This window comes from Ranitomeya variabilis, chromosome 4 (assembly GCF_051348905.1).
Source record: "Ranitomeya variabilis isolate aRanVar5 chromosome 4, aRanVar5.hap1, whole genome shotgun sequence".
Lineage (NCBI taxonomy): Eukaryota > Metazoa > Chordata > Amphibia > Anura > Dendrobatidae > Ranitomeya > Ranitomeya variabilis.
In genome coordinates, this window is record NC_135235.1 from 455,435,322 (window position 1) to 455,579,500 (window position 144,179).

At 42.8% G+C, this 144,179-nt stretch overlaps 2 protein-coding genes across 9 annotated transcripts; one reads left to right on the top strand and one right to left on the bottom strand.

Annotated features, from left to right (window-relative positions):
- The first annotated feature begins 4,294 nt into the window (after positions 1–4,294).
- LOC143765179 (uncharacterized) lies at positions 4,295–91,626 on the top strand. Of its 6 annotated transcripts, none has more exons than XR_013213331.1 (6): positions 4,295–4,551; positions 5,468–5,722; positions 6,879–6,958; positions 58,375–58,576; positions 90,919–91,052; positions 91,403–91,626. XR_013213331.1 is itself a non-coding variant. In XM_077251599.1 (4 exons), the coding sequence occupies exons 1-4, from the start codon at positions 4,383–4,385 to the stop codon at positions 91,448–91,450; spliced, it is 552 nt and encodes a 183-aa protein (XP_077107714.1). In that variant the 5' UTR covers positions 4,295–4,382; the 3' UTR covers positions 91,451–91,626. The 6 variants fall into 6 exon arrangements, 2 of the variants coding, with proteins under 2 accessions (XP_077107714.1, XP_077107716.1); XR_013213330.1 differs by having other exon boundaries at positions 91,306–91,443; XR_013213333.1 differs by lacking the exon at positions 58,375–58,576.
- On the bottom strand, positions 91,445–106,725 carry LOC143765180 (sodium-independent sulfate anion transporter-like). Of its 3 annotated transcripts, XR_013213334.1 has the most exons (6): positions 106,300–106,725; positions 106,193–106,220; positions 100,702–100,835; positions 100,539–100,608; positions 98,967–99,160; positions 91,477–91,581 (listed from the first exon to the last, which is right to left on the bottom strand). XR_013213334.1 is itself a non-coding variant. In XM_077251602.1 (5 exons), the coding sequence occupies exons 1-5, from the start codon at positions 106,300–106,302 to the stop codon at positions 91,526–91,528; spliced, it is 291 nt and encodes a 96-aa protein (XP_077107717.1). In that variant the 5' UTR covers positions 106,303–106,725; the 3' UTR covers positions 91,445–91,525. The 3 variants fall into 3 exon arrangements, 1 of the variants encoding a protein (XP_077107717.1); XM_077251602.1 differs by lacking the exon at positions 98,967–99,160 and having other exon boundaries at positions 91,445–91,581; XR_013213335.1 differs by lacking the exons at positions 98,967–99,160; positions 106,193–106,220 and having other exon boundaries at positions 91,445–91,581.
- Between the last annotated feature and the right edge of the window lie 37,454 nt (positions 106,726–144,179).

Here is a 144,179-nt window from a genome sequence, read left to right on the forward strand (position 1 = left end):
GCTCTGTGATGCGCCCAACCAGTGGTTTATCCCCACATATGGGGTATCGGCATATTCAGGAGAAATTGCACAACAAAATGTATGGTTACATTTCTGTTTTTACACTTGTGAAAATAAAAAAATATGGTTCTGAATTAAAATGTTTGCAAAAAAAGTTAAATGTTCATTTTTTCCTTCCACATTGTTTCAGTTCCTGTGAAGCACGTAAAGGGTTAATAAACTTCTTGAATGTGGTTTTGAGCACCTTGAGGGGTGCAGTTTTTAGAATGGTGTCACACTTGGTTATTTTCTATCATATAGACCCCTCAAAATGACTTCAAATGTGATGTGGTCCCTAAAAAAAAATGGTGTTGTAAAAATGAGAAATTGCTGGTCAACTTTTAACCCTTATAACTCCCTAACAAAAAAAAATTTTGTTTCCAAAATTGTGCTGATGTAAAGTAGACATGTGGGAAATGTTATTTATTAACTATTTTTTCTGACATATCTCTCTGATTTAAGGGCATAAAAATACAAAGTTTGAAAATTGCAAAATTTTAAAAATTTTCGCCATATTTCCATTTTTTTCATAAATAATCGCAAGAAATATCGAAGAAATGTTACCACTAATATTAAGTACAATATGTCACGAAAAAACAATCTCAGAATCAGCGGGATCCGTTGAAGCGTTCCAGAGTTATAATCTCATAAAGTGACAGTGGTCAGAATTGTAAAAATTGGCCCGGTCATTAAGTACCAAATTGGCTCTGTCACTAAGGGGTTAAAAGGGTTATTGACCAAATAATTACATTATCTCCAATCCATAGGATCCAACCACTGCCCCTTCCCTCAGAGATTCTGAGAACAGGGGTCTGCAGTCTTGTCCTGGATGGAGCAGAGTTGTGCATGTCCATCCTCTGCTCTTTTCATTAACTATAGAGCTGCAGAGCGCCGTGCTCGCTATTTCCATCAGTTCCATAGACAATGACTAGAGCAGAAGTGAAGCATGTGCCCCTCCAATCTATTCAAACATATACGGTAATTTAATATAATCAGGGCTGGCGTTAGGGGCAGGCAGACCAGGCAGCTGCCTGGGGCCCCCGCTCCTCCAGGGGCCCCCGCTAGCGGCAAATCACGTAGCCGCTATGGGGCCCCTGTGAGGCAGGGGGGCCCGCCTGCCGCCAGCGCCGACTCCCCCACCGCATTGAACTCTACCGGCGTCTGCCGGTACAGTTCAAAGCAATGATGGAGGAGAGAATGTCACCTGATGCTCCCTCTCCCATCATTCCCCGCTCTGCCTCTGACACTGTGGGTGCGCGTCATCGCACACTCATTGTGTGCTAGGCAGTGCGACGGCGGTCGCCGTCACAGGAGCAGGAGGCAGCACGGGCACGAGGAGAGGTGAGGAGCTTGTGTTTTTTTTTTTTTTACTGGACTGTGGGGCCATTCTCGGGAGAGGAGGGGAGGGAAGGGGGATGTGGGCTGTGCTGTATACTACTGTGTGGGCAGTGCTGTATACTACTGTGTGGGCTGTGCTGTATACTACTGTGTGGGCAGTGCTGTATACTACTTTGTGGGCTGTGCTGTATACTACTGTGTGGGCTGTGCTGTATACTACTGTGTGGGCTGTGCTGTATACTACTGTGTGGGCAGTGCTGTATACTACTGTGTGGGCAGTGCTGTATACTACTGTGTGGGCAGTGCTGTATACTACTATGTGGGCAGTGCTGTATACTACTGTGTTGGCAGTGCTGTATACTACTGTGTTGGCAGTGCTGTATACTACGGTGTGGGCAGTGCTTTATACTACTGTGTGGGCTGTTCTGTATACTACAGTGTGGGCAGTGCTGTATACTACTGTGTGGGCTGTGCTGTATACTAATGTGTGGACAGTGCTGTATTCTACTGTGTGGGCAGTGCTGTATACTACTGTGGGGGCAGTGCTGTATACTACAGTGTGGGCAGTGCTGTATACTACTGTGTGGGCTGTGCTGTATACTACTGTGTGGGCTGTGCTGTATACTACTGTGTGGGCAGTGCTGTATACTACTGTGTGGGCAGTGCTGTATACTACTGTGTGGGCAGTGCTGTATACTACTGTGTGGGCAGTGCTGTATTCTACTGTGCGGACAGTGCTGTATTCTACTGTGTGGGCTGTGCTGTATACTACTGTGTGGACAGTGCTGTATTCTACTGTGTGGACAGTGCTGTATTCTACTGTGTGGGCAGTGCTTTATACTACTGTGTGGGCTGTTCTATATACTACTGTGTGGGCTGTGCTATATACTGCATGGCTGTGCTATATATTACTATGTGGGCTGTGCTATATACTATGAGGGTATATTATATTCTACGGGGGAGGCTGTGTTATATACTATGTGGCTGTGTTATATATTTGGGGGGCACATTATACTTTATATTTTATGGAGGAGGCTGTGTCATATACTATGGGGGCTGCATTATATTCTGTGGGGGGCTTAATTAGATTTTATGAGGGATGATTGCATCATACTCTTTGATGGGACTACATTATATTCTATGGGGAGGTGGGCTGTATTATATTTATATTCTATGAGAAGTGATTGCATCATACTCTATGAGGGGGCTACATTATACTATATGGGGGGTCTGCATTATATTCTATGGGGAGGTTACATTATACTCTGTGGGGGGTTATATTATACTTTGTTGGGTGGCTGCATTATACTCTGTGGGGTGGTGGCTGCATTTTACTATATGTGGGCTGAATTATACTGTATCGAGGACTATGGGGAATACCGGAATACATTATACTATATGAAGAACTATGGGGTGCATTATACTATGGGAAGTGAATTGTACTACATGGATGACTATGGCAGTGCATTATACTATATGGAGCACTGTGAGGAGTGTATTATGCTATATGGAGGACTGAGGAGTGTATTATACTATATGGAGCACTATGAAGAGTGTATTATACTATATGGAGGACTATGGGAAGTGTATAATACTATATGGAGGACTATGAGGAGTGTATTATACTATATGGAGGACTATGGGGCACATTATATTATATGGAGGACTATGGGGTGTGCACTTTACAATATGGAGGACTGTGGTGCACGTTATAATATATGGAGGAGTATGGGGTGTATTATACTAAACAAGCAAAATGCTGCATATTCATTGGGTGATTGAATTGTTTATGCCGGAATAAAAATCATTGTTCTCAGCAGCACATCGGCGGTGTAAACTGTAGATGTGCTGCTGATAACATGATACTGTATGGTGATCTGTTAGTGATCTATTAGTGATCGTTCTGTCCCATCATTATTCCTCAGCTGGTGGAAAGAGGCCAGGAAACAAGCGTCCAACGACTTCAGTATTGTCGATCACACTCGTTTAGCGGCCTGAGATCAGCGCATGTAAATACAACTGAAATGCTTCTGTGTGATGTGCAATATGTTAGCATTTGGGACCCCATTTTAAACTTTGCCTAGGGCCCCACTTTGCCTAAAACCGGCCCTGAATATAATATATACATTGGGATTCGGTTGGGCTCAACAGAATTGAATCCTAACAGAGATATTTATCTCCATCTCAGTGAAAAAAAATATTTATATTTTTAGAAGTGTGGGGAGGCCCAAATAGAACTTTTGCTATGGTGCCCTGTGAATTTTATGTACGCCCCTGCTTGCAGGGCAGTGATAGTGAGGGTAATCTGGCCAGATTGTCTTCATCATAATCGGCACGCTGGGCAGGGAGAGGGGCCCAGACATATTTCTTCAATCACTTGTAGGTCCGCCCCCTGGACATATACGAGTCTGCTCAGCTTCTCTATATTATCATTTCCATAGATCACACTGCCCGTACAACGTGACAGGTTCCCTTTAATGTGTAACTGTCATTTGAGGTGAGCAGGCAGCAGGATGTCTGTGCTGCCTCTAGCTCCTCCCTCCTCCCCGCTCCATAGACTCTCATGAGCAGCAACTATTATCTCATTGGTTATTAACATGGAAATCTGTAGTCACTGAATAAAGAGGTTTCCTGTAAATTCAGAGTGAAAGAGCAATCCAGAAGGCGTAAGAAATAGATTTGAATAATTTGATACTGGAAGATCCACAATATTATGTTACACCCCTCATCTGCTGCAGATTATTACTGTATAGATAATAATCACTTTTATTATATAAAATATATATTTTTTCTTCTAGTATATAAGTGTTGCAGATACATATAGAAAACTGAGCCTTGATTGGATGTTGATCAATGACATCACAATGGGATGGAATTCTATGCATGACATCACAATGGGATTCTGTTCTTTAGGAGCCTCAGCGCTGAGGTCAGGCCTCTCATTCCTGCCGCAGCTCTACACAGAGAGGAACACGACTCAGACCAGGAAAAGAAGCCATCATGAGATGTCACAGGCAGTCCCGATCATCACAAGCAGACCACAAGTCATGACCTTATCAGCCTCCATGCTGTTTGGCACATTTCTTCTAGCCGGACTGAGGACATTTGCTGAAAAGTGGAGAACAATGATTAGGAATTGTACCTTCCAGGACAGGACATCAACCACAGTAAAAGGTTAGCGACTCAGAAGAGAAAAACATAGAGGGGGATTTATGAAGACCGACGTGTTATACGCTCGTCTTAAACCAAAACTCTCCTGCGGTGAGGTGGGCAAAATTAATTTGGCCTATCTGTAGGCCATCTATGCCCCAAAATGTACGAATTCCCCCAGTTATGAGCTGGCCTAGATTTCAGCTACAATGGACACCAGTTATGCGGAAAACCTATTTATAAGCAGGTATTGTGGAAAATACTTATAATACTTCCCAGTTCAAAGAACACAGGGGTCCCAAAGGCAAAGACCACATGAATGTGCGCTTTCTTAAAGGGGAACTGTTCTTTTCAGTATCTTGTTAGAATGATCTGCTTTGTGTATGTATGAGATCCAACACTATTTCCGGTGAGTATATAGACTCGCCAATACAATGCCTCCAATGCACTAAACACACAGACGAGAAGATTTCCTTCTCTCTTTCCAGCTTTTGGCAGCACACAGACATGTTAATAGATCTGACCAGCTGGCTGGGAGTTATAGAGCAGGAGGAGCTGATCAGACTTCTATGCATTTTACAGATGCTCTCATGAGCAGCAACTATTATCTCATTGGTTATTAACATGGAAATCTGTAGTCACTGAATAAAGATTTTACCTGTAAATTCAGAGTGAAAGAGCAATCCAGAAGGCGAAATAAATAGATTTTTCTAATTGGATACAGGAAGATCCGCAATATTATATTACACCCCTCCTCTGCTGCAGATTAGTACTGTATAGATAATATTCACTTTTATTATATAAAATATATATTTTTTCTTCTAGTATGTAAGTGTTGCAGCTACATATAGAAAACTGAGCCTTGATTGGATGTTGGTCAATGACATCACAATGGGATGGAATTCTATGCATGACATCACAATGGGATTCTGTTCTTTAGGAGCCTCAGCGCTGAGATCAGGCCTCTCATTCCTGCCGCAGCTCTACACAGAGAGGAACACGACTCAGACCAGGAGGAGAAGCCATCATGAGATGTCACAGGCGATCATCACAAGCAGACCACAAGTCATGACCTTATCAGCCTCCATGTTGTTTGGCACATTTCTTCTAGCCGGACTGAGGACATTTGCTGAAGAGTGGAGAACAATGATCAGGAATTGTACCTTCCAGGACAGGATATCAACCACAGTAAAAGGTTAGTGACTCAGAAGAGAAAAACATAGAGGGGGATTTATGAAGACCGACGTGTTATACGCTCGTCTTAAACCAAAACTCTCCTGCGGTGAGGTGGGCAAAATTAATTTGGCCTATCTGTAGGCCGTCTATGCCCCAAAATGTACGAATTCCCCCAGTTATGATCTGGCCTAGATTTTAGCTACAATGGACACCAGTTATGCAGAAAACCTATTTATAAGCAGCTAGTGTGGAAAATACTTATAATACTTCCCAGTTCAAAGAACACAGGGGTCCCAAAGGCAAAGACCACATGAATGTGCGCTTTCTTAAAGGGGAACTGTTCTTTTCAGTAACTTGTTAGAATGATCTGCTTTGTGTGTATGAGATCCAACACTATTTCCGGTCAGTATATAACTTGTGTCCGCACTGGTTCTCCAGTTTTCCCCTCTGAAAGCTCTTTCTGTAATATGCAATTGACTGTAAGCTTCTAGGAGGAGACTCGCCAATATGTCTCCAATACACTAAACACGCAGACAAGAAGATTTCCTTCTCTCCAGCTTTTGGCAGCACACAGACATGTTAATAGATCTGACCAGCTGGCTGGGAGTTATAGAGCAGGAGGAGCTGATCAGATTTCTATACATTTTTGTGGGAAACGTTTCAGTTAAATTTACATTATATTCATTGAAATCCCTGATGTTTACATAGTAATATCCCAGTGTGTGGTGCTAGTAGTGATTGGCAGTCTTCCCTGTATGCATGCAGAAACAGCTGTCAATCACTTGTAGGTCCGCCCCCAGGACATATATGAGTCTGCTCAGCTTCTCTATATTATCATTTCCATAGATCACACTGCCCGTACAACGTGACAGGTTCCATCTTTGGAGTCAGTCTTCCTCTATATTACAGAATTGCTTATTTTCATGAATACCATTGATTTATTAAATAAAAAATTAAAATAGAGATTACAGTTTAAGGTTCTAAGCACATTATACAGTAGGACTATACAATGTTCTATTCATGAAAATCGAAAGTTGATATGTTACCAAGTTTCTTACTCATTTATTAGTATTGTGTTATTCAATTTTTATATGGTTGTCCAGGATTTGTAAAAAATGTCTTGAAATTGTAAGGGATAACCAAAAATGGTTACTTATCTTGTATATCACCCGCAGAGCACAGCGTGACCCGGACAGTCTGCAGGTCAGTGAGGTCACTGAGAAGCAGAAAACAACGGCACTGGACACCAAAAGCGGTAGGGAGTATATTATATGCTCACACTACATTAAATGAACACACATATTTAACCCGCTCACCGCCAGGCGATCTTCGGGTTTTCGTTTTTACCTCCCTTTCTTCCAAGAGCCATAACTTTGGTGTCTGAGCCCACGTTAAAGACAGGGACACGTACGTCAATGGGCATGAAGGGGTTAAAGAATAAAAAACTAAGTGGATGTGTTTCTTTAATGTGTAGATGTTCTGTGCAGAAGTTATAGGTACATTTAAAACTGCACAATATTTTTAAGAAATGGACACAGAGGAGGGAATACCCAAAGTTACTTACCTTGGAATTCCACCTTAAATTCCATTGCTGCTGGCCCTGTAGTCCTGCCGGTCTCTGTTAAGTACCCAACAGCAATAGGGTCCCAACAATCTGTCTATAGAGATATAGCTAATCAATGACCTCTACATTCATGGGCCGTAGGATCATAACTCATTAAGCCTGTGATTGGCAGTTGCTATCATATGTGTATGGTCAGCTCACTAGTTCCGTTTAAGTTCACAAAGACAGAGAGACCATTATAACAGTAATTGGGTAGAAGTGTTAAGTTTTCAGGAAAATTGTAGATATGTTCTTAGTTTGATGCATTTCCTGCTTTTTGGCCAGTTTTAATATATTTTGCACAAAGTCATCAAAAGCTAGAGGACTGATATGTAACCTTAATAATACTCAGTTCACAGGCTAGCGGAGTCCTGAAGATAAAGATTACATGAATTTTTTTTTATATATATTTTTTACAAGGTGTGTCTGATCTATTCGTTCATAATTCAGGAAAAATAGCTAAGAGTAGAATGTAATTGTAATACATTTCTTGTACTAAACCACAGTAGTGACCAAAATGAAGAGTTATCATTTAATATTATTTAGGCATTTAAACCAAATCATCAGTGATATTGTCATTTTTCGTGAAATGGTAAAATAAGAGGGTTGTAATACACAATCTTCAGCATAGTGTAAGTACCACTTATATAATCTTCTAAGGACATTATAGGTCAAGAGTATTTTCTAATCATATATAGCGAAAACATATTTGTTACCAAGTTTTTTACTCATTCATTAGTATTGTGATATTAAATTTGATATATTTGACCCATTATTCTGCACATAAGTTATAGTTACATTTTTAAGTGGTTTTCCAGGATTTGTGACAAAAAATGTCCAAAGAGTAGCGAAAAGCCAAAAGTCATTACTTATCTTTTGAATCACAGCTCATTCTAATGCCGCAGCTCCATTAATCCCACCAGTCTTTGACAAGTTGCCTGCAGTGTTGATGTTCTCTGCAGAAGTTATAGGTACAATTTAAGTTGTACAGTAATTTTAAGAAATGGACACAAAAGAGGGAATGCAAAAAATTATTACTTACCTTGTAATTCCACCTTAAATTCCATTGCTGCTGGCCCTATAGTCCTGCCGGTCTCTGTTAAGTACCCAACAGCAATGGGGTCCCAACAATGCTGTCTTGGCAGATGCAGCTAGTCAATGACCTCTACATTCATGTGCCGTAGGATAACTGGTGAAGCCTGTGATTGGCAATAGCTGTCACATGTGTATGTTGAGATTACCAGTCCCAAATAAGTTTCCAAAGAGCAGAGAGACCATTGAAATAGCAATTTTTTTTAGCAGTGTGGAGTTTTCAGGTAAATTCTAGATATGTTTTTAGTTTGATACATTTCCTGCTTTATGGCCAGGTTTGATAAATGTTGACAGTCTTTAAAATATAGAAATGTGATATGTAACCTTAATAACACCCAGTTCACAGGCTAGAGGAGTCCTGAAGACAAAGATTACATCAATTCAAGGTTTCTTAAATTATGAGAAAATGGATGAAACTTTTTGGCTAAAATGGCATAAAACACACCTCTCTTGGAGATGGAAAGGACAGCTAGAGGGGTCATGGAGGAGGCTGATTTTTTTAATACATATTTTTTACTAGGTGTGTCTGATCAATTCGCCCATAATTTAGGAAAAGTAGCTAAGAGTATACTGTAATTATAATACATTTCTTGTACTAAACCACAGTAATAACCAAAAATCAAAGATTTATTTAATATTATAGGGGCTTTTAGACCTCAGTGATATTGTCATTTTTGGTGATATCGTAAAGTAATAGGGTTGTAGTAGACAATCTTCAGCGTAGTGTAACACTTCTTTAATCTTCTGAGTACATTATAGGTCAAAAGTATTTTTTAATCATGTATATCTAAAACGTATATGTTGCCAAGTTTTCTTATCCATTAGTATTGTGATATTAAATTTCATATGTTTGACTCATTATTCTGCACATAAGTTATAGTTATATTTTTAAGTGATTTTCCAGGATTTGTGACAAAAAATGTACAAAGAGTAGCGAAAAGCCAAAAGTCATTACTTATCTTTTGAATCACCGCTCATTCTAATGCCGCAGCTCCATGAATCCCACCAGTCTTTGACAAGTTGCCTGCAGTGTTGATGTTCTCTGCAGAAGTTATAGGTACAATTTAAGTTGTACAGTAATTTTAAGAAATGGACACAAAAGTGGGAATGTGAAAAATTACTTACCTTGTAATTCCACCTTAAATTCCATTGCTGCTGGCCCTATAGTCCTGCCGGTCTCTGTTAAGTACCCAACAGCAATGGGGTCCCAACAATGCTGTCTTGGCAGATGTAGCTAGTCAATGACCTCTACATTCATGTGCGTAGGATAACTGGTGAAGCTTATAATTGGCAGTAGCAGTCCTAAATAAGTTTTCAAAGACCTGAGAGCCCATTGTAATAGCAATTTGGTAGCAGTGGTGATGAGTTTTCAGGGAAATTCTAGATATGTTTTTAGTTTGATGCATTTCCTGATTTATGGCCAGATTTGATACTTTTTGGACAAAGTCTTTAAAATATAGAAATATTATGTGTAACCTTAATAACATTCAGTTCACAGGCTAGAGGAGTCCTCTAGACAAAGATTATATGAATTCATGGTTTCTTAAATGATGAGAAAATGGATGAAACTTTTTTTTGGCTAAATTGCCAAAATACACACCTCTTTTGGAGATGGAATGGACAGCTAGAGGGGTCATGGAGGAGGCTGATTATTTTATATATATTTTTTACTAGGTGTGTTTGATCTATTTGCTCATAATTTAGGAAAAATAGCTAAGAGTAGACTGTAATTGTAATACATTTCTTGTACTAAACCACAGTAATGACCAAAAATGAAGAGTTATCATTTAATATTATTTAGGCTTTTAGACCAAATCACCAGTGATATGGTAATTTTTAGTGATATTGTAAAATAATAGGGTTGTAATAGACAATCTTCAGTGTCATGTATTACTTCTTTAATCTTCTAAGTACATTATAGTACAAGCGTATTTTCTAATCGTGTATATCTAAAACGTATATGTTGCCAAGTTTTTTTTACTCATCCATTAGTATTGTGATATTAAATTTGATATGTTTGATCAATTATTCTGCACCTAAGTTACGTTTTTAAGTGTTTTTCCAGGATTTGTGGCAAAAAATGTCCAAAGAGTAGTGAAAAACCAAAAGTCATTACTTATCTTTGGATTCACAACTCATTCTAATGCTGCAGCTCCATTAATCCCACCAGTCTTTGGCAAGTTGCCTGCAGTGATAATGTTCTTTGCATAGGTATATAGGTACAGATTAGGTTGTACAGTGTTTTTAAGAAATGGACACAAAGGAGGGAATACCAAAAATTATTACTTACCTTGTAATTCTACCTTAAATTCCATTGCTGCTAGCCCGGTAGTCCAGCAGGTCTCTGTTAAGTACCCAACAGCAATGGGGTCCCCAAAATGCTCTCTTGACAGATGTAGCTAATCAATGACCTCTACATTCATGGGCCATAGGATAACTGGTGAAGCCTGTGATTGGCAATAGCTGTCACATGTGTATGTTGAGCTTACCAGTCCCAAATAAGTTTCCAAAGAGCAGAGAGACCATTGAAATAGCAATTTTTTTAGCAGTGTGGAGTTTTCAGGTAAATTCTAGATATGTTTTTAGTTTGATGCATTTTCTGCTTTATGGCCAGGTTTGATAAATGTTGACAGTGTTTAAAATATAGAAATGTGATATGTAACCTTAATAGCACCCAGTTCACAGGCTAGAGGAGTCCTGAAGACAAACATTACATCAATTCAAGGTTTCTTAAATTATGAGAAAATGGATGAAACTTTTTTTGGCTAAAATGGCATAAAACACACCTCTCTTGGAGATGGAAAGGACATCTAGAGGGGTCATGGAGGAGGCTGATTTTTTTTTAATACATATTTTTTACTAGGGGTGTCTGATCTATTCGCTCATAATTTAGGAAAAGTAGCTTAGAGTATACTGTAATTGTAATACATTTCTTGTACTAAACCACAGTAATAACCAAAAATCAAAGATTTATCATTTAATATTATATGGGCTTTTAGACCTCAGTGATATTGTCATTTTTGGTGATATCATAAAGTAATAGGGTTGTAGTAGACAATCTTCAGCGTAGTGTAACACTTCTTTAATCTTCTGAGTACATTATAGGTGAAAAGTATTTTTTAATCATGTATATCTAAAATGTATATGTTGCCAAGTTTTTTTACTTATCCATTAGTATTGTGATATTAAATTTCTTAAGTTTAACTCATTATTCTGCACATAAGTTATAGTTATATTTTTAAGTGATTTTCCAGGATTTGTGACAAAAAATGTCCAAAGAGTAGCGAAAAGCCAAAAGTCATTAGTTATCTTTTGAATCACAGCTCATTCTAATGCCGCAGCTCCATTAATCCCACCAGTCTTTGACAAGTTGCCTGCAGTGTTGATGTTCTCTGCAGAAGTTATAGGTACAATTTAGGTTGTACAGTAATTTTAAGAAATGGACACAAAAGAGGGATTGTGAAAAATTATTACTTACCTTGTAATTCCACCTTAAATTCCATTGCTGCTGGCCCTATAGTCCTGCCGGTCTCTGTTAAGTACCCAACAGCAATGGGGTCCCAACAATGCTGTCTTGGCAGATGTAGCTAGTCAATGACCTCTACATTCATGTGCCGTAGGATAACTGGCGAAGCTTATAATTGGCAGTAGCAGTCCTAAATAAGTTTTCAAAGACCTGAGAGCCCATTGTAATAACAGTTTGGTAGCAGTGGTGATGAGTTTTCAGGGAAATTCTAGATATGTTTTTAGTTTGATGCATTTCCTGATTTATGGCCAGATTTGATACTTTTTGGACAAAGTCTTTAAAATATAGAAATATGTGTAACCTTAATAACATTCAGTTCACAGGCTAGAGGAGTCCTCTAGACAAAGATTATATGAATTCATGGTTTCTTAAATGATGAGAAAATGGATGAAACTTTTTTTGGGCTAAATTGGCAAAAAACACACCTCTTTTGGAGATGGAATGGACAGCTAGAGGGGTCATGGAGGAGGCTGATTATTTTATATATATTTTTTACTAGGTGTGTTTGATCTATTTGCTCATAATTTAGGAAAAATAGCTAAGAGTAGACTGTAATTGTAATACATTTCTTGTACTAAACCACAGTAATGACCAAAAATGAAGAGTTATCATTTAATATTATTTAGGCTTTTAGACCAAATCATCAGTGATATGGTAATTTTTAGTGATATTGTAAAATAATAGGGTTGTAATAGACAATCTTCAGTGTCATGTATTACTTCTTTAATCTGCTAAGTACATTATAGTACAAGCTTTTTTTCTAATCATGTATATCTAAAACGTATATGTTGCCAAGTTTTTTTTACTCATCCATTAGTATTGTGATATTAAATTTGATATGTTTGATCCATTATTCTGCACCTAAGTTACGTTTTTAAGTGTTTTTCCAGGATTTGTGGCAAAAAATGTCCAAAGAGTAGTGAAAAACCAAAAGTCATTACTTATCTTTGGATTCACAACTCATTCTAATGCTGCAGCTCCATTAATCCCACCAGTCTTTGGCAAGTTGCCTGCAGTGATAATGTTCTTTGCATAGGTATATAGGTACAAATTAGGTTGTACAGTGTTTTTAAGAAATGGACACAAAGGAGGGAATACCAAAAATTATTACTTACCTTGTAATTCTACCTTAAATTCCATTGCTGCTAGCCCGGTAGTCCGGCAGGTCTCTGTTAAGTACCCAACAGCAATGGGGTCCCCAAAATGCTCTCTTGACAGATGTAGCTAATCAATGACCTCTACATTCATGGGCCATAGGATAACTGGTGAAGCCTGTGATTGGCAATAGCTGTCACATGTGTATGTTGAGCTTACCGGTCCCAAATAAGTTTCCAAAGAGCAGAGAGACCATTGAAATAGCATTTTTTTTAGCAGTGTGGAGTTTTCAGGTAAATTCTAGATATGTTTTTAGTTTGATGCATTTTCTGCTTTATGGCCAGGTTTGATAAATGTTGACAGTCTTTAAAATATATAAATGTGATATGTACCCTTAATAGCACCCAGTTCACAGGCTAGAGGAGTCCTGAAGACAAACATTACATCAATTCAAGGTTTCTTAAATTATGAGAAAATGGATGAAACTTTTTTTGGCTAAAATGGCATAAAACACACCTCTCTTGGAGATGGAAAGGACAGCTAGAGGGGTCATGGAGGAGGCTGATTTTTTTTAATACATATTTTTTACTAGGTGTGTCTGATCTATTCGCTCATAATTTAGGAAAAGTAGCTAAGAGTATACTGTAATTGTAATACATTTCTTGTACTAAACCACAGTAATAACCAAAAATCAAAGATTTATCATTTAATATTATATGGGCTTTTAGACCTCAGTGATACTGTCATTTTTGGTGATATCGTAAAGTAATAGGGTTGTAGTAGACAATCTTCAGCGTAGTGTAACACTTCTTTAATCTTCTGAGTACATTATAGGTCAAAAGTATTTTTTAATCATGTATATCTAAAATGTATATGTTGCCAAGTTTTTTACTTATCCATTAGTATTGTGATATTACATTTCTTATGTTTGACTCATTATTCTGCACATAAGTTATAGTTATATTTTTAAGTGATTTTCCAGGATTTGTGACAAAAAATGTCCAAAGAGTAGCGAAAAGCCAAAAGTCATTAGTTATCTTTTGAAACACAGCTCATTCTAATGCCGCAGCTCCATTAATCCCACCAGTCTTTGACAAGTTGCCTGCAGTGTTGATGTTCTCTGCAGAAGTTATAGGTACAATTTAAGTTGTACAGTAATTTTAAGAAATGGACACAAAAGAGGGAATGTGAAAAATTATTACTTACCTTGTAATTCCACCTTAAATTCCATTGCTGCTGGCCCTATAGTCCTGCCGGTCTCTGTTAAGTACCCAACAGCAATGGGGTCCCAACAATGCTGTCTTGGCAGATGTAGCCAGTCAATGACCTCTACATTCATGTGCCGTAGGATAACTGGTGAAGCTTATAATTGGCAGTAGCAGTCCTTAATAAGTTTTCAAAGACCTGAGAGCCCATTGTAATAACAATTTGGTAGCAGTGGTGATGAGTTTTCAGGGAAATTCTAGATATGTTTTTAGTTTGATGCATTTCCTGATTTATGGCCAGATTTGATACTTTTTGGACAAAGTCTTTAAAATATAGAAATATTATGTGTAACCTTAATAACATTCAGTTCACAGGCTAGAGGAGTCCTCTAGACAAAGATAATATGAATTCATGGTATCTTAAATGATGATAAAATGGATGAAACTTTTTTTGGCTAAATTGGCAAAAAACACACCTCTTTTGGAGATGGAATGGACAGCTAGAGGGGTCATGGAGGAGGCTGATTATTTTATATATATTTTTTACTAGGTGTGTTTGATCTATTTGCTCATAATTTAGGAAAAATAGCTAAGAGTAGACTGTAATTGTAATACATTTCTTGTACTAAACCACAGTAATGACCAAAAATGAAGAGTTATCATTTAATATTATTTAGGCTTTTAGACCAAATCATCAGTGATATGGTAATTTTTAGTGATATTGTAAAATAATAGGGTTGTAATAGACAATCTTCAGTGTCATGTATTACTTCTTTAATCTGCTAAGTACATTATAGTACAAGCTTTTTTTCTAATCATGTATATCTAAAACGTATATGTTGCCAAGTTTTTTTTACTCATCCATTAGTATTGTGATATTAAATTTGATATGTTTGATCCATTATTCTGCACCTAAGTTACGTTTTTAAGTGTTTTTCCAGGATTTGTGGCAAAAAATGTCCACAGAGTAGTGAAAAACCAAAAGTCATTACTTATCTTTGGATTCACAACTCATTCTAATGCTGCAGCTCCATTAATCCCACCAGTCTTTGGCAAGTTGCCTGCAGTGATAATGTTCTTTGCATAGGTATATAGGTACAAATTAGGTTGTACAGTGTTTTTAAGAAATGGACACAAAGGAGGGAATACCAAAAATTATTACTTACCTTGTAATTCTACCTTAAATTCCATTGCTGCTAGCCCGGTAGTCCGGCAGGTCTCTGTTAAGTACCCAACAGCAATGGGGTCCCCAAAATGCTCTCTTGACAGATGTAGCTAATCAATGACCTCTACATTCATGGGCCATAGGATAACTGGTGAAGCCTGTGATTGGCAATAGCTGTCACATGTGTATGTTGAGCTTACCGGTCCCAAATAAGTTTCCAAAGAGCAGAGAGACCATTGAAATAGCATTTTTTTTAGCAGTGTGGAGTTTTCAGGTAAATTCTAGATATGTTTTTAGTTTGATGCATTTTCTGCTTTATGGCCAGGTTTGATAAATGTTGACAGTCTTTAAAATATATAAATGTGATATGTACCCTTAATAGCACCCAGTTCACAGGCTAGAGGAGTCCTGAAGACAAACATTACATCAATTCAAGGTTTCTTAAATTATGAGAAAATGGTTGAAACTTTTTTTGGCTAAAATGGCATAAAACACACCTCTCTTGGAGATGGAAAGGACAGCTAGAGGGGTCATGGAGGAGGCTGATTTTTTTTAATACATATTTTTTACTAGGTGTGTCTGATCTATTCGCTCATAATTTAGGAAAAGTAGCTAAGAGTATACTGTAATTGTAATACATTTCTTGTACTAAACCACAGTAATAACCAAAAATCAAAGATTTATCATTTAATATTATATGGGCTTTTAGACCTCAGTGATACTGTCATTTTTGGTGATATCGTAAAGTAATAGGGTTGTAGTAGACAATCTTCAGCGTAGTGTAACACTTCTTTAATCTTCTGAGTACATTATAGGTCAAAAGTATTTTTTAATCATGTATATCTAAAATGTATATGTTGCCAAGTTTTTTACTTATCCATTAGTATTGTGATATTACATTTCTTATGTTTGACTCATTATTCTGCACATAAGTTATAGTTATATTTTTAAGTGATTTTCCAGGATTTGTGACAAAAAATGTCCAAAGAGTAGCGAAAAGCCAAAAGTCATTAGTTATCTTTTGAAACACAGCTCATTCTAGTGCCGCAGCTCCATTAATCCCACCAGTCTTTGACAAGTTGCCTGCAGTGTTGATGTTCTCTGCAGAAGTTATAGGTACAATTTAAGTTGTACAGTAATTTTAAGAAATGGACACAAAAGAGGGAATGTGAAAAATTATTACTTACCTTGTAATTCCACCTTAAATTCCATTGCTGCTTGCCCTATAGTCCTGCCGGTCTCTGTTAAGTACCCAACAGCAATGGGGTCCCAACAATGCTGTCTTGGCAGATGTAGCCAGTTAATGACCTCTACATTCATGTGCCGTAGGATAACTGGTGAAGCTTATAATTGGCAGTAGCAGTCCTTAATAAGTTTTCAAAGACCTGAGAGCCCATTGTAATAACAATTTGGTAGCAGTGGTGATGAGTTTTCAGGGAAATTCTAGATATGTTTTTAGTTTGATGCATTTCCTGATTTATGGCCAGATTTGATACTTTTTGGACAAAGTCTTTAAAATATAGAAATATTATGTGTAACCTTAATAACATTCAGTTCACAGACTAGAGGAGTCCTCTAGACAAAGATTATATGAATTCATGGTTTCTTAAATGATGAGAAAATGGATTAAACTTTTTTGGCTAAATTGGCAAAAAAACCACCTCTTTTGGAGATGGAATGGACAGCTAGAGGGGTCATGGAGGAGGCTGATTATTTTATATATATTTTTTACTAGGTGTGTTTGATCTATTTGCTCATAATTTAGGAAAAATAGCTAAGAGTAGACTGTAATTGTAATACATTTCTTGTACTAAACCACAGTAATGACCAAAAATGAAGAGTTATCATTTAATATTATTTAGGCTTTTAGACCAAATCATCAGTGATATGGTAATTTTTAGTGATATTGTAAAATAATAGGGTTGTAAGAGACAATCTTCAGTGTCATGTATTACTTCTTTAATCTTCTAAGTACATTATAGTACAAGCTTTTTTTCTAATCATGTATATCTAAAACGTATATGTTGCCAAGTTTTTTTTACTCATCCATTAGTATTGTGATATTAAATTTGATATGTTTGATCCATTATTCTGCACCTAAGTTACGTTTTTAAGTGTTTTTCCAGGATATGTGGCAGAAAATGTCCAAAGAGTAGTGAAAAACCAAAAGTCATTACTTATCTTTGGATTCACAACTCATTCTATGCTGCAGCTCCATTAATCCCACCAGTCTTTGGCAAGTTGCCTGCAGTGATAATGTTCTTTGCATAGGTATATAGGTACAAATTAGGTTGTACAGTGTTTTTAAGAAATGGACACAAAGGAGGGAGTTCCAAAAATTATTACTTACGTTTTAATTCTACCTTAAATTCCACTGCTGCTAGCCCGGTAGTTCGGCAGGTCTCTCTTAAGTATCCAACAGCAATGGGGTCCCCAAAATGCTCTCTTGACAGATGTAGCTAATCAATGACCTCTACATTCATGGGCCATAGGATAACTGGTGAAGCCTGTGATTGGCAATAGCTGTCACATGTGTATGTTGAGCTTACCATTCCCAAATAAGTTTCCAAAGAGCAGAGAGACCATTGAAATAGCAATTTTTTTAGCAGTGTGGAGTTTTCAGGTAAATTCTAGATATGTTTTTAGTTTGATGCATTTCCTGCTTTAAGGCCAGGTTTGATGAATGTTGACAGTCTTTAAAATATAGAAATGTGATATGTAACCTTAATAGCACCCAGTTCACAGGCTAGAGGAGTCCTGAAGACAAATATTACATCAATTCAAGGTTTCTTAAATTATGAGAAAATGGATGAAACTTTTTTTGGCTAAAATGGCATAAAACACACCTCTCTTGGAGATGGAAAGGACAGCTAGAGGGGTCATGGAGGAGGCTGATATTTTTTAATACATATTTTTTACTAGGTGTGTCTGATCTATTCGCTCATAATTTAGGAAAAGTAGCTAAGAGTATACTGTAATTGTAATACATTTCTTGTACTAAACCACAGTAATAACCAAAAATCAAAGATTTATCATTTAATATTATATGTGCTTTGAGACCTCAGTGATATTGTCATTTTTGGTGATATCGTAAAGTAATAGGGTTGTAGTAGACAATCTTCAGCGTAGTGTAACACTTCTTTAATCTTCTGAGTACGTTATAGGTCAAAAGTATTTTTTAATCATGTATATCTAAAATGTATATGTTGCCAAGTTTTTTACTTATCCATTAGTATTGTGATATTAAATTTCTTATGTTTGACTCATTATTCTGCACATCAGTTATAGTTATATTTTTAAGTGATTTTCCAGGATTTGTGACAAAAAATGTCCAAAGAGTAGCGAAAAGCCGAAAGTCATTAGTTATCTTTTGAATCACAGCTCATTCTAATGCCGCAGCTTCATTAATCCCACCAGTCTTTGACAAGTTGCCTGCAGTGTTGATGTTCTCTGCAGAAGTTATAGGTACAATTTAAGTTGTACAGTAATTTTAAGAAATGGACACAAAAGAGGGAATGTGAAAAATTATTACTTACCTTGTAATTCCACCTTAAATTCCATTGCTGCTGGCCCTATAGTCCTGCCGGTCTCTGTTAAGTACCCAACAGCAATGGGGTCCCAACAATGCTGTCTTGGCAGATGTAGCCAGTCAATGACCTCTACATTCATGTGCCGTAGGATAACTGGTGAAGCTTATAATTGGCAGCAGCAGTCCTTAATAAGTTTTCAAAGACCTGAGAGCCCATTGTAATAACAATTTGGTAGCAGTGGTGATGAGTTTTCAGGGAAATTCTAGATATGTTTTTAGTTTGATGCATTTCCTGATTTATGGCCAGATTTGATACTTTTTGGACAAAGTCTTTAAAATATAGAAATATTATGTGTAACCTTAATAACATTCAGTTCACAGGCTAGAGGAGTCCTCTAGACAAAGATAATATGAATTCATGGTATCTTAAATGATGAGACAATGGATGAAACTTTTTTTGGCTAAATTGGCAAAAAACACACCTCTTTTGGAGATGGAATGGACAGCTAGAGGGGTCATGGAGGAGGCTGATTATTTTATATATATTTTTTACTATTTGTGTTTGATCTATTTGCTCATAATTTAGGAAACATAGCTAAGAGTAGACTGTAATTGTAATACATTTCTTGTACTAAACCACAGTAATGACCAAAAATGAAGAGTTATCATTTAATATTATTTAGGCTTTTAGACCAAATCATCAGTGATATGGTAATTTTTAGTGATATTGTAAAATAATAGGGTTGTAATAGACAATCTTCAGTGTCATGTATTACTTCTTTAATCTGCTAAGTACATCATAGTACAAGCTTTTTTTCTAATCATGTATATCTAAAACGTATATGTTGCCAAGTTTTTTTTACTCATCCATTAGTATTGTGATATTAAATTTGATATGTTTGATCCATTATTCTGCACCTAAGTTACGTTTTTAAGTGTTTTTCCAGGATTTGTGGCAAAAAATGTCCACAGAGTAGTGAAAAACCAAAAGTCATTACTTATCTTTGGATTCACAACTCATTCTAATGCTGCAGCTCCATTAATCCCACCAGTCTTTGGCAAGTTGCCTGCAGTGATAATGTTCTTTGCATAGGTATATAGGTACAAATTAGGTTGTACAGTGTTTTTAAGAAATGGACACAAAGGAGGGAATACCAAAAATTATTACTTACCTTGTAATTCTACCTTAAATTCCATTGCTGCTAGCCCGGTAGTCCGGCAGGTCTCTGTTAAGTACCCAACAGCAATGGGGTCCCCAAAATGCTCTCTTGACAGATGTAGCTAATCAATGACCTCTACATTCATGGGCCATAGGATAACTGGTGAAGCCTGTGATTGGCAATAGCTGTCACATGTGTATGTTGAGCTTACCGGTCCCAAATAAGTTTCCAAAGAGCAGAGAGACCATTGAAATAGCATTTTTTTTAGCAGTGTGGAGTTTTCAGGTAAATTCTAGATATGTTTTTAGTTTGATGCATTTTCTGCTTTATGGCCAGGTTTGATAAATGTTGACAGTCTTTAAAATATATAAATGTGATATGTACCCTTAATAGCACCCAGTTCACAGGCTAGAGGAGTCCTGAAGACAAACATTACATCAATTCAAGGTTTCTTAAATTATGAGAAAATGGATGAAACTTTTTTTGGCTAAAATGGCATAAAACACACCTCTCTTGGAGATGGAAAGGACAGCTAGAGGGGTCATGGAGGAGGCTGATTTTTTTTAATACATATTTTTTACTAGGTGTGTCTGATCTATTCGCTCATAATTTAGGAAAAGTAGCTAAGAGTATACTGTAATTGTAATACATTTCTTGTACTAAACCACAGTAATAACCAAAAATCAAAGATTTATCATTTAATATTATATGGGCTTTTAGACCTCAGTGATACTGTCATTTTTGGTGATATCGTAAAGTAATAGGGTTGTAGTAGACAATCTTCAGCGTAGTGTAACACTTCTTTAGTCTTCTGAGTACATTATAGGTCAAAAGTATTTTTTAATCATGTATATCTAAAATGTATATGTTGCCAAGTTTTTTACTTATCCATTAGTATTGTGATATTACATTTCTTATGTTTGACTCATTATTCTGCACATAAGTTATAGTTATATTTTTAAGTGATTTTCCAGGATTTGTGACAAAAAATGTCCAAAGAGTAGCGAAAAGCCAAAAGTCATTAGTTATCTTTTGAATCACAGCTCATTCTAATGCCGCAGCTCCATTAATCCCACCAGTCTTTGACAAGTTGCCTGCAGTGTTGATGTTCTCTGCAGAAGTTATAGGTACAATTTATGTTGTACAGTAATTTTAAGAAATGGACACAAAAGAGGGAATGTGAAAAATTATTACTTACCTTGTAATTCCACCTTAAATTCCATTGCTGCTGGCCCTATAGTCCTGCCGGTCTCTGTTAAGTACCCAACAGCAATGGGGTCCCAACAATGCTGTCTTGGCAGATGTAGCCAGTCAATGACCTCTACATTCATGTGCCGTAGGATAACTGGTGAAGCTTATAATTGGCAGTAGCAGTCCTTAATAAGTTTTCAAAGACCTGAGAGCCCATTGTAATAACAATTTGGTAGCAGTGGTGATGAGTTTTCAGGGAAATTCTAGATATGTTTTTAGTTTGATGCATTTCCTGATTTATGGCCAGATTTGATACTTTTTGGACAAAGTCTTTAAAATATAGAAATATTATGTGTAACCTTAATAACATTCAGTTCACAGACTAGAGGAGTCCTCTAGACAAAGATTATATGAATTCATGGTTTCTTAAATGATGAGAAAATGGATGAAACTTTTTTGGCTAAATTGGCAAAAAACACACCTCTTTTGGAGATGGAATGGACAGCTAAAGGGGTCATGGAGGAGGCTGATTATTTTATATATATATTTTTTACTAGGTGTGTTTGAACTATTTGCTCATAATTTAGGAAAAATAGCTAAGAGTAGACTGTAATTGTAATACATTTCTTGTACTAAACCACAGTAATGACCAAAAATGAAGAGTTATCATTTAATATTATTTAGGCTTTTAGACCAAATCATCAGTGATATGGTAATTTTTAGTGATATTGTAAAATAATAGGGTTGTAATAGACAATCTTCAGTGTCATGTATTACTTCTTTAATCTTCTAAGTACATTATAGTACAAGCTTTTTTTCTAATCATGTATATCTAAAACGTATATGTTGCCAAGTTTTTTTTACTCATCCATTAGTATTGTGATATTAAATTTGATATGTTTGATCCATTATTCTGCACCTAAGTTACGTTTTTAAGTGTTTTTCCAGGATATGTGGCAAAAAATGTCCAAAGAGTAGTGAAAAACCAAAAGTCATTACTTATCTTTGGATTCACAACTCATTCTATGCTGCAGCTCCATTAATCCCACCAGTCTTTGGCAAGTTGCCTGCAGTGATAATGTTCTTTGCATAGGTATATAGGTACAAATTAGGTTGTACAGTGTTTTTAAGAAATGGACACAAAGGAGGGAATACCAAAAATTATTACTTACCTTGTAATTCTACCTTAAATTCCATTGCTGCTAGACCAGTAGTCCGGCAGGTCTCTGTTAAGTACCCAACAGCAATGGGGTCCCCAAAATGCTCTCTTGACAGATGTAGCTAATCAATGACCTCTACATTCATGGGCCATAGGATAACTGGTGAAGCCTGTGATTGGCAATAGCTGTCACATGTGTATGTTGAGCTTACCAGTCCCAAATAAGTTTCCAAAGAGCAGAGAGACCATTGAAATAGCATTTTTTTTAGCAGTGTGGAGTTTTCAGGTAAATTCTAGATATGTTTTTAGTTTGATGCATTTTCTGCTTTATAGCCAGGTTTGATAAATGTTGACAGTCTTTAAAATATATAAATGTGATATGTACCCTTAATAGCACCCAGTTCACAGGCTAGAGGAGTCCTGAAGACAAACATTACATCAATTCAAGGTTTCTTAAATTATGAGAAAATGGATTAAACTTTTTTTGGCTAAAATGGCATAAAACACACCTCTCTTGGAGATGGAAAGGACAGCTAGAGGGGTCATGGAGGAGGCTGATTTTTTTTAATACATATTTTTTACTAGGTGTCTCTGATCTATTCGCTCATAATTTAGGAAAAATAGCTAAGAGTAGACTGTAATTGTAATACATTTCTTGTACTAAACCACAGTAATGACCAAAAATGAAGAGTTATCATTTAATTTTTTTTAGGCTTTTAGACCAAATCATCAGTGATATGGTAATTTTTAGTGATATTGTAAAATAATAGGGTTGTAATAGACAATCTGCAGTGTCATGTATTACTTCTTTAATCTTCTAAGTACATTATAGTACAAGCGTATTTTCTAATTATGTATATCTAAAACGTATATATTGCCAAGTTTTTTTTACTCATCCATTAGTATTGTGATATTAAATTTGATATGTTTGATCCATTATTCTGCACCTAAGTTACGTTTTTAAGTGTTTTTCCAGGATTTGTGGCAAAAAATGTCCAAAGAGTAGTGAAAAACCAAAAGTCATCACTTATCTTTGGATTCACAACTCATTCTAATGCTGCAGCTCCATTAATCCCACCAGTCTTTGGCAAGTTGCCTGCAGTGATAATGTTCTTTGCATAGGTATATAGGTACAAATTAGGTTGTACAGTGTTTTTAAGAAATGGACACAAAGGAGGGAATACCAAAATGTATTACTTATGTTGTAATTCTACCTTAAATTCCATTGCTGCTAGCCCGGTAGTCCGGCAGGTCTCTGTTAAGTACCCAACAGCAATGGGGTCCCCAAAATGCTCTCTTGACAGATGTAGCTAATCAATGACCTCTACATTCATGGGCCATAGGATAACTGGTGAAGCCTGTGATTGGCAATAGCTGTCACATGTGTATGTTGAGCTTACCAGTCCCAAATAAGTTTCCAAAGAGCAGAGAGACCATTGAAATAGCAATTTTTTTTAGCAGTGTGGAGTTTTCAGGTAAATTCTAGATATGTTTTTAGTTTGATGCATTTCCTGCTTTAAGGCCAGGTTTGATAAATGTTGACAGTCTTTAAAATATAGAAATGTGATATGTAACCTTAATAGCACCCAGTTCACAGGCTAGAGGAGTCCTGAAGACAAATATTACATCAATTCAAGGTTTCTTAAATTATGAGAAAATGGATGAAACTTTTTTTGGCTAAAATGGCATAAAACACACCTGTCTTGGAGATGGAAAGGACAGCTAGAGGGGTCATGGAGGAGGCTGATATTTTTTAATACATATTTTTTACTAGGTGTGTCTGATCTATTCGCTCATAATTTAGAAAAGGTAGCTAAGAGTATACTGTAATTGTAATACATTTCTTGTACTAAACAACAATAATAACCAAAAATCAAAGATTTATCATTTAATATTATATGGGCTTTTAGACCTCAGTGATATTGTCATTTTTGGTGATATCGTAAAGTAATAGGGTTGTAGTAGACAATCTTCAGCGTAGTGTAACACTTCTTTAATCTTCTGAGTACATTATAGGTCAAAAGTATTTTTTAATCATGTATATCTAAAATGTATATGTTGCCAAGTTTTTTACTTATCCATTAGTATTGTGTCACTCTCCATAAGGAGAAACGATACCCCTTAGACCCCATGTCCAGAGCCTCTCACCTAGCCAAATCAGTTCTCATGCTTCGCACTGACGAGGGCCAACAGCCCGAAACACCGTGTCTGCGAATTGAGATACTGATTTGGCTTTTATCCTAAGTCATATTGCACGACTCGTTAAAGGGTTGATTGTGACTTGTAGGATCGCTACTTCCAATAGGTGGCGCTGTAGAGTTTAAGTCCTCTTTTTCTCAGAAGAGGCAATTTGCATATTTAAATTCCCAGAGGAGCATTGTACGGCAAATAAGCCTCCTTACCTTGACAAGCCAGAGATGGTATGTCACTCTCCATAAGGAGAAACGATACCCCTTAGACCCCATGTCCAGAGCCTCTCACCTAGCCAAATCAGTTCTCATGCTTCGCACTGACGAGGGCCAACAGCCCGAAACACCGTGTCTGCGAATTGAGATACTGATTTGGCTTTTATCCTAAGTCATATTGCACGACTCGTTAAAGGGTTGATTGTGACTTGTAGGATCGCTACTTCCAATAGGTGGCGCTGTAGAGTTTAAGTCCTCTTTTTCTCAGAAGAGGCAATTTGCATATTTAAATTCCCAGAGGAGCATTGTACGGCAAATAAGCCTCCTTACCTTGACAAGCCAGAGATGGTATGTCACTCTCCATAAGGAGAAACGATACCCCTTAGACCCCATGTCCAGAGCCTCTCACCTAGCCAAATCAGTTCTCATGCTTCGCACTGACGAGGGCCAACAGCCCGAAACACCGTGTCTGCGAATTGAGATACTGATTTGGCTTTTATCCTAAGTCATATTGCACGACTCGTTAAAGGGTTGATTGTGACTTGTAGGATCGCTACTTCCAATAGGTGGCGCTGTAGAGTTTAAGTCCTCTTTTTCTCAGAAGAGGCAATTCGCATATTTAAATTCCCAGAGGAGCATTGTACGGCAAATAAGCCTCCTTACCTTGACAAGCCAGAGATGGTATGTCACTCTCCATAAGGAGAAACGATACCCCTTAGACCCCATGTCCAGAGCCTCTCACCTAGCCAAATCAGTTCTCATGCTTCGCACTGACGAGGGCCAACAGCCCGAAACACCGTGTCTGCGAATTGAGATACTGATTTGGCTTTTATCCTAAGTCATATTGCACGACTCGTTAAAGGGTTGATTGTGACTTGTAGGATCGCTACTTCCAATAGGTGGCGCTGTAGATTTTAAGTCCTCTTTTTCTCAGAAGAGGCAATTTGCATATTTAAATTCCCAGAGGAGCATTGTACGGCAAATAAGCCTCCTTACCTTGACAAGCCAGAGATGGTATGTCACTCTCCATAAGGAGAAACGATACCCCTTAGACCCCATGTCCAGAGCCTCTCACCTAGCCAAATCAGTTCTCATGCTTCGCACTGACGAGGGCCAACAGCCCGAAACACCGTGTCTGCGAATTGAGATACTGATTTGGCTTTTATCCTAAGTCATATTGCACGACTCGTTAAAGGGTTGATTGTGACTTGTAGGATCGCTACTTCCAATAGGTGGCGCTGTAGAGTTTAAGTCCTCTTTTTCTCAGAAGAGGCAATTTGCATATTTAAATTCCCAGAGGAGCATTGTACGGCAAATAAGCCTCCTTACCTTGACAAGCCAGAGATGGTATGTCACTCTCCATAAGGAGAAACGATACCCCTTAGACCCCATGTCCAGAGCCTCTCACCTAGCCAAATCAGTTCTCATGCTTCGCACTGACGAGGGCCAACAGCCCGAAACACCGTGTCTGCGAATTGAGATACTGATTTGGCTTTTATCCTAAGTCATATTGCACGACTCGTTAAAGGGTTGATTGTGACTTGTAGGATCGCTACTTCCAATAGGTGGCGCTGTAGAGTTTAAGTCCTCTTTTTCTCAGAAGAGGCAATTTGCATATTTAAATTCCCAGAGGAGCATTGTACGGCAAATAAGCCTCCTTACCTTGACAAGCCAGAGATGGTATGTCACTCTCCATAAGGAGAAACGATACCCCTTAGACCCCATGTCCAGAGCCTCTCACCTAGCCAAATCAGTTCTCATGCTTCGCACTGACGAGGGCCAACAGCCCGAAACACCGTGTCTGCGAATTGAGATACTGATTTGGCTTTTATCCTAAGTCATATTGCACGACTCGTTAAAGGGTTGATTGTGACTTGTAGGATCGCTACTTCCAATAGGTGGCGCTGTAGAGTTTAAGTCCTCTTTTTCTCAGAAGAGGCAATTTGCATATTTAAATTCCCAGAGGAGCATTGTACGGCAAATAAGCCTCCTTACCTTGACAAGCCAGAGATGGTATGTCACTCTCCATAAGGAGAAACGATACCCCTTAGACCCCATGTCCAGAGCCTCTCACCTAGCCAAATCAGTTCTCATGCTTCGCACTGACGAGGGCCAACAGCCCGAAACACCGTGTCTGCGAATTGAGATACTGATTTGGCTTTTATCCTAAGTCATATTGCACGACTCGTTAAAGGGTTGATTGTGACTTGTAGGATCGCTACTTCCAATAGGTGGCGCTGTAGAGTTTAAGTCCTCTTTTTCTCAGAAGAGGCAATTTGCATATTTAAATTCCCAGAGGAGCATTGTACGGCAAATAAGCCTCCTTACCTTGACAAGCCAGAGATGGTATGTCACTCTCCATAAGGAGAAACGATACCCCTTAGACCCCATGTCCAGAGCCTCTCACCTAGCCAAATCAGTTCTCATGCTTCGCACTGACGAGGGCCAACAGCCCGAAACACCGTGTCTGCGAATTGAGATACTGATTTGGCTTTTATCCTAAGTCATATTGCACGACTCGTTAAAGGGTTGATTGTGACTTGTAGGATCGCTACTTCCAATAGGTGGCGCTGTAGAGTTTAAGTCCTCTTTTTCTCAGAAGAGGCAATTTGCATATTTAAATTCCCAGAGGAGCATTGTACGGCAAATAAGCCTCCTTACCTTGACAAGCCAGAGATGGTATGTCACTCTCCATAAGGAGAAACGATACCCCTTAGACCCCATGTCCAGAGCCTCTCACCTAGCCAAATCAGTTCTCATGCTTCGCACTGACGAGGGCCAACAGCCCGAAACACCGTGTCTGCGAATTGAGATACTGATTTGGCTTTTATCCTAAGTCATATTGCACGACTCGTTAAAGGGTTGATTGTGACTTGTAGGATCGCTACTTCCAATAGGTGGCGCTGTAGAGTTTAAGTCCTCTTTTTCTCAGAAGAGGCAATTTGCATATTTAAATTCCCAGAGGAGCATTGTACGGCAAATAAGCCTCCTTACCTTGACAAGCCAGAGATGGTATGTCACTCTCCATAAGGAGAAACGATACCCCTTAGACCCCATGTCCAGAGCCTCTCACCTAGCCAAATCAGTTCTCATGCTTCGCACTGACGAGGGCCAACAGCCCGAAACACCGTGTCTGCGAATTGAGATACTTATTTGGCTTTTATCCTAAGTCATATTGCACGACTCGTTAAAGGGTTGATTGTGACTTGTAGGATCGCTACTTCCAATAGGTGGAGCTGTAGAGTTTAAGTCCTCTTTTTCTCAGAAGAGGCAATTTGCATATTTAAATTCCCAGAGGAGCATTGTACGGCAAATAAGCCTCCTTACCTTGACAAGCCAGAGATGGTATGTCACTCTCCATAAGGAGAAACGATACCCCTTAGACCCCATTACTTACCTTGTAATTCCACCTTAAATTCCATTGCTGCTGGCCCTATAGTCCTGCCGGTCTCTGTTAAGTACCCAACAGCAATGGGGTCCCAACAATGCTGTCTTGGCAGATGTAGCTAGTCAATGACCTCTACATTCATGTGCCGTAGGATAACTGGTGAAGCTTATAATTGGCAGTAGCAGTCCTAAATAAGTTTTCAAAGACCTGAGAGCCCATTGTAATAACAATTTGGTAGCAGTGGTGATGAGTTTTCAGGGAAATTCTAGATATGTTTTTAGTTTGATGCATTTCCTGATTTATGGCCAGATTTGATACTTTTTGGACAAAGTCTTTAAAATATAGAAATATTATGTGTAACCTTAATAACATTCAGTTCGCAGGCTAGAGGAGTCCTCTAGACAAAGATTATATGAATTAATGGTTTCTTAAATGATGAGAAAATGGATGAAACTTTTTTGGCTAAATTGGCAAAAAACACACCTCTTTTGGAGATGGAATGGACAGCTAGAGGGGTCATGGAGGAGGCTGATTATTTTATATATATTTTTTACTAGGTGTGTTTGAACTATTTGCTCATAATTTAGGAAAAATAGCTAAGAGTAGACTGTAATTGTAATACATTTCTTGTACTAAACCACAGTAATGACCAAAAATGAAGAGTTATCATTTAATATTATTTAGGCTTTTAGACCAAATCATCAGTGATATGGTAATTTTTAGTGATATTGTAAAATAATAGGGTTGTAATAGACAATCTGCAGTGTCATGTATTACTTCTTTAATCTTCTAAGTACATTATAGTACAAGCGTATTTTCTAATTATGTATATCTAAAACGTATATATTGCCAAGTTTTTTTTACTCATCCATTAGTATTGTGATATTAAATTTGATATGTTTGATCCATTATTCTGCACCTAAGTTACGTTTTTAAGTGTTTTTCCAGGATTTGTGGCAAAAAATGTCCAAAGAGTAGTGAAAAACCAAAAGTCATTACTTATCTTTGGATTCACAACTCATTCTAATGCTGCAGCTCCATTAATCCCACCAGTCTTTGGCAAGTTGCCTGCAGTGATAATGTTCTTTGCATAGGTATATAGGTACAAATTAGGTTGTACAGTGTTTTTAAGAAATGGAAACAAAGGAGGGAATACCAAAATGTATTACTTATGTTGTAATTCTACCTTAAATTCCATTGCTGCTAGCCCGGTAGTCCGGCAGGTCTCTGTTAAGTACCCAACAGCAATGGGGTCCCCAAAATGCTCTCTTGACAGATGTAGCTAATCAATGACCTCTACATTCATGGGCCATAGGATAACTGGTGAAGCCTGTGATTGGCAATAGCTGTCACATGTGTATGTTGAGCTTACCAGTCCCAAATAAGTTTCCAAAGAGCAGAGAGACCATTGAAATAGCAATTTTTTTTAGCAGTGTGGAGTTTTCAGGTAAATTCTAGATATGTTTTTAGTTTGATGCATTTCCTGCTTTAAGGCCAGGTTTGATAAATGTTGACAGTCTTTAAAATATAGAAATGTGATATGTAACCTTAATAGCACCCAGTTCACAGGCTAGAGGAGTCCTGAAGACAAATATTACATCAATTCAAGGTTTCTTAAATTATGAGAAAATGGATGAAACTTTTTTTGGCTAAAATGGCATAAAACACACCTGTCTTGGAGATGGAAAGGACAGCTAGAGGGGTCATGGAGGAGGCTGATATTTTTTAATACATATTTTTTACTAGGTGTGTCTGATCTATTCGCTCATAATTTAGAAAAGGTAGCTAAGAGTATACTGTAATTGTAATACATTTCTTATACTAAACAACAATAATAACCAAAAATCAAAGATTTATCATTTAATATTATATGGGCTTTTAGACCTCAGTGATATTGTCATTTTTGGTGAATTCGTAAAGTAATAGGGTTGTAGTAGACAATCTTCAGCGTAGTGTAACACTTCTTTAATCTTCTGAGTACATTATAGGTCAAAAGTATTTTTTAATCATGTATATCTAAAATGTATATGTTGCCAAGTTTTTTACTTATCCATTAGTATTGTGTCACTCTCCATAAGGAGAAACGATACCCCTTAGACCCCATGTCCAGAGCCTCTCACCTAGCCAAATCAGTTCTCATGCTTCGCACTGACGAGGGCCAACAGCCCGAAACACCGTGTCTGCGAATTGAGATACTGATTTGGCTTTTATCCTAAGTCATATTGCACGACTCGTTAAAGGGTTGATTGTGACTTGTAGGATCGCTACTTCCAATAGGTGGCGCTGTAGAGTTTAAGTCCTCTTTTTCTCAGAAGAGGCAATTTGCATATTTAAATTCCCAGAGGAGCATTGTACGGCAAATAAGCCTCCTTACCTTGACAAGCCAGAGATGGTATGTCACTCTCCATAAGGAGAAACGATACCCCTTAGACCCCATGTCCAGAGCCTCTCACCTAGCCAAATCAGTTCTCATGCTTCGCACTGACGAGGGCCAACAGCCCGAAACACCGTGTCTGCGAATTGAGATACTGATTTGGCTTTTATCCTAAGTCATATTGCACGACTCGTTAAAGGGTTGATTGTGACTTGTAGGATCGCTACTTCCAATAGGTGGCGCTGTAGAGTTTAAGTCCTCTTTTTCTCAGAAGAGGCAATTTGCATATTTAAATTCCCAGAGGAGCATTGTACGGCAAATAAGCCTCCTTACCTTGACAAGCCAGAGATGGTATGTCACTCTCCATAAGGAGAAACGATACCCCTTAGACCCCATGTCCAGAGCCTCTCACCTAGCCAAATCAGTTCTCATGCTTCGCACTGACGAGGGCCAACAGCCCGAAACACCGTGTCTGCGAATTGAGATACTGATTTGGCTTTTATCCTAAGTCATATTGCACGACTCGTTAAAGGGTTGATTGTGACTTGTAGGATCGCTACTTCCAATAGGTGGCGCTGTAGAGTTTAAGTCCTCTTTTTCTCAGAAGAGGCAATTTGCATATTTAAATTCCCAGAGGAGCATTGTACGGCAAATAAGCCTCCTTACCTTGACAAGCCAGAGATGGTATGTCACTCTCCATAAGGAGAAACGATACCCCTTAGACCCCATGTCCAGAGCCTCTCACCTAGCCAAATCAGTTCTCATGCTTCGCACTGACGAGGGCCAACAGCCCGAAACACCGTGTCTGCGAATTGAGATACTGATTTGGCTTTTATCCTAAGTCATATTGCACGACTCGTTAAAGGGTTGATTGTGACTTGTAGGATCGCTACTTCCAATAGGTGGCGCTGTAGAGTTTAAGTCCTCTTTTTCTCAGAAGAGGCAATTTGCATATTTAAATTCCCAGAGGAGCATTGTACGGCAAATAAGCCTCCTTACCTTGACAAGCCAGAGATGGTATGTCACTCTCCATAAGGAGAAACGATACCCCTTAGACCCCATGTCCAGAGCCTCTCACCTAGCCAAATCAGTTCTCATGCTTCGCACTGACGAGGGCCAACAGCCCGAAACACCGTGTCTGCGAATTGAGATACTGATTTGGCTTTTATCCTAAGTCATATTGCACGACTCGTTAAAGGGTTGATTGTGACTTGTAGGATCGCTACTTCCAATAGGTGGCGCTGTAGAGTTTAAGTCCTCTTTTTCTCAGAAGAGGCAATTTGCATATTTAAATTCCCAGAGGAGCATTGTACGGCAAATAAGCCTCCTTACCTTGACAAGCCAGAGATGGTATGTCACTCTCCATAAGGAGAAACGATACCCCTTAGACCCCATGTCCAGAGCCTCTCACCTAGCCAAATCAGTTCTCATGCTTCGCACTGACGAGGGCCAACAGCCCGAAACACCGTGTCTGCGAATTGAGATACTGATTTGGCTTTTATCCTAAGTCATATTGCACGACTCGTTAAAGGGTTGATTGTGACTTGTAGGATCGCTACTTCCAATAGGTGGCGCTGTAGAGTTTAAGTCCTCTTTTTCTCAGAAGAGGCAATTTGCATATTTAAATTCCCAGAGGAGCATTGTACGGCAAATAAGCCTCCTTACCTTGACAAGCCAGAGATGGTATGTCACTCTCCATAAGGAGAAACGATACCCCTTAGACCCCATTACTTACCTTGTAATTCCACCTTAAATTCCATTGCTGCTGGCCCTATAGTCCTGCCGGTCTCTGTTAAGTACCCAACAGCAATGGGGTCCCAACAATGCTGTCTTGGCAGATGTAGCTAGTCAATGACCTCTACATTCATGTGCCGTAGGATAACTGGTGAAGCTTATAATTGGCAGTAGCAGTCCTAAATAAGTTTTCAAAGACCTGAGAGCCCATTGTAATAACAATTTGGTAGCAGTGGTGATGAGTTTTCAGGGAAATTCTAGATATGTTTTTAGTTTGATGCATTTCCTGATTTATGGCCAGATTTGATACTTTTTGGACAAAGTCTTTAAAATATAGAAATATTATGTGTAACCTTAATAACATTCAGTTCGCAGGCTAGAGGAGTCCTCTAGACAAAGATTATATGAATTAATGGTTTCTTAAATAATGAGAAAATGGATGAAACTTTTTTGGCTAAATTGGCAAAAAACACACCTCTTTTGGAGATGGAATGGACAGCTAGAGGGGTCATGGAGGAGGCTGATTATTTTATATATATTTTTTACTAGGTGTGTTTGAACTATTTGCTCATAATTTAGGAAAAATAGCTAAGAGTAGACTGTAATTGTAATACATTTCTTGTACTAAACCACAGTAATGACCAAAAATGAAGAGTTATCATTTAATATTATTTAGGCTTTTAGACCAAATCACCAGTGATATGGTAATTTTTAGTGATATTGTAAAATAATAGGATTGTAATAGACAATCTTCAGTGTCATGTATTACTTCTTTAATCTTCTAAGTACATTATAGTACAAGCGTATTTTCTAATCATGTATATCTAAAACGTATATGTTGCCAAGTTTTTTTTACTCATCCATTAGTATTGTGATATTAAATTTGATATGTTTGATCCATTATTCTGCACCTAAGTTACATTTTTAAGTGTTTTTCCAGGATTTGTGGCAAAAAATGTCCAAAGAGTAGTGAAAAACCAAAAGTTATTACTTATCTTTGGATTCACAACTCATTCTAATGCTGCAGCTCCATTAATCCCACCAGTCTTTGGCAAGTTGCCTGCAGTGATAATGTTCTTTGCATAGGTATATAGGTACAAATTAGGTTGTACAGTGTTTTTAAGAAATGGACACAAAGGAGGGAATACCAAAAATTATTACTTACGTTGTAATTCTACCTTAAATTCCACTGCTGCTAGCCCGGTAGTCCGGCAGGTCTCTGTTAAGTACCCAACAGCAATGGGGTCCCCAAAATGCTCTCTTGACAGATGTAGCTAATCAATGACCTCTACATTCATGGGCCATAGGATAACTGGTGAAGCCTGTGATTGGCAATAGCTGTCACATGTGTATGTTGAGCTTACCAGTCCCAAATAAGTTTCCAAAGAGCAGAGAGACCATTGAAATAGCAATTTTTTTTAGCAGTGTGGAGTTTTCAGGTAAATTCTAGATATGTTTTTAGTTTGATGCATTTCCTGCTTTAAGGCCAGGTTTGATAAATGTTGACAGTCTTTAAAATATAGAAATGTGATATGTAACCTTAATAGCACCCAGTTCACAGGCTAGAGGAGTCCTGAAGACAAATATTACATCAATTCAAGGTTTCTTAAATTATGAGAAAATGGATGAAACTTTTTTTGGCTAAAATGGCATAAAACACACCTCTCTTGGAGATGGAAAGGACAGCTAGAGGGGTCATGGAGGAGGCTGATATTTTTTAATACATATTTTTTACTAGGTGTGTCTGATCTATTCGCTCATAATTTAGAAAAGGTAGCTAAGAGTATACTGTAATTGTAATACATTTCTTATACTAAACAACAATAATAACCAAAAATCAAAGATTTATCATTTAATATTATATGGGCTTTTAGACCTCAGTGATATTGTCATTTTTGGTGAATTCGTAAAGTAATAGGGTTGTAGTAGACAATCTTCAGCGTAGTGTAACACTTCTTTAATCTTCTGAGTACATTATAGGTCAAAAGTATTTTTTAATCATGTATATCTAAAATGTATATGTTGCCAAGTTTTTTACTTATCCATTAGTATTGTGTCACTCTCCATAAGGAGAAACGATACCCCTTAGACCCCATGTCCAGAGCCTCTCACCTAGCCAAATCAGTTCTCATGCTTCGCACTGACGAGGGCCAACAGCCCGAAACACCGTGTCTGCGAATTGAGATACTGATTTGGCTTTTATCCTAAGTCATATTGCACGACTCGTTAAAGGGTTGATTGTGACTTGTAGGATCGCTACTTCCAATAGGTGGCGCTGTAGAGTTTAAGTCCTCTTTTTCTCAGAAGAGGCAATTTGCATATTTAAATTCCCAGAGGAGCATTGTACGGCAAATAAGCCTCCTTACCTTGACAAGCCAGAGATGGTATGTCACTCTCCATAAGGAGAAACGATACCCCTTAGACCCCATGTCCAGAGCCTCTCACCTAGCCAAATCAGTTCTCATGCTTCGCACTGACGAGGGCCAACAGCCCGAAACACCGTGTCTGCGAATTGAGATACTGATTTGGCTTTTATCCTAAGTCATATTGCACGACTCGTTAAAGGGTTGATTGTGACTTGTAGGATCGCTACTTCCAATAGGTGGCGCTGTAGAGTTTAAGTCCTCTTTTTCTCAGAAGAGGCAATTTGCATATTTAAATTCCCAGAGGAGCATTGTACGGCAAATAAGCCTCCTTACCTTGACAAGCCAGAGATGGTATGTCACTCTCCATAAGGAGAAACGATACCCCTTAGACCCCATGTCCAGAGCCTCTCACCTAGCCAAATCAGTTCTCATGCTTCGCACTGACGAGGGCCAACAGCCCGAAACACCGTGTCTGCGAATTGAGATACTGATTTGGCTTTTATCCTAAGTCATATTGCACGACTCGTTAAAGGGTTGATTGTGACTTGTAGGATCGCTACTTCCAATAGGTGGCGCTGTAGAGTTTAAGTCCTCTTTTTCTCAGAAGAGGCAATTTGCATATTTAAATTCCCAGAGGAGCATTGTACGGCAAATAAGCCTCCTTACCTTGACAAGCCAGAGATGGTATGTCACTCTCCATAAGGAGAAACGATACCCCTTAGACCCCATGTCCAGAGCCTCTCACCTAGCCAAATCAGTTCTCATGCTTCGCACTGACGAGGGCCAACAGCCCGAAACACCGTGTCTGCGAATTGAGATACTGATTTGGCTTTTATCCTAAGTCATATTGCACGACTCGTTAAAGGGTTGATTGTGACTTGTAGGATCGCTACTTCCAATAGGTGGCGCTGTAGAGTTTAAGTCCTCTTTTTCTCAGAAGAGGCAATTTGCATATTTAAATTCCCAGAGGAGCATTGTACGGCAAATAAGCCTCCTTACCTTGACAAGCCAGAGATGGTATGTCACTCTCCATAAGGAGAAACGATACCCCTTAGACCCCATGTCCAGAGCCTCTCACCTAGCCAAATCAGTTCTCATGCTTCGCACTGACGAGGGCCAACAGCCCGAAACACCGTGTCTGCGAATTGAGATACTGATTTGGCTTTTATCCTAAGTCATATTGCACGACTCGTTAAAGGGTTGATTGTGACTTGTAGGATCGCTACTTCCAATAGGTGGCGCTGTAGAGTTTAAGTCCTCTTTTTCTCAGAAGAGGCAATTTGCATATTTAAATTCCCAGAGGAGCATTGTACGGCAAATAAGCCTCCTTACCTTGACAAGCCAGAGATGGTATGTCACTCTCCATAAGGAGAAACGATACCCCTTAGACCCCATGTCCAGAGCCTCTCACCTAGCCAAATCAGTTCTCATGCTTCGCACTGACGAGGGCCAACAGCCCGAAACACCGTGTCTGCGAATTGAGATACTGATTTGGCTTTTATCCTAAGTCATATTGCACGACTCGTTAAAGGGTTGATTGTGACTTGTAGGATCGCTACTTCCAATAGGTGGCGCTGTAGAGTTTAAGTCCTCTTTTTCTCAGAAGAGGCAATTTGCATATTTAAATTCCCAGAGGAGCATTGTACGGCAAATAAGCCTCCTTACCTTGACAAGCCAGAGATGGTATGTCACTCTCCATAAGGAGAAACGATACCCCTTAGACCCCATGTCCAGAGCCTCTCACCTAGCCAAATCAGTTCTCATGCTTCGCACTGACGAGGGCCAACAGCCCGAAACACCGTGTCTGCGAATTGAGATACTGATTTGGCTTTTATCCTAAGTCATATTGCACGACTCGTTAAAGGGTTGATTGTGACTTGTAGGATCGCTACTTCCAATAGGTGGCGCTGTAGAGTTTAAGTCCTCTTTTTCTCAGAAGAGGCAATTTGCATATTTAAATTCCCAGAGGAGCATTGTACGGCAAATAAGCCTCCTTACCTTGACAAGCCAGAGATGGTATGTCACTCTCCATAAGGAGAAACGATACCCCTTAGACCCCATGTCCAGAGCCTCTCACCTAGCCAAATCAGTTCTCATGCTTCGCACTGACGAGGGCCAACAGCCCGAAACACCGTGTCTGCGAATTGAGATACTGATTTGGCTTTTATCCTAAGTCATATTGCACGACTCGTTAAAGGGTTGATTGTGACTTGTAGGATCGCTACTTCCAATAGGTGGCGCTGTAGAGTTTAAGTCCTCTTTTTCTCAGAAGAGGCAATTTGCATATTTAAATTCCCAGAGGAGCATTGTACGGCAAATAAGCCTCCTTACCTTGACAAGCCAGAGATGGTATGTCACTCTCCATAAGGAGAAACGATACCCCTTAGACCCCATGTCCAGAGCCTCTCACCTAGCCAAATCAGTTCTCATGCTTCGCACTGACGAGGGCCAACAGCCCGAAACACCGTGTCTGCGAATTGAGATACTGATTTGGCTTTTATCCTAAGTCATATTGCACGACTCGTTAAAGGGTTGATTGTGACTTGTAGGATCGCTACTTCCAATAGGTGGCGCTGTAGAGTTTAAGTCCTCTTTTTCTCAGAAGAGGCAATTTGCATATTTAAATTCCCAGAGGAGCATTGTACGGCAAATAAGCCTCCTTACCTTGACAAGCCAGAGATGGTATGTCACTCTCCATAAGGAGAAACGATACCCCTTAGACCCCATGTCCAGAGCCTCTCACCTAGCCAAATCAGTTCTCATGCTTCGCACTGACGAGGGCCAACAGCCCGAAACACCGTGTCTGCGAATTGAGATACTTATTTGGCTTTTATCCTAAGTCATATTGCACGACTCGTTAAAGGGTTGATTGTGACTTGTAGGATCGCTACTTCCAATAGGTGGAGCTGTAGAGTTTAAGTCCTCTTTTTCTCAGAAGAGGCAATTTGCATATTTAAATTCCCAGAGGAGCATTGTACGGCAAATAAGCCTCCTTACCTTGACAAGCCAGAGATGGTATGTCACTCTCCATAAGGAGAAACGATACCCCTTAGACCCCATTACTTACCTTGTAATTCCACCTTAAATTCCATTGCTGCTGGCCCTATAGTCCTGCCGGTCTCTGTTAAGTACCCAACAGCAATGGGGTCCCAACAATGCTGTCTTGGCAGATGTAGCTAGTCAATGACCTCTACATTCATGTGCCGTAGGATAACTGGTGAAGCTTATAATTGGCAGTAGCAGTCCTAAATAAGTTTTCAAAGACCTGAGAGCCCATTGTAATAACAATTTGGTAGCAGTGGTGATGAGTTTTCAGGGAAATTCTAGATATGTTTTTAGTTTGATGCATTTCCTGATTTATGGCCAGATTTGATACTTTTTGGACAAAGTCTTTAAAATATAGAAATATTATGTGTAACCTTAATAACATTCAGTTCGCAGGCTAGAGGAGTCCTCTAGACAAAGATTATATGAATTAATGGTTTCTTAAATGATGAGAAAATGGATGAAACTTTTTTGGCTAAATTGGCAAAAAACACACCTCTTTTGGAGATGGAATGGACAGCTAGAGGGGTCATGGAGGAGGCTGATTATTTTATATATATTTTTTACTAGGTGTGTTTGAACTATTTGCTCATAATTTAGGAAAAATAGCTAAGAGTAGACTGTAATTGTAATACATTTCTTGTACTAAACCACAGTAATGACCAAAAATGAAGAGTTATCATTTAATATTATTTAGGCTTTTAGACCAAATCACCAGTGATATGGTAATTTTTAGTGATATTGTAAAATAATAGGATTGTAATAGACAATCTTCAGTGTCATGTATTACTTCTTTAATCTTCTAAGTACATTATAGTACAAGCATATTTTCTAATCATGTATATCTAAAACGTATATGTTGCCAAGTTTTTTTTACTCATCCATTAGTATTGTGATATTAAATTTGATATGTTTGATCCATTATTCTGCACCTAAGTTACGTTTTTAAGTGTTTTTCCAGGATATGTGGCAAAAAATGTCCAAAGAGTAGTGAAAAACCAAAAGTCATTACTTATCTTTGGATTCACAACTCATTCTATGCTGCAGCTCCATTAATCCCACAAGTCTTTGGCAAGTTGCCTGCAGTGATAATGTTCTTTGCATAGGTATATAGGTACAAATTAGGTTGTACAGTGTTTTTAAGAAATGGACACAAAGGAGGGAGTTCCAAAAATTATTACTTACGTTGTAATTCTACCTTAAATTCCACTGCTGCTAGCCCGGTAGTCCGGCAGGTCTCTGTTAAGTACCCAACAGCAATGGGGTCCCCAAAATGCTCTCTTGACAGATGTAGCTAATCAATGACCTCTACATTCATGGGCCATAGGATAACTGGTGAAGCCTGTGATTGGCAATAGCTGTCACATGTGTATGTTGAGCTTACCATTCCCAAATAAGTTTCCAAAGAGCAGAGAGACCATTGAAATAGCAATTTTTTTAGCAGTGTGGAGTTTTCAGGTAAATTCTAGATATGTTTTTAGTTTGATGCATTTCCTGCTTTAAGGCCAGGTTTGATGAATGTTGACAGTCTTTAAAATATAGAAATGTGATATGTAACCTTAATAGCACCCAGTTCACAGGCTAGAGGAGTCCTGAAGACAAATATTACATCAATTCAAGGTTTCTTAAATTATGAGAAAATGGATGAAACTTTTTTTGGCTAAAATGGCATAAAACACACCTCTCTTGGAGATGGAAAGGACAGCTAGAGGGGTCATGGAGGAGGCTGATATTTTTTAATACATATTTTTTACTAGGTGTGTCTGATCTATTCGCTCATAATTTAGGAAAAGTAGCTAAGAGTATACTGTAATTGTAATACATTTCTTGTACTAAACCACAGTAATAACCAAAAATCAAAGATTTATCATTTAATATTATATGGGCTTTGAGACCTCAGTGATATTGTCATTTTTGGTGATATCGTAAAGTAATAGGGTTGTAGTAGACAATCTTCAGCGTAGTGTAACACTTCTTTAATCTTCTGAGTACGTTATAGGTCAAAAGTATTTTTTAATCATGTATATCTAAAATGTATATGTTGCCAAGTTTTTTACTTATCCATTAGTATTGTGATATTAAATTTCTTATGTTTGACTCATTATTCTGCACATAAGTTATAGTTATATTTTTAAGTGATTTTCCAGGATTTGTGACAAAAAATGTCCAAAGAGTAGCGAAAAGCCGAAAGTCATTAGTTATCTTTTGAATCACAGCTCATTCTAATGCCGCAGCTTCATTAATCCCACCAGTCTTTGACAAGTTGCCTGCAGTGTTGATGTTCATTGCAGAAGTTATAGGAACAATTTAAGTTGTACAGTAATTTTAAGAAATGGACACAAAAGAGGGAATGTGAAAAATTATTACTTACCTTGTAATTCCACCTTAAATTCCATTGCTGCTGGCCCTATAGTCCTGCCGGTCTCTGTTAAGTACCCAACAGCAATGGGGTCCCAACAATGCTGTCTTGGCAGATGTAGCCAGTCAATGACCTCTACATTCATGTGCCGTAGGATAACTGGTGAAGCTTATAATTGGCAGCAGCAGTCCTTAATAAGTTTTCAAAGACCTGAGAGCCCATTGTAATAACAATTTGGTAGCAGTGGTGATGAGTTTTCAGGGAAATTCTAGATATGTTTTTAGTTTGATGCATTTCCTGATTTATGGCCAGATTTGATACTTTTTGGACAAAGTCTTTAAAATATAGAAATATTATGTGTAACCTTAATAACATTCAGTTCACAGGCTAGAGGAGTCCTCTAGACAAAGATAATATGAATTCATGGTATCTTAAATGATGAGAAAATGGATGAAACTTTTTTTGGCTAAATTGGCAAAAAACACACCTCTTTTGGAGATGGAATGGACAGCTAGAGGGGTCATGGAGGAGGCTGATTATTTTATATATATTTTTTACTAGGTGTGTTTGATCTATTTGCTCATAATTTAGGAAAAATAGCTAAGAGTAGACTGTAATTGTAATACATTTCTTGTACTAAACCACAGTAATGACCAAAAATGAAGAGTTATCATTTAATATTATTTAGGCTTTTAGACCAAATCATCAGTGATATGGTAATTTTTAGTGATATTTTAAAATAATAGGGTTGTAATAGACAATCTTCAGTGTCATGTATTACTTCTTTAATCTTCTAAGTACATTATAGTACAAGCTTTTTTTCTAATCATGTATATCTAAAACGTATATGTTGCCAAATTTTTTTTACTCATCCATTAGTATTGTGATATTAAATTTGATATGTTTGATCCATTATTCTGCACCTAAGTTACGTTTTTAAGTGTTTTTCCAGGATATGTGGCAAAAAATGTCCAAAGAGTAGTGAAAAACCAAAAGTCATTACTTATCTTAGGATTCACAACTCATTCTATGCTGCAGCTCCATTAATCCCACCAGTCTTTGGCAAGTTGCCTGCAGTGATAATGTTCTTTGCATAGGTATATAGGTACAAATTAGGTTGTACAGTGTTTTTAAGAAATGGACACAAAGGAGGGAATACCAAAATGTATTACTTACGTTGTAATTCTACCTTAAATTCCATTGCTGCTAGCCCGGTAGTCCGGCAGGTCTCTGTTAAGTACCCAACAGCAATGGGGTCCCCAAAATGCTCTCTTGACAGATGTAGCTAATCAATGACCTCTACATTCATGGGCCATAGGATAACTGGTGAAGCCTGTGATTGGCAATAGCTGTCACATGTGTATGTTGAGCTTACCAGTCCCAAATAAGTTTCCAAAGAGCAGAGAGACCATTGAAATAGCAATTTTTTTTAGCAGTGTGGAGTTTTCAGGTAAATTCTAGATATGTTTTTAGTTTGATGCATTTCCTGCTTTAAGGCCAGGTTTGATAAATGTTGACAGTCTTTAAAATATAGAAATGTGATATGTAACCTTAATAGCACCCAGTTCACAGGCTAGAGGAGTCCTGAAGACAAATATTACATCAATTCAAGGTTTCTTAAATTATGAGAAAATGGATGAAACTTTTTTTTGGCTAAAATGGCATAAAACACACCTGTCTTGGAGATGGAAAGGACAGCTAGAGGGGTCATGGAGGAGGTTGATATTTTTTAATACATATTTTTTACTAGGTGTGTCTGATCTATTCGCTCATAATTTAGAAAAAGTAGCTAAGAGTATACTGTAATTGTAATACATTTCTTGTACTAAACAACAATAATAACCAAAAATCAAAGATTTATCATTTAATATTATATGGGCTTTTAGACCTCAGTGATATTGTCATTTTTGGTGATATCGTAAAGTAATAGGGTTGTAGTAGACAATCTTCAGCGTAGTGTAACACTTCTTTAATCTTCTGAGTACATTATAGGTCAAAAGTATTTTTTAATCATGTATATCTAAAATGTATATGTTGCCAAGTTTTTTACTTATCCATTAGTATTGTGATATTAAATTTCTTATGTTTGACTCATTATTCTGCACATAAGTTATAGTTATATTTTTAAGTGATTTTCCAGGATTTGTGACAAAAAATGTCCAAAGAGTAGCGAAAAGCCAAAAGTCATTAGTTATCTTTTGAATCACAGCTCATTCTAATGCCGCAGCTCCATTAATCCCACCAGTCTTTGACAAGTTGCCTGCAGTGTTGATGTTCTCTGCAGAAGTTATAGGTACAATTTAAGTTGTACAGTAATTTTAAAAAAATGGACACAAAAGAGGGAATGTGAAAAATTATTACTTACCTTGTAATTCCACCTTAAATTCCATTGCTGCTGGCCCTATAGTCCTGCCGGTCTCTGTTAAGTACCCAACAGCAATGGGGTCCCAAGAATGCTGTCTTGGCAGATGTAGCTAGTCAATGACCTCTACATTCATGTGCCGTAGGATAACTGGTGAAGCTTATAATTGGCAGTAGCAGTCCTAAATAAGTTTTCAAAGACCTGAGAGCCCATTGTAATAACAATTTGGTAGCAGTGGTGATGAGTTTTCAGGGAAATTCTAGATATGTTTTTAGTTTGATGCATTTCCTGATTTATGGCCAGATTTGATACTTTTTGGACAAAGTCTTTAAAATATAGAAATATTATGTGTAACCTTAATAACATTCAGTTCACAGGCTAGAGGAGTCCTCTAGACAAAGATTATATGAATTAATGGTTTCTTAAATGATGAGAAAATGGATTAAACTTTTTTTGGCTAAAATGGCATAAAACACACCTCTCTTGGAGATGGAAAGGACAGCTAGAGGGGTCATGGAGGAGGCTGATTTTTTTAATACATATTTTTTACTAGGTGTGTCTGATCTATTCGCTCATAATTTAGGAAAAGTAGCTAAGAGTATACTGTAATTGTAATACATTTCTTGTACTAAACCACAGTAATAACCAAAAATCAAAGATTTATCATTTAATATTATATGGGCTTTTAGACCTCAGTGATACTGTCATTTTTGGTGATATCGTAAAGTAATAGGGTTGTAGTAGACAATCTTCAGCATAGTGTAACACTTCTTTAATCTTCTGAGTACATTATAGGTCAAAAGTATTTTTTAATCATGTATATCTAAAATGTATATGTTGCCAAGTTTTTTACTTATCCATTAGTATTGTGATACTAAATTTCTTATGTTTGACTCATTATTCTGCACATAAGTTATAGTTATATTTTTAAGTGATTTTCCAGGATTTGTGACAAAAAATGTCCAAAGAGTAGCGAAAAGCCAAAAGTCATTAGTTATCTTTTGAATCACAGCTCATTCTAATGCCGCAGCTCCATTAATCCCACCAGTCTTTGACAAGTTGCCTGCAGTGTTGATGTTCTCTGCAGAAGTTATAGGTACAATTTAAGTTGTACAGTAATTTTAAGAAATGGACACAAAAGAGGGAATGTGAAAAATTATTACTTACCTTGTAATTCCACCTTAAATTCCATTGCTGCTGGCCCTATAGTCCTGCCGGTCTCTGTTAAGTACCCAACAGCAATGGGGTCCCAACAATGCTGTCTTGGCAGATGTAGCCAGTCAATGACCTCTACATTCATGTGCCGTAGGATAACTGGTGAAGCTTATAATTGGCAGCAGCAGTCCTTAATAAGTTTTCAAAGACCTGAGAGCCCATTGTAATAACAATTTGGTAGCAGTGGTGATGAGTTTTCAGGGAAATTCTAGATATGTTTTTAGTTTGATGCATTTCCTGATTTATGGCCAGATTTGATACTTTTTGGACAAAGTCTTTAAAATATAGAAATATTATGTGTAACCTTAATAACATTCAGTTCACAGGCTAGAGGAGTCCTCTAGACAAAGATAATATGAATTCATGGTATCTTAAATGATGAGAAAATGGATGAAACTTTTTTTGGCTAAATTGGCAAAAAACACACCTCTTTTGGAGATGGAATGGACAGCTAGAGGGGTCATGGAGGAGGCTGATTATTTTATATATATTTTTTACTAGGTGTGTTTGATCTATTTGCTCATAATTTAGGAAAAATAGCTAAGAGTAGACTGTAATTGTAATACATTTCTTGTACTAAACCACAGTAATGACCAAAAATGAAGAGTTATCATTTAATATTATTTAGGCTTTTAGACCAAATCATCAGTGATATGGTAATTTTTAGTGATATTGTAAAATAATAGGGTTGTAATAGACAATCTTCAGTGTCATGTATTACTTCTTTAATCTTCTAAGTACATTATAGTACAAGCTTTTTTTCTAATCATGTATATCTAAAACGTATATGTTGCCAAGTTTTTTTTACTCATCCATTAGTATTGTGATATTAAATTTGATATGTTTGATCCATTATTCTGCACCTAAGTTACGTTTTTAAGTGTTTTTCCAGGATATGTGGCAAAAAATGTCCAAAGAGTAGTGAAAAACCAAAAGTCATTACTTATCTTAGGATTCACAACTCATTCTATGCTGCAGCTCCATTAATCCCACCAGTCTTTGGCAAGTTGCCTGCAGTGATAATGTTCTTTGCATAGGTATATAGGTACAAATTAGGTTGTACAGTGTTTTTAAGAAATGGACACAAAGGAGGGAATACCAAAATGTATTACTTACGTTGTAATTCTACCTTAAATTCCATTGCTGCTAGCCCGGTAGTCCGGCAGGTCTCTGTTAAGTACCCAACAGCAATGGGGTCCCCAAAATGCTCTCTTGACAGATGTAGCTAATCAATGACCTCTACATTCATGGGCCATAGGATAACTGGTGAAGCCTGTGATTGGCAATAGCTGTCACATGTGTATGTTGAGCTTACCAGTCCCAAATAAGTTTCCAAAGAGCAGAGAGACCATTGAAATAGCAATTTTTTTTAGCAGTGTGGAGTTTTCAGGTAAATTCTAGATATGTTTTTAGTTTGATGCATTTCCTGCTTTAAGGCCAGGTTTGATAAATGTTGACAGTCTTTAAAATATAGAAATGTGATATGTAACCTTAATAGCACCCAGTTCACAGGCTAGAGGAGTCCTGAAGACAAATATTACATCAATTCAAGGTTTCTTAAATTATGAGAAAATGGATGAAACTTTTTTTTGGCTAAAATGGCATAAAACACACCTGTCTTGGAGATGGAAAGGACAGCTAGAGGGGTCATGGAGGAGGTTGATATTTTTTAATACATATTTTTTACTAGGTGTGTCTGATCTATTTGCTCATAATTTAGAAAAAGTAGCTAAGAGTATACTGTAATTGTAATACATTTCTTGTACTAAACAACAATAATAACCAAAAATCAAAGATTTATCATTTAATATTATATGGGCTTTTAGACCTCAGTGATATTGTCATTTTTGGTGATATCGTAAAGTAATAGGGTTGTAGTAGACAATCTTCAGCGTAGTGTAACACTTCTTTAATCTTCTGAGTACATTATAGGTCAAAAGTATTTTTTAATCATGTATATCTAAAATGTATATGTTGCCAAGTTTTTTACTTATCCATTAGTATTGTGATATTAAATTTCTTATGTTTGACTCATTATTCTGCACATAAGTTATAGTTATATTTTTAAGTGATTTTCCAGGATTTGTGACAAAAAATGTCCAAAGAGTAGCGAAAAGCCAAAAGTCATTAGTTATCTTTTGAATCACAGCTCATTCTAATGCCGCAGCTCCATTAATCCCACCAGTCTTTGACAAGTTGCCTGCAGTGTTGATGTTCTCTGCAGAAGTTATAGGTACAATTTAAGTTGTACAGTAATTTTAAAAAAATGGACACAAAAGAGGGAATGTGAAAAATTATTACTTACCTTGTAATTCCACCTTAAATTCCATTGCTGCTGGCCCTATAGTCCTGCCGGTCTCTGTTAAGTACCCAACAGCAATGGGGTCCCAACAATGCTGTCTTGGCAGATGTAGCTAGTCAATGACCTCTACATTCATGTGCCGTAGGATAACTGGTGAAGCTTATAATTGGCAGTAGCAGTCCTAAATAAGTTTTCAAAGACCTGAGAGCCCATTGTAATAACAATTTGGTAGCAGTGGTGATGAGTTTTCAGGGAAATTCTAGATATGTTTTTAGTTTGATGCATTTCCTGATTTATGGCCAGATTTGATACTTTTTGGACAAAGTCTTTAAAATATAGAAATATTATGTGTAACCTTAATAACATTCAGTTCACAGGCTAGAGGAGTCCTCTAGACAAAGATTATATGAATTAATGGTTTCTTAAATGATGAGAAAATGGATTAAACTTTTTTTGGCTAAAATGGCATAAAACACACCTCTCTTGGAGATGGAAAGGACAGCTAGAGGGGTCATGGAGGAGGCTGATTTTTTTAATACATATTTTTTACTAGGTGTGTCTGATCTATTCGCTCATAATTTAGGAAAAGTAGCTAAGAGTATACTGTAATTGTAATACATTTCTTGTACTAAACCACAGTAATAACCAAAAATCAAAGATTTATCATTTAATATTATATGGGCTTTTAGACCTCAGTGATACTGTCATTTTTGGTGATATCGTAAAGTAATAGGGTTGTAGTAGACAATCTTCAGCATAGTGTAACACTTCTTTAATCTTCTGAGTACATTATAGGTCAAAAGTATTTTTTAATCATGTATATCTAAAATGTATATGTTGCCAAGTTTTTTACTTATCCATTAGTATTGTGATACTAAATTTCTTATGTTTGACTCATTATTCTGCACATAAGTTATAGTTATATTTTTAAGTGATTTTCCAGGATTTGTGACAAAAAATGTCCAAAGAGTAGCGAAAAGCCAAAAGTCATTAGTTATCTTTTGAATCACAGCTCATTCTAATGCCGCAGCTCCATTAATCCCACCAGTCTTTGACAAGTTGCCTGCAGTGTTGATGTTCTCTGCAGAAGTTATAGGTACAATTTAAGTTGTACAGTAATTTTAAGAAATGGACACAAAAGAGGGAATGTGAAAAATTATTACTTACCTTGTAATTCCACCTTAAATTCCATTGCTGCTGGCCCTATAGTCCTGCCGGTCTCTGTTAAGTACCCAACAGCAATGGGGTCCCAACAATGCTGTCTTGGCAGATGTAGCTAGTCAATGACCTCTACATTCATGTGCCGTAGGATAACTGGTGAAGCTTATAATTGGCAGTAGCAGTCCTAAATAAGTTTTCGAAGACCTGAGAGCCCATTGTAATAACAATTTGGTAGCAGTGGTGATGAGTTTTCAGGGAAATTCTAGATATGTTTTTAGTTTGATGCATTTCCTGATTTATGGCCAGATTTGATACTTTTTGGACAAAGTCTTTAAAATATAGAAATATTATGTGTAACCTTAATAACATTCAGTTCACAGACTAGAGGAGTCCTCTAGACAAAGATCATATGAATTCATGGTTTCTTAAATGATGAGAAAATGGATGAAACTTTTTTGGCTAAATTGGCAAAAAACACACCTCTTTTGGAGATGGAATGGACAGCTAGAGGGGTCATGGAGGAGGCTGATTATTTTATATATATTTTTTACTAGGTGTGTTTGATCTATTTGCTCATAATTTAGGAAAAATAGCTAAGAGTAGACTGTAATTGTAATACATTTCTTGTACTAAACCATAGTAATGACCAAAAATGAAGAGTTATCATTTAATATTATTTAGGCTTTTAGACCAAATCATCAGTGATATGGTAATTTTTAGTGATATTGTAAAATAATAGGGTTGTAATAGACAATCTTCAGTGTCATGTATTACTTCTTTAATCTTCTAAGTACATTATAGTACAAGCTTTTTTTCTAATCATGTATATCTAAAACGTATATGTTGCCAAGTTTTTTTTACTCATCCATTAGTATTGTGATATTAAATTTGATATGTTTGATCCATTATTCTGCACCTAAGTTACGTTTTTAAGTGTTTTTCCAGGATATGTGGCAAAAAATGTCCAAAGAGTAGTGAAAAACCAAAAGTCATTACTTATCTTTGGATTCACAACTCATTCTATGCTGCAGCTCCATTAATCCCACAAGTCTTTGGCAAGTTGCCTGCAGTGATAATGTTCTTTGCATAGGTATATAGGTACAAATTAGGTTGTACAGTGTTTTTAAGAAATGGACACAAAGGAGGGAGTTCCAAAAATTATTACTTACGTTGTAATTCTACCTTAAATTCCACTGCTGCTAGCCCGGTAGTCCGGCAGGTCTCTGTTAAGTACCCAACAGCAATGGGGTCCCCAAAATGCTCTCTTGACAGATGTAGCTAATCAATGACCTCTACATTCATGGGCCATAGGATAACTGGTGAAGCCTGTGATTGGCAATAGCTGTCACATGTGTATGTTGAGCTTACCATTCCCAAATAAGTTTCCAAAGAGCAGAGAGACCATTGAAATAGCAATTTTTTTAGCAGTGTGGAGTTTTCAGGTAAATTCTAGATATGTTTTTAGTTTGATGCATTTCCTCCTTTAAGGCCAGGTTTGATGAATGTTGACAGTCTTTAAAATATAGAAATGTGATATGTAACCTTAATAGCACCCAGTTCACAGGCTAGAGGAGTCCTGAAGACAAATATTACATCAATTCAAGGTTTCTTAAATTATGAGAAAATGGATGAAACTTTTTTTGGCTAAAATGGCATAAAACACACCTCTCTTGGAGATGGAAAGGACAGCTAGAGGGGTCATGGAGGAGGCTGATATTTTTTAATACATATTTTTTACTAGGTGTGTCTGATCTATTCGCTCATAATTTAGGAAAAGTAGCTAAGAGTATACTGTAATTGTAATACATTTCTTGTACTAAACCACAGTAATAACCAAAAATCAAAGATTTATCATTTAATATTATATGGGCTTTGAGACCTCAGTGATATTGTCATTTTTGGTGATATCGTAAAGTAATAGGGTTGTAGTAGACAATCTTCAGCGTAGTGTAACACTTCTTTAATCTTCTGAGTACGTTATAGGTCAAAAGTATTTTTTAATCATGTATATCTAAAATGTATATGTTGCCAAGTTTTTTACTTATCCATTAGTATTGTGATATTAAATTTCTTATGTTTGACTCATTATTCTGCACATAAGTTATAGTTATATTTTTAAGTGATTTTCCAGGATTTGTGACAAAAAATGTCCAAAGAGTAGCGAAAAGCCGAAAGTCATTAGTTATCTTTTGAATCACAGCTCATTCTAATGCCGCAGCTTCATTAATCCCACCAGTCTTTGACAAGTTGCCTGCAGTGTTGATGTTCATTGCAGAAGTTATAGGAACAATTTAAGTTGTACAGTAATTTTAAGAAATGGACACAAAAGAGGGAATGTGAAAAATTATTACTTACCTTGTAATTCCACCTTAAATTCCATTGCTGCTGGCCCTATAGTCCTGCCGGTCTCTGTTAAGTACCCAACAGCAATGGGGTCCCAACAATGCTGTCTTGGCAGATGTAGCCAGTCAATGACCTCTACATTCATGTGCCGTAGGATAACTGGTGAAGCTTATAATTGGCAGCAGCAGTCCTTAATAAGTTTTCAAAGACCTGAGAGCCCATTGTAATAACAATTTGGTAGCAGTGGTGATGAGTTTTCAGGGAAATTCTAGATATGTTTTTAGTTTGATGCATTTCCTGATTTATGGCCAGATTTGATACTTTTTGGACAAAGTCTTTAAAATATAGAAATATTATGTGTAACCTTAATAACATTCAGTTCACAGGCTAGAGGAGTCCTCTAGACAAAGATAATATGAATTCATGGTATCTTAAATGATGAGAAAATGGATGAAACTTTTTTTGGCTAAATTGGCAAAAAACACACCTCTTTTGGAGATGGAATGGACAGCTAGAGGGGTCATGGAGGAGGCTGATTATTTTATATATAATTTTTACTAGGTGTGTTTGATCTATTTGCTCATAATTTAGGAAAAATAGCTAAGATTAGACTGTAATTGTAATACATTTCTTGTACTAAACCACAGTAATGACCAAAAATGAAGAGTTATCATTTAATATTATTTAGGCTTTTAGACCAAATCATCAGTGATATGGTAATTTTTAGTGATATTGTAAAATAATAGGGTTGTAATAGACAATCTTCAGTGTCATGTATTACTTCTTTAATCTTCTAAGTACATTATAGTACAAGCTTTTTTTCTAATCATGTATATCTAAAACGTATATGTTGCCAAGTTTTTTTTACTCATCCATTAGTATTGTGATATTAAATTTGATATGTTTGATCCATTATTCTGCACCTAAGTTACGTTTTTAAGTGTTTTTCCAGGATTTGTGGCAAAAAATGTCCAAAGAGTAGTGAAAAACCAAAAGTCATTACTTATCTTTGGATTCACAACTCATTCTAATGCTGCAGCTCCATTAGTCCCACCAGTCTTTGGCAAGTTGCCTGCAGTGATAATGTTCTTTGCATAGGTATATAGGTACAAATTAGGGTGTACAGTGTTTTTAAGAAATGGACACAAAGGAGGGAATACCAAAAATTATTACTTACCTTGTAATTCTACCTTAAATTCCATTGCTGCTAGCCCGGTAGTCCGGCAGGTCTCTGTTAAGTACCCAACAGCAATGGGGTCCCCAAAATGCTCTCTTGACAGATGTAGCTAATCAATGACCTCTACATTCATGGGCCATAGGATAACTGGTGAAGCCTGTGATTGGCAATAGCTGTCACATGTGTATGTTGAGCTTACCGGTCCCAAATAAGTTTCCAAAGAGCAGAGAGACCATTGAAATAGCATTTTTTTAGCAGTGTGGAGTTTTCAGGTAAATTCTAGATATGTTTTTAGTTTGATGCATTTTCTGCTTTATGGCCAGGTTTGATAAATGTTGACAGTCTTTAAAATATATAAATGTGATATGTACCCTTAATAGCACCCAGTTCACAGGCTAGAGGAATCCTGAAGACAAACATTACATCAATTCAAGGTTTCTTAAATTATGAGAAAATGGATGAAACTTTTTTTGGCTAAAATGGCATAAAACACACCTCTCTTGGAGATGGAAAGGACAACTAGAGGGGTCATGGAGGAGGCTGATTTTTTTTAATACATATTTTTTACTAGGTGTGTCTGATCTATTCGCTCATAATTTAGGAAAAGTAGCTAAGAGTATACTGTAATTGTAATACATTTCTTGTACTAAACCACAGTAATAACCAAAAATCAAAGATTTATCATTTAATATTATATGGGCTTTTAGACCTCAGTGATACTGTCATTTTTCGTGATATCGTAAAGTAATAGGGTTGTAGTAGACAATCTTCAGCGTAGTGTAACACTTCTTTAATCTTCTGAGTACATTATAGGTCAAAAGTATTTTTTAATCATGTATATCTAAAATGTATATGTTGCCAAGTTTTTTACTTATCCTAATGTATTGTGATATTACATTTCTTATGTTTGACTCATTATTCTGCACATAAGTTATTGTTATATTTTTAAGTGATTTTCCAGGATTTGTGACAAAAAATATCCAAAGAGTAGCGAAAAGCCAAAAGTCATTAGTTATCTTTTGAATCACAGCTCATTCTAATGCCGCAGCTCCATTAATCCCACCAGTCTTTGACAAGTTGCCTGCAGTGTTGATGTTCTCTGCAGAAGTTATAGGTACAATTTAAGTTGTACAGTAATTTTAAGAAATGGACACAAAAGAGGGAATGTGAAAAATTATTACTTACCTTGTAATTCCACCTTAAATTCCATTGCTGCTGGCCCTATAGTCCTGCCGGTCTCTGTTAAGTACCCAACAGCAATGGGGTCCCAACAATGCTGTCTTGGCAGATGTAGCCAGTCAATGACCTCTACATTCATGTGCCGTAGGATAACTGGTGAAGCTTATAATTGGCAGTAGCAGTCCTTAATAAGTTTTCAAAGACCTGAGAGCCCATTGTAATAACAATTTGGTAGCAGTGGTGATGAGTTTTCAGGGAAATTCTAGATATGTTTTTAGTTTGATGCATTTCCTGATTTATGGCCAGATTTGATACTTTTTGGACAAAGTCTTTAAAATATAGAAATATTATGTGTAACCTTAATAACATTCAGTTCACAGACTAGAGGAGTCCTCTAGACAAAGATTATATGAATTCATGGTTTCTTAAATGATGAGAAAATGGATGAAACTTTTTTGGCTAAATTGGCAAAAAACACACCTCTTTTGGAGATGGAATGGACAGCTAGAGGGGTCATGGAGGAGGCTGATTATTTTATATATATTTTTTACTAGGTGTGTTTGATCTATTTGCTCATAATTTAGGAAAAATAGCTAAGAGTAGACTGTAATTGTAATACATTTCTTGTACTAAACCACAGTAATGACCAAAAATGAAGAGTTATCATTTAATATTATTTAAGCTTTTAGACCAAATCATCAGTGATATGGTAATTTTTAGTGATATTGTAAAATAATAGGGTTGTAATAGACAATCTTCAGTGTCATGTATTACTTCTTGAATCTTCTAAGTACATTATAGTACAAGCGTATTTTCTAATCATGTATATCTAAAACGTATATGTTGCCAAGTTTTTTTTACTCATCCATTAGTATTGTGATATTAAATTTGATATGTTTGATCCATTATTCTGCACCTAAGTTACGTTTTTAAGTGTTTTTCCAGGATTTGTGGCAAAAAATGTCCAAAGAGTAGTGAAAAACCAAAAGTCATTACTTATCTTTGGATTCACAACTCATTCTAATGCTGCAGCTCCATTAGTCCCACCAGTCTTTGGCAAGTTGCCTGCAGTGATAATGTTCTTTGCATAGGTATATAGGTACAAATTAGGGTGTACAGTGTTTTTAAGAAATGGACACAAAGGAGGGAATACCAAAAATTATTACTTACCTTGTAATTCTACCTTAAATTCCATTGCTGCTAGCCCGGTAGTCCGGCAGGTCTCTGTTAAGTACCCAACAGTAATGGGGTCCCCAAAATGCTCTCTTGACAGATGTAGCTAATCAATGACCTCTACATTCATGGGCCATAGGATAACTGGTGAAGCCTGTGATTGGCAATAGCTGTCACATGTGTATGTTGAGCTTACCGGTCCCAAATAAGTTTCCAAAGAGCAGAGAGACCATTGAAATAGCATTTTTTTAGCAGTGTGGAGTTTTCAGGTAAATTCTAGATATGTTTTTAGTTTGATGCATTTTCTGCTTTATGGCCAGGTTTGATAAATGTTGACAGTCTTTAAAATATATAAATGTGATATGTACCCTTAATAGCACCCAGTTCACAGGCTAGAGGAATCCTGAAGACAAACATTACATCAATTCAAGGTTTCTTAAATTATGAGAAAATGGGTGAAACTTTTTTTGGCTAAAATGGCATAAAACACACCTCTCTTGGAGATGGAAAGGACAGCTAGAGGGGTCATGGAGGAGGCTGATTTTTTTTAATACATATTTTTTACTAGGTGTGTCTGATCTATTCGCTCATAATTTAGGAAAAGTAGCTAAGAGTATACTGTAATTGTAATACATTTCTTGTACTAAACCACAGTAATAACCAAAAATCAAAGATTTATCATTTAATATTATATGGGCTTTTAGACCTCAGTGATACTGTCATTTTTCGTGATATCGTAAAGTAATAGGGTTGTAGTAGACAATCTTCAGCGTAGTGTAACACTTCTTTAATCTTCTGAGTACATTATAGGTCAAAAGTATTTTTTAATCATGTATATCTAAAATGTATATGTTGCCAAGTTTTTTACTTATCCTAATGTATTGTGATATTACATTTCTTATGTTTGACTCATTATTCTGCACATAAGTTATTGTTATATTTTTAAGTGATTTTCCAGGATTTGTGACAAAAAATGTCCAAAGAGTAGCGAAAAGCCAAAAGTCATTAGTTATCTTTTGAATCACAGCTCATTCTAATGCCGCAGCTCCATTAATCCCACCAGTCTTTGACAAGTTGCCTGCAGTGTTGATGTTCTCTGCAGAAGTTATAGGTACAATTTAAGTTGTACAGTAATTTTAAGAAATGGACACAAAAGAGGGAATGTGAAAAATTATTACTTACCTTGTAATTCCACCTTAAATTCCATTGCTGCTGGCCCTATAGTCCTGCCGGTCTCTGTTAAGTACCCAACAGCAATGGGGTCCCAACAATGCTGTCTTGGCAGATGTAGCCAGTCAATGACCTCTACATTCATGTGCCGTAGGATAACTGGTGAAGCTTATAATTGGCAGTAGCAGTCCTTAATAAGTTTTCAAAGACCTGAGAGCCCATTGTAATAACAATTTGGTAGCAGTGGTGATGAGTTTTCAGGGAAATTCTAGATATGTTTTTAGTTTGATGCATTTCCTGATTTATGGCCAGATTTGATACTTTTTGGACAAAGTCTTTAAAATATAGAAATATTATGTGTAACCTTAATAACATTCAGTTCACAGACTAGAGGAGTCCTCTAGACAAAGATTATATGAATTCATGGTTTCTTAAATGATGAGAAAATGGATGAAACTTTTTTGGCTAAATTGGCAAAAAACACACCTCTTTTGGAGATGGAATGGACAGCTAGAGGGGTCATGGAGGAGGCTGATTATTTTATATATATTTTTTACTAGGTGTGTTTGATCTATTTGCTCATAATTTAGGAAAAATAGCTAAGAGTAGACTGTAATTGTAATACATTTCTTGTACTAAACCACAGTAATGACCAAAAATGAAGAGTTATCATTTAATATTATTTAAGCTTTTAGACCAAATCATCAGTGATATGGTAATTTTTAGTGATATTGTAAAATAATAGGGTTGTAATAGACAATCTTCAGTGTCATGTATTACTTCTTGAATCTTCTAAGTACATTATAGTACAAGCATATTTTCTAATCATGTATATCTAAAACGTATATGTTGCCAAGTTTTTTTTACTCATCCATTAGTATTGTGATATTAAATTTGATATGTTTGATCCATTATTCTGCACCTAAGTTACGTTTTTAAGTGTTTTTCCAGGATTTGTGGCAAAAAATGTCCAAAGAGTAGTGAAAAACCAAAAGTCATTACTTATCTTTGGATTCACAACTCATTCTAATGCTGCAGCTCCATTAATCCCACCAGTCTTTGGCAAGTTGCCTGCAGTGATAATGTTCTTTGCATAGGTATATAGGTACAAATTAGGTTGTACAGTGTTTTTAAGAAATGGACACAAAGGAGGGAATACCAAAAATTATTACTTACCTTGTAATTCTACCTTAAATTCCATTGCTGCTAGCCCGGTAGTCCGGCAGGTCTCTGTTAAGTACCCAACAGCAATGGGGTCCCCAAAATGCTCTCTTGACAGATGTAGCTAATCAATGAGCTCTACATTCATGGGCCATAGGATAACTGGTGAAGCCTGTGATTGGCAATAGCTGTCACATGTGTATGTTGAGCTTACCAGTCCCAAATAAGTTTCCAAAGAGCAGAGAGACCATTGAAATAGCAATTTTTTAGCAGTGTGGAGTTTTCAGGTAAATTCTAGATATGTTTTTAGTTTGATGCATTTTCTGCTTTATGGCCAGGTTTGATAAATGTTGACAGTCTTTAAAATATAGAAATGTGATATGTAACCTTAATAGCACCCAGTTCACAGGCTAGAGGAGTCCTGAAGACAAACATTACATCAATTCAAGGTTTCTTAAATTATGAGAAAATGGATGAAACTTTTTTTGGCTAAAATGGCATAAAACACACCTCTCTTGGAGATGGAAAGGACAGCTAGAGGGGTCATGGAGGAGGCTGATTTTTTTTAATACATATTTTTTACTAGGTGTGTCTGATCTATTCGCTCATAATTTAGGAAAAGTAGCTGAGTATACTGTAATTGTAATACATTTCTTGTACTAAACCACAGTAATAACCAAAAATCAAAGATTTATCATTTAATATTATATGGGCTTTTAGACCTCAGTGATATTTTCATTTTTGGTGATATCGTAAAGTAATAGGGTTGTAGTAGACAATCTTCAGCGTAGTGTAACACTTCTTTAATCTTCTGAGTACATTATAGGTCAAAAGTATTTTTTAATCATGTATATCTAAAATGTATATGTTGCCAAGTTTTTTACTTATCCATTAGTATTGTGATATTACATTTCTTATGTTTGACTCATTATTCTGCACATAAGTTATAGTTATATTTTTAAGTGATTTTCCAGGATTTGTGACAAAAAATGTCCAAAGAGTAGCGAAAAGCCAAAAGTCATTACTTATCTTTTGAATCACCATTCATTCTAATGCCGCAGCTCCATTAATCCCACCAGTCTTTGACAAGTTGCCTGCAGTGTTGATGTTCTCTGCAGAAGTTATAGGTACAATTTAAGTTGTACAGTAATTTTAAGAAATGGACACAAAAGAGGGAATGTGAAAAATTATTACTTACCTTGTAATTCCACCTTAAATTCCATTGCTGCTGGCCCTATAGTCCTGCCGGTCTCTGTTAAGCCACTACTTTGTCTGACATTCTCTCACCCAGCCTATTCAAATCTAGTAAAATCTCCCACACATGGCTACATCATAGAGGTTTTCATCATTGCGGCGCTTCCAAATGTCGCACATGTGCCCACTCTGCTGTTACGCATTCTTTTTCTGATAGCAGTGATAAACAAGAACATAAAATCCAGCAATTTATTAATTGCAATAGCAAGAATGTAGTTTATATGATAACATGCATTAAATGTAAATTAAGCTACATAGGCTGCACTACTCGCATGTTAAAGACACGTATCTCTGAACATATTACTGATATTATTGTTCTCACTAATAATAATTGCTCTGTGTCTTATGCCTCTAAGCATTTTATCACCAGTCACCAAAGAAACACTGCATTCCTTCGGGTTGTTAGTATTGAGAAGCTTGGAATGACACCCAGAGGAGGAGATCTGAAAAGACGGCTAATGACGCGTGAAGCTTATTGGATGTTTTGCCTTAACACTTGCTATCCCATGGGTTTAAATGCTTGCAAGGAAATTATGTTTCATTACTGAGAGATTTACATTGCTCAATTATATTATAAGGAAATTATGTTTCATTACTGAGAGATTTACATTGCTCAATTATATTATATGTTTTTTATATGTGCACATTATACATTTTTTCTGTGTTTTGTTTTTTGTGATATTATTGCGTTTTTATTGTATATATTCACTGTTGCATCAGGTGGTGGATTGATTCACTGTGATGAGTCACAGCTGTTATTTAAACCTCATTCTGGTGCATGGTGAGCAGCTTTGAAAAAGAACTTAGTGTTCGAAACATGTAGCATGCTGCCATTTCTTCTCCTGTGAACCATGTTTTTGGATCTTGGATTTTATCTTCAATAAATTTTGATATTTTTGGAAGCTGGATTTTCTCCTCTATTTGTTCCATTGCCTTACGTGAAGACTGCACGTTATCCGGGCTTCCCCACAACAAATGCCTAGTAGGTGAGCTGGTTTTGTCATATTTTTTTTTTTTCACTTTTGTCATAGTCCAGTTTTGGAAACCGTGCACACCATGAGCCTGTAAAAACAAGTGTCTGCTTTGTTTTACATTTTTGTGCTCTAAGGCATATATCTTTTTTTTTTTGTTTCCTTTTTTTGTTTGTGGGTATTTTGGAAATATCTTTACAAAATGAATGAAAGTCCAGAAAGAGCTCGCAAAGGGGCTCAGTTGTTCTCAATGGATCTATCTTCCACAATTGATGGGTCTGAGTCAGACCTTTTCAGCACAGACGTTAGTAAGCTTGAAAAACTGATGATAAATGAAATGAAAGTGTGGTGGGATTTTACTACACTGGACAATTATGTGCAAAAAGAAATGATCCCTAGAGGATTGCGCATTAAAAAAATTCCCACCACTACATATTCACAGCAGTTTGTGCAAGAATGGAACATGATCCTAAGCAATTGCTCTATCCAGCTAATGCAATTAATTATGAAATATGAGGACACTAAGCTGAAAAATATTCAGTCAGAAATAAATGACATCAAAACTAGCTTGGTAAATAAAGACACCATCAAATTTAATGAGGAATTAAAAAACATTAAAATATGTCTATCGAAATCAGAAGATTTAATCATGAGTCGCAAGAAAAATAAATTTCAACGTGACTTAAGAGATTATCAAACAAATCAGGTATATGAATGGGGCAGATGGCAAAAAGCACATAAAAGCCCTCGCCCAATCCTGAAACGTACTAATTCTTCTGATATATCTGAGTGCCGAGTTTCTTTCAGCTCCTCAGACATGGATTCTATGGATAATGGGTCTATTGAAACTGGTGGTAATGAGAATATCAATCAAAGTATGGACAATACTAATACCTACTACCGTAGACCAAGAAGATTCAATTCAAAAAACGCAAGAGGCGCGGGGGCCGCAAACACCGCAGGAAATTCTCGCATGGCTACCCGCAACAGAAAGTAACATCTTTTTCAGGTGATTTTTCTAACATTTTAAATATTTCTAGCTGTGATCTCTCAGTTGAACAATTGCAAGTGTTGTCCTTGGGACTTAAATATGCACCGGACCAACGTTTTGATTTATTTCACACATTGATGGATATCAATAGATTTATTCGTAATTTGACAGTCAAAAGACATTTTTTTAAACAGGAATCAACTGCCGTTGTGGATATTTCTGTTGTCAGTAATGAATTTTGTGACCTTATGTTTAATGAACAATGCCTCCTGAGAAATCTGAATGACCTGAGTGATTCTAGTGCATCCTTAATTCGAGATGTAAATCAAGCTGACCAATTTATTACAAAAAATCCATCATTTTACCCCATTCAATCAAGAGTGGACTGTATGGACAGATTTCAAGCTGTCATTGAACGAGATTTGAGATCTCTAGACACATATGTCCAACAGAAAACATACAAAGGCAATTTAAATTGGAAACAGCGTAAGGCTCTCCAAGAAATTAAAAAGATGGATGAGATCACTATAAAGAAGGCAGACAAAGGTGGCCTGATTGTTGTCATGGACACATTGACTTATAAAGACCAAATGTATAATCTTTTGAGCGGCAGCACAACGTATAGAAAACTGCCTTCAGATCCCACATCGGCTTATAAAAAGGAACTGTTCAACTTGATTGATGATGGTGCAGCATTGGGTGTTCTAACCAGAGCACATATCGAGTACCTAAAGGTTGATTGTCCCACTATACCTACAATATATGGTTTACCCAAGGTACACAAAGGTACTACACCTCCACCGATGCGCCCTATACTATCAGGGATGGGTTCTCTAACAGAACATCTAAGTCAATGGGTGGACTCCCTTCTACAGCCATTGGTTGTGAGAGTGCCAGGTTTCCTGAGAGACTCAAGAGATGTGTTGCATCAGCTCTCCAATACTGTATGGCGTGATGGATTTCAATGGATAAGTTGTGATGTCATCTCATTGTATACCTGTATTCCACAAAATATTGTCATTCAAGCACTTGAATTTCATCTGCATAAGTACAGTAATTACACTACCGATTTGTGCAATTATATCATACAGGTTATCTTTTTCCTAATGACTCATAATTACTTTTCCTTTGATCAGCAGTTTTTCCTCCAATGTAAAGGAGTTTCTATGGGAGGTAAACATTCACCATCCGTTGCAAATTTGGTTATGTCATACTGGGAGGAATTGTTTCTTTATTCGGATTGTAACCCATTTCTTATGGACATATTCTGGTATGGTAGATACATCGACGATTTACTCATCATATGGAGTGGCGATGTATCTGCCATACCAGAGCTTCTCATCCATCTTAATTCTAATGATTTCAATCTTCGCTTTACATGCAGTCATAATCCACATGTGATTTCTTTTTTGGACTTGACATTGTGCAGCACTGTGGGCCATGTTATTACTACCTCTACATTTCATAAACCATTATCTGGCAACAGCATCTTACATGCGTCCAGTAGCCATCCTGGACATACAATAAAGTCCATACCAGTGGGCGAGCTCACCAGAATAACTAGGAATTGTAATGATACTAGTATCTTAAAGCAAGAGACCGACCTGTGTTGTAGAAAATTAGATAAAAGAGGCTATTCTAAGTGGTCTCTTGATAGAGCTAAAAACATAGTACAACAAAAAAAATGCAGCGATATGCTGTTACCAAAAAATAAGGAGAATAAATTATATCAAAATCAAAAAACTTTTTGCTCTATTAAATATAGCCCTCAGTACAACGACATAAAGTCTCTTATTTTGAAAAACATTCCCATTTTATACGAGGATGAGATCCTCTCCGAAATTTTGTCTTCTGGCTGTCAGGTGATTGCAAAAAAAGCCACTACTTTGTCTGACATTCTCTCACCCAGCCTATTCAAATCTAGTAAAATCTCCCACACATGGCTACATCATAGAGGTTTTTATCATTGCGGCGCTTCCAAATGTCGCACATGTGCCCACTCTGCTGTTACGCATTCTTTTTCTGATAGCAGTGATAAACAAGAACATAAAATCCAGCAATTTATTAATTGCAATAGCAAGAATGTAGTTTATATGATAACATGCATTAAATGTAAATTAAGCTACATAGGCTGCACTACTCGCATGTTAAAGACACGTATCTCTGAACATATTACTGATATTATTGTTCTCACTAATAATAATCGCTCTGTGTCTTATGCCTCTAAGCATTTTATCACCAGTCACCAAAGAAACACTGCATTCCTTCGGGTTGTTGGTATTGAGAAGCTTGGAATGACACCCAGAGGAGGAGATCTGAAAAGACGGCTAATGATGCGTGAAGCTTATTGGATGTTTTGCCTTAACACTTGCTATCCCAAGGGTTTAAATGCTCGCAAGGAAATTATGTTTCAATACTGAGAGATTTACATTGCTCAATTATATTATATGTTTTTTATATGTGCACATTATACATTTTTTCTGTGTTTTGTTTTTTGTGATATTATTGCGTTTTTATTGTATATATACACTGTTGCATCAGGTGGTGGATTGATTCACTGTGATGAGTCACAGCTGTTATTTAAACCTCATTCTGGTGCATGGTGAGCAGCTTTGAAAAAGAACTTAGTGTTCGAAACATGTAGCATGCTGCCATTTCTTCTCCTGTGAACCATGTTTTTGGATCTTGGATTTTATCTTCAATAAATTTTGATATTTTTGGAAGCTGGATTTTCTCCTCTATTTGGTCTCTGTTAAGTACCTGTTATGGACTGGTAATTTAGGAGCAACATGCGACTAGCTCTGGGCAGGTGGTAACTATACAGACCGCAGTTCCTGATCTTAACACAACACTAGCAGTAGCCGTGGGATGTTCCTGTCACTCCCTGGACACCTCGTCACGTGGATTGTCCTAGGAATGACTAGGGTCCTGCAAGCACCTGAGATGGTCGGTGCTGGATTGTCCTAGGAATGACTAGGGTCCTGCAAGCACCTGAGACCGTGAGACTTGGCTTCGGGTGGCCTGGGTATTGGACGTTCCCGGCTGGGGAAGGACGTCCTGAAGAGTACCCGGACTAGGCCACCAGGCGGGGTCCCGGCTACCTGAGTGTTGGGAGGTCCTGCGAGGTGGACCGGATCCCTGAATAGCTCGAGGTGAGGACCGGGATCTGCGGAGCCAGGGACAGTTACTGTGTGGGGAAGCTGGAGTCCTTCGGTGAGGTCTGGACTGACTACTGTGTGCCGGACAGGCAAGTTGGGGATCTCCGTTAGGCAGCTTACCCAGAAGAGTGTTAACGGAGTGTGGGGAAGCTGGAGTCCTTCGGTGAGGTCTGGACTGACTACTGTGTATTGACCAGGCAAGTTGGTGATCCCCGTTAGGCAGCTTACCCAGAAGAGGTTAACGGAGTCGGCATGAGGAGCATGAGCTCCCGTCAGGTACCAAAGTGACTGTTGGTGCCTGTTGTGTTTTATGTGACATAAGTAATGAACTTTGCATAACCCGGTTTATGGCATTTTTAATAAACCGCATGGACTGTTTTGTTAGAAAGTTGTGCCTGGCTACATTAATCCCGCGCCAAGCGAGTGTCCCCCAATACACTCAGTAAGAGAAATCTTACAAGGGAATACCAAAAATTATTACTTACCTTGTAATTCTACCTTAAATTCCATTGCTGCTAGCCCGGTAGTCCGGCAGGTCTCTGTTAAGTACCCAACAGCAATGGGGTCCCCAAAATGCTCTCTTGACAGATGTAGCTAATCAATGACCTCTACATTCATGGGCCATAGGATAACTGGTGAATCCTGTGATTGGCAATAGCTGTCACATGTGTATGATGAGCTTACCAGTCCCAAATAAGTTTCCAAAGAGCAGAGAGACCATTGAAATAGCAATTTTTTTAGCAGTGTGGAGTTTTCAGGTAAATTCTAGATATGTTTTTAGTTTGATGCATTTCCTGCTTTATGGCCAGGTTTGATAAATGTTGACAGTCTTTAAAATATAGAAATGTGATATGTAACCTTAATAGCACCCAGTTCACAGGCTAGAGGAGTCCTGAAGACAAAGATTACATCAATTCAAGGTAAATTATGAGAAAATGGATTAAACTTTTTTTTGGCTAAAATGGCATAAAACACACCTCTCTTGGAGATGGAAAGGACAGCTAGAGAGTAGGAGGCTGATTTTTTTTAATACATATTTTTTACTAGGTGTGTCTGATCTATTCGCTCATAATTTAGGAAAAGTAGCTAAGAGTATACTGTAATTGTAATACATTTCTTGTACTAAACCACAGTAATAACCAAAAATCAAAGATTTATCATTTAATATTATATGGGCTTTTAGACCTCAGTGATATTGTCATTTTTGGTGATATCGTAAAGTAATAGGGTTGTAGTAGACAATCTTCAGCGTAGTGTAACACTTCTTTAATCTTCTGAGTACATTATAGATCAAAAGTATTTTTTAATCATGTATATCTAAAACGTATATAACATTGTTAGTAAGTAAGGCCGAAAAAAGACATTTGTCCATCCAGTTCAGCCTTTATTCCATCATAATAAATCCCCAGATCTACGTCCTTCTACAGAACCTGATAATTGTATGATACAATATTGTTCTGCTCCAGGAAGACATCCAGGCCTCTCTTGAATTCCTCAACTGAGTTCGCCATCACCACCTCCTCAGGCAAGCAATTCCAGATTCTCACTGCCCTAACAGTAAAGAATCCTCTTCTATGTTGGTGGAAAAACCTTCTCTCCTCCAGATGCAAAGAATGCCCCCTTGTGCCCGTCACCTTCCTTGGTATAAACAGATCCTCAGTGAGATATTTGTATTGTCCCCTTATATACTTATACATGGTTATTAGATCGCCCCTCAGTTGTCTTTTTTCTAGACTAAATAATCCTAATTTTGCTAATCTATCTGGGTATTGTAGTTCTCCCATCCCCTTTATTAATTTTGTTGCCCTCCTTTGTACTCTCTCCAGTTCCATTATATCCTTCCTGAGCACCGGTGCCCAAAACTGGACACAGTACTCCATGTGCGGTCTAACTAGGGATTTTTACAGAGGCAGTATAATGCTCTCATCATGTGTATCCAGACCTCTTTTAATGCACCCCATGATCCTGTTTGCCTTGGCAGCTGCTGCCTGGCACTGGCTGCTCCAGGTAAGTTTATCATTAACTAGGATCCCCAAGTCCTTCTCCCTGTCAGATTTACCCAGTGGTTTCCCATTCAGTGTGTAATGGTGATATTGATTCCTTCTTCCCATGTGTATAACCTTACATTTATCATTGTTAAACCTCATCTGCCACCTTTCAGCCCAAGTTTCCAACTTATCCAGATCCATCTGTAGCAGAATACTATCTTCTCTTGTATTAACTGCTTTATATAGTTTTGTATCATCTGCAAATATCAATATTTTACTGTGTAAACCTTCTACCAGATCATTAATGAATATGTTGAAGAGAACAGGTCCCAATACCGACCCCTGCGGTACCCCACTGGTCACAGCGACCCAGTTAGAGACTATACCATTTATAACCACCCTCTGCTTTCTATCACTAAGCCAGTTACTAACCCATTTACACACATTTTCCCCCAGACCAAGCATTCTCATTTTGTGTACCAACCTCTTGTGCGGCACGGTATCAAACGCTTTGGAAAAATCGAGATATACCACGTTCAATGACTCACCGTGGTCCAGCCTATAGCTTACCTCTTCATAAAAACTGATTAGATTGGTTTGACAGGAGCGATTTCTCATAAACCCATGCTGATATGGAGTTAAACAGTTATTCTCATTGAGATAATCCAGAATAACATCCTTCAGAAACCCTTCAAATATTTTACCAACAGTAGAGGTTAGACTTACTGGCCTATAATTTCCAGGTTCACTTTTAGAGCCCTTTTTGAATATTGGCACCACATTTGCTATGCACCAGTCCTGCGGAACAGACCCCGTCGCTATAGAGTCCCTAAAAATAAGAAATAATGGTTTATCTATTACATTACTTAGTTCTCTTAGTACTCGTGGATGTATGCCATCCGGACCCGGAGATTTATCTATTTTAATCTTATTTAGCCATTTTCGCACCTCTTCTTGGGTTAGATTGGTGACCCTTAATATAGGGTTTTCATTGTTTCTTGGGATTTCACCTAGCATTTCATTTTCCACCGTGAATACCGTGGAGAAGAAGGTGTTTAATATGTTAGCCTTTTCCTCGTCATCTACAACCATTCTTTCCTCACTATTTTTTAAGGGGCCTACATTTTCAGTTTTTATTCTTTTACTATTGATATAGTTGAAGAACAGTTTGGGATTAGTTTTACTCTCCTTAGCAATGTGCTTCTCTGTTTCCTTTTTGGCAGCTTTAATTAGTTTTTTAGATAAATTATTTTTCTCCCTATAGTTTTTTAGAGCTTCAGTGGTGCCATCCTGCTTTAGTAGTGCAAATGCTTTCTTTTTACTGTTAATTGCCTGTCTTACTTCTTTGTTTAGCCACATTGGGTTTTTCCTATTTCTAGTCCTTTTATTCCCACAAGGTATAAACCGCTTACAGTGCCTATTTAGGATGTTCTTAAACATTTTCCATTTATTATCTGTATTCTTATTTCTGAGGATATTGTCCCAGTCTACCAGATTAAGGGCATCTCTAAGCTGGTCAAACTTTGCTTTCCCAAAGTTCAGTGTTTTTGTGACTCCCTGACAAGTCCCCCTAGTGAAAGACAGGTGAAACTGTACAATATTGTGGTCGCTATTTCCTAGATGCCCGACCACCTGCAGATTTGTTATTCTGTCAGGTCTATTAGATAGTATTAGGTCTAAAAGTGCTGCTCCTCTGGTTGGATTCTGCACCAATTGTGAAAGATAATTTTTCTTGGTTATTAGCAGAAACCTGTTGCCTTTATGGGTTTCGCAGGTTTCTGTTTCCCAGTTAATATCCGGGTAGTTAAAGTCCCCCATAACCAGGACCTCATTATGGGTTACAGCTTCATCTATCTGCTTTAGAAGTAGACTTTCCATGATTTCTGTTATATTTGTGTGTTTGTAACAGACCCCAATGAGAATTTTGTTACCATTTTCCCCTCCATGAATTTCGACCCATATGGACTCGACATCCTCATTCCCTTCGCTAATATCCTCCCTTAAAGTGGACTTTAGACAAGACTTTACATAGAGACAAACCCCTCCTCCTCTCCGATTTTTACGATCCTTTCTAAACAGACTGTAACCCTGTAAGTTAACTGCCCAGTCATAGCTTTCATCTAACCATGTCTCGGTTATTCCCACTATGTCAAAGTTACCTGTAGATATTTCTGCTTCTAGTTCTTCCATCTTGTTTGTCAGGCTTCTGGTGTTTGCGAGCATGCAGTTTAGAGGATTTTGTTTTGTTCCAATCTCCTCGCTGTGGATTGTTTTAGAAATGTTCTTACCTCCCTTCTGAGTATGTTTTCCTGGGTCTTCTTTGTTCGAGTCTAATGTTTTTCTTCCCGTCCCCTCTTCTTCTAGTTTAACGCCCTCCTGATGAGTGTAGCGAGTCTTCTGGTGAATGTGTGTTTCCCAGGTTTGTTGAGGTGTAGTCCGTCTCTGGCGAGGAGTCCATCGTACAAGTAATTCACACCGTGGTCCAGGAATCTGAATCCTTGTCTGCACCATCGTCTTAGCCAGTTGTTCGCATCAAGGATCCTGTTCCATCTCCTGGTGCCATGCTACTGGAAGGATAGAAGAAAAAACTACCTGTGCATCCAGTTCCTTTACTTTCTTCCCCAACTCTTCAAAGTCCTTGCAGATTGTCGGTAGGTCCTTCCTTGCCGTGTCATTGGTGCCAACATGTATCAGAAGAAATGGGTGGACGTCCTTGGAGCTGAAGAGCTTTGGTATCCTATCGGTCACATCCTTGATCATCGCACCTGGAAGGCAGCATACTTCTCTTGCGGTCATGCCTGGTCTGCAGATGGCTGCTTCTGTGCCTCTCAGTAGTGAGTCTCCCACCACCACCACTCTTGGTTGCTTCTTGGCTGTACTTATTGCTGTCACTTGTTGCTGTGTACCCTTTTCTTTTTTGCTTGCTGGTAGTTCTTCATCCTTAGGTGTGCCATCTTCATCCTCTACAAAGATTTGATATCGGTTCTTCAGTTGTGTGGTTGGTGATTTCTCCATGGTCTTCTTGCTTCTTTTGGTCACATGCTTCCACTCATCTGCTTTTGGAGGTTCTCTGACACTTTTTTCACCTTCTGTGACCAGTAGAGATGCTTCTGTTCTGTCTAGGAAGTCTTCATTCTCTTTGATGAGTTTCAAAGTTGCTATTCTTTCTTCCAGACCCCGCACCTTTTCTTCTAAAAGGGCCACTATACACTTCTGACAGGTGAAATTGGATTCTTCTTCTGGTCGATCTGTGAACATGTAGCACATGCTGCAGCTCACCATGTAGGTTGTCACATCTGCCATGTTGCTCCTAGATCCTGCTGACTTGCTGTGTTTTTTCCTTCTTGTGTAATCTACTCAGCCAAGCTTTCTTGCAATAATGGCCTACAGGCAAAAATTTGCACGCCATAAGGCGCGCTGTTTGGTGATGCTTTCCAAGCAGCTGGTCCCGGCTGTACCCAACGATCTTCTTGCTGAGGGAGACTCTTCGCTTTTCCCAGAAGGCACCTAGAATATGCAAATTATCCTCCTCAAGCTTGAATCCCTGGTTTGGTGATGCTTTCCAAGCAGCTGGTCCCGGCTGTACCCAACGATCTTCTTGCTGAGGGAGACTCTTCGCTTTTCCCAGAAGGCACCTGGAATATGCAAATTATCCTCCTTAAGCTTGAATCCCTGGTTTGGTGATGCTTTCCAAGCAGCTGGTCCCGGCTGTACCCAACGATCTTCTTGCTGAGGGAGACTCTTCGCTTTTCCCAGAAGTCACCTGGAATATGCAAATTATCCTCCTCAAGCTTGAATCCCTGGTTTGGTGATGCTTTCCAAGCAGCTGGTCCCGGCTATACCCAACGATCTTCTTGCTGAGGGAGACTCTTCGCTTTTCCTAGAAGGCACCTGGAATATGCAAATTATCCTCCTCAAGCTTGAATCCCTGGTTTGGTGATGCTTTCCAAGCAGCTGGTCCCGGCTGTACCCAACGATCTTGCTGAGGGAGACTCTTCGCTTTTCCCAGAAGGCACCTGGAATATGCAAATTATCCTCCTCAAGCTTTAATCCCTGGTTATGTTGCGAAGTTTTTTACTTATCCATTACTATTGTGATATTAAATTTCATATGTTTGACTTATTATTCTGCACATAAGTTATAGTTATATTTTTAAGTGATTTTCCAGGATTTGTGACAAAAAATGTCCAAAGAGTAGCGAAAAGCCAAAAGTCATTACTTATCTTTTGAATCACAGCTCATTCTAATGCCGCAGCTCCATTAATCCCACCAGTCTTTGACAAGTTGCCTGCAGTGTTGATGTACTCTGCAGAAGTTATAGGTACAATTTAAGTTGTACAGTAATTTTAAGAAATGGACACAAAAGAGGGAATGTGAAAAATTATTACTTACCTTGTAATTCCACCTTAAATTCCATTGCTGCTGGCCCTATAGTCCTTCCGGTCTCTGCTAAGTACCCAACAGCAATGGGGTCCCAACAGTGCTATCTTGGCAGATGTAGCTAGTCAATGACCTCTACATTCATGTGCCGTAGGATAACTGGTGAAGCATATAATTGGCAGTAGCAGTCCTAAATAAGTTTCCAAAGACCTGAGAGCCCATTGTAATAGCAATTTGGTAGCAGTGGTGATGAGTTTTCAGGGAAATTCTAGATATGTTTTTAGTTTGATGCATTTCCTGATTTATGGCCAGATTTGATACTTTTTGGACAAAGTCTTTAAAATATAGAAATATTATGTGTAACCTTAATAACATTCAGTTCACAGGCTAGAGGAGTCCTCTACACAAAGATTATATGAATTCATGGTTTCTTAAATGATGAGAAAATGGATGAAACTTTTTTTGGCTAAATTGGCAAAAAACACACCTCTTTTGGAGATGGAATAGACAGCTAGAGGGGTCATGGAGGAGGCTGATTATTTTATATATATTTTTTACTAGGTGTGTTTGATCTATTTGCTCATAATTTAGGAAAAATAGCTAAGAGTAGACTGTAATTGTAATACATTTCTTGTACTAAACCACAGTAATGACCAAAGATGAAGATTTATCATTTAATATTATTTAGGCTTTTAGACCAAATCATCAGTGATATGGTAATTTTTAGTGATATTGTAAAATAATAGGGTTGTAATAGACAATCTTCAGTGTCATGTATTACTTCTTTAATCTTCTAAGTACATTATAGTACAAGCGTATTTTCTAATCATGTATATCTAAAACGTATATGTTGCCAAGTTTTTTTTACTCATCCATTAGTATTGTGATATTAAATTTGGTATGTTTGATCCATTATTCTGCACCTAAGTTACATTTTTAAGTGTTTTTCCGGGATTTGTGGCAAAAATGTCCAAAGAGTGGTGAAAAACCAAAAGTCATTACTTATCTTTGGATTCACAACTCATTCTAATGCTACAGCTCCATTAATCCCACCAGTCTTTGGCAAGTTGCCTGCAGTGATAATGTTCTTTGCATAGGTATATAGGTACAAATTAGGTTGTACAGTGTTTTTAAGAAATGGACACAAAGGAGGGAATACCAAAAATTATTACTTACCTTGTAATTCTACCTTAAATTCCATTGCTGCTAGCCCGGTAGTCCGGCAGGTCTCTGTTAAGTACCCAACAGCAATGGGGTCCCCAAAATGCTCTCGTTGACAGATGTAGCTAATCAATGACCTCTACATTCATGGGCCACAGGATAACTGGTGAAGCCTGTGATTGGCAATAGCTGTCACATGTGTATGTTGAGCTTACCAGTCCCAAATAAGTTTCCAAAGAGCAGAGAGACCATTGAAATAGCAATTTTTTTTAGCAGTGTGGAGTTTTCAGGTAAATTCTAGATATGTTTTTAGTTTGATGCATTTCCTGCTTTATGGCCAGGTTTGATAAATGTTGACAGTCTTTAAAATATAGAAATCTGATATGTAACCTTAATAACACTCAGTTCCCAGGCTAGAGGAGTTCTGAAGACAAAGATTGCATGAATTCAAGGTTTCTTTAATTATGAGAAAATGGATGAAACTTTTTTTTTTTTTGCTAAAATGTCAAAAAACACACCTCTCTTGGAGATGGAAAGGTCAGCTAGAGGGGTCATGGAGGAGGCTGATTTTTTAATATATATTTAGGAAAAGTAGCTAAGAGTATACTGTGATTGTGAGTTATATTTCCACTTTCAGGATTGCATCAGGATTTGACACAGGTAAAATCTGGTCCAAATCTGCACCTGAGGTCACTGGCAGGTCACCTGCATTTTTCATGCGTTTTTGATGCGTTTTTCATGCGGATTTGTGTGTTTTTGTAAGCTCAATAGATATACAAAAAAAAGGGTGATGTCTTGTCCAACCTCTTCGTTTACATACTCCATTGAAGAATGTTTACACACACATACAAATAGATGATAGATAACAGATAGATAGAGGATAGATTGATAGATAGATATGGGATAGATAGATACATAATAGATCTATCGTATCTATCGTATTTATTATCTATCTATAAATATATCTATCGATAGATATATCTATAGATAGCTAGATAGATATATCGATAGATAATAGATAGATAAATAGATAATAGATAAGATAGATAGATAATACCAACCCCGATGTTTAGTATATCTATGTATCTATCGATATATCTATCTATAAATATATCTATAGATAGATTATCCATCTATCTTTATAATCGTCTAAGGGGTACTTCCGTCTGTTTGTCTGTCTTTCTGTCTGTAACAGAAATCCCGCGTCACTGATTGGTCGCGGCCAGCATGCAGCGACCAATCAGCGACAGGCTTAGTCCCGCAGCGAATTGGCCCCTCCCTACTCTCCTCCAGTCAGTGCCCCCTCCCTACTCCCCTCCAGTAAGCGCCAGTGTGTCACCCTATCCTGGACCAACTTTTTACTATTGATGCTGCCTATGCAGCATCAATAATAAAAAGATATAATGTTAAAAATAATTTAAAAAATATAAAATCATGCTATTCTTACCTTCCGTCACCTCCGCAGCTTTCCCGCTTCTCCCGATGCTCTCGGCAGCTTCCATTCCCAGAGATGCATTGCGAAATTACCCAGAAGACTTAGCGGTCTCGCGAGACGGAAGCTGCCGAGAGCATCGTGAGGAGAGGGACAGCTTCAGTGGACGATGGAAGGTGAGTATATAACTATTTTTTATTTTAATTCTTTTTTTCACAGGGATATGGTGCCCACACTGCTGTATACTAAGTGGCTGTGTTATATACTGCGTGGGCTGTGCTGTATACTACGTGGCTGTGTTATATACTGCATGGGCTGTGTTATATACTACTTTGCTGTGCTATATACTACGTGGCTGTGCTATATACTACGTGGCTGCTATATACTACGTGGCTGTGCTATCTACTGCTTGGGCTGTGCTATATACTACATGGCTGTGTGATATACTATGTGGGCTGTGCTATATACATCGCTGTGCTATATACTGCTTGGCTGTGCTGTTTACTGCGTGGGCTGTGCTATATAATATGTCTGTGTTATATACTGCGTGGGCTGTGTTATATACTACATTGCTGTGCTATATACTATGTGGCTGTGCTATATACTACGTGGCTGCTATATACTACGTGGCTGTGCTATCTACTGCGTGGTCTGTGCTATATACTACGTGGCTGTGTAATATACTGCGTGGGCTGTGTTATCTACTACATCTCTGTGCTATATACTACGTGGCTGCTATATACTACATGGCTGTGCTATCTTCTGCGTGGGCTGTGCTATATACTACGTGCCTGTGTTATATACTACATCGCTGTGCTATATACTATGTGGCTGTGCTTTATACTACGCGGCCAGCCACGACCAATCAGCGATATTGCCGCGGGATTTAAACACCGCTTTGGTGATTAGTCGTGCCCGGCCAACTGCGACCAATCAGTGAAACGCAGTCCGGCTGCGAATTGGTGCAGGATTTCAACCACGCTTCGCTGATTGGTCGCGCCTGGCTGGCCGCGACCAATTAGCGATATTGGCACGGAATTTAACCCCACACAGGTCTTTTTAGGACCTTGTGTCACCCACGATACAGCGCTCCAACTGTTGGCAATAACACAGGGTTCGTCCATGGTCAGCCAGTTCGCCGTCCAGTTCCGGACTCTGGCCTCAGAGCTGGAGTGGCTGGATAAAGTCCTTATTCTGGTGTTCAGGAAAGGACTGGCAGACCATGTGAAGGACGCCTTGGCCACCAGGGAGATTCCTGCCACACTGGAGGAGCTCATTACAATATCTACCCGCATCGACCTCCTTTTTAACAAGCGAAGGTTAGAGCGGACCCAGTGTAGGCAGAGGTTCTGGCTGGCTCCCACCTTCGCCAGACCTCTAGAATCTTCCATTCAGTCATCTGACTGCCATGAGGCCATGGAGGTTTCTCGAGCGGGACCTAAGTCCCGGGCCGCTCAAGTACCCATGGTTTGTAATATTTGCCAACAGTTAGGACATTATGCTAATAAATGTCCACAGCGGTCGGGAAACGATCGTGTCTAGTAACCATTGGAGGAGGTTTACTAGACACAGCGGCATTTTCCTCCAAGCTGTCCTTTAAAGGGACAATCACTTTAGGCTCATCCACTCTAACAGTCGAGCTTTGTGTGGACTCAGGAGCAGAGGGGAATTTCATGTCCTCTGCCTTTGCTCACCGCCATGCAATACCTCTGGTGATGCTCACCAAACCGGTGACTGTTCGAGTAGTGAATGGGTTGACACTACCCTCACAAATCACACATCAGACTATCCCTTTCACATTATCCATGTCCCCTTCCCATCAGGAGATTATTTCCCTTCTTTTCATTCCCGAGGGAATAGACGAGATTCTGCTGGGAATACCCTGGCTCCGTTTCCACTCCCCACATATTGAGTGGACCTCTGGGAGGATATTGGGTTGGAGTGAATCATGTAAGGGCAGATGTGTGAAGGAGTGCATTCAGGTTACCACTACAGAGATACCTGCAGATCTTACTTCCCTTCCCAAGTGCTATTGGTCCTATGCAGATGTGTTCTCCAAAAAGGCTTCGGAGACCCTTCCACCTCACCACCCCTATGACTGTCCTATTGATCTCATGCCTGGAGCAGAACCACCTTGGGGACGGGTCTATCCCCTCTCTCTCACGGAAATGGAGGCTATGTCCCAATACATCCAGGAGAATTTGGCAAGAGGGTTCATTAGGAAGAGTGTCACCTGCAGGGGCAGGGTTCTTCTTCGTGCAGAAGAACAGAGAATTACGTTAAGAATAAGTACCCATTGCCCCTGATTTCTGAGCTCTTTGATAGGCTATGGGGAGCAAGGGTATTTACCAAATTAGATCTGCGGGGTGCTTATAACCTGATTCGCATCCGTGAGGGGGACGAATGGACGACGGTTTTTAATACCAGGGATGGGCACTATGAATATCTGGTGATGCCCTTCAGGCTCTGTAATGCCCCAGCCGTTTTCCAAAACTTTGTTAGCGATATCTTCTGAGATATTCTCTCCACCTCGGTCGTAGTCTATCTGGATGATATTCTCATCTTCTCTCCAGATATTGACTCCCACCGGAGAGATGTTTGCAGAGTCTTCGACCTCTTACAGGCAAATTCCCTCTATGCAAAGTTGGAGAAATGTGTGTTTGAGCAGGAGTCTTTACCTTTCCTGGGCTATATCATCTCCACCCAGGGATTGGCTATGGATCCTGCCAAACTACAGGCTGTGATGGACTGGCAAGAACCCCATCTCTTAAAGAGGTGCAGCGCTTTATGGGGTTGATTAATTACTATCGCCATTTCATCCCCCACTTCTCAACTTTGGTAGCTCCCTTGGTTGTTCTCACCAAGAAGGGAGCAAATCCCAAATTGTGGTCTGAAGAGGTCTCCAAGGCTTTCACTTCTATTAAGTCTCATTTTGCTAGCGCTCCCATCCTACATCGTCCCGATGTTGATAAGCCGTTTATATTGGAGGTGGATACTTCATCCGTTGGTGCTGGAGCAGTCCTCTTCCAAAAGGATGCTCAAGGTCGGAAGCATCCTTGCTTCTCCAAGACCTTCACACCAGCGGAGAGGAATTATTCCATCGACAGGGAGTTGCTAGCAATGAAGTTGGCCTTCTCGGAGTGGAGATATCTTTTGGTGTACTTACAAACAGCCCAGCGGCTAAATTCTCGTCAGGCCAGATAGTCCTTGTTCTCCCGGTTCCACTTGACCCTCCATTATCTCTCCGGGGAGAACATTCGTGCTGATGCTCTCTCGCTCCGTTGTGTCTTCTGAGGAGGAGGAAGGGGAGCCTCGGCTTATTGTCCCTTCTGAGAGCCTGAGAACCATAGCTTCGGTTTCGCTAGTCAGTGCCTCTGGGCAAGACTTTCGTACCTACTAATTTGCGACCGGAGGTTCTCTCTTGGGCTCATTTGTCCAGGGTGGGTGGATATTTTGGGACAAAGGACATCTGAGCTGCTGGCGAGGATGTACTGGTGGCTGCATGTGGTCCGTGACGTCAGAGATTATGTCATGTGTTGTGAATCTGGATTCTGGGCTCCCCCGGTGGCTACTGGTGGAATTGAACTGGTGTCTTCATCTTCTCTGTTCACCTGTTCCCATCAAGATGTGGGAGTCGCTATATCACCTTGCTGCTCTGTTAGTTGCTTGCCGGTCAACAATGTTATCAGAAGCCTCTCTGTGCTTGTTCCTGCTCCTAGACAACTACTAGATAAGTTGGACTCTTGTCCATGTTTGTTTTTGCATTTTTGTTCCAGTTCACAGCTGTAGCTTCGTTACTGTGTCTGGAAAGCTCTTGTGAACAGGAATTGCCACTCTGGTGTTATGAGTTAATGCCAGAGTTTTAAAGTAATTTCTGGATGGTGTTTTGATAGAGTTTTTTAGCTGACCATGAAAGTGTCCTTTCTGTCTTCTGCTATGTAGTAAGTGGACCTCAAATTTGCTAAACCTATTTTCATACTACGTTTGTTATTTCATCTTGATTCACCGCCAATACATGTGGGGGGCCTCTGTCTCCTTTCGGGGTATTTCTCTAGAGGTGAGCTAGGACTAATATTTTCCTCTGCTAGCTTTATTTAGTCCTCCGGCTGGTGCTGGGCATCTAGAATCAACGTAGGCATGCTACCCGGCCACTGCTAGTTGTGCGTTAGGTTTAGTTCATGGTCAGCTCAGTTTCCATCTTCCAAGAGCTAGTTCCTATATATGCTGATGCTATGATCTCTTGCCATTGAGATCATGACAGTTTGACCGGCCCACTAAAGGGTTAAAATCCTTGGCTGAGAAAGGAGAGAAATAAGTAGTCTGCTGAAATTTTTTTTTTTTTTTTTTTTTTTTTTTTCTCTCCTTTGAATGGCTCTGTGTTCACCTGTTTGCAATGGATCTTCAGAGTGTAACTGCAGGTTTGAATAATCTCGCCACGAAGGTACAAAATTTGCAAGATTTTGTTTGTCATGCACCTGTATCTGAGCCGAGAATTCCTTTGCCGGAATTTTTCTCGGGGAATAGATCTGGGTTTCAGAATTTTCGAAATAATTGCAAATTATTTTTGTCCCTGAAATCTCGCTCTGCCGGAGACCCTGCACAGCAGGTCAGGATTGTGATTTCCTTGCTCCGGGGCGACCCTCAAGACTGGGCTTTTTCATTGACACCAGGGGATCCTGCGTTGCTCAATGTGGATGCGTTTTTTCTGGCCTTGGGGTTGCTTTATGACGAACCTCATTTGGAGCTTCAGGCAGAAAAAACTTTGATGTCCCTATCTCAGGGGCAAGATGAAGCGGAAATTTACTGCCAAAGATTCCGTAAATGGTCTGTGCATACTCAGTGGAATGAGTGCGCCCTGGCGGCGACTTTCAGAGAGGGTCTCTCTGATGCCATTAAGGATGTTATGGTGGGGTTCCCTGTGCCTGCGGGTCTGAATGAGTCCATGACAATGGCTATTCAGATCGATAGGCGTTTGCGGGAGCGCAAACCAGTGCACCATCTGGCGGTGTCCACTGAGAAATCGCCAGAGAGTATGCAGTGTGATAGAATTCTGTCCCGAAGCGAGCGGCAGAATTTTAGACGGAAAAATGGGTTGTGTTTCTATTGTGGTGATTCTACTCATGTTATATCAGCATGCTCTAAGCGCACTAAAAAGCTTGGTAAATCTGTTTCCATTTGCACCTTACCGTCTAAGTTTATTCTATCTGTGACCCTGATTTGCTCTTTGTCATCTATTACCACGGACGCCTATGTCGACTCTGGCGCCGCTTTGAGTCTTATGGATTGGTCCTTTGCCAAACGCTGTGGGTATGATTTAGAGCCTTTGGAGACTCCTATTCCTCTGAAGGGGATTGACTCCACCCCATTGGCTAATAATAAACCACAATACTGGACACAAGTAACTATGCGTATTAATCCGGATCACCAGGAGATTATTCGCTTTCTGGTGCTGTATAATCTACATGATGATTTGGTGCTAGGATTGCCTTGGCTGCAATCTCACAACCCAGTCCTCGACTGGAGAGCTATGTCTGTGTTGAGCTGGGGATGTAAGGGGGCTCATGGGGATGTACCTGTGGTTTCCATTTCATCATCTATTCCCTCTGAAATTCCTGAGTTCCTGTCTGACTATCGTGACGTCTTTGAAGAATCCAAGCTTGGTTCGTTACCTCCGCACCGAGAGTGCGATTGTGCCATAGATTTAATCCCGGGTAGTAAATACCCAAAGGGTCGTTTATTTAATCTGTCTGTGCCTGAACATGCTGCTATGCGTGAATATATAAAGGAGTCCTTGGAAAAGGGACATATTCGTCCATCGTCATCTCCCTTAGGAGCCGGTTTTTTCTTTGTGTCAAAAAAAGACGGCTCTTTGAGACCATGTATTGATTATCGGCTTTTGAATAAAATCACTGTTAAATATCAATACCCATTGCCGTTGCTGACTGATTTGTTTGCTCGCATAAAGGGGGCCAAGTGGTTCTCTAAGATTGACCTTCGTGGGGCGTATAATTTGGTGCGAATCAGGCAGGGGGATGAGTGGAAAACCGCATTTAATACGCCCGAGGGCCACTTTGAGTATTTAGTGATGCCTTTTGGTCTTTCAAATGCTCCGTCAGTTTTCCAGTCCTTTATGCATGATATTTTTCGCGATTATTTGGATAAATTTATGATTGTGTATCTGGATGATATTCTGATTTTTTCGGATGACTGGGACTCTCATGTCCAGCAAGTCAGGAGGGTTTTTCAGGTTTTGCGGTCTAATTCTTTGTGTGTGAAGGGTTCTAAGTGTGTTTTTGGGGTACAGAGGATTTCCTTTTTGGGATATATTTTTTCCCCCTCTTCCATTGAAATGGATCCTGTCAAGGTTCAAGCTATTTGTGATTGGACGCAGCCCTCTTCTCTTAAGAGTCTTCAGAAATTTTTGGGCTTTGCTAACTTTTATCGTCGATTTATTGCTGGTTTTTTGGATATTGCTAAGCCATTGACCGATTTGACTAAGAAGGGTGCTGATGTTGCTGATTGGTCCCCTGATGCTGTGGAGGCCTTTCGGGAGCTTAAGCGCCGTTTTTCCTCTGCCCCTGTGTTGCGTCAGCCTGATGTTGCTCTACCTTTTCAGGTTGAGGTCGACGCTTCTGAGATCGGAGCTGGGGCAGTGTTGTCGCAGAAAAGTTCTGACTGCTCCGTGATGAGGCCTTGTGCCTTCTTTTCCCGTAAATTTTCGCCCGCTGAGCGGAATTATGATGTTGGGAATCGGGAGCTTTTGGCCATGAAGTGGGCTTTTGAGGAGTGGCGCCATTGGCTTGAGGGGGCCAGACATCAGGTGGTGGTATTGACTGACCACAAAAATTTGGTTTATCTTGAGACTGCCAGGCGCCTGAATCCTAGACAGGCGCGCTGGTCATTATTTTTCTCTCGGTTTAATTTTGTGGTGTCATACCTACCGGGTTCTAAGAATGTTAAGGCGGATGCCCTTTCTAGGAGTTTTGAGCCTGACTCGCCTGGTAACTCTGAGCCCACAGGTATCCTTAAGGATGGAGTGGTATTGTCAGCCGTTTCTCCAGACCTGCGGCGGGCCTTGCAGGAGTTTCAGGCGGATAGACCTGATCGTTGCCCACCTGATAAACTGTTTGTTCCTGATGATTGGACCAGTAGAGTCATCTCTGAGGTTCATTCTTCTGCGTTGGCAGGTCATCCTGGCATTTTTGGTACCAGGGATTTGGTGGCAAGGTCCTTCTGGTGGCCTTCCCTGTCACGAGATGTGCGAGGCTTTGTGCAGTCTTGTGACGTTTGTGCTCGGGCCAAGCCTTGTTGTTCTCGGGCTAGTGGATTGTTGTTGCCCTTGCCTATTCCTAAGAGGCCTTGGACGCACATCTCGATGGATTTTATTTCAGATCTGCCTGTTTCTCAGAAGATGTCTGTCATCTGGGTGGTGTGTGACCGTTTCTCTAAGATGGTCCATTTGGTTCCTCTGCCCAAGTTGCCTTCTTCTTCCGAGTTGGTTCCTCTGTTTTTTCAAAATGTTGTTCGTTTGCATGGTATTCCTGAGAATATCGTTTCTGACAGAGGGACCCAATTCGTGTCTAGATTTTGGCGGGCATTCTGTGCTAGGATGGGCATAGATTTATCTTTTTCGTCCGCTTTCCATCCTCAGACGAATGGCCAGACTGAGCGGATTAATCAGACCCTGGAGACATATCTGAGGTGTTTTGTGTCTGCTGACCAGGATGATTGGGTTGCTTTTTTGCCATTGGCGGAGTTCGCTCTCAATAATCGGGCCAGCTCTGCCACTTTGGTGTCCCCGTTTTTCTGTAATTCGGGGTTTCATCCTCGATTTTCCTCTGGTCAGGTGGAATCTTCGGATTGTCCTGGAGTGGATGCTGTGGTGGAGAGATTGCATCAGATCTGGGGGCAGGTGGTGGACAATTTGAGGTTGTCCCAGGAGAAGACTCAGCTTTTTGCTAACCGCCGTCGTCGTGTTGGTCCTCGTCTTCGTGTTGGGGACTTGGTGTGGTTGTCTTCTCGTTTTGTCCCTATGAGGGTCTCTTCTCCTAAGTTTAAGCCTCGGTTCATCGGCCCGTATAAGATATTGGAGATTCTTAACCCTGTTTCCTTCCGTTTGGACCTCCCTGCATCCTTTTCTATTCATAACGTTTTTCATCGGTCATTATTGCGCAGGTATGAGGTACCGGTTGTGCCTTCCGTTGAGCCTCCTGCTCCGGTGTTGGTTGAGGGTGAGTTGGAGTACGTTGTGGAGAAAATCTTAGACTCTCGTGTTTCCAGACGGAGACTCCAGTATCTGGTCAAGTGGAAGGGATACGGCCAGGAGGATAATTCTTGGGTGAATGCATCTGATGTTCATGCCTCTGATCTGGTTCGTACCTTTCATAGGGCCCATCCTGATCGCCCTGGTGGTTCTGGTGAGGGTTCGGTGCCCCCTCCTTGAGGGGGGGGTACTGTTGTGAATCTGGATTCTGGGCTCCCCCGGTGGCTACTGGTGGAATTGAACTGGTGTCTTCATCTTCTCTGTTCACCTGTTCCCATCAAGATGTGGGAGTCGCTATATAACCTTGCTGCTCTGTTAGTTGCTTGCCGGTCAACAATGTTATCAGAAGCCTCTCTGTGCTTGTTCCTGCTCCTAGACAACTACTAGATAAGTTGGACTCTTGTCCATGTTTGTTTTTGCATTTTTGTTCCAGTTCACAGCTGTAGCTTCGTTACTGTGTCTGGAAAGCTCTTGTGAACAGGAATTGCCACTCTGGTGTTATGAGTTAATGCCAGAGTTTTAAAGTAATTTCTGGATGGTGTTTTGATAGAGTTTTTTAGCTGACCATGAAAGTGTCCTTTCTGTCTTCTGCTATGTAGTAAGTGGACCTCAAATTTGCTAAACCTATTTTCATACTACGTTTGTTATTTCATCTTGATTCACCGCCAATACATGTGGGGGGCCTCTGTCTCCTTTCGGGGTATTTCTCTAGAGGTGAGCTAGGACTAATATTTTCCTCTGCTAGCTTTATTTAGTCCTCCGGCTGGTGCTGGGCATCTAGAATCAACGTAGGCATGCTACCCGGCCACTGCTAGTTGTGCGTTAGGTTTAGTTCATGGTCAGCTCAGTTTCCATCTTCCAAGAGCTAGTTCCTATATATGCTGATGCTATGATCTCTTGCCATTGAGATCATGACAGTCATGAATCCCAATGGCTAGGGATAGCAAGGGACAAGCAAAGTAATACAAAATATCGGACGAGCTCTAGGGTGATGGAACCTGGGCTGACCGCTGCCCTACGCCTGACAAACGCAATTAGAGATAGCCAGGGAGCGTGCCTACGTTGGTTCTAGACGCCACGCACCAGCCTAAGAGCTAACTAGTACTGCAGAGAAAATAAAGACCTCACTTGCCTCCAGAGGAATGAACCCCAAAAGGTATAGTTGCCCCCCACATGTATTGACGGTGAAATGAGAGGAAGGCACACACATAGAGATGATATATATAGGTTCAGCAAATTGAGGCCCGCTGTAAACTAGAAAGCAGAACGATACAAAAGGGGTCTGAGCGGTCAGCAAAAAAACCCTAATCAAAAAACCATCCTGAGATTACAAGAACCCATGTGCCAACTCATGGCACATGGGGAGAACCTCAGTCCACTAGAGCTACCAGCTAGCATAGAGACATAATAAGCAAGCTGGACAAAAAACCAAACAACTGAAAATCAGCACTTAGCTTATCCTGAAAGATCTGGGAGCAGGTAGGCAGGAACCAAACAGAGCACATCTGAATACATTGATAACCGGCAAGGGAATGACAGAAAGGCCAGGTAAAATAGGAAACACCCAGCCTCTGATGGACAGGTGGAAACCAAAGGCCGCAACCCACCAAAGTCACCCAGTACCAGCAGTAACCACCAGAGGGAGCCCACAAACAGAATCCACAACAGTACCCCCCCCTCGAGGAGGGGTCACCGAACCCTCACGAGAACCCCCAGGGCGATCAGGGTGAGCTCTATGGAAGGCGCGGACCAAATCAGTCGCATGAACATCGGAGGCGACCACCCAGGAATTATCCTCCTGACCATAACCCTTCCACTTAACCAAATACTGGAGTTTGCGTCTGGAAACACGAGAATCCAAGATCTTCTCAACAACATACTCCAATTCTCCCTCCACCAGCACCGGAGCAGGAGGCTTGACCGAAGGAACAACGGGCACCTCATACCTCCGCAACAACGACCGATGGAACACATTATGAATAGCAAACGATGCTGGGAGATCCAAACGAAAAGATACAGGGTTAAGAATCTCCGAGATCCTATAAGGACCGATGAACCGAGGCTTGAACTTAGGAGAAGAGACCTTCATAGGGACAAAACGAGAAGACAACCACACCAAATCCCCAACAAGAAGTCGGGGACCCACGCGGCGACGGCGATTAGCAAACTGCTGAGTCTTCTCCTGAGATAACTTCAAATTGTCCACCACCTGGTTCCAAATCTGATGCAGCCTGTCCACCACCACGTCCACTCCAGGACAATCCGAAGACTCCACCTGACCAGAGGAAAAACGAGGATGAAACCCCGAATTACAAAAAAAAGGAGAGACCAACGTGGCAGAACTAGCCCGATTATTAAGAGCAAATTCGGCCAGTGGCAAAAAAGCAACCCAGTCATCTTGATCAGCAGAAACAAAACACCTCAAATAAGTTTCCAAGGTCTGATTAGTTCGCTCCGTCTGGCCATTCGTCTGAGGATGGAATGCAGACGAGAAAGACAAATCAATGCCCATCTTGGCACAAAACGTCCGCCAAAATCTAGACACAAACTGGGATCCCCTGTCAGAAACGATATTCTCCGGAATCCCATGCAAACGAACCACGTTCTGAAAAAATAAAGGGACCAATTCAGAGGAGGAAGGCAACTTAGGCAAGGGCACCAAATGAACCATCTTAGAAAAGCGGTCACACACAACCCAGATAACGGACATTTTCTGTGAAACCGGGAGATCAGAAATAAAATCCATGGAAATGTGCGTCCAAGGCCTCTTCGGGATGGGCAAGGATAACAACAACCCACTGGCCCGAGAACAGCAAGGCTTAGCTCGAGCACACACTTCACAAGACTGCACAAAGGTACGCACATCCCTAGACAAGGAAGGCCACCAAAAAGACCTGGCCACCAAGTCTCTAGTACCAAATATTCCAGGATGACCAGCCAACACAGAAGAATGGACCTCGGAGATGACTCTACTGGTCCAATCATCCGGAACAAACAGTCTTTCTGGTGGACAACGATCCGGTTTATCCACCTGAAACTCCTGCAATGCACGTCGCAAGTCTGGGGATACGGCGGACAATATTACCCCATCCCTAAGGATACCAGTAGGCCCAGAGTCTCCAGGAGAGTCAGGCACAAAACTCCTGGAAAGAGCATCTGCCTTCACATTCTTTGAACCTGGCAGGTAAGAAACCACGAAATTGAAACGAGAAAAAAACAACGACCAACGAGCCTGTCTAGGATTCAAACGCCTGGCAGACTCAAGGTAAATGAGATTCTTGTGATCAGTCAAGACCACCACACGATGTTTAGCACCCTCAAGCCAATGACGCCACTCCTCAAATGCCCACTTCATGGCCAAAAGCTCCCGATTACCCACATCATAATTGCGCTCGGCGGGTGAGAATTTTCTAGAGAAGAATGCACATGGCTTCATCACCGAGCCATTAGAACTTCTCTGTGACAAAACCGCCCCCGCTCCAATCTCGGAAGCATCAACCTCAACCTGAAAAGGAAGTGAAACATCTGGTTGACACAACACAGGAGCAGAAGAAAACCGGCGCTTAAGTTCCTGAAAGGCCTCCACGGCCGCAGGAGACCAATCAGCAACATCAGCACCCTTTTTAGTCAAATCAGTCAAAGGTTTAACAATACTGGAAAAATTAGCAATGAACCGACGATAAAAATTAGCAAACCCCAAGAACTTCTGAAGGCTCTTAACAGATGTAGGTTGTGTCCAGTCACAAATCGCCTGAACCTTGACGGGATCCATCTCAATAGTAGAAGGAGAAAAAATGTACCCCAAAAAAGAAATCTTCTGGACTCCGAAGAGACACTTTGAGCCCTTCACAAACAGAGAATTGGCCCGCAGAACCTGAAACACCTTCCTGACCTGTAGAACATGAGACTCCCAGTCATCAGAAAACACCAAAATATCATCCAAATACACAATCATAAACTTATCCAGATATTCACGGAAAATATTGTGCATAAAGGACTGAAAGACTGACGGAGCATTGGAGAGTCCAAAAGGCATTACCAAATACTCAAAATGGCCCTCAGGCGTATTAAATGCGGTTTTCCACTCATCACCCTGTTTTATCCGCACCAGATTATACGCACCGCGAAGATCTATCTTAGTGAACCACCTAGCCCCCTTAATGCGAGCAAACAAATCAGTCAATAATGGCAATGGATACTGATACTTGACTGTAATCTTATTCAGAAGGCGATAATCTATACAAGGCCTCAGGGAACCATCTTTTTTTGCCACGAAAAAAAAAACCTGCTCCCAGAGGGGACGAAGATGGACGAATATGTCCCTTTTCCAAGGACTCCTTAATATAATTCCGCATAGCAGTATGCTCTGGCAGTGACAGATTAAATAAACGACCCTTAGGGAACTTACTGCCAGGAATCAATTCTATAGCACAGTCACAATCTCTATGCGGAGGGAGCGAATTGAGCTTAGGCTCCTCAAAAACATCCCTATAGTCAGACAAAAACGCAGGGATCTCAGAAGGAGTAGATGAAGCGATTGAAATCGGAGGTGCATAATCATGAACCCCCTGACATCCCCAGCTTAACACAGACATTGTTTTCCAGTCCAGGACAGGATTATGAGTTTGTAACCATGGCAGACCAAGCACTAGTACATCATGTAAATTATACAGTACAAGGAAGCGAATCACCTCCTGATGAACGGGAGTCATGCGCATGGTCACTTGTGTCCAATACTGTGGTTTATTCATAGCCAATGGTGTAGAGTCAATTCCCTTCAGAGGAATAGGAACTTCCAGAGGTTCCAGACTAAAACCGCAGCGTTTAGCAAATGACCAATCCATAAGACTCAGGGCAGCGCCCGAATCCACATAGGCATCGACGGAAATGGAAGACAGTGAAAAAATCAGAGTCACAGACAAAATGAACTTAGGCTGCAGAGTACCAATGGCAAAAGATTTATCAACCCTTTTTGTGCGTTTAGAGCATGCTGATATAACATGAGCTGAATCACCACAATAAAAACACAATCCATTTTTCCGCCTATAATTTTGGCGTTCACTTCTGGACTGAATTCTATCACATTGCATAGTCTCAGGTGCCTGTTCAAAAGACACCGCCAACTGGTGCACGGGTTTGCGCTCCCGTAAACGCCGATCAATCTGAATGGCCATAGCCATCGACTCATTCAGACCTGTAGGCGTAGGGAACCCCACCATAATATCCTTAATGGCCTCGGAAAGACCATTTCTGAAGTTTGCAGCCAGGGCGCACTCATTCCACTGAGTAAGCACCGACCATTTCCGAAATTTTTGACAATATATTTCCGCTTCATCATACCCCTGAGAGAGGGCTAATAAAGCCTTTTCAGCCTGAATCTCCAGGTTGGGTTCCTCATAGAGCAATCCCAATGCCAGAAAAAACGCATCCACATTGAGCAATGCAGGATCCCCTGGTGCCAATGCAAATGCCCAATTCTGAGGGTCGCCTCGCAGGAAAGATATTACAATCTTGACCTGTTGAGCAGGGTCTCCAGAGGAGCGAGATTTTAAAGAAAGAAACAATTTACAATTGTTCCTGAAATTCAGGAAGGTAGATCTATCTCCAGAAAAGAACTCTGGAATAGGAATTCTAGGTTCAGACATGGGAGTGTGAACAACAAAATCCTGTATGTTTTGAACTTTTGCCGCGAGATTACTCAGGCTGGAAGCCAAACTCTGGACATCCATGTTAAACAGCTAATATCAGAGCCATTCAAGGGTTAAGAGGAGGTAAGAAGCAGCTAGACAGCAATTAAGGGCTAGGCAGCAAAACTCTGAAGGGAAAAAAAAAAAAAATTTCCCTTAAACACTTCTTTTTCTCCTGCTTCAGCCCAAACAATTAACACTTTGTGGGCCGGCTATACTGTCATGAATCCCAATGGCTAGGGATAGCAAGGGACAAGCAAAGTAATACAAAATATCGGACGAGCTCTAGGGTGATGGAACCTGGGCTGACCGCTGCCCTACGCCTGACAAACGCAACTAGAGATAGCCAGGGAGCGTGCCTACGTTGGTTCTAGACGCCACGCACCAGCCTAAGAGCTAACTAGTACTGCAGAGAAAATAAAGACCTCACTTGCCTCCAGAGGAATGAACCCCAAAAGGTATAGTTGCCCCCCACATGTATTGACGGTGAAATGAGAGGAAGGCACACACATAGAGATGATATATATAGGTTCAGCAAATTGAGGCCCGCTGTAAACTAGAAAGCAGAACGGTACAAAAGGGGTCTGAGCGGTCAGCAAAAAACCCTAATCAAAAAAACATCCTGAGATTACAAGAACCCATGTGCCAACTCATGGCACATGGGGAGAACCTCAGTCCACTAGAGCTACCAGCTAGCATAGAGACATAATAAGCAAGCTGGACAAAAAAAACAACAACTGAAAATCAGCACTTAGCTTATCCTGAAAGATCTGGGAGCAGGTAGGCAGGAACCAAACAGAGCACATCTGAATACATTGATAGCCGGCAAGGGAATGACAGAAAGGCCAGGTAAAATAGGAAACACCCAGCCTCAGATGGACAGGTGGAAACCAAAGGCCGCAACCCACCAAAGTCACCCAGTACCAGCAGTAACCACCAGAGGGAGCCCACAAACAGAATCCACAACAAGATTATATTCGGGCATGTGTCTCCTGCGCCAAAAATAAGTCTCCTCGACAACGGCCAGCTGGGTTACTTTATCCCTTGCCGGTGGCAGACAGGCCCTGGGAGATGGTCGGGATGGACTTTGTGGTGGGCTTACCCAAGTCTCGTGGCTGCACTATCATTTGGGTTATCACCGACCATTTTCTAAAATGGTGCACTTGGTGCCGCTTCTACGGCTACCTTCTGCACGGGCCTTGGCAGCATTGTTTATAAAACACATCTTCCGCCTACACGGTATGCCGGACAAAATTATCAGTGACCTGGGTCCCCAGTTTGCATCTCGGTTCTGGAGAGAGCTTTGTCGTCTTCTCAGCATTGAGTTATTATTATTATTTATTGTTATAGCGCCATTTATTCCATGGTGCTTTACATGTAAGGAAGGGTATACATAATAAAAACAAGTACAATAATCTAAAACAATACAAGTCATAACTGGTACAGGAGGAGAGAGGACCCTGCCCGCGAAGGCTCACAATCTACAAGGGATGGGTGAGAATACAGTAGGCGAGGATAGAGCTGGTCATGCAGCAGTTTGGTCGATCGGTGATTATTGCAGGTTGTAGGCTTGTCGGAAGAGGTGGGTCTTCAGGCTCTTTTTGAAGGTTTCAATGGTAGGTGAGAGTCTGATTTGTTGTGGTAGAGGGTTCCAGAGTAGGGGCGATGGACGAGAGAAATCTTGTATACGATTGTGGGAAGAGGAGATAAGAGGGGAGTAGAGAAGGAGATCTTGTGAGGATCGGAGGTTACGTGTAGGTAAGTACCGGGAGACGAGGTCACAGATGAATGGAGGAGACAGGTTGTGGATGGCTTTGTACGTCATGGTTAGGGTTTTGTACTGGAGTCTCTGGGCAATGGGGAGCCAGTGAAGGGATTGACAGAGGGCAGAGGCCGGGGAGTAGGTGGATTATTCGGGCAGCAGAGTTTAGAATAGATTGGAGGTGTGTGAGCGTGTTAGAGGGGAGGCCACAGAGCAGGAGGTTGCAGTAGTCAAGGCGAGAGATGATGAGGGCATGGACTAGGGTTTTTGCTGATTCTTGGTTGAGGAATGTACAGATTCGTGAATTATTTTTGAGTTGAAGTTGGCTGGAAGTGGAAAGGGCTTGGATATGTGGTTTGAAGGAGAGATCAGCGTCAAAGATTACCCCAAGGCAGCGAGCTTGTGGGACTGGGGAGAGTGGGCAGCCATTTACTGTAATGGATAGGTTCATTGGGGGGGTCGCATGAGATGGGGGAAAGATGATGAATTCTGTTTTGTCCATGTTAAGTTTCCGAAATCTAGCGGAGAAGAAGGATGAAATAGTGGACAGACATTGAGGGATTCTGGTTAGTAGGGAGGTGATATCTGGTCCAGAAATGTAGATCTGTGTGTCATCAGCATAGAGGTGATACTGAAAGCCATGAGATTCTATGAGCTGTGCCAGGCCAAAGGTGTAAATGGAGAAGAGCAGGGGCCCTAGGACTGAACCTTGTGGGACTCCGACAGATAGTGGGTGAGGAGAGGAGGTGGTGTGTGAGTGGGAGACACTGAATGTCCGGTCTGTTAGGTATGATGAGATCCAGGATAGGGCCAAGTCTGTGATACCAAGGGATGAGAGGGTCTGTAATAATAGGGAATGGTCCACTGTGTCAAAGACAGCCAACAGGTCGAGGAGGAGGAGGACAGAGTAGTGTCGCTTGCTCTTGGCGGTTAAGAGGTCATTGGTGACCTTAGGTAGGGAAGTTTCAGTGGAATGGTGTGACCGGAAGCCAGATTGTAAGCATTCAAAGAGGGAGCAAGAAGAGAGATGGGAGGACAGTTCAAGGTAGACGTGTTGTTCCAGTAGTTTGGAAGCATAGGGGAGAAGTTGAATCTCTCTTCTGCATATCATCCTGAGACGAATGGGTTGGTAGAGTGGGCCAACCAGACCTTGGTCACATATCTGCGACATTTTGTTTCAGCCAGGCAGTATGACTAGGCATCCTTGCTATCATGGGCGGAGTTTGCGCTGAACAATGCCGTAGCTGACTCCACTGGACAGACCCCATTCCTCCTTAACTACGGTCAGCATCCACAGGTTCCTGTGCCTATGCCCGTGTCTTCCGCCGACTCCAGGGTGGCAGACTGGGCTGTGGAGGCACGGGACATTTGGGACCGCGCTCAGGATGCCATTCGTTCCTCCAAGGAGAATGAGGTCCTCCGCTGATGCACATCGGCGCCCCGCTCCGACCTTTGCTCCTGGCGACTTAGTGTGGCTCTCTGCCCGTAACATCAGGCTGCGAGTTGAGTCCACAAAGTTTGCACCTCGCTACTTGGGCCCCTTCAAGGTTGTCAAACAGGTTAACCCTGTGGTTTACTGTCTGGCCCTTCCACCATGGCTGGGTATCACCGACACCTTTTATGTGTTCCTCTTGAAGCCCGTATACATGTCCAGGTTTTCCGAGTCATCTGCCGGGACATCGGGTTTGTCTACGGACGATTACGAGGTGAACGCTATTTTGGGTGCAAGGTGGTACGTGGCAAAACATTTTATTTGGTGGACTGGAAGGGTTATGGTCCTGAGGACAGGTCCTGGGAGCCTGCTGAGCACATTCAGGCTCTGCAGCTCATTGCTGCCTTCGAGTGTAGCAAGGTCCAGGGAGGCGGGGGCCCTAGGAGGGGGGGTAATGTTAGGGGTCGAGTTCCCGCCTCTGCACAGGGGGAATCTCGAGCCATCTCCACTGCGGTCTCCCATTTTTCTGCTGCAGTGGAGCCTGCTCAGTGGAGGCGTCGGTCCCAGCGTCTCGCTCAGTCTCATACTGTGCAAAGGGTTACTGCTGCCTTTCCTGCTTCTGCCATTGTAGCCAGTACTGGTCAGCGGCGGGCAGACGTCTTTGGGACTAAGTCCTACTTTTCCCCTTCTGAGCATGCCCAGGGTAAGATCTCTCATTGGAGATCAAGGGTCACATGATCTGGTACTGCAGCAACTACCATTGGTCCTCTAGGAAGGTCCTGAAGTTGCTGCTGCTATAAAAGGTTCGCATGACCGCACGGCCATGCGCTAGTATCAATCTATGTTATGTGCTTTGCGCCAGTGTGGTCTTGTGTGTATGTATTTAGGGCCCCAGCTGAAATAAGCCCCTAGAATACCGGCATCTCTGGTGAGGAGTTTTGTGTGTATGTATTCAGGGTCCCGGCTGAAATAAGCCCCTAGTATACCGGCACCTCCAGTGAGGAGTTGTAAGTGTGCAAGACCACTGACTGCTATCAGCTCAGCAGTTAGCTGTGTACTCCTGTGAGTCTAACAGGGCACAGTGCTTTCTTTTGTCGGCGACTCTGTGAAGTAACAGAGTTCGCTTATACCGCCATGTAGTGCCATTTGCTAGCAGCAGGTTCCTCCTGCACGGTGGACCCCGGGCTGCGAACGCACCAATAACTTCATCTATTTACTCGGTGCGTTCCGCTAGCCCTAGCACATGGTTCGAGATTTCCCCTGTGCAGCGGTGGGAACTCGACACCTAACACATGTATATCTAAAATGTATATGTAGAGGTTGGGACATTGACCAAAACATTGAACAGTGACATAGTCAGGAGGATAGCTGAGGAGAAGTTTAGGGGATCAGGAATAGAAGAAAGGTAACAGATATGTCATACAGTCCAGAGTCAATTTCAACAAGGCATCCAAAGGATTAATCAGCAAGGAAGTGGTTAAAAAAGCATGGTCAGATTTCAGCATGTCAATCAGAATTACATGTACAAGGAGCAATATTACAATGCATTAACTGGCATCAGACAGGTGACACATGGGGATTGAAATAAGCAGTACAGGAGTGAGGTGACACTAATTTATAGCATGGAATGCAAGTCTGCTGCCCCAAATGCCTACAATCTGTCTTGTATTAGGAAAAACATTGCTTCTACAAAAGAAAGTATTTTACCTCTTTATAAAGCCCTTGTAAGAATGCATTTTGAGTAGGCAGCCCAGTTTGGGAAAAAAAAATTATCAAAAAGCTGTAGAACTAAAATGTCACTGCAGACTAGAGCATCAGAATGATATCATGCTGCTGTGGGAGCAGGAAACCGGTCGCAGTTACAGGGGAAATCAGATTAGTCTCCCGTCATATTACACCATCATGCAGTTAACCATTGTTCAAACAAGTGGCTCTACCTCAATGAATAAATGGTGATATTTCATCTTAAGACTCAATTAATTCTTCAAGTTGTGCATTGTTTTGAATGTTATTCTGATTGCCACATGGGGTCAGGAACGAATTTGAAACACATTCAATATTCCACATGAAAGACAGTCCACTGCTTCAGGGGTAAGTCACCGACACAGGATTGGAAGGATCGGGACTATTAATTATTGATGTTTAAGAGCCTTAAGGCCGGTTTCACATGTCAGTGGCTCCGGTACGTTAGGTGACAGTTTCCTCACGTACCGGAGCCACTGACACACGTAGACACATTGAAATCAATGCATCTGTGCAGATGTCATTGATTTTTTGCGGACCGTGTCTCCGTGTGCCAAACACGGAGACATGTCAGTGTTCGTGGGAGTGCACGGATTACACGGACCCATTAAAGTCAATCATCATTACAGTGATGAATATGCGGCTCCACCCCTATGGGAGGTGGAGCCGCATATTCATCAACTGTAATGGGCGGCACCACGTGACCGCTCAGTGCAGGAGAAGCTGCCGGGCGGAGAGCAAGCGTCGAGGGAGGCGGGTGAGTATTTTAATGCCGGCGGCCGGGCGCACAGGGGGTGGGAGGGGGGAGGATGCCCTAAAGTTTATTTTAAACACATAAAAACAAAAAAAAAAGGATTTTTCATCCCTTCTCCCCAGCGAGCGCTGGAGAGAACGGATGAATGGCGGCTTCAGCACCATGCTGGGGGGACAGCGCTTACTGTAGCTTACGTGTGCCACACGGATGGCCTACGTGAGCACACGGACACGGATAACGTTTTTTTCCGGTACCGGAATTATCTGGACGTGTGGGACAGGCCTAAAAGATATTCTGTAATATGTCTGGACTGAATGCTGGTTAGCAGGTCCTCACAAAAGTATGAAAAGACATATTGTAGGTGTTTCGGACTTTATATTTCTATGTGTACTGTAATTTGGGTTCTGGTCGAGTATGACTGGTGTTTGAAAGGGTGAGTTTGTGGGGTAGGGAACTTAGGGTTTAAATGGTCTGCTTTGGATATCATGTTTTTCTTTTCTGTAAAATGTTTTAAAAATCTTGAAAAATTTACTTGAGTTTAAAAAATAAAGCACCTGTTCTGCCTCTCGTTCACTGTATTCCTCTCACCCTTTCTAATAGGAAGCTGTAATCTAATTCCTCAGTGAACAGGCAGTCCATCCCTAATTTACCAGTTTTCAAGTGAAAGATAAGTTTAGGAGGTGAATGGAAGGAAAAAAATGGCACTTAGGAAGAGAATGTAGCACTTGTCTATGGTAAGATACATTACAAATTGTAGTACATATTTCTCTGCCGTATTGATTTATTAAAAACTTCCTGAAACTATAGTAATAGTGTGACATGTTTATGTGGAGTTTGTTACTTTAGATTTAAATCATTTTTTGTGAAAAATAAAAAAAACCTTTATTTAAAAGTGACAAAATCAAGACTTTAAGACAATTTTTCAATATGGCACATTTCTGTATTTACATAGTTATCAGGCTGTATAACGTTCTTTGTGTTTTTCAGAACCCAGTTCTGTAGAAAGTCATTCATGTGGCCACCAATCATTTCACTGCAGTCCGCGTTTGTTCTTTTTTTCCCAAACATTTCTTCAATACTTCAGCTCAACGGGATGGAAAGGAATTTCCATAACCAAGTGACATTGGATTAAGACCCCGAACTGTGTACTCCACTTCCGTCATGACCAGGGAAACACTTGTTAGGACTTTCTCACCTCGGATGAAACTTAGGAAGCATTGTTGAGTAAGGGCTCTATGCTTTCATCGTCGTATATATCATATTCTGTGAATGCAAGACAAATAAACATGATCTGCAGAACTTGGTGTTAATAAAAGATGTAATTGTGGATTATTAACATGTGCACAGACGGAGTGTCAAAAAGATAAATAATCATGCAGAACAAGTAATATTAGTGATGAGCGAGTACACTCGTTGCTTGGGTTTCCCCAGAGCACGCTTGTGTGATCTCCAAGGATTTGTTAGTGTTCGGAGATTTAGTTTTTTTTTTATTCAGCTGCATGATTTACAGCTATTAGCCAGCCTGAGTACATGTGGGGGTGGCCTGGTTGCTAGGGAATCCCCACACGTAATCAAGCTGGCTAGTAGCTGTAAGTCATGCAGCTGAGGCACGGAAAAATAATTCTCCGAACACTAACAAATACTCGGAGACCACCAGAGCAACGAGTATATTCGCTCATCACTAGTAATAATCCATTTATTTATACTTTTAAATGCAGTGCTTATAAAAACAAAATGCAAAAAAAAAACGTTTCTCAGTTACCCAGGTTCTTCCTATAATGTTTTTTTTTTGCTATGTATTTCCAACCTTGATCATTGTATGTACTTTGCAAACATGGACTAGATGCCAGTAGATAGCTAACCCCTTCCCGACCTGTGACACAGCGTATGCGTCATGAAAGTCGGTGCCAATTCGACCTGTGACGCATATGCTGTGTCACAGAATGACCGCATTCCTGCAGATCAGGTGAAATTTGGTTAACTCAAATTTCACCCCACCTGCAGGAACAGGGGGACTTGTACTTTAAACCAGGAGCGGTAGCTTTGCCCCCCCCTTGGCTACGATTGCTCTGGTGACCCTTTTTGTCACCATCCCCAGATCTGATCGGAGCTAGCATCCATGTGACGCTATCTCTCCATTCAGATGTGGAGGGGCGAAGTGAACGATGGCTGCCTCGCTGTCCAGGTTCATGGTGTCTGTGGAAGCTGAACAGCGAGGTGCCTGCATGCTGCCCTGCCACATACTCACCTCGATTGCCGTTGTCATCACCGCCACCAGGTACTCCCCTCTGCTCCCCCTGCCATCCAATTCCATGCCCCCATCCTCCGCTCCCTCCCCCCTGTGCCAGTGATCACCCTCTTATCACTGCTGCTGTTGCCGCCGCTCCGTCTCCTCCTGCATATCCTCAGCCCCTCCTGCCCCCGGTGATCTCCCCCCTGCTGCGCTGATCTCCCTGCGACGCTGATCTCCCCCATGCCCCACTGATCCCCCCTGTGATGCTGATCTCCCCCCTGCCCTGCTGATCCTCCCCCCTGCGATGCTGATCTCCCCCCTGCACCAGTTTTCCCATTAGGGTTAGGGTTGGGGCTAAAAGTAGGGGTAGGGTTGGAATTAGGGGTAGGGTTGGGATTAGGGGTAGGGTTAGGAGTGGGGATTAGGGGTAGGGTTAGGGTTGGGATTAGCGGTAGGGTTGGGGGTAGGGTTAGGATTAGGGTTGGGATTAGGGGTAGGGTTAGGATTAGGGGTAGTGTTAGGATTAGGGGTGTGTTGGGGTTAGGGGTGTGTTTTGGTTAGGGTTGGAGTTAGAATCGGGGGGTTTCCACTGTTTAGGCACATCAGGGGGTCTCCAAACGCGACATGATGCCCGCAAACCATTCCATCAAAGTCTGCATTCCAAGCCCCGACGTGTGCCCAAACAGTGGTTTACCCCCACACATGCGGGCTAAAAAATCATTTTTGAGGAAAAATTTTTAAAATTTTCACGGCTCTGCGTTATTAACTTCTGTGAAGCACTTGGGGGTAAAAAGTGCTCACCACACATCTAAATAAGTTATTTGGGGGGGTCTAGTTTCCAAAATGGGGTCACTTTTGGCAAGTTTCTACTGTTTAGGCACATCAGGGGCTCTGCAAACGTAACATGATGCCCGCAGACCATTCTATCAAAGTCTGCATTCCAAAACATCACTACTTCCCTTCCGAGCCCCGACGTGTGCCCAAACAGTGGTCCCCCCCCACATGTGGGGTACCATCTTACTCAGGACAAACTGGACAACAACTTTTGGGTCCAATTTCTCCTGTTACCCTTGTGAAAATAAAAAATTGCGGGCTAAAAAATAATTTTTGTTGAAAAAAAAAAAAAAAGATTTTTTTATTTTCACGGCTCAGCGTTATAAACTTCTATGACGCACTTGTAGGTTGAAAGTGCTCACCACACATCTAGATTAGTTCCTTGGGATGTCTAGTTTCCAAAATGGGGTCACTTGTGGGGGAGCTCCAATGTTTAGGCACACAGGGGCTCTCCAAACGCGACATGGTGTCCGCTAACGATTGGAGCTTATTTTCCATTCAAAAAGTTAAATGGTGCTCCTTCTCTTTCGAGCCTTGCCGTGCACCCTAACAATGGTTCCCCCCCCCCCCACATATGGGATTTCAGCATACTCAGGACAAATTGGACAACAATTTTTGGGGTCCACTTTCTCCTTTTACACTTGGGAAAATAAAAAATTGTTGCTAAAAGATCATTTTTGTGACTAAAGAGTTAAATGTACATTTTTTTCTTCCATGTTGCTTCTGCTGCTGTGAAACACCTGAAGGGTTAATAAACTTCTTGAATGCGGTTTTGAGCACCTTAAGGGGTGCAGTTTTTAGAATGGTGTCACTTTTGGGTATTTTTAGCCATATAGACCCCTCAAACTGACTTCAAATGTGAGGTGGTCCCTAAAAAAAGGTTTTGTAAATTTTGTTGTAAAAATGAGAAATCGCTGATCAACCTTTAACCCTTATAGCTTTGTAACAAAAAAAAAATGTTGTTTCCAAAATTGTGCTGATGTAAAGTAGACATGTGGGAAATGTTATTTATTAACTATTTTGTGACACATAACTCTCTGGTTTAACAGCATAAAAATTCAAAATTGCAAAATTTTCGCCAAATTTCCAATTTTTTCACAAATAAACACAAAATTATCGACCTAAATTTACCACTAACATGAAGCCCGATATGTCACAAAAAAAACAATCTCAGAATCGCTAGGATCTGTTGAAGCGTTCCCGAGTTATTACCTCATAAAGTGACACTGGTCAGAATTGCAAAAAATGGCCAGGTCATTAAGGTCAAAACAGGCTGGGTCATGAAGGGATTAACCAGACGCAGCAATAATGTTTGTACTTTGAACTTGTAATGTCCTTAGAAGTATTCTGTCTTAATGTAGCCAGAACCCAATGTTAATACTTACAATTGGTAGAAGAGATACTGGTTAGGTCACCTAAGGAGTAAATACATGTTTTTGGAGGGAGGTGGGGTGTAATATGACCTTATTTTCCCTCTCATGTAGTTTGCTGAAGTTTCCAGTTCAAGCTCCTTTAGAAGCTCCTTTCAACTGCTGCTCAGCAAAAGCCCTACATTGCATTCAAACAACCTGTGTTAGGGACTTTCTGCCTTTCAACACCGACTTGTAGACCAGAGAAGTCCTGTTCATAGATTATGTGAATGCAGTGTATGGATATTACTGAGCAGAGGATGAAAGGAGAATAAACTCTCCTTCTGAAACATGTTCGACATAGTGTTTGGAAGAGGAAGTGGCAAAATAAACTTATTATTATTATTTATTGTTATAGCGCCATTTATTCCATGGCGCTTTACATGTGAGGAGGGGTATACATAATAAAAACAAGTACAATAATCTTAAACAATACAAGTCATAACTGGTACAGGAGGAGTGAGGACCCTGCCTGCGAAGGCTCACAATCTACAAGGGATGGGTGAGAATACAGTAGGTGAGGATAGAGCTGGTCATGCAGCGGTTTGGTTGATCGGTGGTTATTGTAGGTTGTAGGCTTGTCGGAAGAGGTGGGTCTTCAGGTTCTTTTTGAAGATTTCGATGGTAGGCGAGAGTCTGATGTGTTGTGGTAGAGGGTTCCAGAGTAGGGGTGATACGTGAGAGAAATCTTGTATACGATTGTGGGAAGAGGAGATAAGAGGGGAGTAGAGAAGGAGATCTTGTGAGGATCGGAGGTTGCGTGTAGGTAAGTACCGGGAGATGAGGTCACAGATGTATGGAGGAGACAGGTTGTGGATGGCTTTGTATGTCATGGTTAGGGTTTTGTACTGGAGTTTCTGGGCAATGGGGAGCCAGTGAAGGGATTGACAGAGGGGAGAGGCAGGGGAATAGCGGGGGGACAGGTGGATTAGTCGGGCAGCAGAGTTTAGAATAGATTGGAGGGGTGCGAGAGTGTTAGAGGGGAGGCCACAGAGCAGGAGGTTGCAGTAGTCAAGGCGAGAAATTATGAGGGCATGGACTAGGGTTTTTGCAGATTCTTGGATGAGGAATGAACGGATTCGTGAAATATTTTTGAGTTGAAGTCGGCAGGAAGTGGAAAGGGCTTGGATATGTGGTTTGAAGGAGAGATCAGCATCAAGGATTACCCCGAGGCAGCGAGCTTGTGGGACTGGGGAGAGTGGGCAGCCATTTACTGTAATGGATAGGTTCGTTGGGGGGGTCGTGTGAGATGGGGGAAAGATGATGAATTCTGCTTTGTCCATGTTAAGTTTCAGAAATCTAGCGGAGAAGAAGGATGAAATAGTGGACAGACATTGAGGGATTCCGGTTAGTAGGGAGGTGATATCTGGTCCAGAGATGTAGATCTGTGTGTCATCAGCATAGAGGTGAAACTGAAAGCCATGAGATTCTATGAGCTGTCCCAGGCCAAAGGTGTAAATGGAGAAGAGCAGGGGCCCAAGGACTGAACAGACAGGGGGCGAGGTGAGGAGGTGGTGTGTGAGTGGGAGACGCTGAATGTCCGGTCTGTTAGGTATGATGAGATCCAGGATAGGGCCAAGTCTGTGATGCCAAGGGATGAGAGGGTCTGTAATAATAGGGAATGGTCCACTGTGTCAAAGGCAGCCGACAGGTCGAGGAGGAGGAGGACAGAGTAGTGTCGCTTGCTCTTGGCGGTTAAGAGGTCGTTGGTGACCTTAGGGCAGTTTCAGTGGAATGGTGTGACCGGAAGCCAGATTGTAAGCGGTCAAAGAGGGGGCAAGAAGAGAGATGGGAGGACAGTTCAAGGTAGACGTGTTGTTCCAGTTGTTTGGAGGCATAAGGGAGAAGTGATATAGGGCGATAGCTAGATACAGAGGATGGGTCAAGAGAGGGCTTTTTGAGGATAGGTGTGATGGAGGCATGTTTAAAGCTTGAGGGGAAAACACCAGTTGTTAGTGATAGGTTGAAGAGATGGGTTAGGGTTGGGATGAAGACTGTGGTGAGGTTTGGGATGAGGTGGGATGGGAGCGGGTCAAGTGCACAGGTGGTGAGATGCGATCTTGAGAGTAGAGTGGAGAGTTGATCTTCTGTAATGGTGGAGAAGTTGGTTTTGGAGGTGGAGGGCAGGGAAGTCGGGAGGAAGGGCTCTGGGGCTTGTTGACCAAAACTGTCTCTGATGCTATCAATCTTCTGCTTGAAGAATGAGGCAAAGTCTTCAGCGGAGATAAGTGGGGAGGGAGGAGGTGCTGGGGGACGGAGGAGAGAAATGAAGGTGTTGAATAACTGTTTAGGGTTGTGAGACAGGGAGGATATGAGAGATGAGAAGTAGGTTTGTTTAGCTGTGGCGAGTGTGGTCTTGAAAGTAGTGAGGGACTGTTTGAATGCGATGAAGTGCTCGTTGGAGTGGGATCTTTTCCATCTGCGCTCAGCAGCCCTGGAAGCTCGCCTCAGTTCTTTGGTCAGGCTGGTGTGCCAGGGCTGTCTGTTGATTTTGCGAGCTTTGGTATGTGTAAGTGGGGCAGCAGATTCCAAAGCTATAGCTATTGTGGTGTTATATAGAGCGGCAGCGGCATCCGCATTGTGTATGGAACTTATGTCTGTAAGAGGGAAGAGGGATTCAGAGAATGAATGTAGGTCAAGATGTTTAAGATTTCTGCGAGGGTGTGAAAGTTTGTGGGGTGGGGAATGTAGACCTGGAGTGGAGAGAGATGAGAATGTGAGAAGGTTGTGGTCAGAGAGAGGAAGAGGTGAGTTAGAGAGGTTAGATAGGGAGCAGAGGCGGGTGAAGATGAGGTCCAGTGTGTGACCATCTTTGTGAGTGGCTGCTGAAGACCATTGAGTGAGGCCGAAGGAGGAAGTGAGAGATAGAAGTTTAGTGCCAGCTGAGAGGGAAGTGTCAATGAGGATGTTGAAATCGCCCATGATGATAGTGGGGATGTCCGCAGAAAGGAAATGAAGTAGCCAGGTGGTGAAGTGGTCAAAGAAGGTGGTGGCTGGCCCTGGGGGGCGGTAAATGGCAGCCAGTTGGAGGTTGGAGGGGGAGTAGATGCGCACAGAGTGCACCTCAAAGGAAGGGAGGGTAACAGGGGGTGGCAGTTGGATTGGGGTGAAGGAGCAGTTATCTGACAGGAGAAAACCAACTCCTCCACCATGCTTGCTGCTGGGGCGGGGTGTGTGAGAAAGGTGGAAGCCACCGTAAGAGAGTGCAGCAGGGGAGGCTGTGTCAGAAGGGGTGAGCCAGGTTTCGGTGATGGCGAGGAAGGAAAGTTTGGTAGTAACAAAAAGATCATGGATGTAGGGAAGCTTGTTACAGACAGAGCGAGCGTTCCACAGCAAAGGCTGGTCTCTTGTTGTACAACGGTTACTAAATGCTCTTTTAGTGTCTGCATGGGCAAATATTAAATCCACAAAATCACTGACATGTAAGGGTAACATGCCGAGGCTTCTTATGTTCGCTTGGTCATTAGATGTGAAAAGATCACATAAATATCCCTCAATCAGATTGCAGGAGCTTTGACATATATATCCAGTGGGATCAGTGTGAAGTTACTAAAGGTTTACTTATATCCTAATGCACTGCTGCAAGGCCTGCTACCTACAGTCATGGAATAAGAAAGCACACCCTTCAGCTCTATGATCTTTTTTAGTAGAGCCTAACCAACTGTGTGCTCCCCATCTATTTCATCAGTCTCACACATTGCTTTGGAAAGAGCCCGTGGGCTTGAGATCTGGATTTTGATGTGGTCATGCCAAAACTTGGATTTTCTTTCTTCAGCACTTCGGATATGAATTTGACGCTACGTCTGAGATCATTATTCTGCTGCAAGACCCAATTTCAGCCCTGTATAATTTGCTGGAGAAATGCTCTGGTATTTCCTCAAGAATATGCTAATTTGAAAGTGGCATTCATCATTTTGTATTGATTGCATAGGTCATTTAGCAGCAAAACAGGCCTAAATGAGTCATCCACCACCATGCTTTACAGTTGGTAAGAGAGGTTTGTGGTGATAAGCTGTGCAATAACTGAACATCACCTCGGTCCAAAGGATATTGTTCCAGAACTTGTGCTTAGCTCAGCTAAATTTTCAAACATAGAAGGTATAGTCCACTAATTAGGTAGTGATAATCTATCCATAGGATACTGGTTGGTGTCCGACACCTGGAAAACTCACCGATTAGCTGTTTGCCACACCAGAGGTACACAGCGTACAGAGCCAGAAGAGCAAAGCTCCATACACTACGTAGTGGCCATCCTTGCAGGTCACCTTTTAATTCACTTCAATAGGATCGGATGAGCCTCGATCTCTAGTGTATGAAGCCAGAAATGCACAGATCCAACACTAAGTAGATCTGGCCACCGTCAGTGCTGAAAACAACCGAATGGTGATGGTGTTAGATGTCAAAGGCCTATTCTTAAGGTATGTCATCAAAGTAGTTTACAACCCCATTAAGTTGTGCTGCCATTTCCAACCAACCTCCCATGAAAGCAAGTCACTTAAAAATTACAAAATTAAAAAAATAAATAAATCACAAAATAAAGCAGTTACATTTAGCAATATCAGGTCACAATACACTACAGGATGCTGCAGACCCCACACCCCTACCATCTATGGGGGAATTGCCTAGTATTATAAATGCACGTACGTGGATAACGTTTGCATAAAGTGCCGGTCAGACAGATACGTGTAGTGCACCATGCAGTTTACAGCCATACTATTAGATTAGGTAAGGTATCGAGCATTAGAGTATTAAGTGCACACCAAAGGGACAGACCCCAATTCCTCCAACCACTGGCGTTCCTAATCCCTCAATAACTGATGTCTGTGGTTGTTCATCAGTATTTTGCACCTTTGCTAGCTTCACCCTTTATCATGGGGTCTGCTGCATCCTTTGGTACATTAGTATTGTGATCTGGTACTAGTAAGTATGGCAGCTTTTCTCTGCAATGTAGCTTCACCGTCCATGAAAGCCATAGTTGTTCAGTAATTTTCCTTACGGACAAAAATATGAACCTAATCGTAATGACCCCGATTCTTTAAGACGGGCATTTTGTGTGCAAGTCTTAATGAAGGTAGCCCTAGAGTAAGATGTGCCAAATTTGTTATAGAAGCATGCGCCTTTTTAATGAATCTGGTGTATCTTCTAACTGTCATGTGTCACCAGGAAAACAATGGAATAAATTATGATGAATTTGTTGGATGCACTTGGCCACACCATACTTATTTGCAACATTTCAAGCAATTTTGCTCCAGCATTCTGGTAAAAACTGCTTGATGACTCAACCCCAGTGCGCTATCAAATGCCTGTGAGTTGCAGAATATAGCCCTTAAGTTTATTATTATATTTTTGAGCATAATATGGTCCCATATGATCCACAGAATAAAGATCTGAATAAGACAACCCTTTTTTAAGCTGAAACCAGCCCAGTGATCAGGGACAGGGACATCCTTGTCCAACACGTGCCTCTTGGCTTTTCAAATAAATAACCAGTCATTTAATTGAGAGGGCCTGACCAATGGATGAAGGGGGTAATCGCTTTGTGATGTACATATGCCCTTATATATCATGATAGAAAACCAATAAAGGTGTTTTCCTAACTAAAGAGAACTATTCTGTAAAAAAAAAAATCAGATCCAAGGATATCGGGTGCCCAAGCCCATCCAAAGAAAAGGAAAATGACTGAACATCTCAAGAAGCTAATGAGGAGTGCGGGGCTCTAGTACATTCTTTACAGCAAACATTACCTGCGGTCATGCCCTGCGGATGTTGAAAATCTTTCAAGCTTGCTGCCAATAAGATTTGAAGGATATCAGGCTACAAGGCAGAAAAGGAAAATCTAAGAACTATAATCAAAGTTATACTGAAACTATTAATAAAAAATAAACTTCTTCGGTGCACTACAAATACCTGCAATCCTGAATATAGCAGAGGTCTCTCTTGAGACTGGAACTCCTGTTGTAGTTCACGTAGACCCATCACGACCGTATAATCCAGTACATTTACATGGGTAAAATCCAGGACTACTGACTGCGGTAAGGAATCTGTATAAAGGGAAAAAGATGTAAATGAATAAATGCATCTAGCTAACAAAAAGTGACCATCAATGTCAGGCTCTGGCGTCATAACATGTTCACAATCAGGGCCGGCTCCAGGTTTTTGAGGGCCTCGGGCGAAAGAATCTCAGTGGGCCCCCCCTTTAACACATACCACGATTCATGATTACATATATACACAGCTATGTAGTATATAGCAAAGCCACGTAGCATATAACACAGCCATGTAGTATATAACACGGCCCACGTAGTATATAGAACAGCCATGTAGTATAATACAGCACAGCCCACGTAGCATATAACAGCCCATATAGTATATAGCACAGCCCACGTAGTATATAGAACAGCCATGTAGTAAATAACACAGCCACGAAGCATATAACAGCCCACGCAGTATATAACACAACCCACGCCGTATATAACAGCCCACGCCGTATATAACAGCCCACGCCGTATATAACAGCCCACGCCGTATATAACACACACAGCCCACGCAGTTTATAACACACACAACCCACGCCGTATATAACAGCCCACACTGTATATAACACACACAGCCCACACCGTACATAACACACACAGCCCACGCAGTATGTAGCACAGACTGCCAGCCATTTAGACAGACAGTCTAGGACTAGTCAACCAGGCTTGGCTCACAGCAGGCTGCAATTACGATCCCCCCGCCCGCCCGCCCCCGCAATGCGTTGGGACCAGGTCCAGGAACTTGGAGGAAGACTCACTCGCCGTTGCTTCCGTTGTGTGGACACAGCCTGGGACCAGGTGCACCGTCTGTGCACCTGACTGCTGCTCCTGCCTGCTCCTCTTTCTGCTTGCCACTGTGCCTGTGCTGCCGCTGGACGCCTGGACCTGTCCTGGAAGGTGGATGCTTGGATGACAGCAGCCGGATCTCTTCTCACCGCCGGCCCGGAAGTGACTAGCATCCATGTTGATGGCGGCGCCGGCGGTGACTGGTGAGTATTGTATTTGCAGGTGCAGCTGTCTCCCAGCAGCAGGCCCGGCCCGGAAGTGACACTGGCTGCAGCGTATCCATGGTGACGGACGGTCCCGACTCCCAGAGGGTGAGTATTTCGGCTGCAGCTGTGCACCGTAAATGGGCCCCCCGTCTCGCCAGGGCCCCGGCACTTGCCCGGGTACGCCGGGTGCTGACGCTGGCCCTGTTCACAATGGATCAATGTCATCTTAGACAGATCACTTTTATACCAATCCTTATGGATCTCACTGACTTACAATAGAGAGTATTCCGGTATTTTTGAGGTATTTGTTAAGGGGTAACATTTCTCCTTGTGGACAGCGACATGCCTGGCATGGCATTGTGAGGAGGCTTATCAGAAAATGTGTATTAAATTGAAAGAGCATACCTAAAGAAGAATATAATGCTGTCTGCAGGGAATGCAGGGCAAGCTTTAGAAGAGCTAAAGCCAGTACTGAAGCGAGGCTTGCAAGGGAGACCAAAAGCAATAAGAAAGGATTTGGGGGGTATGTCAAAAGAAAAAGTCAAAGATGCAATCGGATTTTTATAGGACGAAAAGGGTGAAGTGGTCAAAAATGACGTGGAGAAGGCCGAACTTTTAAATTCCTATTTTGCATCTGTGTTCTCTACGAAAGCAATTGTAACATCAACTGATCTTCACGGTGCCATCGAACGAATAAAAGAATCCACACTAGCCATAAACAGGGAGATGGTGAGGGAACACTTAGCTAATTTAAATTCATTTAAATCTCCTGGTCCAGATGAATTACATCATAGGGTACTGACAGAGTTAGATGAAATTACAGAACCACTATTCAGAATATTTGAAAATCCTGGAGAACAGGTGAAATCCCAGAAGATTGGAGAAGGACAAATGTTGTTCCTATCTTCAAAAAAGGAAACAAGATGGAGCCAGGAAATTACAGGCCAGGGAACCTTACTTACTTCTATACCAGGAAAGATCTTTGAACAAATTATTAAACAGCATGTATGCAAGTATTGGTAAGAATACAGTAATTAACCAGAGTCAGACTAATCTAAATTCCTTCTATGATGGAATCACTGACTGGGTGGATCAGGGAAATGCGGCAGATATAGTATATCTTGACTTCATGTAAATGACCATGTATGGGATTGACAAGGCTACAGTTAGGTGGATTCAGAACTGGCTCAGTGATCGTACTCAAAAAAATGGTAATAAATGGTTGCACATCCAATTGCAAGATTGTTTCAAGTGGGGTACCACAAGGCTCTGTCCTGGCCCCAGGTGTTGTTCAACATTTTTATAAATGATCTAGATAAGGGAACAGAAGGTAAACTAATCAAATTTGCAGACAATGCAAAGCTAGAAGGGATAGCTAAAACTAAAGAAAAAACAAAGGATTCAGAATATCTAGATAAGCTAGAACAATGAGCAGCAACTAAGAGAAATGAATAGGCAAGAAAAACGAAAATTACATCTGGGAGGAATAGAACCAAGCAACAGCACGTGTGAAAAAACTCTGGTTATATTAATAGATCACAGACTGCACATGAGTCAACAGTGGGATTCAACAGCAACAAAAGGCAAAGTTCTAGGATGTATTAAGAGAAGCATAGAGTCTAGATCACGTGAAGTAATAATCCCCCCTTGGTCAGGCCTCATCTGGAATACTGTACACAATTCTCACTTTTTAAAAAAGACTGAAAGACTGAAGCAAGTACAGAGAAGAGCTACCAGGGTGAGTGCAGGGGTGGGATTCAAATTTTTAACAACAGGTCCTCTAAGTCGCGGCGGCCGGAATTTTGGCCACGCCCATTTTCAGTAACCCCGCCCATACTAATAAGCCACGCCCAGTGGCACGATTCATATTTTTGGAAGCAGTTTGTCTCCCTTAATGACAAGAATACGTTGTGACATACGGTATTAAAGTCATGGACCATACTGTATAACGGCCACACGATGCTCCATACTGTATAATGGCCACACATGATGCTCCATACTGTATAATGGCCACACATGATGCTCAATACTGTATAACGGCCACACATGATGCTCAATACTGTATAATGACCACACATGATGCTCCATACTGTATAATGGCCACACATGATGCTCCATACTGTATAACGGCCACACGATGCTCCATACTGTATAACGGCCACACGATGCTCCATACTGTATAATGGCCACACATGATGCTCCCTACTGTATAATGGCCACACATGATGCTCAATACTGTATAACGGCCACACATGATGCTCAATACTGTATAACGGCCACACATGATGCTCAATACTGTATAATGACCACACATGATGCTCCATACTGTATAATGGCCACACATGATGCTCCATACTGTATAACGGCCACACGATGCTCCATACTGTATAACGGCCACATGATGCTCCATACTGTATAATGGCCACACATGATGCTCCATACTGTATAATGGCCACACATGATGCTCCATACTGTATAATGGCCACACACAGTTCTCCATACTGTATAATGACCCCCCCCCCGTATGCATGGCTCATACTCCCCCCCCCCCCGTATGCATGGCTCATACTCCCCCCCCCCGTATGCATGGCTCATATTCACTCCCCCCTGTATGCATGGCTCATATTCCACCTCCCCCCTGTATGCATGGCTCATCTCTCCACCCCCCCACCCCCCGTATGCATGGCTCATCTCTCCACCCCCCCCCCTGTATGCATGGCTCATAATTCCTCCCCCCCTGTATGCATGGCTAATGGCTCATAATTCCCCCCCCCTGTATGCATGGCTCATAATTCCTCCCCCCCTGTATGCATGGCTAATGGCTCATAATTCCCCCCCCCTGTATGCATGGCTGATGGCTCATAATTCCCCCCCCCTGTATGCATGGCTGATGGCTCATATTCCCCCCCCCCCATATGCATGGCTGATGGCTCATACTCCCCGGTATGCATGGCTCATCTCTCCACCCCCTCCCCCGCTCCTTCTCCCATCTTGCATGGCTCGGGCGGCTTACCTTCCTCCTTCATCCCTCCGCCCCCCATACTCACCTGTCAGCTGTCCCACACACCGTGCCGACATCCTCCCTCTGGCTCTGTCCCGCCGCAGCGCCTTCTTCCTGAGTGAGCGGTCATGTGGTACGGCTGATTAAGGTCATGAATATGCGCATATTCATGACCTTTAATGAGCGGTACCACGTGACCGCTCACTCTGGACGCGCTACAGACGCTGAGACCAGGCATCGCTGGAGCAGGGTGAGTATCGTCTTCAAGGAGGGAGGGTGGGACTCGGAGGCGGGCGGGGGCGGTCGGTCGCGTTTGTGACCCGGGACTAAAAAAAACCAAAAAACCTTGCTCAGGTGCCGCCCCCCCCGCAATGTCGCCGCCCTAGGCACGTGCCCTCGCGTGCCTAGTGGCAAATACGGCCCTGTGTGTGATCCCGGCCTTAAGGGCACAAAAATTGAGTTTGAAAATTGCTAAATTTGACAAAACCTTGTAAGTTATGCAGTGTCCAGTTGTAGAACTACAACTCCAAGCATGCCCTGGCAGATTCATGCTGGGGACTATAACATCCGGAGAGGTATGTTTGGATAATTACTGCACCAGTCCTTCACATAATTCATAGGAAATATTGCAAATCCCTAAAGGTACCGTCACACTGGGCGAGGTTGCAGCGATATCGCCAGCGATCCGTGACGTTGCAGCGTCCTGCATAGCGATATCGCTATGTTTGGCACGCAGCAGCGATCTGCTGGGATATCGCTGGTTGCAGGGAGAGTGGACGAACTTTCTTTCGTCGCAACTCTCCCGCTGACATCGCTGGATCGCCGTGTGCGACGCCGATCCAGCGATGTCTTCACTGGTATCCATGGTAAACATCGGGTTACTAAGTGCAGGGCCGCGCTTAGTAACCCGATATTTACCATGGATACCATGGTAAAAGTAAAAAAAAAAACACTAAATACTCACCGTCTGTTGCCCATCACGTCCCCTGGAGCTTGCCGTACTGACTGTCTCAGTGCCGTCCGGCCGTAAAGCAGAGCCCAGCGGTGAACCTGCAGTAACAGCGGTTCACCGCTGGGCACCGCTGTTACGGCCGGCCGGCGCTGAGACAGTCAGTACGGCAAGCGCCGAGGGACATGAAGGACGACGGTGCGTATGTTTTTTTTTTTTTTTTTTACATGGGGACTTCGGCATCGCTGAAGACAGTTTCAGCGATGCCGAAGTCGCTTGGTCGCTGGAGAGAGCTGTCTGTGTGACAGCTCCCCAGCGACCACACAGCAACTTACCAGCGATCACGTCGCTGGTCGCGATCGCTGGTAAGTTGCTCAGTGTAACGGCACCTTAAGTGACAAGTACACAGCGGCGCACTCACCCTTAAATCCAGCCTTATTCCTGGCAGCCTGAAATACAGAAGTCAGCAGTGAATCCCAGGCGCCGGTCACATGACCCTGGAGGACCCCCGATGATGGGCTCACTCACCATAGCGCAGCGCCGGGCCGCCTCATACACGGCTCCTGCTGGGAGTGGGACTCATAACAAAGCCGCGCTCAGGCCGGAACCGCAGCTGCTGCACAGCACGGGGCGTCTCACTGTTACCATGGCAGCCGATAGCTCCCAGTCTCCTCCCACCATGCCACTGCGTTTACTAGTTATCTCGGCCACTCACATTAACCGCCACTCTACCCGTGCCCTGCAGTAGAGGCGCTTCCGGTGTGAGCGAACTGCATTATGGGGATTGTAGTTTACACCCTCCCGGGGTGAACAATCCCCACCAGCAGCACAGCAACCCGTCCGGGGGCGGTCCGGAGGCGGTCCGGGGGCGTGGTAACCATTTTCAATTACCGGAACGCTGGCAGATAGAAATTTTAGTAAACGGCTGCCCCGTACCGGGTCGTACCGGCTGAATCCCACCACTGGGTGAGTGGATTGCAAAGTATGTCCTACTAGAAAAGGGATGAAGGATCTTGGAATGTTTAGCTTGCTTAAAAAAAAAAAAAAAAAAAGGCTAAGAGGAAACTTAATTGCTGTCTACAAATATCTAAAGGGATGTCACAGTGTAGAAGCATCATCCTAATTTTAATTTTTACATGAAAACGAGAAGCAAAGGAATGAAACTGAAAGGGAGAAGATACAGATTAAATATTAGAAAAAACTTTTTGACAGTGAGGGTGATCAATGAGTGGAACAGGCTGCCACGAGAGGTGGCGAGTTCTCTTTCAATGGAAGTCTTCAAACAGAGGCTGGACAGACATCTGTCTTAGGCTAGTTTCACACTAGCGTTAACTGCAATACGTCGCAAATGCGTAGTTTTGCCGAAAATACGCATCCAGCAAAAGTTCTTGCTGGATACGTTTTTTCGTCATAGACTAACATTAGCGACGCATTTGCGACGCATTGCAAAACGTCGCGTCCGTTTTGCGACGCTTGGGCGTGTGGTAGCGGACCGTCGGGAGAAAAAAACGTTACATGTAACGTTTTTTGCTCCCGACGGTCCGCTTTTTCCGACCGCGCATGCGCGCCCGGAACTCCGCCCCCACCTCCCCGCACTTCCCCGCACATCACAATGGGGCAGCGGATGCGTGGGAAAAATGCATCCGCTGCCCCCGTTGTGCGGCGGAGACCACGCTAGCGTCGGGAACGGCGGCCCGACGCACAGCGACGGGTTGTTCCCGACGCTAGTGTGAAAGTAGCCTAAGATGGTTTATTGAATCCTGTGCTGCATGGAGAAGAGGGTTGGACACAATGATCATTGAGGTCCATTTCAAATCTAACATTCTATAATTCTTTAATAACTTTTTTTTCTACTACATACATGTAGAAGTGCTCACAGAAAGATACTGTAGCCTTGTCTCCTAAGCAGAATATGACTGGTTACTGACATCAGTCCCTGTTCACAATGGGCATCACAAGCTTTCAGTTTTAGACACACCCATGTTAGGGTTAAGGAAAGGGCAAAACTAAGGTTTTACATATGAAATAAAGGTTAAACCAATCGAAGTGTTAAAATTTGTACAAAAAGCGCACAGATAGAGTCGACATAAGACATCTGGGCCCATACATTGTCTGCAGAGATCACGTGATGAAAGAAAAAAAAAAAAGAAATAAGGTGGCACGATGGTTAAGAAGAAGGCAACAGGTGTTAGGGGTCGAGTTCCCGCCTCTGCACAGGGGGAATCTCGGGCCATCTCCGCTGCGGTCTCCCATTCTTCTCCTGCCGCAGTGGAGCCTGCTCAGCGGAGACGTCGGTCCCAGCGTCTTGCTCAGTCCCACTCTGTACAAAGAGTTACTGCTGCTTTTCCTGCTTCTGCCATTGAAGTCAGTGCTGGGCAGCGGCGAGCAGACGCTTCTGGGACTAAGTCCTGCTTTTCTTGTTCTGAGCATGCCCCGATTAAGATCTCTCAGTGGGGATCGAGGGTCACATGGTCAGATACTGCAGCTAAGTCCATTGGACCTTTCAGGAAGGTCCTGTAGGTGCTAGGACTAAGTCCTGCTCTGCACACACTGAGCATGCCCAGGGCAAGATCTCTCAGTGGAGATCTAGGGTCACATGCTCAGGTATGGCAGTCTCTCATTGGTCCTTCTAGGAAGGTCTTTTACTTGCTGCAGCTATATAAGGCTCGCATGGCCGCACGGCCATGCGCTAGTATCAAATCTGTTATGTGTATGCACCAGTGTGGTCACATTTATGTGTGTTCAGGGACTCGGCTGAAATAAGCCCCTAGAATGCTGGCACCTCCGACGAGGAGATTGTGTGTGTGGATTTAGGGCCCCGGCTGAAATAAGCCCCTAGAATACCGGCTCCTCCGGTGAGGAGATTGTATGTTTGCGTGACCACAGACTGCCTTCAGCTCGGCAGTTAGCTGTGAACTCCTGTGGGGTTAACAGGGCACAGCATCTTGTTTCCGTGCGACTCTGTGAAGTAACAGAGTTCGCTTAAACCGCCATATAGTGCCGTCATTTGCTAGCAGCAGGTTCCTCCTGCACGGTGGACCCCGGGCTGTGAACGCACCAATAAAAACATCTATATTTAATCAGTGCGTTCCGCTAGCCCTAACAACAGGAACCATTTTAATTTAAAAATAAAAAGGTAGTAAAATCATCGAGAACATAAATTAAATCCATCCATGTCAATACTTATCTCCCACACTAATGCCTTTCCAATGCTGTGGGCCCTGGGTCTCCGAGAGCTTGTGGGACATTGTTACGCCGCTATGTGAACACTGCAACCAATCAACAATTGCAAATGGGATTTGTTCACTAACACTTTATTCAGATGAACCTTGGACATCCAAAGGACGTGTGATAAATTCAGCCCATTATTGGCTGATGATTGTTATGCCCCATGGGCACTGCAGCCAAGGTCACCCAAGCCTTCAGAGACCAGGCACCAACATTACTGAAACAGATCCGGTATGGGAGAGTAGTATCTGTTATTTTTATTTTACATGGAGGAATATAGTGTTTAACAATGGGTTGTCCAAGCAGTGGACAACCCCTTCAATATCCACTAGTGACAAGGAATAACCTTTCCAGCATTGCTAGACAGACAAAGTGGTTCCTCAAAGCTGTTCTACTAAACACAAATGTCACCAAAAGGTTGGAAATGACAGTAACGCCACCAGATGTAGTGATGCGCCTAAAGAAAAACAAATATTGGCATGTAGAGAAAAGAGACAGTAAATTCTGGGTAGGGGGATGGTTTGTGCCATGCGTATATAGGTTTTACGTTGACCATATTATGATCTGGAGGGGGTTCATTCGAGGAGAAGCGACATAGCGCAGATAAAAGGCTCACCACTGATCCAGACGTGAAATCATGAATGTGAGGGAAATCATCAAACATCCCCATTGGGACCTGTAGAAGCACATTGGTGCGAAACAGCTGTTGTCCTTTTACCCACACGTTTCTCCCTGTCTGTAACTGCCATATGTCCGAATAAAAGAAACTAATTCATGGGACCGGTGAGTGCACATCATTTTTCTCTTCAACATTGGACTATGGTTTTGTTTATGGATGTAGCACTCAAGATGGCCTGAATGTTTTTCTTAAAGGCATTGATAATACAGCTGCATGGTGATATAAGATTTAGGGGTTCATGAAAAGCAGCGGTGCGGATTTTCTTTTCTTCATTACCGGAAAATTCATGATCATTAGAGTTAGGCCATTTGGATCGATTACCTAGGAAAGATAAAAAACACAGTGAGAAACATTTCTAAAGGGGTATTCCACTTTCAGCAAACTATTGAGATGGACTTTTTTTCATTCATGCTTTTGTTTTTCCAGATCTCTGCTTGAAGTCCTATCATAGAAACCTTCATTACTTCCTTCTAAGGAATAGAAAATTATGCTGGTTATGTGAAGAACATGTGGGGACAGGACTGATTCCAATACAGTTGTCACGGCTGGATATGACAACAAAGTAAAAAATTAATGTTCCTATCAAATTAATGCAAGCAGTGATCTTGAAACCCCTTCAAAGTGCAGACATGTATTTATATCCCATTTAATCCTACATTTACCTTAATTTTAGGTCTTGCAATGGAAACGCAAAGAATGATCAGTGAAACAAAGATACCAAGAAGGATCCCATACTGGATTTCCCAGAATGAAAGAAAGAAGGTGACCAGGAAAGGAATCAAGTCAATTTCTGAAAAGAAAAGAAAGCTGTGTGTTAAATTCCACCTCTATACAACATCCGGGCAATAACACAGCACCCAGAGACTCCTAAGGGCCCTATTGTCACTACATGCCTCTTATGTCACACATGAGTAGAACAGAAAATACAGTGTCAAACACAATTCATTCTTGCCTTAGACCATGGAGCCGTACAGTGCACTATATGACGACACAACAAAGCTCCAGGGTATAGAGCCACAGGGACTCCTATGTGCAGCTAAGTCTCCTCTACACTGTTCCGCCATATGCAGAAGACTAGGGTTGAGCGACTTTTACTTTTTTAGGATTGAGTCAAAAGTCGAGTCGAGTGAAATCGGCCGATTATCGCGCAAAGTCGGGGATCGACCGAAACACGAAACCCAATGTAAGTCAATGGGGAAGCAAAGTCAGCAGTGAGTGGAGGAAAGGAAAAAACCTACAGTGCCCATTTTAATGTCAAAAACATCAATTCGTGTCACTTAAGCTTGTGAATCTCAATTTACCTTATAATAATAGTTAGGCATTGAAAATTGGGGGTCATTTGCCTAAAGTTGTGGGGGGGTAGGGCTGGCTCAAGTTTTTCGTGGGCCCAGGAAGCGCGGGCTACGTCACGGCGGTGGAGCAGGAAGAGGTCAGTATTTCAACTTTGCAAGTGCTGTGATCCTGAGCAAGCAGGGGGGGCCCACTTGTTCGCATTGGCACTGGCACAGGGCCCCTCAAAGTACGGCGTTGTGTTTGACGGCGGGGGCGCCTCCCACCGGCAGAGACACTTTTGCGTACTAAGAGGGGCCCTGTGACAGTGACGTCGCCAACGAGTATGCCCACCCCACCTCCCCGCCTTCCTCTTTGTCCCCGTGTAAGGTGGTATAGTATGCGAGAAGGGGAACCTGACTTTCAGCAGGGTCAGATTCTGGCTGTGTAGAGTGCAAGGGGAATGTAGTGGTCTGGGTCAATGTACCAGCAGACTCATGTAGCACTGGCTGGGCAATGAGCAGGATGAGGAGGAAACACAGATATAGGCCCAAATAATAAAGTGGGCTAAATGCAGTTCAAAATTGGTAACAGGACTAACCAGGCGCCATTGCTTTGTTCAGTGGAGGACAACTGTAATGAGAGGCAGACACAGTTAGTAGGCCCAAATAATAAAGTGGGCCAAATAAAGTTCAAAATTGGTAACATGAGTAAACAGGCGGCACTGCTTTGTTCAGTGGAGGAGAACACCATAGAGCGGCAGACACCGTTAGTAGGGCCCAACCAAACTAGTAGGCCAAATGCAGTTTAAAATTTGTAAATATAGGCCGAAAGCCTGAAGATTGAAGCTCAGCTTTGTTCAGTGGAGGAGAACACCAAGGAGCGGCAGACACCATTAGTAGGGCCCAACCAAACTAGTAAGCCAAATGCAGTTTAAAATTTGTAAATATAGGCCGAAAGCCTGAAGATTGAAGCTCAGCTTTGTTCAGTGGAGAACACCAAGGAGTGGCAGACACCGTTAGTAGGGCCCAACCAAACTAGTAGGCCAAATGCAGTTTAATATCTGATATAGGCCGAAAGCCTGAAGATTGAAGCTCAGCTTTGTTCAGTGGAGGAGAACACCAAGGAGTGGCAGACACTGTTAGTAGGGCCCAACCAAACTAGTAGGCCAAATGCAGTTTAAAATTTGTAAATATACGCCGAAAGCCTGAAGATTGAAGCTCAGCTTTGTTCAGTGGAGAACACCAAGGAGCGGCAGATACCGTTAGTAGGGCCCAACCAATCTATTAGGCCAAATGCAGTTTAAAATTAGTAAATATAGGCCGAAAGCCTCAAGATTGAAGCTCAGCTTTGTTCAGTGGAGAACACCAAGGAGCGGCAGACACCGTTAGTAGGGCCCAACTAAACTAGTAGGCCAAATGCAGTTTAAAATTAGTAAATATAGGCCAAAAGCCTAAAGATTGAAGCTCAGCTTTGTTCAGTGGAGGAGAACACAAGGAGCGGCAGACACCGTTAGTAAGGCCCAACCAAACTAGTAGGCCAAATGCAGTTTAATATCTGATATAGGCCAAAAGCCTGAAGATTGAAGCTCAGCTTTGTTCAGTGGAGGAGAACACGAAGGAGCGGCAGACACTGTTAGTAGGGCCCAACCAAACTAGTAGGCCAAATGCAGTTTAAAATTTGTAAATATAGGCCGAAAGCCTGAAGATTGAAGCTCAGCTTTGTTCAGTGGAGAACACCAAGGAGCGGCAGACACCGTTAGTAGGGCCCAACCAAACTAGTAGGCCAAATGCAGTTTAAAATTTGTAAATATAGGCTGAAAGCCTGAAGATTGAAGCTCAGTTTTGTTCAGTGGAGGAGAACACCAAGGAGCGGCAGACACCGTTAGTCGGACCCAACCAAACTAGTAGGCCAAATGCAGAATAAAATTTGTAAATATAGGCCGAAAGCCTGAAGATTGAAGCTCAGCTTTGTTCAGTGGAGGAGAACACCAAGGAGCGGCAGACACCGTTAGTAGGGCCCAACCAAACTAGTAGGCCAAATGCAGTTTCATGTGTTAAATACAGGCCGAAAGCCTGAAGATAGAAGCTCAGGATAAAAAACCAGCATTGGTGTGGTCAGCGGAGGACGATTGCAAGGAGGGACCGCAGACAGACTTACTAGGCCTAAAATAAAAAAGTAGGCTCTATGCAGTTTAAAATAGGTTACAGGGGTACACAGGCAGCATTGGTTTGGTCAGCGGAGGACGATTGCAAGGAGGGACCGCAGACAGACTTACTAGGCCTAAAATAAAAAAGTTGGCTCTATGCAGTTTAAAATAGGTTACAGGGGTACACAGGCAGCATTGGTTTGGTCAGCGGAGGACGATTGCAAGGAGGGACCGCAGACAGACTTACTAGGCCTAAAATAAAAAAGTAGGCTCTATGCAGTTTTATCATTTGGATGCAGTGGACATGTGCGGTGTCCAAAGTGCTGCCATGTTTTGAACACAGGTGATTCCGCGTGTGTTCATTGATCTGTGCAGAATCCCTGCGTCCTATACATTGCAGGGGTGAGATTTCTTTTGTGGAGACTCACGTCTACGCCATATAAGGCTACTTTCACACTAGCGTCGTACGACGCACGACGAATTGCGTCGTTGCGATGTACCGACGCTAGCAGTGAATGCGCCGCACAACGGGGGCAGTGGATGCTGTTTTTCAACGCATCCGCTGCCCCATTGTGAGGTGAGGGGAGGAGGGGGCGGAGTTCCGGCCGTGCATGTGCGGTCGGAAATGCTGGACACGACGCACCAAAAAACGTTGCGTCGCACTGCGTCGCTAATGCTAGTCTATGGAGAAAAAACGCATCCTGCAAGCACTTTTGCAGGATGCGTTTTTTCTACAAAACGACACATAGAGACGTGCAGTGCACGACGCTAGTGTGAAAGTAGCCTTAATTGACATGCTGCAGCCTGGACAGACGCGCCCCATGTCCTTCTCCGCAGGTGAGGTGCGGGTGTCAGTGCACGCATAGTAGAGATGGAATTTCTTGAAATCCCATCCACTATACTGTAACATCTGGCCGCTGCGGGTTGGACGCTGCACAAGTACACAGCAGCCGACCCGCAGCGTTTACTGATTGTGAGCACACACCCTTAGAGCTTTTGTTGTTTGTTTTTTACAGTAAGCATTTTGTCTACAGTACATGTTTAATAAAGTTAGTGTTATTCACAAAAAACGCAGTGAAAAACAACGTTGCAACATTTTTAAAACTTTTTCATTGCTTTCTACGGGTGAAAAAAATTGCTGAAAGAAGTGACATGCCGCAGATTTAAAAAACGCTGCAGTTGTGAAAATAAGTCAGGAGAAAATAAAAGGGTGTGCAGGAGATTTCTGAAAATCTCAGTTTTTGCTTGTGCTGTAAAATGCTGTAAACTTTTTATTTGCAGAAGAAAGAGCTGCAAAAATTCTGCATATGAACATGGCGAAAAGCTGCTTTTCAAAGTGCCAGCAAAACATAGGAGATTTCTGAAATCTCCTGCAGGCGCTTGTTTTTTTTCTGACTGGATTTCAGAACTGTAGCGCTTTTTAAATCCCCTCAGTTTTACCGGCAGATTTACCGCAGATTTATCGTGGAATTACCGCGGTTTTCACCGTGTTTTTACACCTGTGGATTCCTATTATGGAGCAGGTGTAAAATGCTGCGGAATCCGCACAAAGAATTGACATGCTGCAGAAAATACAACGCAGCGTTTCTGCGCTGTATTTTCCGCAGCATGTGTACTGCAGATTTTGTTTTCCATACGTTTACATGGCACTGCACAACGCATGGAAAACTGCTGTAGATCCACAGCAAAATCCGCAACGTGTGCACATAGCCTGAGAAACACGTCACCACTTCTGTATTTCTCACACTCCTGGTTTTGGCTTACATATGCTGATTTGAAATACTGACCAAACATCCTCACTCCAAAAAAAAAAGCTGAAAAAAGTGTGAAGAACACCACAAAACAAGCTGAAAAACAGGGGTTTTGAACCACTCCAGGTTTTGGCTTACAAATACTGATGTAAAATACTGACCAAATACTGCTAGTGTGACGGCGGCCTTAAAAAAAAAATTAAGAGGGGGTTGGGGGCAACTCTTTGTCTTGGGCCCCCAATCTTTTCTGACCCTAGCAACGCCCCTGTGTACAGCTAATAGTGGCAGACCCGTTGGCCGATATAAGGCCGCTAGATATGGGGGCCATAGTGCAATGTTATCATTTGGGGCCCCTACTTTAAATTTTTGCCTAGGGCCCCACTTTGTCTAAAACCGGCCCTGCATGTGACTTGTGGACACGTGACAGTGCAGGAAGCGTGCACCGCAGAATAGTGGTACTCGGCTCTGGACGTGACTGGTCACACACGCGTGCGCACTGTGGTGTCTGCCGGGACATGGGGATGAGCGAGCTGTGACGTCACTGTGCGTTTTAGCATATGTCAGCCGATGTGATACGATTGTGAGTCCCTAAAATGCTTTTTTTTAAATGTAGACCCCCCTTCCCACTTCAAATTTTGGTGGGCTTTTCAGTGTTTATTGTATAGGTTAAATAATTTTATATATTGATCAGACATTTTGAATGCAGCAGGACTGTATATGTACATTTTAATATAGTTATTATTATTATTATTATTATTATTATTATTAAAGGGGGTTGATTTATCTATGTTATTTTTTACTCATTTTGCATCCCCTTAGAGGTCTTGGCTATGCGATCACTTGATTGCGCATACTATGTACTGTGATGCTACAGTATTGCCATATAGTCCTGTCCTGCCTCAGGCCCTCTCACCACACCGACCTAGGCTGACTGACAGCTTCTGTAAAGGCATGGTCACACAGTGTAGATTTGTCTTTTGTGCAAAGTCCTGAAACAACCTCACTCCAATAAATAGAAACTGATTTTCAATCTCACAAATTAATGTAACAATATTTCCAGCGAGAGAATTGACCATACTGGGGAGTGTGAGGAGACTGTCGGTCCTGCCCCGGGAGTGGGGACTAGGCAGGCAGGGCTAGTCCTGCCCATTAGCATATGTGTCACAGCAGGAGAGAACGTTAGGCCACACTCGCACTCATACAGAGCTCTCCGCTGAGTCCCAGTCTGGATTTCTGTCAGAATCCCCCATAAATGGAACACCAACAGAGCGCTGCTGGAGCCATTCACTACATTACAGAGTCACTGTGGACACCGTATCCCCCAAGCTGACCGTACTCGTCTTTATCAGTCGTGCACAAAAACACGGGCCCCGATTCACCACCGTGTTTAGGCCAATTCATAAAACACTTTGAAAAGTCACATTTTTCTCAATGCAGATCTGACCAAAAATGTGTCTTTTGCCATTTTCAATTATCTCCACCAAGCTGGGAAGGGGCATGGGTGGTGTCCGGTGAATATTCTCTTTTAGGCCCCTTTCACACATCAGTTTTTTGTTTTCAATCACAATCCGTTGGCTCGACGGATCCATCACAGATTGTGAAAAACTGATGCGACGGATCCGTTTTTTGGATGGATCTGACCAGCGGATCTGGCTAATTGGATCAGAGCATGCTCAGTTAAAAAAAAAGGAATCATCTCTGGATTCCATCATTTGACGGAGCCAGCGCCATAGGCTTCCATTCGATCAAACGAGGGACGGCAATGGATCCGTCGCTGTTTCAACGTACACAAAAAACTTTACTATGTCCATTTTCTCCGGCCGCCGGACAAACAATCTTCGACGGATCCGGCGATTCACGGATGAAACATGAGGCCATCCATCGCAATCCGTTGCTAATGCAAGTGAGAAAAAAAAACTGATGCGGCGGCATCGTTTTTTTCAAAATTCGACGGATTGCGACTGATGGCAAAAAACTGATGTGTGAAATGGGCCTAATGCCCTTCTACTAAGGCTACTTTCACACACAGCATATTTGCTGCGTATTTTTACGCGCGCGTATTTTGCTGCTGCTTTACCTGCGTTTTTTTACGCAGGCAAAAAACGCAGCTGCTTTCACACACTGCGTTTTTTGCTGCGTTTTTTGCTGCGTTTTTTGCAGCTGCGTTTTTTTCAGCATTGTGTACTGAAAATAAAGTTTGTTTGAAAAAAAAAAAAAGGGAAAAAAAAAGAGTCATTGAGGTCATTTCCTGTCTTTATGACTCGGAATACAATACACACTGGAGTTAACATCATGTCGATTCTGCCAGCTGCAATGGCCTTGAGCCAAAGACGCCTCAGCAAGCGGAACAGACATCAGCTGGGGTTTACTAACCCCACTGTCACTAACCCCAGGTTACTAGGGCAGGCGTCAGTCAGACGCCCCCCCTCGTAACCCTGTACGGTAAGGGTATGTTCACACGATCCTGATTTCAATCCTTTTTTTTCAGGACAAAAACCGCAGCTCTTGGCAGAAAACGCAGGTGCGTTTTTGGTGCGTTTTTGATGCGGTTTTTGATGCGGTTTTTAGTGCGGTTTTTTATGCAGTTTTCTCTGCAGATTGTCTGTGTTTGACACAAATAAAGCTTTAACTGCAGTGGGGGAAAAAAAAAAAGAAATGATGTCATTTCCTTGTCCAACCCTTTTCTTCTTCCATCCTCCATTTTGGGACTAAACACCAAAATGAGTGGACGTGTTTTGAATGACAGCGCTCCGCAGAGTGCTGAGCGTAGGCCAGATCACAGCCCGCGGATCCAGCTCTATCCAGCTATTTAAGTCTACGTTCACATTTGCGGTCTGCGCCGCAGCGTCGGGCGCCGCATGCGTCATGCGCCCCTATATTTAACATGGGGGCGCATGGACATGCGTCGCACTTGCGTTTTGCGCCGCATGCGTCACTGCAGCGCACGCATCCGGCCGCAGAGGACGCAGCAAGTTGCATTTTTGCTGCGTCCAAAATCAATCAAAAAAAGGACGCATGCGGCGCACAACGCAAATGTGAACATAGCCTAAGTGCCACGTATTTAAGTGCCACGTATTTAAGTGCCACGTATCACGTATTTCAGTGCCACGTATTTCAGTGCCACGTATTTCAGTGCCACGTATTTCAGTGCCACGTATTTCAGTGCCACGTGCCATGTATTTCAGTGCCACGTGCCACGTATTTAAGTGCCACGTATCACGTATTTCAGTGCCACGTGCCACATATTTCAGTGCCACGTATCACGTATTTCAGTGCCACGTGCCACGTATCAAAGTGCCACGTGCCACGTATCAAAGTGCCACGTGCCACATATCAAAGTGCCACGTGCCACATATTTCAGTGCCACGTATCAAAGTGCCACGTGCCACATATTTCAGTGCCACGTGCCACGTATTTAAGTGCCACGTGCCACGTATCAAAGTGCCACGTATCACGTATTTCAGTGCCACGTATTTAATTGACAGTGCTACGTGCCACGTATCAAAGTGCCACGTGCCACGTATCAAAGTGCCACGTGCCACATATTTCAGTGCCACGTGCCACTTATTTAAGTGACACGTGCCACGTATCAAAGTGCCACGTGCCACATATTTCAGTGCCACGTGCCACGTATTTAAGTGACACGTGCCACGTATCAAAGTGCCACGTGCCACATATTTCAGTGCCACGTGCCACGTATTTAAGTGACACGTGCCACGTATCAAAGTGTGACGTATCACGTATTTCAGTGCCACGTATTTAAGTGACAGTGCCACGTGCCACGTATCAAAGTGCCACGTGCCACGTATCAAAGTGCCACGTATCAAAGTGCCACGTGCCACATATTTCAGTACCACGTATTTAAGTGACACGTGCCACGTATCAAAGTGCCACGTATCACGTATTTCAGTGCCATGTATTTAAGTGACACGTATCACGTATAAGTGCCACGTGTCACGTATTTAATTGCCACATATTTAAGTGCCACGTATCAAGATTTTCCATGGAGAACAGACACATCCAGAGATATGTCTGCTCTCCACGGCTGCAGCAACACACTGACAGGAGCCATAGTTCCTGTCGGTGTGTCACTGCGCATGCGCGAGCGAGTTTACCGGCGGTCATTGACCCCGGCACTCTCGCTTAACGGCAGTGCTGCGTGGGAAAGTTCAACGCAGCTGTACTGCTGTTAACCGAGATGCCGGAGCCATTGAACTCCGGAACAGTACGCGATACACTGCTAGGAGCTTCGCTCCTGGCAGTGTATCGCCGGAGAGCAGGGGATCGGCGTGGGACACTCGTTTTATGGATTCTGCGGACAGGGAGTATGAATTTGGTTTATTATTTTTGGATTTTTTCCTGGAGGATCGAGGGCTTCGCCTACAAGTGTGCTGTTGGTGAGTATATACTCTATGTTATGTGTTGTATGTACTGTGTGTCATGTATGTGTATTGTGTGTAGGTGTTTTGTGTAACTTTACAATTGTGCTAAGTCGCCGGACACAGGGACAACTCTCCCATCCTAATACCGGATGGGAGTAGTAGTCCCATACGGCGACTTAGCACAATGGTGGCACTAGCGTCGCATGGGGACACACACACACACACACACACACACACACACACACACCAAATCGATCAGCAGCCCCACGTTTAAGGACTCCATGCTGCTTCACTGGGGGGCGGGGGCTTCCCTCTTCCTGTCCGACGTCACGTCCGGTCCTGGGTGTCAACCCCTCCGTACAAAGACGCCGACACCCAGGACAAAGGCGCTGTGTGTGGAAGGTAATATGGGGCCCTAGGGGGATACGCAGACACGCCGCTGCGTAAAGAATTGACATGTCAATTCTTTTTACGCCGGCGTGTTTGCAGACAAAAGCGCCGCGTTTTTTTGCGGTGTGTCTGAACGGCAAAGTGAATTTCTCATTCACTTTGCCGGCAGACGAAAATGACATTGCGCATTTTTGAAAAGCGCCCGCAAAATAGCGCTCAAAAATGCGCTATGTCTGAAAGTAGCCTAAGGCTACTTTCACACTAGTCCGTCAGTACGGGCCATCGCAAACTTGCTGTGAGTGCCGCCCGGTCACAGATTGGTGTGTATGGGCCAAAGGAGCTTTAGATTGACAGTGGACAAAGATCAGTCTGACCAAAGTTATTACAATGGACACGCAAGTATCATTTCAAACCATGGAGCAATGGAAAAAAAGTGAACTAATCTGATGTTTGACCTCCTGTGGACGTCCAGTTTAGATCAGATCACTATGTAAAAATACAAACCATCACATATCTATCGAAGAAAAAATAAAAACATTACTCATATCAGAAAATTGTGACAAATCATTTTTTTTTTTTTACCAATTTCATAATTTTTTTAACCACTTAAAAAAAATGATGCAAGTTTGGTATCGCTGTAATCATACTGATTTGGAGAATCATGTTTACAATTACCATTCGACAAACAAATAAAAACAAAACCCAGGAAACAATTGCGTAATTTTATTTTTTGGAAGATTTGTCCCATTTTTCAGTATATTGTATGCTTAAAATAGATGGTGTCATTCAAAACTTCAAGGTTGTCCAGCAAGAAAACAAGAGTTTGTTCGACTACGTGGACAGAAAAATAAAAAAGTTATGGCTCTGTGTAAGAACGCAAAGGGAAGCTGTCGCTGTTATCAGTTGAATATAACGCTCAACATTCTCCCCTGCTCAATGGCAGAGCAGGAAGAGGATGTGAGCAGTCTTCAGCACCCAGTGTCGGGGAACAGCGCCAGCTGTTCCAGGATTTTCAGCTATAGGAAATATCAGGAAGTGTGGAACCAGCCTTATTTACAGCTTAATCCTTAGACATTTGTTGACCCCAATTCTAACTCATTTGTTATAAAGAATCTATTACAGAAGACAATAGGTTTTGAATTTTCTTACCCATGCTTGGTCAGTTCCTTTTCATCAGCCTCCTGCCAGCACTATAGGTGCTTTAATTTCATTCTCCTATCACAGCCTTGAGTGCTTCTGCTATTGTCTAATGGTGTGTTTGTTTTGAACTGAATGCCAACCTCTTTTTATGCATGTATGGAGATTCATCATGGAGACAAGACTTACCCCTACTTAATTTAACCAGCAATTTAGACCAAGGATGCAAAAACCATTCTATTCAGAGGGCCACACTGTAAGATTGAACCAATTTTAGGGACTACTATAAAATGTTTGTCTCATGGTAATACCCACTTTCATTATAGTGCTTTGGAACAAAGCACTATACTGTTATTCCACCGTGGTAAACTTCTTCTTCTTATTATTATTCAGTCCGCACGTAATGCGGCCCGAACCGCTAAACTCACAGACTCCAGTGAGGTGTCATTTCGAAGCCAGCGTTCCTGAGAGGTGTGCTAAGTATTTTTCGTGTCGATCGGATTTGTAGTTTTTGCGCAATTTGTGTTTGAAAAAAGTCTTTCAATGCGTTTCAATGGAGAAATTTTCCTATACGTTTATAATGGGCTGGTTTCTGAGGCAATTTCTAAAAATAACTGCCACCTGGCTGATTAGCTCATTGATATGCGCAGTCAGACACAGTTACTATGCCAACTCCTATGAAATCTACATCAGCTCACCAGGTCACAAGTTTTGTCAGATAATATCAGCTCTTAAAGTGACAGTACAGCACAATTCCAAACCACTATCCGTAGTCTTATGATTATTAGACTGTGGCCCGATTCTAACTCATCGGGTATTCTAGAATATGCATGTCCACGTAGTATATTGCACAGCCACGCAGTATACAGTGCAGAGCCGTGCAGTACACAGCGCAGAGCCGCGCAGTACACAGCGCAGAGCCGCGCAGTACACAGCGCAGAGCCGCGCAGTATAAAGCGCAGAGCCGCGCAGTACACAGCGCAGAGCCGTGCAGTACACAGCGCAGAGCCGCGCAGTATAAAGCGCAGAGCCGTGCAGTACACAGCGCAGAGCCGCGCAGTACACAGCGCAGAGCCGTGCAGTACACAGCGCAGAGCCGCGCAGTATAAAGCGCAGAGCCGTGCAGTACACAGCGCAGAGCCGCGCAGTACACAGCGCAGAGCCGCGCAGTACACAGCGCAGAGCCGCGCAGTACACAGCGCAGAGCCGCGCAGTACACAGCGCAGAGCCGCGCAGTACACAGCGCAGAGCCGTGCAGTACACAGCGCAGAGCCGCGCAGTATAAAGCGCAGAGCCGTGCAGTACACAGCGCAGAGCCGCGCAGTACACAGCGCAGAGCCGCGCAGTACACAGCGCAGAGCCGCGCAGTACACAGCGCAGAGCCGTGCAGTACACAGCGCAGAGCCGCGCAGTACACAGCGCAGAGCCGTGCAGTACACAGCGCAGAGCCGTGCAGTACACAGCGCAGAGCCGCGCAGTATAAAGCGCAGAGCCGTGCAGTACACAGCGCAGAGCCGCGCAGTACACAGCGCAGAGCCGCGCAGTACACAGCGCAGAGCCGCGCAGTATAAAGCGCAGAGCCGCGCAGTATAAAGCGCAGAGCCGCGCAGTACACAGCGCAGAGCCGCGCAGTACACAGCGCAGAGCCGTGCAGTACACAGCGCAGAGCCGCGCAGTATAAAGCGCAGAGCCGTGCAGTACACAGCGCAGAGCCGCGCAGTACACAGCGCAGAGCCGTGCAGTACACAGCGCAGAGCCGCGCAGTATAAAGCGCAGAGCCGTGCAGTACACAGCGCAGAGCCGTGCAGTACACAGCGCAGAGCCGCGCAGTACACAGCGCAGAGCCATGCAGTACACAGCGCAAAGCCGCGCAGTATAAAGCGCAGAGCCGCGCAGTATAAAGCGGAGAGCCGCGCAGTACACAGCGCAGAGCCGAGCAGTACACAGCGCAGAGCCGCGCAGTAGACAGCGCAGAGCCGTGCAGTACAGAGCGCAGAGCCGCACAGTATAAAGCGCAGAGCCGCGCAGTATACCGCGCAGAGCCGTGCAGTACACAGCGCAGAGCCGCGCAGTACACAGCGCAGAGCCGCGCAGTACACAGCGCAGAGCCGCGCAGTACACAGCGCAGAGCCGCGCAGTACACAGCGCAGAGCCGCGCAGTACACAGCGCAGAGCCGAGCAGTACACAGCGCAGAGCCGCGCAGTACACAGCGCAGAGCCGCGCAGTACACAGCGCAGAGCCGCGCAGTATACAGCGCAGAGCTGCGCAGTACACAGCGCAGAGCCGCGCAGTACAGAGCGCAGAGCCGCACAGTATAAAGCGCAGAGCCGCGCAGTACACAGCGCAGAGCCGCGCAGTACACAGCGCAGAGCCGCGCAGTACACAGTGCAGAGCCGCACAGTACACAGCACAGAGCCGCGCAGTACACAGCGCAGAGCCACCCAGTATACAGCGCAGAGCCGCGCAGTACGCAGCGTAGAGCCACGCAGTATGCAGCGCAGAGCCGCGCAGTATACAGCGCTGAGCCGCGTAGTATACAGCGCAGAGCCCCGCAGTATACAGTGCAGAGCCCCGCAGTATACAGCGCAGACACGCGCAGTACACAGCACGGACACGCGCAGTACACAGCGCAGAGCCGCGCAGTACACAGCGCAGAGCCGCGTAGTATACAGCGAAGAGCCACGCAGTATATAGCGCAGAGCCGCGCAGTACAAAGCGCAGAGCTGCGCAGAGCTGCGCAGTATACAGCGCAGAGCCGCGCAGTATACAGCGCAGAACGCGCAGTACACAGTGCAGAGCCGCGCAGTACACAGCGCAGAGCCGTGCAGTACACAGCGCAGAGCCGCGCAGTACACAGCGCAGAGCCACGCAGTATACAGCGCAGAGCCGCGTAGTATACAGCGCAGAGCCGCGTAGTATACAGCGCAGAGCCACGCAGTATACAGCACAGAGCCACGCAGTATACAGCGCAGAGCCACGTAGTTATACTGCCCAGTCACGTAGTATATTGTCCAGTCACATAGTATACTGCATATCCCTGTTAAAAAAAAAAAGAATTAAAATAAAAAAGTTACATACTCACCTCCTGGAGCGGCCGGTATCTGATGGTTGTTGCACCTCCTAGAGCGGCCGGTACACGATGCTTGTTGCACCTGGAGTGGCCGGTACCCGATGCTTGTTGCGCGCTCCGGTCCCAAGAGTGCATTGCGGTCTCACGAGATGATGACGTAGCGGTGTTGTGAGACAGAAAGACGGAAGTGCCCTTAGATAATTAGATAGTAGATTACCCCGCTCACCAATTCGGAACCCGAGAGGCCCGGCCCACCAAATCGGACCCCGAGGGGCCCGGCCCACCAAATCGGACCCAGAGTGACCCCGCCCCCTAAATCAGACCCAGAGTGACCCCGCCCACCAAATCGGACCCAGAGTGGCTCCGCCCACCAAATCGGACCCAGAGTGACCCCTTCCACCAAATCAGACCCAGAGTGACCCCTTCCACCAAATCGGACCCAGAGTGACCCCTTCCACCAAATCGGGCCCAGAGTGACCCCGCCCACCAAATCGGACCCAGAGTGACCCCACCCACCAAATCGGACCCTGAGGTGCCCAGCCCACCAAATCAGACCCTGAGGTGCCCAGCCCACCAAATCGGACCGAGTGACCCCACCCACCAAATTGGTCCCTAAGGTGCCCCGCCCACCAAATCGGACCCAGAGTGGCTCCGCCCACCGAATCGGACCCAGAGTGGCCGCGCCCACAGAATCGGACCAAAAGTGACCCCGCCCACCGAATCGGACCTAGATTTACCCCGCCCACAAAATCAGACCCAGATTGACCCAACCCACCAAATCGGACCGCCTGAGGGGCACCCAAGTGTGAAAGTCTTGCAGGGGCAGCCCGGGCACCATTCCAAAGCACTATCTGTAGTTCCTTCAGGAAATACCCATCTAGTTATTTATCAAAAGTACATGTCATAAATGCTTGATTTGTCCTGTCACCATTTTCAGGACTTCCACCTATCAAGACAATGGAGGTTTCCGTCTCCCCCAGTTATTTGAAGATTGTATATTTATAGTGCTTTGGAACAAAGCACTATACTGTTATTCCATCGTGGATAACTTCTTCTTATTCTTCTTATTATTATTCAGTCCGCACGTAATGCGGCCCGAACCGCTTCACTCACAGACTCCAGTGAGGTGTCATTTCGAAGCCAGCGTCCCCAAGAGGTGTGCTAAGTATTTTTCGTGTCGATCGGACTTGTAGTTTTGGCGCAATTTGCGTTTGAAAATGTTTTTTCCCCTCATTGTAATGCATTTCAATAGGGAAATTTTCCCATAGGTTATAATGGCCGGGTTTCTGAGGCAATTTGAAATGTACCTGCCACCTGCCACCTGGCTGATTAGCTCATTGATATGCGCAGTCAGGCCCAGTTACTATGCCAACGCCTGCGAACTGTATATGACCACGCCAGCACAGTTTTGCCAGATAATATCAGCTCTTAAAGTGATAGCACAGCACAATTTCAAAGCACTATCTGTAGTCTTATTATAATTATTGCCCCGCTCACCAAATCGGACCCAGCCCGCCAAATCGGACCCAGAGTGGCGCCGCCCGCCAAATCGGACCCGGAGTGGCGCCGCCCGCCAAATCGGACCCGGAGTGGCGCCGCCCGCCAAATCGGACCCGGAGTGGCGCCGCCCGCCAAATCGGACCCGGAGTGGCGCCGCCCGCCAAATCGGACCCAGAGTGGCGCCGCCCGCCAAATCCGACCCGGAGTTGGGCCGCCCGCCAAATCCGACCCGGAGTGGTGCCGCCCGCCAAATCGGACCCGGAGTGGCGCCGCCCGCCAAATCGGACCCGGAGTGGCGCCGCCCCGCCAAATCGGACCCGGAGTGGCGCCGCCCGCCAAATCGGACCCGGAGTGGCGCCGCCCGCCAAATCGGACCCGGAGTGGCGCCGCCCGCCAAATCGGACCCGGAGTGGCGCCGCCCGCCAAATCGGACCCGGAGTGGCGCCGCCCGCCAAATCGGACCCGGAGTGACGCCGCCCGCCAAATCCGACCCGGAGTGGCGCCGCCCGCCAAATCGGACCCGGAGTGGCGCCGCCCGCCAAATCGGACCCGGAGTGGCGCCGCCCGCCAAATCGGACCCGGAGTTGGGCCGCCCGCCAAATCCGACCCGGAGTGGCGCCGCCCGCCAAATCGGACCCGGAGTGGCGCCGCCCGCCAAATCGGACCCGGAGTGGCGCCGCCCGCCAAATCGGACCCGGAGTGGCGCCGCCCGCCAAATCGGACCCGGAGTGGCGCCGCCCGCCAAATCGGACCCGGAGTGGCGCCGCCCGCCAAATCGGACCCGGAGTGACGCCGCCCGCCAAATCCGACCCGGAGTGGCGCCGCCCGCCAAATCGGACCCGGAGTGGCGCCGCCCGCCAAATCGGACCCGGAGTGGCGCCGCCCGCCAAATCGGACCCGGAGTTGGGCCGCCCGCCAAATCCGACCCGGAGTGGCGCCGCCCGCCAAATCGGACCCGGAGTGGCGCCGCCCGCCAAATCGGACCCGGAGTGGCGCCGCCCGCCAAATCGGACCCGGAGTGGCGCCGCCCGCCAAATCGGACCCGGAGTGGCGCCGCCCGCCAAATCGGACCCGGAGTGGCGCCGCCCGCCAAATCGGACCCGGAGTGACGCCGCCCGCCAAATCCGACCCGGAGTGGCGCCGCCCGCCAAATCGGACCCGGAGTGGCGCCGCCCGCCAAATCGGACCCGGAGTGGCGCCGCCCGCCAAATCGGACCCGGAGTGGCGCCGCCCGCCAAATCGGACCCGGAGTGGCGCCGCCCGCCAAATAGGACCCGGAGTGGCGCCGCCCGCCAAATAGGACCCGGAGTGGCGCCGCCCGCCAAATCGGACCCGGAGTGGCGCCGCCCGCCAAATCCGACCCGGAGTGGCGCCGCCCGCCAAATCGGACCCGGAGTGGCGCCACCCGCCAAATCGGACCCGGAGTGGCGCCGCCCGCCAAATCGGACCCGGAGTGGCGCCGCCCGCCAAATCGGACCCGGAGTGGCGCCGCCCGCCAAATCGGACCCGGAGTGGCGCCGCCCGCCAAATCGGACCCGGAGTGGCGCCGCCCGCCAAATCGGACCCGGAGTGGCGCCGCCCGCCAAATCGGACCCGGAGTGGCGCCGCCCGCCAAATCGGACCCGGAGTGGCGCCGCCCGCCAAATCGGACCCCGAGTGGCGCCGCCGGCCAAATCGGACCCCGAGTGGCGCCGCCGGCCAAATCGGACCCCGAGTGGCGCCGCCCGCCAAATCGGAACCAGATTGACTCCCGCCCGCCAAATCGGACCCAGAGTGACCCCGCCCACAAAATCGGACCCAGAGTGACCCGGCCCACCAAATCGGACCCAGAGTGACCCGGCCCACCAAATGAGGGGCTACAACTACCAAACCAGCGCCTGAGGGGCACCCAAGTGTGAAAGTCTTGCAGGGGCAGCCCGGGCACCATTCCAAAGCACTATCTGTAGTTCCTTCAGGAAATGCCCATCTAGTTAATCATATTATCCGATGAGATGAAGATATCTGAAAGCACAGTGACATCATATACTTTATTTAGTATAAGTACATTCTGACTTCTTAAATTAAAATATGGACTTTGTAAGACAATGTACGGAGCAGTAATTCATGGTGCTCTCTCTGCAACACTTTCCTCTGCTCCGAGCCTTGCTTCCAGTGCAAGACTTACGTGATGCAGAACACTCTGATACTGTGGGAACTCCTGCTGGACCTGGTGGATGATCGTGCTGACTGTGTGCATGCGACTCTTTTGCATTTGCTGCTCTGCCTCCAAGGTTTGTGGGCTGCTGAAAACTGGAAAGTATTTGCCGTCCTTCACAGCTTGCAAATGCTTTACGCGAGTCTGGAGGGCCACAATCTGTGACAGGTTCTGGGCGAAAGAGAGAAAATACTCGGGGTAAGGGATCACTCACACCAACGTTTAACATGGCTGAGAGCTATATGATGTGTTATCTGGTAGCACTCGGCCCAATGTTATACTATGGGGCAGTGCAAATCTGTGATGTGTTATCAGATAGCACTCGGACCAATGTTATACTATGGGGCAGTGCAGATCTGTGATGTTTATCAGACAGCAATCGGCCCATTGTTATACTATGGGGCAGTGCAGATCTGTGATGTATCAGATAGCACTTGGCCCAATGTTATACTATGGGGCAGTGCAGATCTGTGATGTGTTATCAGATAGCACTCGGCCCAATCTTATACTATGGGGCAGTACAGGTCTGTGATGTATCAGATAGCACTCGGCCCAATGTTATATTATGGGGCAGTGCAGATCTGTGATGTATCAGATAGCACTCGGCCCAATGTTATACTATGGGGCAGTACAGATCTGTGATGTATCAGATAGCACTCGGCCCAATGTTATACTATGGGGCAGTGCAGATCTGTGATGTGTTATCACATAGCACTCGGCCCAATGTTATAGTATGGGGCAGTGCAAATCCGTGATGTGTTATCAGATAGCACTCTGCCCAATGTTATACTATGGGGCAGTACAGATCTGTGATGTATCAGATAGCACTCGGCCCAATGTTATACTATGGGGCAGTGCAGATCTGTGATGTGTTATCACATAGCACTCGGCCCAATGTTATAGTATGGGGCAGTGCAAATCCGTGATGTGTTATCAGATAGCACTCTGCCCAATGTTATACTATGGGGAAGTACAGATCTGTGATGTATCAGATAGCACTCGGCCCAATGTTACACTATGGGGCAGTGCAGATCTGTGATGTATCAGATAGCACTCTGCACAAAGTTATACTATGGGGCAGTGCAAATCTGTGATGTGTTATCATAGCAGTCGGCCCAATGTTATACTACGGGACAGTGCAGATCTGTGATGTGTTATCAGATAGCACTCGGCCCAATGTTATACTATGGAGCTATGAAACATGTCTAAACACTATTGCAAATTATTAACAGTTACAGAAATTACACTGGTCCTCATTCAGTGGCAACTCTTTTTTGCTTGTCTGTAGTACTTCTGCATTGGATCACCTCTTATAATTGAACAGCAGTAGGGATGAACGAACCTGAACCAGACAGCTCGGGGTTTGTACCGGACACCTAGTGTCTGGTACTGAACACCAAACACAGACATTTTGCTATATGTCTAGTTTCCTGTTTGGATTCGCCAGTATAATAAAGCTTGTTGAAAGGCTGCAGCATAGCCGATCAACAAGCTTGCAGACTATGGGCAGTTCTGGAGCCATCACAGCCAAGCCAAATATTGTCAAGGCTGTGATTGGCCAGCACAGCATGTGACCCGACCGGTGTAAAGTCTGGATCAAGAGTTGTCATCATTATGCTTTCATTAGTGTAGGTAGAGTACACATCTGGATCGAGGGACAGATTTTGACTGCGCACTCTGCGCATACAATACTGTGTGTACTCTGCAACCCTTATATGTGCTATTTCTGTGGTTAAAGCTGCTGAGTACTGTGCTAAAAGCCGCTGAGTGTACTCTGCCTGTGGGAGTACTGACCTTTAAGCAGTGAGCACTCTGCACCCCCCCACCTGTGAGAGTACTGTCCTTGAAGCCACTGCGCCCCTCACTTATGGGAGTACTGCCCTTCAAGCCGCTGTCTGTACTCTGCACCCCCCACCTGGCTGGATCACGAGTGCCACCACCATTATGCTTTTGTTAGTGTAGGGATAGGACGCCTCTGAATTGAGGGACAGATTTTGACTGTGCACTTTGCAAACACAACGCTTTGTGTACTATGAAACCCTTATATCTGCTATTTCTGTGGTAAAAGCCGCTGTGTGTACTCTGCATCCCCTGCCTGTGGGAGTACTGTCGCTGCTATGTGTACTCTGCACCCACCAGCTGTGAGAGTACAGTCCTTTAAGCTGATGTGTGTACTCTGCACCCCCCAGCTGTGGGAGTACTGTCCTTTAGGCTATGTGCCCAGGTTGCGGATTACTGTGCGGATTTTTCCGCTCGGTTTTTGAAAAATCTGCAGGTAAAACGCACTGCGTTTTACCTGCGCATTACCCGCGGATTTCACCTGCGTTTTAACACCTGTGGATTCGCATTGAGGAGCAGATGTAAAGCGCTGCAGAATCAGCACAAACAATTGACATGCTGCGGAAAATAAACCACAGTGTTTCGGCGTGGTATTTTCTGCAGCATGGGTACTGCGGATTTGGTTTTCCATAAGTTTACATGGTACTGTACACCGCATGTAAAACTGCTGCGGATCCGCAGGGCCAAATCCGCAACGTGTGCACATACCCTTAGGCTAGGGTCACATTGCGTTAGGGCAATCCGTTAAGCGCATAGCGCTAGCGGGTTGCGCTAACGCAATGCTTCCCTAGGGTCCGCGTTCGGCGTCCCCGCTAGCGCAGATCCCCGATCTGCACTAGCGAGGAACGGACCTCGGGCGCGCCGCGGACGCTGCAAGCAGCGTCCGAGGTCCGTCACTCAAATGACGCGACATCGCTAGCGCCCGCCCAATGTGGGCGGGCGCTAGCGACGCGCTCACCATTACAGGCTATGGCGGCGTTAACGGACTACGTTAACACCGCGTTATGCCGCGGTGTAACGTAGTCCGTTAAACGCGGTCACATAACGCAATGTGACCCTAGCCTTAAGCTGCTGTATGTGCTCTGCACCCCCCAGCTGTGAGAGTACTGTCTTAACCCCTTTACCCCCACCCCCAAGGGTGGTGTGCACGTTAATGACCGGGCCAATTTTTACAATTCTGACCACTGTCCCTTTATGAGGTTATAACTCTGGAACGCTTCAACGGATCCTGATGATTCTAACATTGTTTTCTCGTGACATATTGTACTTCATGATAGTGGTAAAATTTCTTTGATATTACCTGCGTTTATTTGTGAAAAAAATGGAAATTTGGCGAAAATTTTGAAAATTTTGCAATTTTCCAACTTTGAATTTTTATACAATTAAATCACAGAGATATGTCACACAAAATACTTAATAAGTAACATTTCCCACATGTCTAATTTACATCAGCACAATTTTGGAACCAACATTTTTTTTTGTTAGGGAGTTATAAGGGTTAAAAGTTGACCAGCAATTTCTCATTTTTACAACACCATTTTATTTTAGGGACCACATCTCATTTGAAGTCATTTTGAAGGGTCTATATGATGCAAAATACCCACGTGTAACAACATTCTAAAAACTGCACCCCTCAAGGTGCTCAAAACCACATTCAAGAAGCTTATTAACCCTTCAGGTGTTTCACAGGAATTTTTGGAATGTTTAAATAAAAATGAACATTTAACTTTTTTACACAAAAAATTTAATTCAGATCCAATTTGTTTTATTTTACCAAGGGTAACAGGAGAAAATGGACCCCAAAAGTTGTTGTACAATTTGTACTGAGTACGCCGATACCCCATATGTGGGGGTAAACCACTGTTTGGGCGCACCGCAGAGCTTGGAAGGGAAGGAGCGCCATTTGACTTTTCAATGCAAAATTGACTGGAATTGAGATGGGACGCCATGTTGCGTTTGGAGAGCCGCTGATGTGCCTAAACATTGAAACCCCCCACAAGTGACACCATTTTGGAAAGTGGACCCCCTAAGGAACTTATCTAGATGTGTGGTGAGCACTTTGACCCATTAAGTGATTCACAGAAGTTTACAATGCAGAGCCGTAAAAATAAAAAATCATATTTTTTCACAAAAATGATATTTTCACCCCCAATTTTTTATTTTCCCAAAGGTAACAGAAGAAATTGGACCCCAAAAGTTGTTGTCCAATTTGTCCTGAGTACGCTGATACCTCATATGTAGGGGTAAACCACTGTTTGGGCGCATGGCAGAGCTCGGAAGGGAAGGAGCGCCGTTTGACTTTTCAATGCAAAATTGACTGGAATTGAGATGGGACGCCATGTTGTGTCTGGAGAGCCCCTGATGTGCCTAAACATTGAAACACCCCACAAGTGACACCATTTTGGAAACTAGACCCCCTAAGGAACTCATCTAGATGTGTTGTGAGAGCTTTGAACCCCCAAGTGTTTCACTACAGTTTATAACGCAGAGCCGTGAAAATAAAAATTATTTTTTTTCCCCACAAAAATTATTTTTTAGCCCCCAGTTTTGTATTTTCCCAAGGGTAACAGGAGAAATTGGACCCCAACAGTTGTCCAATTTGTCCTGAGTACGATGATACCCAATATGTGGGGGGAACCACCGTTTGGGCGCATGGGAGAGCTCGGAAGGGAAGGAGCGCCATTTGGAATGCAGACTTAGATGGAGTGGTCTGCAGGCGTCACGTTGCATTTGCAGAGCCCCTGATGTAACTAAACAGTAGAAACCCCCCACAAGTGACCCCATATTGGAAACTAGACCCCCCCAAGGAACTTATCTAGATGTGTTGTAAGAACTTTGAACCCCCAACTGTTTCACTACAGTTTATAACGCAGAGCCGTGAAAATAAAAATCCTTTTTTTTCCACAAAAACTATTTTTTAGCCCCCAGTTTTGTATTTTTCCAAGGGAAACAGTGTATATTGAACCCCAAAAGTTGTTGTCTAATTTGTCCTGAGCACGATGATACCCAATATGTGGGGGGGAACCACCGTTTGGGCGCATGGCAGAGCTCGGAAGGGAAGGAGCGCCATTTGGAATGCAGACTTAAATGGATTGGTCTGCAGGCGTCACGTTGCATTTGCAGAGCCCCTGATGTAACTAAACAGTAGAAACCACCCACAAGTGACCCCATATTGGAAACTAGACCCCCCAAGGAACTTATTTAGATGTGTTGTGAGAACTTTGAACCCCCAACTGTTTCACTACAGTTTATAACGCAGAGCCGTGAAAATAAAAATTCTTTTTTTTTCCACAAAAACTATTTTTTAGCACCCAGTTGTGTATTTTTCCAAGGGAAAAAGTGTAAATTGAACCCCAAAAGTTGTTGTCCAATTTGTGCTGAGTACGATGATACCCCATATGTGGGGGGGAACCACCGTTTGGGCGCATGGCAGAGCTCGGAAGGAAAGGAGCGCCATTTGGAATGCAGACTTAGATGGATTGCTCTGCAGGCATCACGTTGCATTTGCAGAGCCCCTGATGTAACTAAACAGTAGAAACCCCCCACAAGTGACCCCATATTGGAAACTAGACCCCCCAAGGAACTTATCTAGATGTGTTGTGAGAACTTTGAACCCCCAACTGTTTCACTACAGTCAGCGTCGGACTGGAGTACCTTGGGCCCACCATGCAGTTTAAAAATACCACACAGGATAGATCCTATATACCACACCACACACGAGAGCTGTCTGATACTCTATATACTACAGCAAACAGGAGAGCTGACAGATCTTCTTTATACTACACCACACGGGAGAGCTGACAGATCCTCTTCATACTACACCACACGGGAGAGCTGACAGAACCTCTGTATACTACACCACACAGGAGAGCTGACAGATCCTCTGTATACTACACCACACAGGAGAGCTGACAGATCCTCTTCATACTACACCACACGGGAGAGCTGACAGATCCTCTATATACTACACCACACAGGAGAGCTGACAGATCCTCTATATACTACACCACATGGGAGAGCTGACAGATCCTCTATATACTGCACCACACAGGAGAGCTGACAGATCCTCTATATACTACACATCACAGGAGAGCTGACAGATCCTCTATATACCACACCACACAGGAGAGCTGACAGATCCTCTATATACTACACCACACGGGAGAGCAGACAGATCGTCTATATACTACACCACACGGGAGAGCAGACAGATCCTTTGCATACTACACCACACGGGAGAGCTGACAGATCCTCCATATACTACACCACACAGCGGAGCTGACAGATCCTCTATATACTACACCACACGGGAGAGCAGACAGATCCTCCATATACTACACCACACACATACCTCCCAACTTTTGAAGATGGGAAAGAGGGACAAAGTTTGCGGCGCGCTATGCTCGCCGCGGCAAATTTTAGGCCACGCCTCTGACCACACCCATTCATAACTAGCCACACCCATATCCACGTCCCAACCACACCCATTTAGCACTGCTGATCACACTGTTTCATAGAGAATAATTATAAACAAAAAAATATGGCCACACAGTGCTCCATACTGTATAATGGCCACACATGATGCTCCATACTGTATAATGGCCACACATAATGCTCCATACTGTATAATGGCCCCACATGATGCTCCATACTGTAAAATGGCCCCACATGATGCTCCATACTGTATATTGGCTGCACATGATGCTCTATACTGTATAATGGCCCCACATGATGCTCCATACTGTACAATGGCCCCACATGATGCTCCATACTGTATAATGGCCCCACATGATGCTCCATACTGTATAATGGCCATACAGTGCTCCATACTGTATAATGGCCACACATGATGCTCAATACTGTATAATGGCCACACATGATGCTCCATACTGTATAATGGCTGCACATGATGCTCCATACTGTATAATGACTGCACATGATGCTCCATACTGTATAATGGCCACACATGATGCTCCATACTGTATAATGGCCACACATGATGCTCCATACTGTATAATGGCCGCACATGATGCTGCATACTGTATAATGGCCGCACATGATGCTCCATACTGTATAATGACTGCACATGATGCTCCATACTGTATAATGGCCGCACATGATGCTCCATACTGTATAATGGCCACACATGATGCTCCATACTGTATAATGGCCACACATGATGCTCCATACTGTATAATGACCACACATGATGCTCCATACTGTATAATCACCACACATGATACTTCGTACCGTATAATGGCCACACATAGCTACTCCTACATACGCGGCTGCACTCTGTACACATGCACTCCGCTCCATACATCTCGTACACACGCGGCTCCGCTCCGTACACCTCATACACATTTAACTCCGCTCCATACACCTCATACACACGACTCCGCTCCGTACACCTCGTACACACACGGCTCCGCTCCGTACACCTCGTACACACACAGCTCCGCTCCGTACACCTCGTACACACACGGCTCCGCTCCGTACACCTCGTACACACACGGCTCCGCTCCATACACCTCGTACACACACGGCTCCGCTCCATACACCTCATACACACAAGGCTCCGCTACGTATACCTCGTACACACAGGGCTCCGCTCCGTACACCTCGTACACACACGGCTCCGCTCCGTACACCTCGTACACACACGGCTCCGCTCCGTACACCTCGCACACACACGGCTCCGCTCCATACACCTCGTACACACACGGCTCCGCTACATCCACACTGTACACCTCCTGACCCCACACATGGCAGCTTACCTCATCCAGCACCAAGGCAAGTTGGCAACCAGCAAGCTGAGTCCTGCAATCCACGAGGTCCCGATCATGTGACCCCTGACTCCTCCCCCTGTGACCTCATCACAGGTCCTGTGGCCACGAAGCAGCCAATATGTTGTGTGCTGTGCTCAGGCAGCTCTGCGGGTGCAGGGATCAGGCTGACCGCCTGATATTTCAGCACACCTCCCAACCACTGCGGGACAACTAATGTCCCGCCCGGGATCGCGGGGCTGACTGTCAAAATCGGTTGGGAGGTATGCCACACGGGAGAGCTGACAGATCCTCTATATACTACACCACACAGGAGAGCTGACAGATCCTCCATATACTACACCACACAGGAGAGCTGACAGATCCTCTATATACTACACATCACAGGAGAGCTGACAGATCCTCCATATACTACACCACACGGGAGAGCTGACAGATCCTCTATATACTACATCACACAGGAGAGCTGACAGATCCTCTATATACTACATCACACAGGAGAGCTGACAGATCCTCTATATACTACACCACACAGGAGAGCTGACAGATCCTCTATATACTACACCACACGGGAGAGGTGACAGATCCTCTATATACTACACCACACGGGAGAGGTGACAGATCCTCTATATACTACACCACATGGGAGAGCTGACAGATCCTCTATACACTACACCACACGGGAGAACTGTCAGATCCTCTATACACTACACCACATGGGAGAGCTGACAGATCCTCTATATACTACACCACACAGGAGAGCTGACAGATCCTTTATATACTACACCACAAGGGAGAGCTGACAGATCCTCTATATACTACACCACACGGGAGAGCTGACAGATCCTCCATATACTACACCACACGGGAGAGCTGTCAGGTCCTCTATATACTACACCACACAGGAGAGCTGACAGATCCTCTATACACTACACCACACAGGAGAGCTGACAGATCCTCTATATACTACACCACACAGGAGAGCTGTCGGATCCTCCATATACTACACCACACAGGAGAGCTGACAGATCCTCTATACACTACACCACACAGGAGAGCTGACAGATCCTCTATATACTACACCACACACGAGAGCTGACAGATCCTCCATATACTACACCACAAGGGAGAGCTAACAGATCCTCTATACACTACACCACATGGGAGAACTGTCAGATCCTCTATACACTACACCACACGGGAGAGCTGACAGATCCTCTATATACTACACCACACAGGAGAGCTGACAGATCCTTTATATACTACACCACAAGGGAGAGCTGACAGATACTCTATATACTACACCACACGGGAGAGCTGACAGATTCTCTATATACTACACCACACGGGAGAGCTGTCAGGTCCTCTATATACTACACCACAGAGGAGAGCTGTCGGATCCTCCATATACTACACCACACAGGAGAGCTGACAGATCCTCTATACACTACACCACACAGGAGAGCTGACAGATCCTCTATATACTACACCACACACGAGAGCTGACAGATCCTCCATATACTACACCACAAGGGAGAGCTAACAGATCCTCTATATACTACACCACACGGGAGGGCTGACAGATCCTCTATATACTACACAAGGGAGAGCTGACAGATCCTCTATATACTACACCACACAGGAGAGCTGTCACATCCTCTATATACTACACCACAAAGGGAGAGCTGACAGATCCTCTATATACTACACCACACAGGAGAGCTGTCACATCCTCTATATACTACACCACAAAGGGAGAGCTGACAGATCCTCTATATACTACACCACACAGGAGAGCTGACAGATCCTCTATATGCTACACCACATGGGAGAGCTGACAGATCCTCTATATATTACACCACAAGGGAGAGCTAACAGATCCTCTATACACTACACCACATGGGAGAACTGTCAGATCCTCTATACACTACACCACACGGGAGAGCTGACAGATCCTCTATATACTACACCACACAGGAGAGCTGACAGATCCTTTATATACTACACCACAAGGGAGAGCTGACAGATCCTCTATATACTACACCACACGGGAGAGCTGACAGATCCTCTATATACTACACCACACGGGAGAGCTGTCAGGTCCTCTATATACTACACCACACAGGAGAGCTGTCGGATCCTCCATATACTACACCACACAGGAGAGCTGACAGATCCTCTATACACTACACCACACAGGAGAGCTGACAGATCCTCTATATACTACACCACACACGAGAGCTGACAGATCCTCCATATACTACACCACAAGGGAGAGCTAACAGATCCTCTATATACTACACCACAAGGGAGAGCTAACAGATCCTCTATACACTACACCACATGGGAGAACTGTCAGATCCTCTATACACTACACCACACGGGAGAGCTGACAGATCCTCTATATACTACACCACACAGGAGAGCTGACAGATCCTTTATATACTACACCACAAGGGAGAGCTGACAGATACTCTATATACTACACCACACGGGAGAGCTGACAGATTCTCTATACACTACACCACACGGGAGAGCTGTCAGGTCCTCTATATACTACACCACAGAGGAGAGCTGTCGGATCCTCCATATACTACACCACACAGGAGAGCTGACAGATCCTCTATACACTACACCACACAGGAGAGCTGACAGATCCTCTATATACTACACCACACACGAGAGCTGACAGATCCTCCATATACTACACCACAAGGGAGAGCTAACAGATCCTCTATATACTACACCACACGGGAGGGCTGACAGATCCTCTATATACTACACAAGGGAGAGCTGACAGATCCTCTATATACTACACCACACAGGAGAGCTGTCACATCCTCTATATACTACACCACAAAGGGAGAGCTGACAGATCCTCTATATACTACACCACACAGGAGAGCTGTCACATCCTCTATATACTACACCACAAAGGGAGAGCTGACAGATCCTCTATATACTACACCACACAGGAGAGCTGACAGATCCTCTATATGCTACACCACATGGGAGAGCTGACAGATCCTCTATATACTACACCACAAGGGAGAGCTGACAGATCCTCTATATACTACACTACAAGGGAGAGCTGACAGATCCTCTATATGCTACACCACACAGGAGGGCTGACAGATCCTCTATATACTACACCACAAGGGAGAGCTGACAGATCCTCTATATACTACACCACAAGGGAGACCTGACACATCCTCTATATACTACACCACACGGGAGGGCTGACAGATCCTCTATATGCTACACTACATGGGAGAGCTGACAGATCCTCCATATACTACACAAGGGAGAGCTGACAGATCCTCTATATTCTACACCACACGGGAGAGCTGACAGATCCTCTATATGCTACACCACACAGGAGAGCTGACAGATCCTCTATATACTACACCACACAGGAGAGCTGACACATCCTCTATATACATAGATATACATATATACAGACATCTCTATATACTACACTACACAGGAGAGCAGTAATGTAGGTCCAGTGTGTGTAGTAAAATACTTACCGGTGGCCATATTCCACTGCAATGAAGACACAAGCAACGACACAGCGGCAGAAGACGGCGACTGCTGCGTATTTTATTACACACAGGGAATGTATGATAGCTTTCTGTTGGGGGCGAGACATTGTTTTTAATTAGTACAATTTTGGGATAGATGTGATGTTTTCATCATGTGTTATAGCTTTATTTGTGGAATTGTGGCGAACAGAAAAATGGACATTTGGCTTTTGGCAGTTGTTTCTTTTTATGGTGTTTACTGATCAGGTTAGTTATTTTAATATTTTGCTAGATCGGACTTTTCTGCACCCAGCAATACCAAATATTTGGTATGTTTTTTATTTTTAAGATATATTTATTTTCAATTGGATAAAAAGGGGTGATTTGAACATTTAGGAATTTTTAACATTTTTTTTTACCTTTCACTGGTACAGTTAGTCCCCTTAGAGGACATGAAGATGCGATCATCCTATCACATGTGCTATTATATACATTGATGCCACAGCATCATTGCATATAGAAGAAATCAGGAAGAAGACCCCTGGCTGTCATTACAACCCATCGGCGATGTGTGAGAGAATGATGCGCACGCATGTTGGCATGTGTTATATGCTGCTGTCAGAGATTGACAGTAGCATTTAACACGCGCCATACATGTAAGGTAGATGTCGTAAAGGTGGTAATCACCTGAGGACCCCCTTCACCACTGTGTCACTCAATATGCTGTGGGCCCCATCCCCCACTGTTTCACCTCTATTTTCCTGTGGGCCCCCTCCCCCACTGTTTCACCTCTATTTTCCTGTGGGCCCCCTCCCCCACTGTTTCACCTTTATTTTCCTGTGGGCCCCCTCCCCCACTGTGTCACCTCTATTTTCCTGTGTGTCCCCTCCCCCACTGTTTCACCTCTCTTTTCCTGTGGGCCCCCTCCCCCACTGTTTCACCTCTCTTTTCCTGTGGGCCCTCTCTCCTACTGTGTCACCCAATATGCTGTGGGCCCCCTCCCCCACTGTTTCACCTCTATTTTCCTGTGGGCCCCCTCCCCCACTGTCACCTCTATTTTCCTGTGGGCCCCCTCCCCTACTGTGTTACCTAATATTCTGTGGGCCCCTCCCCGACTATTTCACCTCTATTTTCCTGTGGGCCCCCTCCCCCACTGTTTCACCTCTATTTTCCTGTGGGCCCCCTCCCCCACTGTTTAACCTCTATTTTCCTATGGGCCTGCTCAGAGAGGGAAAGGGGAGCCACAGTAAAATAGAGGTGGTTGACACAATGGGGGAGGGGGCCCACTAGAAAATTAGAATATCACTGTGGGCCCCCTCCCGTTACCTTTAGGCTGCATGGGGCCCCCTCCCCTAACTGCCTGTGTGGCCAGAGATCTACTCAGGGTGCAGGCATCATATAGTTCTGTACTTACAGTCACACTGACTGCAGCCAACCCTCTGCTCCTCTGTACAATACATGGCCGTGCTGTGTGCTGCTTGGGCAGGACAGCTGACCAATCACAGCACAGCTCCTTGCCTGAGCTGTGCTGCGAGGTCACACAAAGAAAACTAACGCTGATTGGCTGAATTGCAGCCAATCAGCGTTTACACTGCTGCCCAGGGCTTTGTGGAAGAGGAGCAGAGGGACAGAGCACAGGAGACAGGTGACTGCGGGTCAGCTCTGTGTGTGTGTGGTGTCTCCTCTCAGACTCAGCCGCACAGTCAGCTGTTCTGCTGACTGTGCTGGCTGAAGTGAGGGTTGGCATGCAGGGCAGGCACACAGCTCTCCTGCAGAGTAATAGAAGCTGGCAGGGGCAGCAGGTGATGTGAAGGAGCTGCGCCTGCACTTCCTATCACCTGTGCAGTCTGCCAGCCGGTGCCGGCTATACAATAAAGTGCGCACTGCTCAGCGCAGCTATGAGCATGCAGGGCAGGCACAAATCAAGGAGGCAGGAGCTGGGGCTGGGGGCGGGGCCCACCGGAGGATTCTCCGGTTTCCCGGTGCCCCAGTCCGTCCCTGACTACAGTTTATAACGCAGAGCCGTGAAAATAATTTTTTTTTTTTTTTTTACACAAAAATTATTTTTTTAGCCCCCAGTTTTGTATTTTCCCAAGGGTAACAGGAGAAATTGGACCCCAAAAGTTGTTGTCCAATGTTTCCTGAGTACGCTGATACCCCAAATGTTGGGGTAAACCCCTGTTTGTGCGCACGGGAGAGCTCGGAAGGGAAGGAGCACTGGTTTACTTTTTCAATGCAGAATTGGCTGAAATTGAGATCGGACGCAATTTCTTATTTGGAGAGCCCCGATGTGCCTAAACAGTGGAAACCCCCAATTCTAACTGAACCCCTAATCCAAACACACCCCTAACCCTAATCTCAACGGTAACCCTAACCACACCCCTAACCCTGACACACCCCTAACCCTAATCCCAACCCTATTCCCAACCGTAAATGTAATCCAAACCCTAACCCTAACTTTAGCCCCAACCCTAACTTTAGCCCCAACCCTAACCCTAACTTTAGCCCCAACCCTAACTTTAGCCCCAACCCTAACCCTAACTGTAGCCCAAACCCTAGCCCAAACCCTAGCCCAAACCCTAACCCTAACCCTAGCCCTAACCCTAGCCCTAACCCTAACCCTAGCCCTAACCCTAGCCCTAACCCTAACCCTAAAGGGAAAATTGAAATAAATACATTTTTTTAATTTTTTTAATTTTTCGTAACTAAGGGGGTGATAAAGTGGGGTTTGATTTACTATTTATAGTGCGTTTTCTAGCGTATTTTTTATTGGCAGCCGTCACACACTAAAAGACGCTTTTTATTGCAAAAAATGTTTTTTGCGTTACCACATTTTGAGAGCTATAATTTTTCCATATTTTGGTCCACAGAGTCATGTTAGGTCTTGTTTTTTGCGGGACGATTTGACGTTTTTATTGGTAACATTTTCGGGAATGTGACATTTTTTGATCGCTTTTTATTCCGATTTTTGTGAGGCAGAATGACCAAAAACCAGCTATTCATGAATTTCTTTTTGGGGGGACGTTTATACCGTTCCGCGTTTGGTAAAATGGATAAAGCAGTTTTATTCTTCGGGTCAGTACAATTACAGCGATACCTCACTAATATCATTTTTTTATGTTTTGGCGCTTTTATACGATAAAAACTATTTTATAGAAAAAATAATTATTTTTGCATCGCTTTATTCTGAGGACTATAACTTTTTTATTTTTTTGCTGATGATGCTCTATGGCAGCTCGTTTTTTGCGGGACAAGATGACGTTTTAAGCGGTACCATGGATATTTATTTCCGTCTTTTTGATCGCATGTTATTCCACTTTTTGTTCGGCGGTATGATAATAAAGCATTGTTTTTTGCCTCTGTTTTTTTTTTTTTTTTTTTACGGTGTTCACAGAAGGGGTTTACTAGTGGGACAGTTTTATAGGTCGGGTCGTTACGGACGCGTCGATACTAAATATGTGTACTTTTATTGTTTTTTTTATTTAGCTAAAGGAATGTATTTATTGGAACAATTTTTTATTATTATTATTATTATTTATTTAGGAATTATTATTTTTTTTATTTTTTTACACGTGATTTTTTTTTTTTTACATTTGTACTTTGCCCCGGGGGGGGGGGGGGGCATCACAGTAAAGTGACAGATCGCCGATCTGACACTTTGCTGTGCACTGTGTCAGATCGGCGATCTGACGTGCACAACAGGAAGGCTTCCCGGCGCCTGCTCTGAGCAGACGCTGTGACGTCACCTCCCTGCAGGACCCGGATGCAGCCCCGCGGCCATTTTGGATCCGGGGACTGCAGGGAGGAGACGCTCGGTACAAGGTGAGCACATTGCCTTGTACCGATCGTCTCAGGGAAGCACGCAGGGAGCCTCCTCCCTGCGCGATGCTTCCCTGTACCGCTGGTACACTGCGATCATGTTTGATCGCAGTGTGCCGGGGGTTAATGTGCCGGGGGCGGTCCGTGACTACTCCTGGCACATAGTACCGGATGTCAGCTGCGATAGTCAGCTGACACCCGGCCGCGATCGGCCGCGCTCCCCCCGTGAGCGCGGCTGATTGCGCTGGACATACTATTCCGTCCTTGGGAATTAGGGCCCACCCCACATGGACGGAATAGTACGTCCAATGGCAGAAAGGGGTTAAGCTGCTGTGAGTACTCTGCACCCCGCCTGTGGCAGTACTGTCCTTGATTCTGCTATGTGTACTCTGCACCCCTCAGCTGTGGCAGTACTGTCCTTGAAACTGCTGTGTGTACTCTGCACCCCCCGACCTGGCCGGATAAAGGCCGAATCACGAGTGCCGCCGCCATTATGCTCTTGCTTGTGTAGGGATAGGACTCATCTGGAGAGGTGGCGACACGCGTTGGGCATCTGCTCCACCTTGGCTCTACTCTTTATGGGTATCTCTAACTATCGTTGCCATTCCATGTTATTGGTCATGGATGGCCCGTCTAGCTTGTGCCTTTAACCCTTATGTGCTCATGTTGGGCGTGATATATTGCTCACTCTCCCTAAACTTTCCATCTTCTGTCCATGGATTCTGATATACTCACCAGTTATTGCCATTTAAGCCTGTATTTCTCTAACATTTAGTGCACCTTAGAGTGGCAAACTGCCTCTTGTTAGTATGATTATATTCAGATCCATTTGATTTGTACATACTATTCTTATTTCATGCATGTCATGTTGCTTTGTTGTTTTCAGTTATTAGTATAGTTTTTGGTTTATCGAGTTATTGGTGGGTATATCTATATATATATAACTGTCTAAGGGGTACTTCCGTTTGTTTGTCTGTAACGGAAATCCCGGGTCGCTGATTGGTCGCAGCCAGCTGGCTGCGACCAATCAGCGACAGGCACAGTCCGGCCGCGAATTGGCCCCTCCCTACTTCCGTCTAGTCAGTGCCCCCTCCATACTCCCCGCCAGTCAGCACCCACATAGCGTTTTAGGACTGCATTACACCACGGCATAGCGCGGTGTAACGCAGTCCGTTAACGCTGCCATTAACCATGTAAGTGTGCCCAACTTTTTACTATTGATTCTGCCTATGCAGCATCAATAGTAAAAACATATAATGTTAAAAATAATAATAAAAAAAACAAAACATTATATTCTCACCTTCCGCTGTCCGCGCCAGCCTTTCCTGGTCCTCGCGACGCTCATTCCCAAGAATGCATTGCGGCAATGACCGGACATGACGTAGCGGTCTCGCGAGACCGCTACAGACCGCTACAGCATCACGTGTTCTTGCCGATAGGCATTACTGGGAACGAAGCGTCACGACGAGCATTGGTAAAGGCCTGGCCTGGATCCTGTATATAACTATTTTTTATTTTAATAGTTTTTTTAACAGGGATATGGTGCCCACATTGCTATATACTACGTGGCCTGTGTTATATACTGCGTGGCCTGTGTTATATAGTACATAGCTGTGCTATATACTACGTGGGCTGTGCTATATACTATGTGGCTGTACAATATACTACGTGGCTGTGCTATATACTACAT

Coding starts and splice junctions, on each gene's coding strand:
- LOC143765179 (XM_077251599.1), top strand. CDS start 4,383: ATGTCACAGGCAGTCCCGATCATCACAAGCAGACCACAAGTCATGACC. Junction 4,552..5,467: donor GACATCAACCACAGTAAAAG/GTTAGCGACTCA, acceptor TCTGTTCTTTAG/GAGCCTCAGCGCTGAGATCA. Junction 6,959..91,402: donor GGCACTGGACACCAAAAGCG/GTAGGGAGTATA, acceptor TCAATACTTCAG/CTCAACGGGATGGAAAGGAA.
- LOC143765180 (XM_077251602.1), bottom strand. Junction 100,836..106,192: donor GAATAAGGCTGGATTTAAGG/GTGAGTGCGCCG, acceptor CCCTTTATACAG/ATTCCTTACCGCAGTCAGTA. Junction 91,582..100,538: donor TCCGCAGGGCATGACCGCAG/GTAATGTTTGCT, acceptor TTGCATTCACAG/AATATGATATATACGACGAT.